Genomic DNA, 128,462 nt, shown 5'->3' with positions numbered 1-128,462 from the left:
GACATTTTTAGGACATCGGGTGGATAAGACCGGTTTACATCCAGTGCCGGCAAAAGTGAAAGCAGTGCAGGAGGCGCCACCCCCAAAATCAGTGACAGAGCTCAAAGCTTATTTGGGGTTGTTGAACTTCTATAATAAGTTCTTGCCAAACTTGTCCACACTGTTGGCCCCACTGCACAAGCTTCTGAGAAAGGGGGAACCATGGTGTTGGGGACCAGCACAGGAGAAGGTTTTCGGCAAATCAAAGGAACTGTTGCAGTCAAGCAGTGTATTGGTACACTATGATGAGCAAAAGGATTTAATTCTTTCTTGCGATGCGTCCCCCTATGGAGTGGGAGCAGTACTAGCTCACCGCATGCCAGATGGTCAGGAAAAACCCATTGGGTTTGCATCGCGTACCCTGAATGCAGCAGAAAAGAACTACTCACAGCTGGATAAAGAAGGATTGGCTGTGATATTTGGTGTACAGTATTTTCATAAGTACCTGTACGGCAGGAAGTTCATGATTATCACGGATCATAAGCCATTGATAAGTTTGTTCCATGAGTTGAAGGCCGTCCCTCAGATGGCGTCACAGAGGATCATGCGATGGGCAGTGTTATTAAGAGCCTATGAGTATGTCATTAAATACAGAGAAGGCAAAAATAACAGTAATGCTGATGGTCTGAGTCGTCTCCCTCTTCCAGAGAACCTCCCTAAAGAGGTGGCAGCTGAGGACCAAGTGTTGATGGTAGATCAGGACCAGGAGGGCGTGATGACATCTGAGCAGCTGCAAAGATGGACAACCAAAGATCCCATACTCTCCAGAGTGCGTGAGTATGCTATGAGAGGATGGCCCACTACGCAGCATCCTAATTTTCAGCCCTACAGACAGAGACAACAGGAGCTGAGTGTGCAGGATGGGTGTGTGCTGTGGGGGGCGAGGGTGGTGATACCAGAACGAGGTCGACGCCCCCTTTTGGAACAGCTACATCAGTCACACCCAGGAATGAGCCGCATGAAGGGCCTGGCCAGAAGCTACATGTGGTGGCCGCATATGGAGAATGACATTGAAGACAAGGTGAGGTCCTGCAGTACATGTCAAGAACATAGACACAGGCCACAAGAGGCACCGCTACACCCCTGGGAGTGGCCAGAAAAGCCCTGGAGAAGGATACATATCGATTATGCGGGCCCGTTTTTGGGTAAAATGTTCTTAGTAATAGTGGACGCCCACTCCAAATGGTTAGATGTGTATACAGTTCCATCCGCTACAGCAGCTGCAACCATAGACTGCCTGAGAAATTGTTTCAGCACGCACGGCCTTCCAGAGATGGTGGTCTCAGATAATGCCCAGTGTTTTGTAAGTGCACAAACTAAAGAGTTCATGGCAAAGAACGGAATCACTCACGTCACCTCCGCTCCATATCACCCCGCCTCCAATGGGTTAGCAGAAAGAGCAGTGCAAACGTTCAAAGAACTCATGAAAAAGACTACTGGAGACACACTGGCAACCAAGTTAAACAGGGCTCTGTTTAGTTACAGAATCACACCACAGTCCACAACAGGGAAGTCTCCCGCTGAGTTGATGATGGGCCGGAAGTTGAGGTGTACTCTTGATCTCATACACCCTGACTTGAAACAAAAAGTGACAGCAAAACAAGATAGCCAAAGACGGTATCATGATAGACATGCCAAGGAACGCATGTTTGTTATTGGAGACACAGTATATACCAGAAACTATGGCAGAGGACCCAAATGGATACCAGGACTTATACAGGAGATGACGGGGCCTGTTTCCTACTTGGTGATGCTGGGCAATGGGACAGTGGTGAGGCGTCACGTCGATCAGCTGTTTGCCCGCCTGGAGCCGTGCCTGGCAGCAGGAATGCCTGAAGGCCACCCAGGCGAGCCCCCAAAGGCAGCCCCAAACATCAGCGCTGAGACAGGAGACGAGGATGAGAGACACATAGAGGTGCAAGTTACACCAGTGGTGAAGCCACATATGGAGAGTAGTGATTCGTTGGAATCACCTGCCACTGGGTTACGGCGATCGCAAAGGACCAAGAGAAAGCCGGAGCACCTGAGAGACTTTGTGCCGTGATTACGGTGAACTGTTATAGGTTAACCTAAGACTGTTGGACTAAAGGTTCACTATTCCGGAGTGAAATTCCAATAAAGGCTGGGGACAGGGTTGTTGCATTTTTTTTTTATAAAGGTGAAGTTTTTGGTTATGGGTATTTTCTGTAGTGATTAAAACTACAGAGTAGTTCCAGTTTAAGGGGGGAGGAATGTTATGTTGTGGCAAGGATTTGTCCACCAGGGGGCAACAGTGGTTGGGGAGCTTTCAGTCTGTGGGGGCGCATGCCCCGGTTCTCTTAATAAAGAAGCAACTGTGAGCTAAACATGGTCTCCGTGGTTCCTTGGTCTTAGGATATCACAGTTCCCTCCAGTAATTTACTGGCAAAATCACTATTTAGTGCATCATGAAACACAGCTTGTTGAATCAACCCATGAATGCCTCTGTTAGCTACACAGAGTTGCTCAGAGTGCTTGTGTTACACTAGCTAATCTACTCAGTCACTTTAACAGAACTATTAACATTCACATCTCACAGAACTGATTTGATTGGAGCATTACAACACGTTTGCACAGAGCATAGGAGCGCACTGACTCTGCTTCACGAGCGCTCCACCTAACGAGCGGGCTCGCGGTGCGGTCGCGCGGGACACTCCTCTGGTTTTCTCCCGTGTTTACATATAAATAACTTTGGCGGACCGCCTTAACTCTCCCATTCACATTAACGTGGGTAACCATGGTGACAATAAACAACATTTTCGGTGCGAGCACCGTGTACCGACCTGTAAAAGCAGGTGAAGAGCAGAGTAAGGAAGACACGATGCGTCTCTGCTTTCCTCCAGAACGTGTCTGAGGAAGCAGCGGAAGGTGGGCTCCACTTACTGCTCCCCGAAACCCCGGAGCAAGCACCAAAGTTCCGCCCTCACTGCTTTCTAACATAAAATGAATCCCTGTTACATGGATTTTCTATCCTCTTAAAGAAACTGAAAATAAATACATATAGCAATGAAAAATGTCCCGTTACATGAGTGTTTTACACAAAATAATATTCATGTGGTCATTCCCTCACAGGGGTGCCACAACTACACTGCTGTTTTGACAGAGACACAGTGTGTTTATCTAACTTGGCTGAAGCCAAAGTTCTCCAGACAAATTCAGTCTGTTTCTGCCAAGTGTGAACTCACTGGATGAGCGCCAGATACACAGAATCAAAAAGGGATAAATTACTTTTCTTATGTCATGTTCCCGTCACAAACTGGCTCAAGGAGAGGGGAAGCAGGAGTCCACAGATGAAATGTTCCTATAAATAAAGTGGAATTTATTCAAACTTTACCAAAACTTCAACACATCAAATACAAGCAGTTCAGCAGGGAGTGGATGTGTGTTGCATGTGCCAGGTGGATGCAGAGAGAGGCCAGGGCCACGTTCAAACCTGAACACGCTGCACAGTGTTTTGTTCCATTTGTTAGGGATGAATGAAATGCTTCCTTGAAAGGATGTGTGCAGTCACCAGTGGGCGTGGAAGCATGTGCGCCCTCATTTGGTGGGTGTGCAAGAAAAGTCATCCTGTCACACAGCAATGCCTACATAAATCACACCACTCTGCTTAAAATAATAATGTTTAGTGAAGCAGGTGAAGCAAAGGGCTGCTTTTAATAGGCTGGGAGACCCAGGTGTGCTGCTTTAGCTGCTGAGCCTCTTATGACAGAACAGCGGAGAGTGGTAAGAAGGGAGGAGGGGGTCTGGCTGTGTTTGTGAACGATAGATGGTGTAACTCTGGGCATTTCTCTATCAAAGAGACGCTATGCTGTAAGGACATTGAGCTGCTAGCGGTTAGCATGAGACCGTACTATCTACCACGAGAGTTTACACACGTGATTATGATAGCTGTGTATGTCCCGCCCTCTGCTAACGCTGCAGCAGCCTGTGAGGTCCTGCACACTGTAACCAGCAGACTCCAAACACAGCACCCTCAGGCCCTTTTCCTGATCTCTGGGGACTTTAAAGATGATGTAACCATTTAATTATGGTTACATAATTAATTATGTAATTAATTATGCAAAATGCAAAACGCTCAGCTGTGTCTCCAATCAAAGCTCTGTAACTTCAGAGGTGATGTTCATATGTTGACTAATGGTTTTCTTTCATTTTTGATGTACTGCAGAATATTTGTATAAAATCCAGGCCAGGAAAATCTCCTTCATGTGTTTCTGTGTTTTGTCTTCAGCTACGTTGACACAAAGGCCTCTGCTGTGACGCTCACACCTTTGATAAAGTCTGGAGAGTGTCAGCTTCCTGTTTATAGATACAAAAATATGTAATGTTGTGAACTCTGGCCGCAGCGGCGCAAGAAAAAGGAGAATTACGGGAAGCACTCACAACAGGTAAAATCAAAATAACAAAGTAAAGTAGGATAAAATAAAAACCAACAAAAGAACAACACAATATACTTCCCCGTACTGTTACTGCTAACCTCTGTTAACCTAGTAACTCTTACCTTCTAACTGACAGCTGGTCAATAAAGGAGCTCCATAAACGCTCCATATTCACCTTTACATGGAATATAAAGGGAAAAGAAGAAACACAGTGCTGTGTCAGCGTTAGACATATAGATATATCCTTGCTTTTAATACATTTGAAGGTGGGTGGGAGAGGTGCTTCTCTGCGTAGTCTACGGTCTCTTTGGGATCGGTAAAGCTTTTCCTCACATCACCATGGGTCACTAACAGCTTTGCAGGGTATAGCAGTCTGTACCTGACGCCGGTCATCCCACGTAGTCTTCCTCTCATATTTGCAAATGCGGCTCTGCGTTTCCAACAGAGGGAGGGAAATCTGGGAGGATGTTTATTTTAAAAACCCTTATACATCAGGTTCTTGTTCTCTGCAGCTTTCAGCAGAATTTCCTCACCAATGTGGTAGTAGTGCAATCTCAAGATGATGGGCCGAGGAAGATGACTTTGTTTGGGACGCTGGCGATTCGCTCTATGTGCTCGATCGATGAGTGGCTTCTCCTCGAGAGATAGCGCCTCCGCCAACAGGTGTGAACCAACTCAGTCATCTTGGGTCCCTCTGTGCCTTCTGGTATTCCTGCAGTTCTTAAATGATTCCTCCTGGAGTGCCTCAAGAGCTCCACATCTCTCATCTAACTTCTTTACCTCCGCAGACAAACGCTCCACAGTGGCCTGGAGAGTGGCGATGGTGTCAGAGTGGTTCGAGGCACAGTCCTGCAGTTCAGTCAAAGTGTTATCATGCCTGGCCACGTCGCTTTTTATGTCCGAAATTGAGGGCTGGATGCTCTGGTTCAAGGATGATATCTCGCCTCCTATGGTGGTAGAAATCTCTAATATGCAAGTGTCCAGTGCTAGTTAGTTAGTTCTAGTTCTAGTGGTTAGTGGGGCTTTATTTGATGATTCTAGTGTGTGTTACATTGTTGTCATATTGTTGAGTCGCAGAGCTGTACAGTGTTACAGTTTCTGTAGAGTCTGGTATAAGGAACTCAGATCCCTCTGTGAATAATGTTCACTGAAACTGATCTGTAGTTAATGAACTAGTCAGGATTTACACTAGAGAATGTTTCTGCCATTACATGGCCTGTATTTGTAGAGCGCTTTACTCGTCCCTAAGGACCCCAAAGTGCTTTTTTGCCCAAGGACACAACGACCGAGACTGTCCAAGCCGGGGCTCGAACCGGCAACCTTCCGATTACAAGACGAGCTGCCAACTCTTGAGCCACGATCGGCCCACATATTGTTGTCTTTTGTTGCAGACACCAAGTGTTGAGATCCTGTCTCAACCTCCTACATTCTTCCAGCAGGTTACACATTATTTTTTGTATTTGGAATCAAATATATGTGTCAGTTGGGCCTAGTGCAGGGGTCAGCAACCTTTAACACCCAAAGAGCCTTTTGGACCCGGTTTCCACGCAAAGGGTCAGGGTTCGGGAAAACACTGGGAGCCGCAAATACTTTGTGACATCTAAAATGAAGATAACACTGTGTATATTGTTTTTACCTTTATGCTTTGTGTGAACAACTACAGTGTGTTGCTGATGAAATCCATGAAGTGCTACAGAGAAAATTACATTTGATTTATGTAATGAACACATTTTGAGCTCTTAAAGAAATATAACAAAGGAAAGCTGAACTACAATGATCCATGTAGCAAACACAAACTGTTATATCGCCTTTGGGCTTTTGGAGCCTTGACCTGACTTTTAAAAAATAATTGGAAAAAAGCTCTATGCTGCTACAAAATGAAAAATAGATATTTGCAAAATTCTGCCTAAGTATGTATTTTATGCTGACATAATGTGGATCCCAAGATCCATAACTGGCCTACCTGGGGCTGAAAGTCTCCATAAATGCAGGCGTTTCGGCGGCTACACCGGCTTCCACGAGTGTGACGCTTATTTTGAGAAAATAATAGAATATAAATGTATTTTTATATTTCAATATCACAATAATCTTCCAATGTAGAACTACAAGTTAAAAAAGAAGTAACATAAATCAAATCCACTTCAGCTAAATACTTCTCATTTATTTCCATCTTACATGCTGTGACTGCAGCCATTCCCACATCTCTGTGAATGGGACTCATGGACATGGATCAGTGGTTGTTGATCAATGGTCCTGAGAATCTGCATAATTAAGATGAAGGAACGGAGCTCCCAGCCCATCGTTCCTGCAGCTGCTTTCAGTCTTTATGCAAATGTCCTGTTTGTAAGACTGAAACCTGCAGCTGAGACTGAAGACGTCACCTGATGATGACGACACGTTTCTCCCACAAAACGCTGCGTCCAGATGAACAGAAGCAACAGACTCACTTTCCTGGATGATTGAGATGCATCAAGACTTCATTGTGTGTTACTTCTCATTCAGCACAGACACATTATTCCTGTTAGGTCATGTCAGCTGTCACTCAGTACAAGCACAACTGTGAACAACACAAACTTCTCTTCAATGTGTCACAGAAACACTAAGTGTGAGAGCCTGTATGACACACAGGACAGACTGTAAGCTCTGCTGGCTGCACAGCACTTTGTAGCAGTTTTCCAACATGTCCTCCACCCGTGATGTCAGTGGTGGGACCCCAGTCACAGCACTCAGCACCACCTCCTTTAAATGGATTTTATAGCAGTTACTCCCGTTACTCGGTGCAACGCTTCTTAAATGTGTTTTTGCAGGATAAAACACAGCAGGTGGTGTAGAGAGGACGTCAGCTGACGGAGCAGAGGGAGGCAGACTGTGGATAAATGACAGAGTGAGAGGAGAGCAACCATGACAGAAGCACAGGTGTGGCAGATAGAAGTGGCTTTATAGACACTTATTGTCAGTCCTCGTGCATGCTGTGGAAATAAGTGTCTGTGTCATGAGGTGACATGTGAGCTTATCTTTGGTCAATAAAGCTGAACGACCAGTTTTCACTTTGCTTGTTACGCTTGTTTAGTGACGTCTGGGTTTCTGTGGAGCCCGAATTTTGATGAGTTCTGGTGAAATCATCTGAGATCATCTGAGCATCGGTGAAGAGTCAGCAGAGAAAGTGTGGGACAGAAGTTTGCTTTGGACACATGGACTGAAATCAAAAAGTAACAAACAGGATTTCCAATGGACAGTATGGAGAAGTGAAAGTACACAAAGGCTGTGCTGGAACACGTGTGTTACACTTTTTGACAGCTGAGAACAAAACACAATATTTTGCATCATCTCTGCAGTGTCTCTTCTTTCCTCTGCTGTTGTGCTTTTAGCTCCAAACTGTTTCAAATGGTTTGTCAGCAAGCTGACCTCTGACCTCTGCAGTACTAACTCCTGACCCGTACAAAGAGCGGGCGTTTCTGACCTTTGACCTGCAGCTGTATGTCTCTCAGTCTCAGTTCTTCTCTCCGTCACTGATGGAGCAGGTGTAGTTGCTGCTGACAGTCAGTCGTTTGTTTTCTCAGAGTGAGGCTGAAGTCTGAACTGTTCAGAGCATCAGGTCTCATCAACGTGCGCTGCTGTAACGCCGCTTTGTCCTCTGAGATCACCAGGTATGAAACCTGAGTGCTGACAGAGCAGCATGTTCCCCCTCATTCACCTCCACCACCACAGCCAAGGCATGCTGGGAAACTGAGGACACACAGACGGAGAACTGAAGTGTCTGCTGTGTGTTCATCTCAGAGTCCTCACAGGTGACACATTAGCTCCAGAACACCAAGCCAGGTGTTTGAAGCCTGACAGGGATTCTTCCCATCCAGAGGGAGGATTTAGCTGCACAACAATGAACATTAGTGTGTAGTTTAGAAACACAGACTGTGCCTGCACTGCATCTAGTGAAGAAAAGTGTTACTGCCAGAGAACGAGGCTCCTTTAAAGCAGCTGATATTAAGGTTGAAAAATCAACAATAAGCTGATGTAATCAACGTTTCACAAAATGGTCAGCAGCTAAAATCTGGAGCCGTTCTTTGGTGGTAATTAACAGTTTGTTCTTGTTAGCTAATTATGTCATTAAAGGTAGCAGCAGAAGCCTTGTGTTGAAAGCCCATTCACTCACACATTCACACAGTATGTGTGTGTCTGTGTTACACTGTGGACATCCCTTCTGTTGGAGCGCCATCTTGTGGCAGGTTTAAGAAATGTTCTTCTTGTAAATCCAAACTGATGCACCTCCATAGCAGACTGTGGAGGCTTTCAGTGACATGAAGACTTGATTTATACTGTCATATTCTCCTGTTACACAAAGCACAGCACGCTGAACATGGATGAACTGAAACTCCCAGCATCTGACTGAGGAAAAGCACAAATCATTCTCACACTGACTCCTGCTTGATTTTAGATTTGCTTTCAAATCCTCACACTTTCATATGAAGCACTAAATGGGCTCCAGACTGTTTATCTCAGCTTCCTGTCAAACACACTGCTGCTCACACCGAGGCTCAGTTTACTCCTCCAGCCTGGCTTAACCTGCTGTCTGTTAAAAACAGTCCCACACTCCTCTGTTTAATCCTTCTGATCAGACTCTTTGATTTTGTATTGTTTTTACCTGAAGTTGTGTTTTTGACATGGTTCTGTCTGTGAAATAAAGCTCACACACACACTGCTACAGTCCTTCATACACTTAGAAACGAAGCTGCTCCTTTCCTCAGTGCTGACACATAAAGAAGAGTTGCTTTTATATCCAACACGTCTCTGTTCCAGAAAACAGCTTCAGCAGCCTCTGAGTCTGAACTTGGAGTTGGTTATAAGCCACAGGCCTGTGTGCACAGCAATGAGGAAATATAATGCAGTAAGTGAAACATGGATGTGTGGAACAGATTATCCCAAAGGTTGATTCTGTTCATCTGGACGTTCTCAGTGAAACATTTGGTCTCTCGGTCAGGTGACTCCTTTAGTCTCAGCTGACTGCAGCTTTCCAAACCTTTGTCACTGGATCACTCACTTCATCTCCAACGTGTCCCTGACACAGACAGCTGGAGCCGTTACAGCAAAATCATTGATCATCGTTTTTAGAACATTAGCTGGTGTTGGTGGGCAGGCTAGCAGTGCTAATTGTTAGCACTAGTTCTGCTGCTCTCCCTTTGTCTCTGTTATTGTTGGTCTTTAGTGAACAATAGAAAGTGTCTTCATGAGACTGTTGCCTAATGTTCAAATGTAGATAACACCACCTGCACCAACCTGTTACACAGCACAACCCTCTGGTGTAGCTTTGGCTGGAGCACATATTGGCAGCTCCAGTGACATCACCACTCCATGGTGACATCATCTCTACAGACTGTGGCTGTTACATATCCTCACCTGGTAATAATAAGACTGTCCTCAGCTGCACACAGCTCCAAGATGAACAAACTGAAGTAAATACAAATTAGAGTTACGATAGATTGAAATCTTGTAATCAGAGCTAATTCTTAGTGAAACTCTCACAACATCATATCATGATCCTGGGTTAGTGTCTCGGTCTCAGATCACAACATCAGCACAGGCTTGGCTTGGGTGAGGTATTGAGTGGTTCTTGTCCATGACAGCTGCAGGTACAGTGCCATCAGCCATGCTGCACCACATGTCTGCCCAGGAACATTAGTGTGGCTGAGTCTCATGTAAACATTGTGCTAAAGTGGTGGGAAAGTGGCTGCAAGCTGGCTGCACTGTGTCCAATACTCTCAGTATGATATCCACAAACCTCTGAGTGTCACAGAGTGGGCCTGTGCTCAGCTCACTGTGCCCCATTCAATTCTACTTGCATAGTTTTACAAGTAAAATTAAAAGTTGCTCAATGATAAGTTATTGTAGTAACAACTAAGTCCATGGTCATTATTTGTTAATAGTAGCTTAAAGCTTCTGCACCAATCATGGAGCACCAGGTTTAGAGCATGTGGATCTACAAAAGTAAGTCCCAGTAAGATGGGCTGAGCCTTACATACTAGAAGAAACATGTCATTCCCAGCAGATGAAGCGCCCTTTAAAGCAGGATCTCACTTTAAACCTAAAGAACTTGCTATGAGCATGCAGTGCATTCATGGTTATTATTCATACGATTGTGGGGAGCTAATAAAGTGCAACTATCACATTACATTTTATTATTAAATTGTTGTTAACAATCCCTTCACTTCTGCTTATCTAATTCATGGTTGCAGGATGGCTGACAGCTTCCATTAGGCAGGAGGTAATGTCCATTCTGGCCACAGTGCAACCCACAATGTGTAACTGACACTATTATATTGCATTATGTCACATTGTTACATCTTTTTAATAAATGATGACAGTCAGCTGAATTTGCTGCCCCCTTGGTGGAGGACATCAGCAGCTGCTGCTCCATCACAAACACCACAGAAGAAGAACAACACTGGATCAGATGATCTGGACGTGTTTGACAGGGACAGTGTTCATGTTCATGGACATCAGGACAAAAACAGACGATGGAAACCTGCCAGATTTGAGCTAAACTGCTCGTTTCCATGTGTAGTCCCTGGGAGGTCACATGACCAACAAAGACACACAAGCTGTGTCCCAAAACGTCGGCTGCATCCTCCGGAGGCCGCATTTGAAGGCCGATGACGTCACAGCCAGGCGACGAAGGCTGTCCCGATTCCTCGACTCCTTCAAATGCGTCCTTCATTCCCCCGAGTTTGAAGGATGGGTCGGGTGTGTCCTTCGTTGCCCACCATATCCCAGAATTCATAGCGCAGCCCAGCCAAATTTCAGCTGCCAACAATGGCGGCCCCTACTAAGTTTTAAAATTTAACGAGGGAGCACTACTTACTTACAATGAATTCCTTACACTATATAATTTTCCCGTCAGTGTTGGGGAATTCTCAATGGTGCTTGGTGCCATACCCTCAGGGACTTTAATGTTATATAAAAACACTGACAGCTCAATATCTGCCTCAGTCACTCTCCCTGATCCAGCTGAGTCAGCAGTGGGAAAAATCTGCTTTTCACAGGAACTTGGTAACAGCAATAAGAGAATACGTAGTTTATTCCAAGAAGATATCATGTCTCTCCCATATATAGAATATCTTACTGGAACCGACATGTTCCAGATATCACCTGGAAGACAGTCTGGATGATCCCATAAATATCTAATTGTGAACAAGGTGAAGGAAATCTCATATAAAATTCTTCATAAATGTTACCCAGCCAGTCACTATATGGTAACATTTAAAAGAGACATAAATACTAATTGAACTTTCTGTGGGGATCATCCAGAAACTGTGGCACATCTCTTTTGGTTCCTCTACACAGAGATTCTGGAAGAATTTAGCAGTTTTGTTATTGTCCATATTTTAAGGGAGTTTTCTTTACGATGGGAAAATGTTTTATTCTGTTTCTTTAAGTTCCCCAGGAAGAATGATAAATGTTTTTTTATAAAAAATTTGTTAATACTTTTAGCTATTTTATATCCATAAATGTAAGTTTATTAATAAAACACCATATTTCTGCCTTTTTATAAGGATATGAATTGTACATACAATCAATTTCAGACTCAACCAACAAAAAGCCTCTCAGAACAATATTTATATGTTGATTTTTTTCGCCTACTCATATCATCATTTTTTACTCCTGGTTCTGTATGTTCATGTTCTGTTCTTTTGTAAACTTCATCTGTTTGTATGTTGTATACTCATTGTGTTTCAATAAAGTTCGATTTTAAAAAAGGTACGTTCTAAACGAAGCTTCAGACGTCACTGATCACGTGACTCTGGCCAAACGAATCAAGCCTCGACACGGTGCTTCTGACGCAGCGCGTTGATCTTTCTGACACACGCACCGGAGCGTCAGCTTCAAGCGGACCATCACTACGTCTCACATCTAAAGGTGTCAAGGTAACTTTGAACTGAGTTCAGTCAATCTGGAGTTTTTCCAAGTTTTCTGTTGCTCTCTGTGAGAGAAGAGCGTTAAAGGCGGGGCTCTCCAGAGTCCAGCAAAACAGGAAACCACAGCTGGGTGTGTGTAAGTGTGCAAACCAATAGAATGCATCGTGGTGGGGGGGGCATCACGGGCAAGAAAAAAATAAAATAATCGGTCGTACCCATGCTTCCCCGACGTCATGCCAGCGCATATTGGGAAATTCGTAGGCACCGATCGGTTTTCTATCAGCCATTTGCTGGGAGTAAGGGCGCCCTCCGTTTGCGAGGTGCGCCTGCTGCTGGCGGCACAGGGAGGAGAGGGCGGGGCGGCGGGGAGTCTCTGGCTGGCTGGAGCGGCATCTAATAACCAACTCGCAAAACAAAATAAAAACAACAAACAGATATTATGATACAGACTTATAATCTGCACCCATGTTTTTTCTAAATTCTATAAAGTGAGCGCGAGAGCCCTCGGTGCGCCTGCGCGCTGCTGAAGTCAAAGTAAACTTTATTGTCATCTCCGCTACAGACAGTCCAGCATATAGAGAGACGAGACGACGAGGCTGCAGTTACAGCGGTGCAAGTAAACAAACAATAAATATAAGAAGAGTAAGAAAATAAATCTACACTTTAGGACTCGGGGTAAAGGATCAATAACAATTTAAATTTATAATTTACAGTTTGATGATTTAAAGTCTCACACAACCCGTCAAAAGGGGCGGGGCCGGCTGCTTCCAAGTAGAGCACATTTCATTTATAATGATGTAAATCCAAGCCCATCATGGATTCACGATCTGAATCCTGGGTTGTGTGAAATCCCAGAAATGAACCTTAGACAAAGTGAATCTGTGAACTAAGGTGTAGGTCTGTTAGGTTAATTGTGCTGATCCTCGGGTTGGGGGATTTGTGTTTGTACTGGAGTGCAAAATTCAAACCAATGGAAGATGGACAACAAAAGTTCAAAGCCATCAGGTGCTCAGGTTAGAAAAAAGAGAAAAGATGCAGGTAAGCAGACGTGTGATTGGATAATGGCAGGTCATCCTGAACCAATCAGACTAAACTCCAAACAATACATTATGTTACAGATTTTAATATTAATTAGTCATTGTTACTTGTTGATTTGTCCTTTTCTCATTGTGTGACGAATTATGACGACTGTTTGGTAGCTGTTATTGTCTCTCTCTCTCTCTTCATGTGTGTTTCTCTGGTGAAACAATAGTTTTGTGTTAATGTTAGGGCTGCACGATTTTGCATAAAATGAGAATCACGATTTTTTGGCTTAGAATTGAGATCATGATTCTGTCATAACAATAAATAAACATAAAACAACAAATGTCTCACGTTTTGTTGTTGCAGCAAAATGTTGTCCTGCTTGAAATTCCGTCTCCACCGTTGCTCGACGCTGCGTGTACAGAGCAGGTAGTGCAACAATAGAAAAATAGTTGCGGGACGGCACTGTGTAGCGTTTGTCTAGGGTGTTGATCGTTTTCCTAAATCCCTCGTTTTGCACAGTGTTGATGGAGCCATATCTTTGGTCAGGTGATAAGTGATAGCCTCCGTGATGTCTTTGTGCCTGCGGGAGTTCGACGTGTATAGGGAAGCGCTGTATAAGGTTCCCGTTATTGATGTTTGGGTGGTTGACCGGGACGGATTTTCTCCTGTCACTTTCTCGTCATCCCTGACGTGCTCTCCGTTGTTGTTTCCCTGCTAATTTTAGCATCACACGGCACAGCTTCTGTATCACGTGGTATAAGGCTCCGCCCTTGTCATTTGTTGAGCAGGAAGAGTGAGCGCTTGTTTTCATGCAGAGTACGTCCCGGATCAAAATGCGGTACATTTGATCCCTGTTGTCTTTGCTTGATGATTGGTTTGAGTCTTGACAATCCACATTGCTGGCGTTGCATCTTTCAATGGCAGGTATCAGTGCTCAAACCTTTTGTGTTTGTTTCCAACAAGTTTCCCACCTCGGGAAACAAAAATGTGTTCTTTTACTTGTCAGATGAACATATGAGACACTTTGACTCTTCAGTGCAGTGTGGAGCCTAACAAAGATCTGTTTTGTGTCCCAGCTGATCAGCAGGAGGAGGAGAGTCTGACGGAGCAGCAGAGGAACATTTTCAGCTACTTGGACTCAGCTCAGCCACTACAGAGGAAACAATGAGCTCAACACAGAAGGTGACAGACAGAGCAGGACCATGTGACCAAAGATATTTATCACCATATACATTTGAACATTTGCCATAACGATGTAGCTGACGATAGAATTGACACCAGACAAAATACTTTACAGCTGCACAACTTTATTAAAAACCCATCAATGTATTTTCACTGAAACAAGCAGCTGTTGTTTATGTGCATTAAAGTTATATAAAAATGTAACAGTGCAAATGCAAATTCCTCGCTGACAGTTTAACCAAAAGGCGTTTCCAGTGGAAACTGGCCGACACATCCTGAGCATAACCATGTATAATATCCACTAAACTTCAGAAGAGGTTATACAGTCGTGGCCAAAAGGTTTGAGAATTGCATAAATATTGGAACCTGGAGAAGTTGCTGCTTAAGTTTTTATAATAGCATTTTGCCTGCACTCCAGAATGTTATGAGGAGTGATCAGATGAACTGCATCGTCCTTCTTTGCCATGAAAACGAACTTAATCCCCAAAAAGCCTTACCACTGCATTTCATTGCTGTCATCAAAGGACCTGCTGAGACCATTTCAGTGATCGTCTTCTTAACTCAGGTGAGAATGTTGGCGAGCACGAGGCTGGAGATCATCATGGCTGTATCCCGATTCAGGTTCTGCAGCTTTAAAGTCCTCAAGGGCCACGTACTCAAAGACCGCTAAGGCCGAAGTGCGAGGCTCGTAGGCTCGTGAAATGGGACGTCTAGCCTCCGTCGCGCTGCCCAGGTTGCCTAGCAACCATGATACTAACAGCTGGAAACGTTTCATACAGCTTTGTTTGACAGAAATGAAGGAGAACATATTTAGTTCATTTGTTTCTACATGAGCTCTGTGTGATTTGATGAGTATCTGAGGCTGAGACCACAGGACTGTGAAACATGATTGTTGGGCTTCATTTCTGTGCTGCTGGCTCTTCCTCCTCCTCTTCCTCACACACTGCTGAGTTTGTCCTGGTGGATCATCAGGGCTGCAATGCCTCACAGATGATGTGCAGCAGTGGCTCCCTCAGTCTGTCCTCACTCTGGACACTTGCAGTCGTCACACATGGAAATCAAATGTGTGATAAGCTGCAGGATTCAAACACAAGTGTAACTTATAAACACATGTTCATACTTTTATTCCACAATCAGAGAGAAAGAAACAGAGAGAGAGTGCAGGACAGACAGACAGGTGACAGTCTCAGGTGTACACACTGCTACACAACAGCACCAGAGAAGCAGGATTTAGTGTTTGTGTTATTACGAGTGTAAACAAGAAGAGTTCCAGATGGTGCAGTGGACACATGTGTGACTGCTGTGATTAAAGCATCTTTCTTTCAGCTTAACGAGTGAACCGTCAGCTCGTTCAAACACACGTTAAAGTGCGTTTGGCTCGACACCACCGAACAGAGGCAGCAATATAACACAGCTAACATTAACAGTGCAGTGGATCCTGCTTGTGCCGTGATGTTCAGGACTGCAAACCGAGCAGCATCACTGACTTTCAGCTTGTTGTGTTTGTGGATATATGACTGACTTTAATTATCCACAAAATCATCACATTCTCTGTCAGATTAAGGTCGACTATTGAACGGCGTATATTTTAAAGGCTTTAAAACCAAGTTAACGCTGAAAGTACAAACATCACTAATGTCACATAACTCTGCCGACAAGGCATAGCTATGGCTATGAAATGCTCTTTGTGTATCACTTCTTCATTATGAAAGATGTCATTAATGCACTAGTAATGTCTCATCTGGAGTATTGTTCAATCATTTGGTCAGCAGCTAATGAGACAGATCTTAACAGACTTCAGTTAGTCCAGAATAAGGCGTCCAGATTAGTGTGAAGATGTTCATACTATACTAATATTGATAAAATGCATAATAACCTTTCTTGGCTTCCTGTACAGGCTAAAATATTCTATGGCTTACTTGTAGTTCTAAAGAAAGCAATTCTGTTAAACACACCACATTTATTCTGCTCAGCTGCAGTATCCAGATGAAATACATCATCATATTACACAGTTTTCAACAAGCTGCAATTTAGTAAATGCTCGAGTTAAAAGTAACGTTTTGTAAAACTGTTACATTTAGAGCAACTTTTAAGTGGAATAAGTTGCCTTAAAAAATTAGAGAATTATTCAAAACTTCAATGAACACTTAAAAGCCGATTTACAGAGCTTTTAGTTGTTGTAAATATTGTAAGACATGATTTGTTTTTGAAATTTGTGTAATGTGCCTCAATGTTATTGATATTTATCATCAACATTATGAACTTTATTTATAAAGCACTTTAAAACAACCACAGCTGACAGAAAGTGCTGTACATTGGAACTGTAAAATAAAATTACATGAGATATAAATAAAACACAAATAAAAGAAGAGTGAAATCATTAATTAAATAACTACTTCAATTAAAAGAGAAACTAAGTCTCACTGAGGTTAAAAGCCAAGGAATAAAAGTGGGTTTTAAGACGTGATTTAAAAGTGGACAGTGAAGGGGCCTCTCTAACGTGCATGGGCAAATCATTCCATAACTTTGGAGCCACAATAGAGAAGGCCCCGCCCCCTCTGAGCTTCCTCCTGGATCTCGGTACCTCCAGGAGCAGCTGGTCAGCTGACCTGAGAGACCGACAGGGTGTGTGGGGATGAAGAAGCTCAGAGAGGTAAGGCGGGGCAAGACTGTGAAGGCATTTAAAAACAAACATAAGAATTTTAAAATGAACTCTAAAAGACACAGGCAGCCAGTGCAGAGAGGCCAGCACGGGGGTTATATGCTCTCTTTTTTGAGTTCCTGTTAGGAGTCGTGCAGCCGCATTTTGAACCAGCTGCAGACGTGAGAGCAACGACTGACTGACCCCCACATAAAGTGAGTTACAGTCGTCCAGGCGGGAAGAAATAAAAGCATGGATCACTGTTTCAAGGTGCTGCCTCGAAAGAAAAGATTTTACTCTTGCCAGTCGCCTTAAATGATAAAAACTGGACTTCACCACTGCTCTGATTTGGTTGTCCAATTTAAAATCACTGTCCAACTTAAAACCAAGGTCAGTAACCACAGATTTAAAATAGACTTCCAGGGATCCTAAAACAACAGGGGAGGACTCACAGGGACCACTGGGTCCAAACACCAACAGCTGTTTTCTTTTCATTAAAATTTAAAAAGTTTAGAGCCAACCAAGCTTTAATGTCATCTAGACAAGTCAAGAGAGGTTTTATGGAGATGCCATCCATGTGTTTTAGTGTCAAATAAAGTTGGCAGTCATCGGCATAACAATGAAATGAGATCCCATGCCTTCTAAGGATAGAACCCAGTGGCCCTAAAATTGAGCCCTGTGGGACGCCGCATGACAGAGGAGCAGAAGACGATTCGTAACCGAGAAGGCTGACAGAGAAATATTATTATTATTATTATTGATTGCTTATATTTGAACAATTGTGAAACCTCACTGTGGATGTAAGAGTGAAATTATGTGGATATCTTGAATCCACTTTATTGTGTAATATTTTATGTGAGTACTTGACGGAAGACGAGCAACATCTGTTGTGGAAGCTAACGGGGTTCCTTTAGAATAAACAAACATAGGATTTATTATCACTGAATAATTATGTATAAATCTATACAAATTATAGAAATATGTAATAGGAAACAACAAAATAATCTAAATTATAAAATAGTGTGTGTGTGTGTGTGTGTGTGTGTGTGTGTGTGTGTGTGGGTGTGTGTGTGTGTGCATGATTTTAGTGTTTGAACAGTCATTATCTTTAACAGCAGGTTGGATGTAATGTGTTAGAACTACCAGCAGGTGGGGATAAGAGACCTTTAAGGTGTTTGGTGCCACGCTCCACCTTCAGGTTTAAAACTAGTGTTAATGGAGTTTGAAGGTTGAGTTTGTTCCACGACTGCATTTCACTCACTGCCTCTGTTTGTATCTCTGTCACTGCAGGACCAACATGGAGCCAGAAGTCAGCGCTCTCAGGAGGCCGACAAACCTCACAGAAGAAAGGGAGAGAAAAAACACACCTGTGACGAGTGTGGGAAGGCTTTTACTGAGAAGGCTAAACTCAAACAGCATCAGGTCATCCACACTGGAGAGAGACCGTTCAGCTGTGACTTGTGTGGAAAGTCTTTTTCCTTCAAGGGTTCCCTAAAAACACACCAACTCATCCACAGTGGAGTTAAAGCGTACAGCTGTGATCAGTGTGGCAGAGCTTTTACTCACAGTAGCCACTTACAGAAGCATCTAGTTACCCACTCTGGAATTAAGCCATACAGCTGTGACGAGTGTGGGATGGAGTTTACTCTGAAGGCTTCACTAAAACAGCATCAGGTCATCCACACTGGAGAGAGACCGTTCAGCTGTGACTTGTGTGGAAAGTCTTTTTCCTGGAAGCGTTCCCTAAAACAACACCAACTCATCCACAGTGGAGTTAAAGCATACAGCTGTGATCAGTGTGGCAGAGCTTTTACTCAGAGTAGCCACTTACAGAGTCATCTAGTTACCCACTCTGGAATTAAGGCATACAGCTGTGATCAGTGTGGCAGAGCTTTTACTCAGAGTAGCCACTTACAGAGTCATCTAGTTACCCACTCTGGAATTAAGCCATACAGCTGTGACGAGTGTGGGAAGGGTTTTACTGTGAGGGCTAAACTAAAACAGCATCAGGTCATCCACACTGGAGAGAGACCGTTCAGCTGTGACTTGTGTGGAAAGTCTTTTTCCTGGAAGCGTTACCTAAAACAACACCAACTCATCCACAGTGGAGTTAAAGCGTACAGCTGTGATCAGTGTGGCAGAGCTTTTACTCAGAGTAGCAGCTTACAGAGTCATCTAGTTACCCACTCTGGAATTAAGCCATACACCTGTGACGAGTGTGGGAAGGGTTTTACTCTGAAGGCTTCACTAAAACAGCATCAGGTCATCCACACTGGAGAGAGACCGTTCAGCTGTGAACAGTGTGGAAAGTCTTTTTCCTTGAAGCGTTCCCTAAAAAAACACCAACTCATCCACAGTGGAGTTAAAGCGTACAGCTGTGATCAGTGTGGCAGAGCTTTTACTCGCAGTAGCAGCTTACAGAGTCATCTAGTTACCCACTCTGGAATTAAGGCGTACAGCTGTGACATCTGTGGAAAAACTTTCAGCCAGAGAAGGAGCCGAAATAAACACCTACGCATTCACACCAGACATGATGTGTACTGCTGTGAACAGTGTGGCAAATACTTTACAACAGACGCACACTTACAACAACACATGTTTACCCACACTGAGGAGAGACCTTATCAATGTGACCTGTGTGAGAAGACTTTTAAATCTCCACGTTACCTGAGACAACACCAACAGATCCACACCAGAAAGAGACTCTACAAGTGCAGCTACTGTGAGAGAAGCTTCTCACATTCACGTAGTCGTAACATTCATGAACGTGAACACATGGAAGGAAACTACAGCTGTGACCAGTGTGACAAGAGCTTCAGGAATCTCAGATCATACTCTGCACACAAACGATCCCACGTTACTAATAAACTGTTTCACTGTTACCAATGTGCCCAAACATTCACCTCATTGTCTGCTCTGTGCAAACATCAGCGCGATCACTCAGGGCTGAAATCACTCCCATCACTGGATCACAGTGAATCTGAAGACACAGAAAGATCCTCTGGTTTCTGTGTCGGACTCAAAAAGCTTGAGATCAGGCTCCACAGAGTTCAGATAGAATCATTTAACCTTTTTTGAACTGAACTGGTTGCTGGGCTGAACTTCTACATAATACAGATCTACATGGGATCTTCTTTTCTGTTGTTTTACTGAGTCAGTTTTGTCCTTTTTTCTCTGTCCTGGTTTTGCTCGTCTGTAAATGATTGAAACTCAGTCAAATAGTTCATTGTTCTCCAGCAAAACGTTTTGGAAACTCATGTTTAACCTTTAAAACTCTGACATGTTTTAGCACACAAGGCTTCATCGGGGAGTTCACTCATGATTGGACCATGAGAACAAAGGTTTTTAGTTCTTTCAAAGAGAGTCTTGGAGATGTTTGATGTTTCTGTTTTTCTGAAACCACCTGAAAGAAAAACTATTTTTCTTGCTTTATGTAGTGTGGAAGTTTTTAATGTTTCTTCATCTGTGATGTTCTTGAATGTGTTCACGTGAAGATGGTACAAATAAACTGTCCTTTCAGCTTTAGCTCCTAATTTATTCATTATTTATGGATGTAGCACAGCAGCCGTCTCTTGATTAACACATGGAGGGCTCGGGATCTGATGGTGTCGTCTCCCTAATTTGCCCACTCAGTAAATCTCACTCATGGCCAAGAAATTGAAATAAACCTTGTTTCCCTGCTGGATAGTGATCCACTGTAACTCTGCTCCTCCTTCCTGTTTAGGATTTCTGTGGCTGAAGTAAAATTCCCTCCATCCATCACTTATCCCAGCTAACCCAAAGTGAAATAAAGTTTTGCTGGTCTTAAAAAAGCATTACAATAATGGGCATTACCAATGCAAACTGAATGATACAGAAGATGAAAGAAGAGACTTTGATCAGTTAATAAAGCTCATGATCTGGATTCATTGTGGCTGCTACACAGATACTTCTGGGTCACTTCTCTCAGTTAGGAACCTTCCTCACCAAACTGACTGTTGGACCACACCCCTGGTTTCATGAGAAATTGTTTCAGCCATGATTTCTCTTCCTGTATTTCAGAGTAAAGACTGAAGTGACAAATGGAAGCATGTTTAAAAACACAATGTGAGAGAGACGTTGAGGTCCTTAGAAGTTACCCTGGGTTTTTCTGTCACCCTGCTAGATGTTACACACCTTGTTATTGGACTGATTTCTACTGCTGGACTACTCCTGCGGAGAGTAACAATACTCTTACTAATTAGCTCCCTTTCACACCTTTGGGGATATTTATTTTTGTGTTTGCAGCGCTGTGAGCCAGAACAGCGAGAGAAAAATCTGCAACAGCGACGAGCCGAATGCTTACGTGAATCGCAGCAGCTGCTCATGTGCTACGCTGAATTAGAGGATATCTTTGCTCTGGATTTCTATTTCTACTTTTTCATTTCTATATGATTCTTCTTGCATCTAAACAAAGATGATTCAATTTGCTAAATGTTGATGGCTCTTCGTGCTCAGGTGTAAATGAGACGTAATATTTGCTCTTGGTTTGGTTCTCCTGTACAGAACCTTGCAGTACAACAGAAACCTAAAAACATTATTTGTAGTTGTTATTCTTAGTTGTTCTGCTGCCTAAATACCACAGGGTCTGATTATGAAGTTATTGAGCTGCACATACGTTACGACCTGCTTAAGTTCGAGGTCACAGCGTCTGTAGAGCAGCTGGAACATAATGAAGTCTACAAGGTTAAAGTTTTCTCTTCAGTTATTGTTCTTTCTGCTGCTTGGTTTGATGGATCTGAGAGCTTTTGTTTTTATTATTGTTATTATAATTATCATTAATATTTTACTCTCTAGAAGCTTTAAAATAGTGTTTGTGTTTGAAAAAATTGATTTAAGAATTGAACAGAAACATCTGTCCTTCTGAAAATCGCCCAAAGGCACGGAGACAAAGTCAAAGGATGCAACCTGTAACTTTCTCTTCCTTCATGTCAGGACCATCATCCATGATTTATATAAAATGCATATAGCAACAGTAGCACTTTAGTTTGGACTTTATGATTTCTGTAACTGGAAAATATTATTTTGTTTAAAGACAGAAGTGACCGCATAGTTGCAACATCAAAGGGAAATATTAATTAGCATCAAGTATATTTGTTGCTTAAGCGTTTGCACTATAACTTAAGTAGGATTATAACTTTTAAGGAAGGAAAGATTTCAGATATTTAGTTCACTGTTTCAGTTATTTTATATGAAATTAAAACATTTACGTTGGTCAAATATGATGCTCTAAATCAAATAAAAGTTTGAAAATAAATGATGTATTTTTAAATGCTGCAACAAATGTTCACAAAAAGTAACTATAATTAAAACCAGTTAAACAAAATCAAATGTTTGAATCATGCTTAACCAAATGCCAGGCTGGAGAGCTGAACCTAAAGTATACGTAGAAAGATTTCAACATCTGAGCAGTTTTTAATGTTTTTATCACATATAAATGTCACAGCAGTGGGTCCTGGCCCAATGCTTTGTGTTTTTGGTTTTCTTTGACTCTTGTTTTTCTTGGTTTTTGTTCTTCTTATTTATCAGGCTCTCAGTAATCTTAGTTCTCCCTCCCTCAGTGTTCATTTCAGCCTGTGTTTAGTTTCTGTTCCCGTGTCCCACGTTTCATCGTTTCATGTCGAGTCAGCCCTGTCTCTCTGTTTCCTGTGTCTCCCCAGTCAGCCCCGCCTCCCTCGGGCACTCATGTGTGATACAGAGTAATAAACCTGACTACATTTGCTACACTCTCTTTATTACCTGTTACTTTAAAACTCATACACTAATTATGTCTGCCCATCTCTCTAATGTGAAGGTCAAAGGTCAACATCCCAGTGACATAAGAATAATCCCAAAGGGGCAAAGGCAGCGGTTAATTTAGCACATTTAGCATTAAGGGTACAGCAAGGATATACTTTTACTTATTGTGGCAGGGGTGTGGTCTCTGGCCTGCTGCAGTGGAGGCTGGTGGCGGGACGTTGGACGGCACAGGTGAGGGTGATGGAGCTCATGACTCTCCCCTTTATAGTGACGGAGGAGACTGGCGTGGGGGAAGCGTGTAGTGGAGGAAGCCGAGGAGAGAGCTGGTTTCTGGCTACAAAGACGGCGTCAAACCAGAAAAGATTGCTCGTGGTCAAATAATGTGTCAATCACCTGTGAATCAAACTGTGTGTGGCTCAGTTCATGTCACAGTGTTGTTTAGTATATCTTCACTTGTCTCACTCTCCTTCTGTTCTGTCCATCAGGACGATCCTCAGCGCTTACACAGATCCTCCATCGATGTTTTGGATCCAATCAGTGATCAGTTCTACGAGGAGGCCTGGATGTTCACCAGCGCTCGCTACACCTCCATCTACCAGAAGGTGAGTGTACTCCTTTGTACTCAGATTAACATTTTACTTCTTAAAATACATTTTCATATATGAGCTTTCTATTATTTCATGGCCATTTAATCAATATTAAAATTACAAGCATATCAACAAAGGTGAAGCTGGTTTTTTCCACTTGCTGTCACACAGTCATGGAGGAATACAATAAATACATAATCAGTCATAGATCCTGAACAATGATGTTAAAAGAAAGTCTGTGGCTCTAAAAACTAAACAGTATAAAGACATGCTCCAAGCTGCTGTTTCTCTCCTCCTCCTCTAGGTTTTCCACTGTCGGCCATCCAGCGATGCTGGAGGGCTACCTGGCCAATGCTGGCCTACACAAAGAGGTCCCGGCTCGGAGGAGCTGAAGAAGATCCTTGCCTTCCTCGTCAGTTTCCTCTTCAGTTCCTATCCCAACAAAACCTTCTTGCACCTATTAGCTCCAAAGAGGCTATGGTGCCCGTGGAGGTCTGGACCTGAGGCCTGTGCTCATCACGTGGATAGAAAACACTCTGACACCATTTTGGAGGTCTGATGGGACTCTGACCAAAACACAGATGAAATAAAACTTGTGGCTGGAGCTTTTAAAATTACTTTTTCACCTCATAGATTAATGCTCATGATTGCATGGTAGCAAGACAGTATCTCCCCAAGGTGAAACTCTCAGGAGACATTTACTCTTAAACTGTAATCTGGTTGAGACTACTTGAGGAGATCTTAGTAGCGAGTATGTGGATTTAGTCTCTTCACCAACAGCAGACAGACCCATGCCAAGAAAGCAGACATGTTCTCAAAGAAAGCCGAGAGCAGAGATTGGAAAAAGCTAAAAAGAAAAAGCTGCAGCTTCAGACGACTATCTGCCTGTAAGGCTGAAAAAGTCCAGTTACGCTCTATTTTGGAAAAGCTCCCAGTTTTGGTAACCTGGACTTTTATTTCCCCTCTTCTGCTACAGATGTTGACTGTGACCTCAGAGGCCAACTGGACCACACAGCTGCAGCAGGAGTGAGGGAGAGGAGTCTTCATCCAGCTTCAAAGAAAACATCCAGGTAAAGTGACGTGGATCAGCGGATAAAGCCGTCTCCACTTTCAAAGGAGATCCTCTGAGAGAGAGACTCTCTGAGCCATTTTAGCCTCAAATTATAGGACTTTATAGTACAGCAACACTTTTAAAGGACAAAAATAAGATAAACTGTGACTGTAATACAAACAAAGTATTGCATGTGTTTTTAAAAGTGTTCCTCCGATGGGCAGGATATCACTATTAGACTGTCCCACCAGCCAACTTCAACAAGAGACCACAGCAGCATTCAGTGATCAGCACAGATGTTCCTCTAACACTCAGCATCTGATCCCTGTTGGTCTGTGTGCTTCTGCTTTTGCTCAGTTAGAAACCCTGCAGCAACCCGACCCAAAACTGTGTCTTCTTGTTGGCCTCAACGTTGAAGTGTCAAACGTCCAACATCTGGAAAGGAAACCACACCAGTGTACTGTGATGTTTCACCAACATGTGGCAGACGCTGGTCCTGCCTTTCATGCTGACATCAGCAGAGAGCCCCGCCTACCTCAAAGCCTCCCCTGTCATGTATTGATCAGGATGATTATGAAGATGAGCGAGTGCAAATAAGACTGTAAAAGTCCACGAGCAGAATGTTTGGATGCTTTCTAATGATTCATGAATATCATGAGAGTGTTTGTGTGTTTTGTCTTTTCTTTGCTGACGTTTGTTACTAACAAAGACAATTTACGCTCTGTGTGTGTTTTCATCCTTACCAGCCGCACTCTAACTGCAATGAAGGAAACAAACTGTAGAAATGGTCGACTCAGTGACTTCATAAAATATTGAAGTGGTTCAGGTAGAGCCAGTTTTTAAATGACCATGAACACTGACCGTATTGTATCTGTACAGCATGTTTTTCTATTAGACAGATTTGTAACAGAGGCCTTGCTCTCAGTAAGTTTGAAATCCTTTTCTGATTTCTTTTGTAATCTCTGATCTTTGTGTATCCTGCTCAGTTTGCATGCTGCCTGTAGGAGTTTCTGTCTTTGTATTTGAAGAGAATTCATTGAATATACTCAGCTGCTTCCCTTTGGTGCCTCACACATCACTGAAGTTTTTCAGTGTCCAGTTATTTGTTTTTAATAGCTGTTTGAATTCTCTGTATGTTTGACCCTGTAGACTGTTTAATGGACTGCTCGTCTTCCTGTTTGTAACCACTGCCTGTTTAGGACTAAAGATTTGGATTTTTGACTTTAACACAGCCTCTGCGTGTCGTCCCTTTGTGTCCTCGTCCTCTGTGAATGTGTCACAGATGTTTCCATGATAATAACACAGCTTTCCCACAGTGGCTTGCAGCAGCATTTATTCACAGCACATTTGAGAAAGGTTCAGATTAACTCGATGAGTTTATATTCAGAATGATTCTGACAGTGGGCCACTGTGAATTGTGATCTTTCATCAGGTCAATGTTTAAGTTCAGTATTTCAAAGCAGGAGCTATGAACAGTCATCATGTTGGCATTAGAATTATTATTATTAATCATTATTAATAATGTCGTTACTCATGTATAACTTTGATTAGTATACATGAATTTTATCAATAGTCAAAATAATGAATAATTCATGTATAACTTTGATTGTGTTTTGTATATTAATTCTATTTAAATAGAGATGTTGACCCTGTCTCTACAGTAGCATCAGTGTAACATACATTATTGGTCCAAGCTGTCATAAATGGGGAGCCTGATCCTTTATTATGAAAACATGACGAGTATTTTTCTTGTCAGTTGGGAAGAAGTTGGTCTTTTTTTCCTTCTTTTTGCTCAGTTTGTCTTTTCTTTGATAATTGAAACTCTGATCAAACCTACTCATGTTCACAGCATGTAAAAGCAGCTGACAGTCCGTGGCATTGTTGTTTGTAGAGGTGCAGTGTAGTGGGAGCATAAATCAAAAGAAAACAGTAACATTTATGTAATAAAACATCTGAATGAAAATGAACAGGCCCTTTATGAACTTCAAAGGGATCTGAAAACAACACTTTTTAAAAGAGTATCTTGGGGTGTAGGTGGTCAAAATAGAAAACTGAGCTGAGACTCTAAGTTCAATCCATCCATTGGTTTTTACTTAGGAGGAAGAAATGTCAGGCTGGTGCAGGCTGGTTAGGTGCATGTGGTTATCTTTACCTAAATGAGTTCACTTTGTGGCTGCCAGGTTGGGCAGAAGTACCTGTCCCCTGTTAGGCTTAGCAAGGTTCTCCAGGAGTTTCTCCATGGGTAGAGCTTCTAGCTCCTCCAGCACATCTGTGGCCGTGCAGGCTGCCACTTTCTTGGTTGCTCTTTTTACCCCACTGGTGGATGAGCTGCAATGGTCTCCATTTGTCCCATATGTCTTTACTTCTTCTTCTTCTTTTGCATATTAAACACATTATTCTGTTTCTATGTATTTGCTATGATTTGCTATTTGTTAAGTAACATTGCTTCACTCACTATGCCGGGTTTGTGTGTGGAAGCATTCAGTTGCTGGCAAATCAAACATTCTGCAAATGAAGCTGAATACTCAGTTACATGTTTCTTTACATTTTATTATGTTACAGATTAAGTCATTTGTTCTTACTTTGTTTGTCTTTTCAGTCTTCATGAGGGTCAGGTGTGGGGAAACGCCCGCCCGGCATTTCCTCATTTTAAAGTCCTGCTGATGTCACACATGACATCAGCAGGTCAAACCAAGTGGAGGGGTTTGTTTGTCCATAGAGATGCTTCCTTTTGTTTGTTTTAAGGTTTAAATGGATTTGTTGAATGTGTTTCTTTTCATCAATACTGCCATTTAGTTGTGTAAATGTGCATGTTAGAAGTGTGAAGAGGTTTTGTGTTTAGAAATGTATAGAAACCAATCATTTACTGACAGCATGTCTGATGGAAATAAGTGCAGATTATGTATGAAGTCTAACTGCACACAGTAACTGTGTTACAATAAGGACTTAACAGCGCCCTCTGCTGGAGTGTTTCAGTACTGCGTTAACTAGAATACACCACCTCCTCCTCACACCACCTGCTACAGCTCTACTCTTCTATGACTACAGTCATCCACAGCACTGATGTGAGGTCACATGGTTCATATGTAAGGAGCACAGCTGACCTCAGGTCAGTTTAATGACTGTGAGCAGCAGCTGTGTTATTGTCACTGTGACAGGGAGACACTCTCAGACACAGCGCTCATGTCAGCTTGTTCTCATGCAGGAGGATCAGGAGCTCCATGTTTGTCTTTCTGTTTGAATCATGATGTGTTTGTGCCATCAGAGTCTGTCATGAGTACTCAGGGTTTCACAGCAGCTCTTCTGGATGCTGACGAGGACTCCAACCTCATGTTTCACCTCTCTGAGCTTCTGATGTCTGTGAACACTCGTGTTTCTTCTCTGGGCTCATCTGGACAAAAACACCTTTCTGTGTTTGGCTGCAGCCTCATTCTGACTGACAGGAAGTGTGTTATCCATGAGCTGCACTTCTGTCAGGAAGTTTCCTGCTGTGTTTCCTGTCTGTGGACAAACACGAGTGTTCCAGCTGAGGACTTGGTTCCTTCCACCTGTCCATACAGGACATCACGCTGTCTGCAGCTCTGTAAATGCAGCTCCAGGTCCTTCCACGTGCTGCTCTGTATTTGTGCAGTTTGTAGTGTGTCCTGGGAAACGTAGCACACATGGTGTTCTTCTGCTGTTTCCTCCTTTCACTGAGTGTGAAACACTGACGCTGTGCTGTTGTTCACAGAGGGGAGCTGATTCTAGCTGCAGCTGGACTCTGTCATCTAACTGAATGTGTTGGTGCTGATCACGGGGCTCTGAGGGGGGAGCAGCAGGAGGACTCTGGATGCTGACGTCAGTGTATCTGTGGAAGCTCCCACAGCGTGTCTGTCATTCAATATTGTGCTGTATATTGTATCTATGCAAAGATGAACAGACTGTGTGTTCACTGGTCTCTGTGCTGCAGCTCTGATGTCATCATCACTCCCTCCTCCACCCTCAGCAGTCCCAGCATGCTGCTGTGGTGCACCCCACCCTCACTCTACACCTGAGCCACAGACCACACCCTCCACCTCAATATACACCACAGTTTTCTCTGCTGTGGAAATGAGATCAGGAGGAAATCATCATTATTATTATTTAATAAACGCTCACATTAATGTGGGCTTATTTGTTTCATATTAGAAACATTAGTTGAGTGTTTTTAGTATAAAATGGTCAAAGTCCCTCTTTTTGCTCCTCCCCTCACCTGTGGATGGGCGGTGCTGTTACCGTGGTGACAGCTTGGATGTGTTTCAGTCCTGCCTGGTTATCACTGCAGGAATCTTTCACATTTATTACAGGTAATAACTCTGATTTTTCTGTGTATTATGAACCAAATGTATCCTGATACACACAGAGATGGATGAGCAGAGGTTTTTTTTGCAGTTTATGTAGTTACTATGGACTTAATGCATACATATTATTAAAATTAGGGCTATAACAGTTGTATTGATGTATAGCAACTTGAAATGCTCCCACAAATGGCTCCACAGCATGTAAAAATATAACAAAAGCTCTGGCGGACTTGGTTCTGTGGTCAGTCTTAAAGGGTGAAGTTAAACTCTGTAATCTTCACTGTGTCACAGAGTTCAGTGAGTCCCGTTATTCACAGTATCAATCAGATCATCAGAGAACAGCTGATCAGCAATCAGTGGTGCCAACAGTGCCTCCTGTGGTGAGAGGATGCAATAATGCAATGTAGCATTTTTCCACTCAACACTTGCAGTCATGGAAACTGTCTGTTGGATCTGTGTGACGTTGCTTTCTTGGTTAGAGTTCCTCACAAATGTCCAGATGATTCTTCTAATGAGGCGTCGACCATGTTTGCAGCTCTTTGGAAGAAAACGTCGCCCTTTGCCATCCTTACTTTTCTTTGACTTCTTCAAATGCAGCTGAACTCCAGCTGGTATTTTCTTGGACTTTGCAGCTGTTTCTGGTCATCAGTTCATTCCTGCAAACCTCTGACGCTGAACAACAATGATGCTGCATTGCTGGCTGATCCCAAAAGGTTGATTCTGTTCATCTGGACGTTTTCAGAAACGTTTGCTCACTGATCAGGTGACTTCTTCAGTCTCAGCTGACTGCAGCTTTACAAGCTTACAAACAGCACATTTGCACAATGACTGAAAGCAGCAGCACCTGATATATATGATACTAATATAATACATATACATATATAATCCATACTAATGATGAAGGAACTGAGCTCACAGTCCATTGTTCATTCAGTGAACTACTCAGTTTATTTTGGGCCTCAGAAATGCTCACTCTGTTTGTACATCACTGTCAGCAATAGACTCATTCTGCTGTGTGGACAGGAACACATGTGACATCACTTCCTGTTTGTTTGTGACTGAAGAAGTTTACAAGGAATCATTTAGAAGAGTTTCAAACATCAACTGATTGAATCCATGAATCTGAAAACGTGTTTGTGAGTGAAAGAGACAGACATGTACAGACTGAACTATCTGTTCAACAGTCAGAGTGTTTCTGTAACAGGAGACACTCTTTACACTCCACTCAGCACAGGGACACTGAAGAACCACGACCGACTGTAAACCCAGGATAAAGAGTTTGAGTGAATGTGGTGTTGAAGGTGTGGAGGTGGATCAGAGTGTCAGAGGAGACTCTGTAGAAGGACAGAGTGCCAGCAGGACAGTCCACATACACTGCTGCTCTGTTAGAGACAGAGGAGGAGGAGGAGGAGGAGGAGGAGATGGATGTTTGTCTCTTATTGTGCCAGATATAACGAGGACCATCATTATAGCACTCCAGACTCCAGGACTGATCATTCCATCCAAACAAACAGTCACTGTCTCCTTTCCTTCTGATGCTTCTGTAACTCACTGATATAAAAACTCTTCCTCTCCACTCGACCTCCCAGTAACAGCGACCAGTCAGACCATTTCTACACAGCAGCTGACGAACATCAAATCTGTCTGGATGATCAGGATATGACTGAACCTCCTCCACACGTGTCACCTTCCTGTTGTTGTCAGACAGTTGGAGCTCTGTGTTCACTGTGTTTGTGTCGATTGTGAGTTGACAGGAATCTGATGGAGAGAACAAACACAATCCAGCTGCAGTTATTGATCCATCATCTGTTCATTGATTGACACTTTGATGATGACTCCTGACATGATGAAGATGGTTGAATGTGTGCTGCTTTGTTTTCATGAATCCCATTAAAAACACACTTACACTTCCTCAGACCTGGTCTCAACCATCGGACTCCAGCAGGCTCCACCCTGAAAGGAGGAGGGGGGTCAGAGCAGCACAGTCAGCATGCACACATGGACATTACATGGCTCTCACACACACACTGTTACACACTGAGCTCAAAGCTCGGCTCCACTGTTTTATTCAAAGAAATCTACATTTATTTATCAGCACATTTAAAAACAGCTTGAGCCAAAGTGCTGCACAGAGTAGAGAGAAAATAGGAAACATACACAGTAATGACTATAAAGACTGGTCAGGATTGAAAGCTACAGAGTACAAATGTGTTTCCAACCGGCTTTTAAAAATGTCCAGTGTTGGTGACGACCTGATGTGAAGGGCGACTGTTCCAGAGTTTGGCTGCAGCCATCGATAAAGCTCACCTCTGTTTTTACGTCTAGTTCTGGTCAGAAGCTGCTTATCTGCAGACCTGAGGGCTCCACTTGGATTCTTTTGTTAAAGAGAGATAAGATGGAGCCAATCCATTCACAGATTTAAAGACAACCAGATCTGGAAGTGGATTCTACCACGTACTGGTAACCAGTGGAAAAAGCTGGTGATGGGTCGTCTAGCACAGACCCACCGCTGGAACCAGACAATTGATGAGGGAGAGAACTGTGACAGCGCCGTTCCTTCACTTGACCTCAGTCGCTCTCGTCTGCTCCCTCGTAACACTGCTCTTTATTGAGCTTACATGAATATGCACAAGTTCATTATGACGTCTTACACAGGTATGAACAAAGAGTACCAGTCTGTGCATAGTGTGTGTGTGTGTGTGTGTGTGTCTGTGTGTGTGTGTCTGTGTGTGTGTGTGTGTGTGTGTGTGTCTGTGTGTCTGTGTGTGTGTGTGTGTGCGTGTGAGTGAGTGTGTGTGTGTGTGTGCGTGTGAGTGAGTGTGAGTGTGTGTGTCTGTGTGTGTGTCTGTGTGTGTGTGTGTGTGTGTCTGTGTGTGTGTGTGTGTGTGTGAGTGTGTGTGTGTGTGTGTGTGTCTGTGTGTGTGTGTGTGTGTGTGTGTGTGTGTGTGTGTGTGTGTGTGTGTGTGTGTGTGTTCCAGATGTGACCCTGTGACCCCAAAGCTGGTGCTAAGAGTCCAGTGGTCCCCCTAACAAAGGGCTCTTATACTTAACCAGACACAGAGTAGGTGTCCTCCTACACCAGGGGTCTCAAACTCGTGGCCCGCGGGCCAATTGCGGCCCGCAGGACGATAGTTTTTGGCCCCACCTTAATATGAAAATGTAATGTTAGTTTGATAATGTATGACACTTTACAGTGTTGTGGGCGGAGCTGAATTAACCCACCAATCAGGGTGGGATATGGATCTCAGGGGACACCAGCCGGGCTTGATGCAAGCAGGGAAACATTTCTCAATGAGTCAAAGTTCCAGCAGCGTTGCCCTGGAGTGTTTCTTTCTTTCCTGTGCCTGGCTGGCTTCCTCCTTTCTATTGGGCAAACGCCGACATTCGCCCCAGCGCGCTGCGTTCACAACACTTCAAAAAAAGTTGTTTTTTTAAGTTGCTGCCCAGCGGGACATTATACGTATATAGATTTATACACACGTCAGTGGGATTTAAAGTTATTTTTCCACAGAGAGAGATCTCATATTAACTCTCACAGTGATGCGTAGGCGGCGGGATAAAAGAAAAGTCATGAACTCAATGCAGCCCAATTTAGTCTGCAGTCACATAGCGACACCTGTTCATCGGCAACAACAGTCCCCGGTAACCCGGACTAATTATAGGGTCGCACCGTAATTTGTGGCTCCATGTTTTTATTTGCATCACTGCGTTTGCATTGCAGCAAACATGAACATTACATATATTTCAATATAATGTAAAAGCAGTCAAAACAACTAACATCAGAAACAGCTGATGTTATTTGTTATATGTCACGGTGTCATTTCCGCTTCTTTCTCCTGTAACAACAGCCCGGCGCCGTGAGCAGTCGCCTTTTTTGCGCTCGCTATCCCTGCACTTTCTACCATCTGCAAACGCCACGGTGTTCGTGTCGTCATGAAAGACATGAACATCGAGCGTAAAAACAAAGGAGACTGCTACCGGCTTTTTATCTGCCGATCGCCGTGCTACGGTTGCAAGAAAAAGAAGCAGAAATGACGTTCTCTACGCGTTGAGACGTTCCCCGTCCGTCGGCTAAACGCTTGATTGAAACTTCAATGCGACAGTGACACCAAGTAGAATTATAAATGTCACATAGCCCCAAACATGTCTTTTTCAAAGCCTGCGGTGAAGAGAAAGGTTGGTGATGAGCACCGACAATTTCAGGAAAAGTGGGAAATGCAATATTTCTTTGTTGAGCACAGGGGCACCCCGACCTGTCTTATTTGCACAGAGAAAGTTGCGCTGCACAAGGAATACAATTTGAAACGTCATTACACAACTAGACATGCTGAGCTGGATGCAAAATACCAGGGAGACGAGAGAGCGAACCGGGTTGCCAGTCTTAAAACAGATCTACTGAGGCAGCAAGATTTCTCCAAGAAAGCAACCAAAGAGAATAATGCAGCAGTCGGAGCCACGTGGTTAGTGAGATGATTGCTAAAGCAGGGAAGCCATTCACAGAAGGTGCATTTGTCTAAAAGTGCATATTGCAGGCTGCAAATATAGTCTGTCCGGGAAAGAAAGGTCAGTTTAGCAACATCAGCCTTTCTGCCAACACCGCAGCAGATCGCATTTCTGACCTGTCAAGTGACATTTATGACCAACTGTGTGAGAAAGCCAAATGTTTCAGTGTATACTCAGTCGCTCTTGATGAGACCACAGACATCACCGACACTGCCCAGCTCCCAATGTATGTCCGTGGTGTTGATGACAGTTTTGAAGTGATGGAGGAGCTGCTCACAGTAATGTTTAGTTAGTAAAGTTTATGGGCCCTGTTAGAATCAATATTTCATTCTCATTCTGTTGTTTGAGAACAATAACAGAAAAATGTGCACTTGAGAACAAATTTATTGTGAATTCAGCTGTGAATGTACAGTTTGTCATTATTTAAGCTTCCATTTCCAAATGTTAGCTGACACTTTATTAGGTACACTGGTATCTATATCAGGTACACCTGTGACCTAAATGTTCCTGCAAACAGACTCCTTGGAGACCCCCTACATAAATATCCATGAACTATCCAGCTAGACTAGTGTGTCTGTCCCTGAAAATATTCCTGCATGTGTGATTGTTCATGTCTCATCTGCAGGAAACAAACAGGAAGTGAGTGAAGGACACAGGAAATGTTTCCAGCTCTTCCTCCTCTATCAGACATTCTCTCCATACCTGAGAGTGTCCAGTCTCCAGCCTGGATCCTTCAGTCCAGCCGACAGAAGCTTCATTCCTGAGGGACCTGGATGATTGTAGCTCAGGTCCAGCTCTCTCAGATGGGAGGGGTTGGAGCTCAGAGCTAAGGCCAGAGAAGTACAGCCTTCCTCTGTGATCAGACAGCCTGACAGACTGCAGACACACAAAACAACAATCAATCTGTCAACAATCGTTTTCTCTTTGTCACAATAACATCTATCCATTTACATTCATTCAATGTAACTTTATTTAAAAGTGACAATTCCCAAAGGACAACAACAGTCATCTGAAGCTGTTTAACAGTGTAAGGTAACAGCCTCCAATATTAGAGAGAAAGTCCCAACCATCAGACAATTGTGGAGATACAGAAATTCTTTTATTGCTGCCATATAATCTGCATCATTATAACTGCATTAATAATGTTCTTTACAGCATTATTCCATCTAATAATATTTCTCACACTATTGATATTGCATTAAAGTTGTCTATTGAACATGTTCATTTGAGGATCCTTCCATTATGTTAACTTTTATTACAAGTACGGTCAGAAGTATTTCATACACATTGCATATTTGTGCTTATGTCGAGTTGATGTTCGGTTCATTAAGGGTCTTAAGCTTCACTGGCGTGACTGTCCAGGTGATCCATGCTGAGGGAAACTAGAACAGGATGATTGCATGGATGCTTACAATACATATAACACATATAATCTAGGAATGTGTCAGGCCTGAGGCCTTAACTCATTTGGTGTCTCACTATATTTACTCTACTTGGCAACAGATGACCAGAGTCAATAATTAGCCCCAGAGACCCTGAGGGCTTGAAGTTTATTACCTTGTATGGAAGGTGTTACAGAAAAGAGAAGTTCTGTGTCTGTTTATAGCCGTTAAACATGTACAAGATGTACCATTAACTGTGACTAATGTCTGGAACCTATTTTACTCTGACTATTTTTATTGACGCCATGGGGGGGGCGTATACCCCACTGCTTTGTAAGTGTCCACAACATGTATTTTTGTCAGAAGTCATAGGCTGATGTTTTCTCCTGTGTGTTAATAAACTCATCGTTTGATTGCACTTCTCTGGGGCCTCCGTGGTTTGTCTCACTGCTCTACATTGATAGATTTCACGACACAATCCACTGTGAGCAGCACTTGGTGATGGTGGGAAGAAGATCTCCCTTTGACACAAAGATCCTCCCAGTGAAAACAGGCTCCAGGAGGAGCATCTACCATGACTGGTTGCAGGGTGAGGGGAAAGAGAAGAGATGAGCTCAGAGAGACAAGAACAAAACACAAACTAAGGAGAGAGAAGACAAAAGACATGCAGTAGTGACATATAAAAGCATCAGGGGTGAAAAGAGGGGAGAAGAAAGCAGAGCATCATGGGAAGTCCACCAACAGCCTGAGCCTATAGCAGCATAACTAAGGGATGGTTCAGGGTCACCTGATCCAGCTCGAACTATAAGCTTTATCAAAAAGGAAAGTTTGAAGCTGATCTTCAAAGTAGAGAGAGTGTCTGTCTCCTGAACTCAAACTGGGAGCTGCTGCCACACCCAGTCCAACATAGCCAGGCTGAGTCGTTAGATTAGTCCAACGTAAAGTCAGAAAGTCATTACTGATGTCATATTTTAGTGCAAATGTAGAAAAACTGTCCAAAAGTTATTTCTAAATCTGATATTAAACAGTTTAAATGGTGGAAAAAGCTGTAAAGAAAACAGAAAGAGTCAATAAAAGCCTCTTTAGAGGGTCACCAGTTTAAAACTCAGACATTTAAACTGGTGATTCTCCTTCTCTGCTCCATTTCCTCTCTAGACTTCCTGTTGCTAGGAGGGATTTGATTGGCTGAACATCCTTTTAGCCTTTCTTTAGTTCTTTGGGTGCTAATCAAAGAGGAAAACACACGAGTCATGTGACGTGACATAAGGAGCGCTCTGATTGGTTGGGATTGACAAACTATGGTGCTGTTTGCAAGCTTCGCTTTGCAGAGGCAAGAAAATCTCTTAGATAGTGATGAGACGCTCCACAGTGACGTTTCCACACTTTGGAGCTTCTGAAGTGCAGATGTTTGGAAACGCTGCTCCAACGTGTGGTTCAAACACTCAGGTCACGTGACCTCAGCTGCCACAGGTGGCATACCTGCTGCTTCCATGTTAGCATGTTAGCTTCAACAGGTGGTCAGTGTGAGAGCAGAAGATGATATCAGTGACATCCAAACAAGGAAGGAAGAGACTGTTGAAGGCAGCGAGCTGTGACTGCTGTGAACAGTGTCCTCACACTATTTTCTCCCTGTGTCAACATACATGAGGCTGCTTCAGCTGCAACACACCACAAACACCTTTATACAACTAAATATACTGAGAGCACACTGCTGTGGTTTTTTTTTGTGATTTGGTTTTATTTGTTGTTCTACACACTGTGAAACAAAGCTAGAAGCCACTGTGGTTCAGCGGGGGACTCAAACCCAGGACCCAACCTGCTCCAACAACAGTCAGAAGGATTTTATTAAGTCTCATTTTCTTTTCATTAGGAAAACATCAATAATGAAGAGCACATGTTTATAGAGGCACATTCAGACCAATGACAACAGTCCATTCACACTGCCCTCCACCTTTTTAAATGTGAGTAAACACATCATGGTTCTGGTGCTGATGTGGTATCAGGGACAGGTGATGATTTTGAACTCAGTCTGAGGTTTGATTACACTGAACCTGCACTGCTTTATCCTGTTTATGACACATTTATACCCAAAGTCTCAGCTGGATGACAAAGAACGAGGAAAAACACATTTGTTGAGAGAATTGTTAACAAATGTGGTGAGAGTGTTGTAATAGTTACAGACAGAACTATGATTTATTTATTTAAATGCATTCCAGGACGTTTTTTACTCACGCTATGTCTCTTCCACGATGTTATTTTTCTCTCCTACAACGTACGTTACAATTACATTAGCATGACCATTTATCCAAATTAGGCGATGACATCATTTAGCGACTTCCAGCGACTTTTAGGACAGCCAATAGCGATTTTCCTTACTGAGGAATTGGCAACACCAGGAGCAGTGGGTGGATGACAGCATCATCATGAAGGATCAGTGTGAGAACACATCATCATCCACAAAGAAAACCAGTCTGCGTGTCTGACGCTCTTGTTAGAAAGACGCAGTCGCAGCTTGTGGGTGCAGTTAGCTGGTTTGCTAGTTAGCTGCTCTGCTAGTTAGCTGCTATGCTAGTTAGCTGGGAGCTAACTCACTAGAACATTTGATGCTAAACTGTCTAAACTGTGTGAGCAGCATTCATTGCTGCTCTGTGTTACTCTCCAGCCTCTCTTTCACTTAGTCCTCTCAGTTTTTTCCTCCTTACAAACTAGAAAACCTTCTTTTTCAGCTTCTCCTCCACACCCGAGCTGTGGCTAAGGTGCTACCAGCACGCAGGCTCGGTGTGTACAAATTCATGGGCTGCGTCCTCCTGAGGACACATTTGTAGACAGATTACGTCACAGCGACGCACCGAAGGCTGTCCAAATTCCTCCGAATGCAGCCGACAAATGCGTCCTCCTTTCCCCGAATTTGAAGGATGGGTCGGGTGTGCCCTTCGTGGCCCACCATATCCCAGAATTCATAGTGCGGCCCAGCCAAACTCCAGCTTCCAGTAATGGCGACCGCTACTAAGTTTTAAAATTACTCTTATTAATCTTCCTGGGTCACAAAATAAACTTTTAACATATTTTCAGGGGAGAATGTGGGTGTGTAAACTTCAAATATCTGCTCGGTTTATCAAGATATCGCATATTTGCAAAAGTGCTTCGACGTTTTCGGAGACGTCTGTTACCCACCAACTCGATAGCTAGTCGAGAGCTTGAGGGTCACTGAAGCCGCAAAGAACGGCACAACTCCCGGCACATCATTTTCAGATCACCGCGGACTTTCGCTACTCAGGTTAAAAGTAATATTAGTAACATATGACTGAATCTATATCTCACTTAAAGCTTTCTGTAAATGAAAGAATCAGTGAAAATGAGGCACTTCAGCTGATTTTAAACAAAAACACTGAACATAACCTGATCCAGACCAGGTTATTGGTTCAGCATCAGTAACCACGGTGATGTAGCCAGGTAGAAACAGAGCTAGACAGACAAACATTTATGCTCACAATCACACATCTCCAGTTAACCCAGCATGCATGTTTTTGGACTGTGGGAGGAAGCAGAGAACCTGAAGACAACCCACACAATCACTCTTATTTACAGAATTATAATCTAATTAGATGATAAAGTAATAAATTGTTTGGTATTTTAATGAAAATACATTTTAAGCAATAGTTTATAAGTCAACAATTTTAGTTAAAAAAAGTGACAAATCAAACAGTCAATAAAACCTTCTACAGCTGAAACTAATGTAGACAATGTTGGGGTAAAAATCAGAGACGATAACTACCAAAATAAAACAGGAAGTGGATAACATTGAAGCTCACTTTAAGCTCAACAGTCAAATTCTGTTTTGTATTAATCTATTGTTTTGAATTTTTGTTTACATTTTATGTTTAAGTGAGGTAATGAGTCATATCACTATGACCAAATATATATTTCATCTTTTCAGTCAGAAATAATCAATTGATCATATTTTTATTACTAAATGTTTCTGAAAATAAATTTCTGATATCTGAACAAACAGCTCTGTAAAAACCTTCAGCATACAGGAATCGAACTAGAAGGTTTGGTGGATGAAGCACTGCTAAAATAAAGATTTTGGACTCAGGAGCAGATGGGACATTTCATTGCAAATGAAAGACAGAAAGTGAACAAATATCACTAAAAACCCAGACGCTAATTTCTACATTAAGACTTTTTTTAAAATCAATTTCCTGTTTATGCAGTAATAGAAATCAGGTTTAACGTGATCATCATTGGAAAATTTTTAATTCTGACCTGAGAGTTTCCATTTTACAGTGTGGACTCTTCACTCCAGCAGACAGAAGCTTCACTCCTGAATCCTGCAGGTCAGAGTTACTCAGGTCCAGCTGTCTCAGACTAGAGGACTGGGAGCTGAGAGCTGAGGACAGAGCTTCATAGCCTCTCTCTGAGAGCTTACAGTGACTCAGTCTGAAAAATGACAGATAAACATTAAACAAACACTGTTGTTAAGTTGCAATGAGGGTGCACTAAAGAGTTATTAGATTTAGCAATTAATCCTGTGTTTTTACTGAGAGTCAACAAATGGATGACGCTGACATTTGTTAACTGACAATGGTCAATCAATTCTGGTATTCTATTGCAAATGCCAATTGGGCTCCATGTGCCGGGCAGTGCATTAGCACCAAAGTAGCTGACATATTGATCAATAACTCTCTGCTCATTAAATTATCATAAAACTATTACAGAAGTTTAACTGACTTTTTTCCCATTTAGTGGATTCTTATTGGTTAATTCTGTCAATTGATGAAAAGCACAACATAACTTGATCTCACCTCAGAGTATTCAGTTTGCAGTGTGGACTTCTCAGTCCTGCAGAAAGAAACTTCACTGCTGGATCCTGCAGGTTGTTGTTACTTAAGGCCAGCTCTCTCAGTGTAGAAGACTGGGAGCTGAGAGCTGAGGACAGAGCTTCACAGCCTCTGTCTGAGAGATCAGGGACACTCAGCCTAAAAAACAAAATAAAAACACAATTTGAAAAACTGTAATTTAATAACAAACTGTTATCAAATGACAAGTTAAATGAACTCTCTGACCAGTTACAGAGACTCAGTCTGGGGCAACAGAAAATATTTTAAAAGTCCACGTAGTAAAGAGATTAGAAATGTGGCAGATGATTATAACTTTAGACCAAAAAGGTCCCTCTCGCTTATATATTTGTTAAAACAAGAATAAACGCTCATCTTGATTTGCTTTGAATTTTTATTGACTTCTTATGCTGATTCATAAAGAATATGACTTCATCTGACCTGAGAGACTGAAAAACAATCAAGCATGCATGACTGAATCTGCCAGCAGCTGCAGATCCTTGGAGCTGTACTGGTGATGCTGATTGTAACACATAGAAGTGAACTCCTCTTCAGCTGAGCAATAAGACCAGAGGAGGAATGAGGGAGTTGATCACCTATGGCTCCATCACAGTCTTTGAACATCTTCAGTCAGTACAGAATGATGCTGCGAGGCTTTAACCAGCACATGAAACAGACTGGACATTACTCCAGTTTAATCTCTTCACATTGGTAACCAGTTCATTTTAGGCTTTATTTAAAGTTTTAGTCCTTACTTTAAGTCCCAGTCTATATTTCTGACTTTCTACAATCCTACAGCTCTTCTCACATCTGAGATCTTCCAGTTAAAGGCTGTTACTGGTCCCACTAACTCATTTATTCAGACTCTAGTATTCAGAGTGGCCTTTAACTAGTTTTAGGCTGTATGATGTTCAGTGTTTGCTGTTTAATGTTTTTATCTTCTGTGTTTTTATTGCCTGTTTCTGTTGTAAAGCACTTTGTGGTTTTTCACCTGTGAAAGCTGCTGTATAAATAAAGTTTACTTACAGGATGATTCTGGATATGACTTTGATAAAAGCTGACACCCAGATATGTTTAAGACACTGACATTTACTGCTGCTATCAAACATTAACTATAATATACTGTATATATTAGGGGTGCAACGATATTCGTATCGATATTGAACCGTTCGATACAGTGCTTTCGGTTCGGTACGCATATGTATCGAACAATACAACATTTGTAATTTATTTTATCAACTTTCCTTCTGACGATGCTGTCTGTGTTGAGCGCTCAGTGAATCTGTGTTCGACTACTCCGCCTAGGCTGTACTGTCGAGCGCAGATCCACTGAGCGCTCCACACAGACAGCATAGTCAGGAGGAAGAGCGCAGGGCAAGCTAGCGAGACAGAAGTTAAGCTCTCAGCAACATGGACCTCCCCCACTCTCATTCAGATCTGGCGTTTGGAATTATTTTGGTTTTCATGTGATGTATGACCCTGAAGGTAAGCGAGTCATGGACTAAAGTAAAACAGTATGTTGGATGTGTCACGCAATGCTCAATTACATGGGTGGGAACTAGTGTGTTAGCGCAGTTAGCTCGTTAACGTGTTGGCCGTCTAGCCCCACGCACGGGGCGATCGGCGGTAGCTCGTTAACGGAGATTTGCCGTGTTGTGGCGTTAAGGTCATTTCAACGAGATTAACCTGAAAGCACTAGTGGGAGCACAACGAATATGACTGCACATTTACGCCGACATCATCCTAGTGCAAAGACAAAAACAACAAGCATGCTACTAACTTTACCCGAGTCATTTAGACAGCTGTTAGCACATGATTCTCCTTATGCTGCTGAGAATATAGCCCAGAAGAAGCGTATAGTATAGCTTTTATTTTGGAAAGAGGCATTTCTCTGTAATAAACTCTCTTTTCCAAATATGAGTGATTCCTCAATCAGATACAGGGCTCGCAAAATCGCTAGCCCGACGTCCCGGAGCTAGCGATTTTTTCAGTCGGGCTACCAAAATCTATCTCTTCCCTGCCCGTCGGGCTATTGTAGGAAAAATATATGTCAATGCTTTTGCATTCTTTCAGAAATGTAGCTGGGTAATTATGTCATTGGCATCGGTGAGCCACTGTCAATATGTGACATATTGAAGTCGCGTTTGAATTTGCGCTTGTTTTTTTGCTTTCACTTTGCAATCGTGCGAACTGTGTATAGAGAGCGACAGCACTGATTGGTGAGTGATGATAATTTGTGCACCAATTCCTCTGACATCGTCTTATTAATCGTTAGCTTACTATGCAAACATGACAAGTGAAATCTCCTGCAGCAAGCTTAAACATGTGAGAGGTTGATCGCGCAGAGAATCGCTGAGCTTATGTGAGTGCGTGTGTAAAAGCAGCAGGAGAAGTTATGATAAATCAGACTATAAGGCAAAAAGAAAGTGCAGCTTTATGGTTTCATGGACAAAATAATTTCTGTGGCTGCAATATGACGAGCTAAATAACCAGGGCTGCACATAAGTGGTCCGCAGGTGCGCATTCGCTGTCAAAATAAAAAACACGCACAAGGGTTAGGGTTAAATTTAAAAACTGTACTTTTGAGTTAAAATATATATTTATAATTTTAATAAATGACAAATTAAAAAGGCATGAACATTTTTTTTGTATCGAAAAAATATCGAACCGTGACACCAAAGTATCGAACCGAACCGAACCGTGAATTTTGTGTATCGTTGCACCCCTAGTATTTAGTGCTGATGATCATGTAAATAAATATGTTTAAGTTTTTAAGGGTCCATCACACATTACACTATTTATGTTATAGATAAAAGCCTGATCACATGTTTACTCACAGAGCTTTGTTGGAGGCTTTGACCACTGGCAGCAGCCTCAGAAGAGCCTCCTCTGAAGCAGAGTATTTCTGCAGGTCAAACTCATCCAGATCTTCTTCTGATGACAGTAAGATGAAGACCAGAGCTGACCACTGAGCAGGAGACAGTTTATCTGTGGAGAGACTTCCTGATCTCAGGGACTGTTGGATCTCCTCCACTAGAGAACGATCATTCAGTTCATTCAGACAGTGGAACAGATTGATGCTTTTCTCTGCAGACAGATTCTCACTGAGCTTCTCCTTGATGTACTGGACTGTTTCCTGATTGGTCTGCCAGCTACTTCCTGTCTGTCTCAGCAGACCTTCTAGGAGACTCTGATTGGTCTGCAGTGAAAGACCCAGGAGGAAGCGGAGGAACAAGTCCAGGTGTCCATTTGGACTCTGTAAGGCCTTGTTCACAGCACTCTGGTGGAGAGATGGTTTAAACCACCAGGAGGTTGTTTGTTGTTGTTCCATCAGATTGAGTCCAGAGTTGCTGAAGGTCAGATGGACATGAAGAGCAGCCAGAAACTCCTGAACACTCAGATGGATGAAGCAGAACACCTTGTCCTGGTACAGTCCTCTCTCCTCTTTAAAGATCTGTGTGAACACTCCTGAGTACACTGAGGCTGCTCTGATATCGATGCCACACTCTGTCAGGTCTGATTCATAGAAGATCAGGTTTCCTTTCTGCAGCTGATCAAAAGCCAGTTTTCCCAGAGACTCCATCATCTTCCTGCTCTCAGGACTCCAGTGTGGATCTGTCTCAGCTCCTCCATCATACTTGACCTTCTTCACTTTGGCCTGAACCACCAGGAAGTGGATGTACATCTCAGTCAGGGTCTTGGGCAGCTTTCCTCCCTCTCTGGTTTCCAGCACATCCTCCAGAACTGTAGCAGTGATCCAGCAGAAGACTGGGATGTGACACATGATGTGGAGGCTTCGTGATGTCTTGATGTGGGAGATGATGCTGCTGGCCTGCTCCTCATCTCTGAATCTCTTCCTGAAGTACTCCTCCTTCTGTGGGTCAGTGAACCCTCTGACCTCTGTCACCATGCCAACACAGACAGGAGGGATCTGATTGGCTGCTGCAGGTCGTGTGGTTATCCAGAGGCGAGCAGAGGGAAGCAGGTTCCCCTTGATGAGGTTTATCAGCAGCACATCCACTGAGGTGGACTTTCTAGGGTCAGTTAGGATTGTAGTTTTGTGGAAGTCCAGAGGAAGTCGACACTCATCCAATCCATCAAAGATGAACACAACCTGGAAGTCTTCAAAGCTGCAGATTCCTGCTTCTTTGGTTTCAGTAAAGAAGTGATGAACAAGTCCCACCAAGCTGAACTTTTCCTCTTTCAGCACATTCAGCTCTCTGAAAGTGAATGGAAATATGAACTGGATGTCCTGGTTGGCTTTGTCTTCAGCCCAGTCCAGGCTGTATTTCTGTGTTAAGACTGTTTTCCCAATGCCAGCCACTCCCTTTGTCAGCACTGTTCTGATTGGTTCATCTCTTCCAGGTGAGGCTTTAAAGATGTCTTCTTGTCTGATGGTTGTTTCTGGTCTGTCTGGTTTCCTGGATGCTGTTTCAATCTGTCTGACCTCATGTTCATCATTGACCTCTGCAGTCCCTCCCTCTGTGATGTAGAGCTCTGTGTAGATCTGATTCAGGAGGGTTGGGTTTCCTGCTTTAGCGATGCCCTCAAACACACACTGGAACTTCTTCTTCAGGGTGGATTTAAGGTTACGATGACAAACAGCAGCTGGAAGTTCTGAATAATAATAATAAAAATACAACTTTAACAATCACATTTTACAAAATGCTGATGACAATTTCTGACCCACTGAGAAATGACTGAACACACTGGTGTCACAAGTGTCTCATTTATCCAGCAGCTTAAATCTTTAGATAAATCCTCTTACGTCTCTGCAGACGGTCAGCCAGCTCCTCCTGCTTCATTCTCCTCAGGAAGTCCACTGTGATCTTCACAAATGCCTCTCTGCTGTTTCTCCTCTGCTCATCATCCTCCCTCTGAAACTCCAAGCACTGGGGCTTATTTGGATTCAGAGCCTTCTGGATCTTCTTCAGCTCGTTCTTCACAAAAGTGATGATGTTGTCCTCCAGCAGCTGGAACAGAATATTTATGAATGAGCCACCACTCTGAACTTTAGTCCACACAACATCCACTTCTTTACGATCAAGGGGCATATCATCCACGAACTCTTTACCAATTATAGGTTTGACTTTATCTGATTAACTGAGACTTTGTCCACAACTCCATGATCCCAAAACGTTGATTCTGTTCATATGAATGCAGCGATTTCAGTGGGAGAAACATTTCACTGGTGTTCAGAGCTGAACTACCAACAGGTTGAGAATCAAAGCCAGAAACTTGGAGATGTTTCAGGTGACTGAGTTGATCGTACAGACAACTGGTCTTAAAGGTTCACTCTGTTTACACATACAGATCAGTATTTAAGGTTTGACTCTCATCATCCACTGGGGCACAAACTGGGCGTCATCAGGACACAACAACACAGAACAAACACCATCCCCACAGACACAGCAGCCAGCGAAGCAGAAGAACTTCACATCAAGAAGGTCCTGAGTAAATGTGAACGCTGGTTTGAGGGCGGAGTCAAGGAGGCCATTTATGTGAAAAGGAAAGACCATCTCTGAATGGAGGAGGGGCCCAAGGGTACAACTGTCACCATCTTACATGCTGTGATTGCAGCCATTCCCCAGCTCTCTGTGAACTGGACTCATGACCATTGATCAACAACCATTGATCAATGGTCCTGACAATATGCGTACCAATGATCAATGAACTGACCTCCCAGCCCATTGTTCCTTCAGTGGGCTGGTTTCAGTCATACAAATGTCCTGTTTATGAGATTGAAACCTGCAGTCAGCTGAGACTGAAGAAGTCACCTGATGATGATGAAACGTTTCTCCCACTGAAAACATCCAGATGAACAGAATCAAGCTTTTTGGGATTTACGTACCTGGATGATTGAGCATCAAGACACAACTCTGTGACTTTTCTCAGATGAATAAATCCTCTCCTCCAGCTTTGTTTACATCTACCAGCCCTGTGGCGCTGCCCAGGGACAATAATCTATGTGAGAGGTGGAAAGTCATACAGGTGTCTGCTCCTGCCTTCAGTTATTTTATCTACTGTGTGTCAACTGGCTGAACCTCCTCCAACTGTCTACTGTCTCCCTAAACTCAACAATGACTTAGTGATCTATCCATTCTCTGACCAAAGACATCCTGCTGCAGGAGGTTAACATAGCAGCCAATGATGATCCCACTCACTGTGAACAACACATTTGGACCTGATTTGCTGCTCTGGTTTACACGTGAACTTTGACTGCTGTCACCAACTTGAGAGGCTCTACAGAAAAACTGGACTTGTCCATAAAAATCATAAACAACATTACAAGGACAGCATTGCTCAATCAACTCTAATTACTATGACCATGTTATCTCTTCTAACTAAGGTACAGACACTCAAACTTGCTGCTTTCAGTGAGAAGTCAAATGTCTGAATATGAGCTGGAAGCCGCTGAGAGTCCTCCTCCTTCCCGTGGGGTTTACTTCCTCTACTACTTTCACTATAAACACGCCCCTTTCATGCACCTGCAGAGGGCCACCAGCAGATGGAGCTGTCTTAAACAAATCCACTTGGATAGTTAGCTGTAGATGACTTTATCAGTATGATTGTAGGACTTTGAGTTATTCTTCAGATTTATTTAAACTCTTATATTGTGCACAAGTGTTGAGCGACCCATAATTTCTCTGTACTTTTCATAAGAGCAGCCAGACTTTCAGCTAGTTTTTCTTTTTTAAGAGCTCAAAGTTATTGAAGAAACAGTTATTCAGCTTCATTCCCACTGATCTCGACTACAAACTGTTTCACTTTGGTTTCTGTTTAAAGCCTCGATGTTTAAAACGTTTCCCTGTGATCACATTTGCACCGTCTGATTTCAAAGTTTGTTTTCTTTTGGTCATTTAGTCCACAGAGTCCTTGGTGTTCTGAAAGGGACCTATAAATAAATGCATTATTATTAATAATAAAGTAGTTGTTGTACATGTACAGACCATAAATATGGAGTCCAGCTGTGTTTGATGCTGCTGGGCAGACTGACCACTGGGAACCTCTGAGCTCTGCTGCTCCACTCTGTGGAGGAACCATGAAGGATTAGATCAACACAGGATAAAGATCCAGGAGTTTCTGCTCAAATAACTTCATCTGAATCAAGTCTGTCAAGTTTTAGACTCTCAGATTCTGAAGATATATTTTCTGTTTTCTATGAACTTTCTTGCATCAGTGATGGAAGTGATGATGCTGCAGAAGCTCAGAGGAAACTTTGAGAAAACTGTGATGAACCATCAACTAATGCTCTCAGGAGGCCAAAGGTCCCTGAATGTAACTGTGCAGTAGATTCAACGAGTGTTTGAAACCTGACCACTTCCACATGTTTTCATTCTAACACAAGAAGTCCTTTTCTCATTGCTTTGATTTGAGTTTTCATTTGAGTTTTCTGAGTCTCGTATTTGGAGTCGAGTCTAATCAATGATCTGACAGAAGAACATTAAAAAGGATTTAGCAGTGCTGTCAAAATTAACATGTAGGGTTAGGGGTTCATCTGTTATCATGATTAACATGATAAAAACCTTTAACACGACACATCTGGAGAGCAGAACGACTCAAAATCCCTGAAATGTTTCTATCAACGCACTTCGGGCAGTTTGTCCGAGTAGAGTTACCTTTGCACACGTGCAGATGTGCAGCACATCTGTTAGTGACGGCAGCTGAACCAATCAGCTCAATATGGAAGATGACAAACACACACTGACCTCTCGATGGAAAGTTTGAGTATTAAAAAAATAACAAGACGGACCAGCCGACCAACATGAAGGATTCTGCACATCGTGACAGAAGGAATTTTCTTTTCACCGAAGCACTTCCAGCTTAAAATATCACAACAATGCAAAGCACTGATGACACAACTGCCAAGTGGACAAACTGCAGACCTGTTAGTGTTGTTAATAACATAGTTTTGGTTCCTCGTGTCAAAGACTTGAAGAAGAGTGACAGAGAGTGTTAGACTGCTGCAGGATCAGTGCCACCTCCACAGACCTGTGAAGAAAATGATGGTTTGACAGATGGGCTCAGATTCAGGATCAGCTGAGGAGTTTGTGGCTGACAGAATCCTGCAGGTACAGAGCAGAGCCCATCATTAGCATGCAGGACTGTCCCTGGGGGGGTCGGCTCATTCAGGAGGTTTATCAATGTTTACATGTTCAATAAACATGTTAAGTGTGTAAATTTGCCCTTTTCTCTCGAGTCTGTTTGCTCATGAAATGAACTTTGATTCGTTTACATTAAAAATGATGTTTAATGGTGATTAATCCAAATTAATCCACAGTAACCCTGTGATGAGTCTGATTAAACATTTTCATTAACAGCAGTAATATAGATTATATATTATTATATATTAGTGCACACTTAGCTTTTAGTATATATGTTTGTTACAAAGTTGTATTTACAGCAGAGAAGCTGAGTTAAAGACTGAAAACTATTCAAAGTCTCTTTGAATTGAAGCGTTTAACATTCTTTGTGTTTATTCTGCATTGACTTCATTATATGGTGTAAACGTCTGTTACAGGCTTAAATATAAAGTTGGAAAAATGTAACTGCAGCTATTGATCAAGTAATTGTGATTAATCAGGATTAATGACAGAAGATTGTGTCATTAATTAGTCATGTTTTAATCTACTGACAGCACTAGTGTTCACTCTGGTGCCTCCAACTGTTTTACGCCCTTTCAACACCTTCGTGGTCAAAAGTGTACACGCACAAAATCTACAATAAAACCCTCACGCAGCAATAGGACAGACACACAATCCATTTATCTCTGTGTCTCAAACACACACACGTGTATTCAAAGCCTCGATTTGTTCATATTTCATCTGTTGTGTTTTTATCTTCAGCGTTTTCAGTGTTGCTGCATTTACACCAAAAATGTTTCCATTGATGAATCAGATTGATTTGAATGTGTTTCATCCATACAAATCCCTCCCTGGTGGTCACATGACTCTATAACATAACAGGAGTCATGTGACAAGAGTTTCATGCTGTAAAATGTCACAATGGTTGAATGTGGTGGAGTAAAAATGTGAGATATCAACTACTTTTCTTCAATATGAAATGTTTGCAGGGCCTGACAGGAAGTGGACGGACGCTCTGATCACTTCCTGTTTGCTGAAGTGGGTTTTCAGTTGTTTAGAAACCAAAGGCTTGTTTTAAAAGACAGTTTAAATGGGACTGAGGGAACGACGTGTTTGTAGTTTATATCCAACAACATCGAGCAGTTTAATCAAAGAGTTCATGTTGCTAACAGCTCACCTCTCTGCAGCAGACACAGGCTGGACTTTAAAATGAATGAAGCGCTCTTCAGACCCGTCACTCCTTAAGGACACACAGCTGGCTTCAGGTTCATGTTTACGTTTAGTTCCTTGTTTCTTCCTGTGAATAATGATGGAGCAGTGATGTGAGTGCTGAGCTGTGACATGGAGAAGAGTCATGGACAGTTAGAGATGGTCATCTCACCTCTGAGCTTTGGTCTGGCTCTCATGTTCCCCACACAGAGTGCTTTTAGAGGGAGGGACTCCCTCCTCTCTGTCCTCACACTGATCCATGCTGCTCAATTCACATCAGCTCACACACACTTTCTACCTGCAGAGGAAACACAAATCATTCATGTGCACATCAGCTGAAATCCTCCTTTCATCATGTGTGCTGTCCAAATATCAGCTGCTTCTTTCCTGCTTCATCTCAGTGTCAGCTGGATGCAGTCAGACAGCAGTGTGAGGCAGAGGAAGCTGCCATCAGCTGCTCTGCTATCAGTCCACTAGATGGAGCCTGAAGCACACACGATGCATTCACTGACACACACTGATTCACTGTGACTGGAAGCTTCAGTCAGTCCAACACGTGTGAACAACATTTTAAACCTTTCAGCTGATCCAGGATTCAAAGAGGATCAGCAGAGTTAAAGCTTCACACTAATTCTTCCTGCTGAGTTTGCAGAGAACTGCACACACACTGATTCACTGCTAATGAGAAGCTTCTTCCATCCAGTAATTCATCATCCATCAGCTCTGCTGCTGCTCTCAGTCCTGGACTCTGATCACACACTAAAAGCAGCTTTTTAACTCGTGTCTGTAAGAACTCTTAGTGTTAGCTTAGCGTTAGCTTAGTGTTAGCATGCTGTGTGCTAGCTCAGCGTCAGAGCTCTGCAGGTGTCTCGTGTGTAAATATTAATCACAGTGACAGTAAAGGAGGTAAAGGGCTGTGACGTCATCACGTACGCTGCGTCCTCTGTGGGCTCTGAGTGAACTCACAAAGTACAAACTACAAGTACACAAACACGAACGTAGCTCAGAGTGGCGGACACACTCGGCCTCGTTGGTCCAGCTGTGAGTCCGTTACCGTGAACTATGGAGCGGCAGATTTGTGCTGAACTAAGCTGCACACAGCTGATGTTAGCCAGGAAACATTACACACTGACTTTAATGGAGAGACCGGAAATACAAACACACACAGTTTGTTGTGTGAAGAAATCAAACACGAGCTGAACAAACAGTAAAGTTCCTAAAGACAAACTGTTAAAGGAGGAAACAAAGCAAACTTACAGTTTCTTCACACCAACAACAAGCTCCACTCCACGAAGTTCAGGAAGTGACAGTAAACTTTGAGCAGGAAGGAAACACCCAAAGAGACGTTTGAGGACAATCAGGAGCATTGGAACACTGTGCTGCGTTCAGTTGCACCTCGGAAACTCCAAACCTCTGGCAGGCTGTGATTTATTTCTGCTGGTTTTCCTGTTTGAAGCACAAACATCCGTCATCACTTTGTTGTTGTTCTTCCTGCAGCGTTTAAATATTTCAGCACTGAACTGATGTTTCTTCAAAGCTCATTTCAACCTGTTGAAGTCATGAATGAAAGTGCAGACTGAGAGTGGATCACATGATGTTTGAGGTGTGTCATGTGACATGTTCAGTATTGTCACACATGTCTAGATTGTCCCTGATATCATAACTGCTCAAACACTGATGGTTATATTTGAAGAATTATTCCTGATGGCAGCAAAGTTTGAATGGAGCTCTCTGTCTGTGCTGATTTGTCGCCCTCTGGAGGTCAAAGCACAAACTGCATGATGTCACTGTAACCACCACAGTGACAGGAAGTGTTTTTATGACTGAAACACTGAAATGATGCTAACGGCTGTCGTTAGGCTCACTGACAGCAGTGCTGATGTGTTCATGTCAAACACTGGCTCAGGTCAGACTCCTTCATCCTTCTCCAGCGTGAGGCCGCCCTCAGACCCACAGGAGCCCTGACCTTTGACCTCCTGACCCTAACCATTTTAGTCTTGTTGCATCTTTAAATGCAAATCCTGTGAAATGGTCAGGGGCGGCTCTAGAGAAATTTTCTTAGGGTGGCAAAATCAAAGCCTTTTTCCCCCAAACACATATGCAGGTGGTTACATGTGGTTAAAATGATTCAAATGCAGTAAGTATGCACGTTTTTCATATAAAAATAGTCTATGGGGCGATCGTGGCTCAAGAGTTGGGAGTTCGCCTTGTAATCGGAAGGTTGCCAGTTCGAGCCCCGGCTTGGACAGTCTTGGTCGTTGTGTCCTTGGGCAAGACACTTCACCCTTGGGCAAGACACTTCACCCGTTGCCTACTGGTGGTGGTCAGAGGGCCCGGTGGCGCCAGTGTCCGGCAGCCTCGCCTCTGTCAGTGCGCCCCAGGGTGGCTGTGGCTACAATGTAGCTTGCCATCACCAGTGTGTGAATGTGTGCGTGAATGGGTGGATGACTGGATATGTAAAGCGCTTTGGGGTCCTTAGGGACTAGTAAAAGCGCTATATAAATACAGGCCATTTACCATTTATAACTTAATTATTGTCTGTACCCACATGATTACACACTTTAGTTACATGAAACATGTGAGTTTTGATGTTATGTACTGTACAGCCTGTATATTAAATACATATGTAGCCCAATAAGTATAAACTCCAGAAAGCTACACAACATGGGGCGCTTCATTTACAAACACAAGTCTAACTTAAGTTTCACTGTTTTTGTTAGAAAACAGTCACATTGTTGCAGCTTAAATGACACAAAATGTCAGAAATCTGCACTGTCATGAACAAACATGTAAACCTCATTTTTCATGATTTGTTGGATTCACCCTCTGAGGTCTGAAACACAACCGGACATTTGTGACTCCTTTGAGTTTACGTTTGTATTTCACCCTCAGATTGTTTCATTTTATTTTTTCCTCCTCTTGCTTTGTTTGGTATCTTTTCAGCTCAACTGAATTTAGTTGTTTTTTCACTGACATACTGCATTAGTATTACTATTACTATTAATGTAACTATTACTGATCTGAAATCACACAAAGAACCTAAAATCCTAGCAGTATTTTTTACTGTAAAAAAACCACAGACGTGTTGGGTAAATGTTTATAACTTGAAATGCAAATATAAATTGTACATTTTGTAAACAGATACAACTATTTATCTAAAAATGCAGCCAATACACCTGCTGTTTTTTCATTTTCTACAACCATTTAAAATAGCACTCACCTTCCTTCCATTTCCACAGTGTAACATCCACCCACCTGTGTAAAATCAGAAATTCCCATGGTGTTGTTCAAAATGTGCTCTGGCACAATCATAAGCATCACTTGCTACTGAAAACAAGAAGAAAGCCGGTCCTGCTATGGGCTGAACCATTTGTTAATGTGGAGGGGGGGACACTATGGAATATATCCAGTTTTAGCATTTATATTCACTGCTGACTGTAACTACGCTCAAACTGTTAAACTTATTTTAATAAACAACACTGTCATATGCAAAACTGGGGAGGTACTTGGGGTGGCAAGGGATCATTTTAGGGTGGCACTTGCCACCCCATGCCACCCTTCTAGATCCGCCCCTGCTGATGAAGCCAACAGGTTCGCTTCATTTGCAAAAAGCAGATATGAGTTTCTGAGGCCACAGTCTTCTGTGGCAGAAGGGGAATCAGGGGAAGCCCTGGAGGAGTCCACCACCCACCAGAAACAGGTCTGAGCTCTCACTGCAGTTGTAAAGGGGCTACACAGCCCACATGAGGCTGAGGGATGCAGCCTTCTGTCAGACTGTCACTAACACAGAGAAACACCCGTGTACACTCATACTCATGGGCACATACACCAATCAACCTAACCCCAATAACTGCTCGTCTTTGGACTGTGGGAGCCAGAGAACCCAGAGAGGACCCAGACATGGGGAGAGCATGCAAACAGCTTAGATGTTGGATTTGAACCCAGAACCTTCTTGCTGTCAGGAAACAGTGCCAACCACTTTTCCACTGTGCTGCCTGTTTGACTCTGATACACCCATTTTTGAGCTCTTAAAAACAGCCCTCCACACAACAGAGACAAACCATAAAGGACTTTGTGGCTTGTAGCAACCGAAGAAAGTTTAAGGTGCAAAATAAAGAGGTTGAAAGGAAAGTAATAAAGGAAACATGTAATTATAACAGTAATGTTGGCTGTGTATCACGTGTGGCATGTCATTGTGGGGCTGGCCTCTGCTGGGATTGAGAATATGTGATGGCGGGGGCAGGGTTGGTTACTGGGGTTTATCCTGATCTCCTGTTTAGTGGAACTGTGCTCCTTTGAATCCACAGCACTAACCTGGCACACACACATAAAATGCATCATTGCTACAGAGCACAGCAGGACTCATTATGAGTGGTGGGGCAGGCTGGATGGTGTTGAGGAGTCGTATCGCAGTGACATTGGCTCCCCTGCTTCACTCTCTCCTACCCCACTAATGCAACTCACTAATCCCTCTGTCCCCTTTAGGTGGGGCTCACGCTGACAAGATAAAATAAGCTGCACGACTGGTGGGTGGGGGCTGTGCTGTCAGCCCCCCTGGGTCTGCTCCTCTGTGATCCTCAGTGGGCCAGTATGCCTCTCCTGGTAGCTCCATGGGGGATGGTGTGGTGGGTTGGTGGGTGCCATGGCGACTATGTGCGGACTTCACATTCTTGTCTGCTGTGACAGCTCCTTGATCTGGGCGGGGCCAGTGGGGTGTGGGTAGGTCCTTTGTGGGGCTTTGGACGTTGCCTGAATATTGTCAGGCAGCTGGGTGCTGTGCCTCGACCCTTTCTTCCTTTGCATTTGTGGTTTGGTGCCATAAATGCACAACATAGAAGAGCCACCTCGACGGGACAACACTCAGCGGTTCATCTGTCTCTCTTCCACAGCATGTCTTTATCCTGTCTTCCTTCTCTCACCCCAACCAATCACAGCAGATGGCCCCGCCCCTCCCTGAGCCTGGTTCTGCTGGAGGTTTCTTCCTGTTAAAAGGGAGTTTTTCCTTCCCACTGTCGCCAAAGTGCTGCTCATAGGGGGTCATATTGTTGGGTTTTTCTCTGTATGTATTATTGTACGAGCTACCTTACAGTATAAAGCACCTTGAGACGACTGCTGTTGTGATTTGGTGCTGTGTAAATAAAACTGAATTGAATTAAGAAACAACTCTTAGATTCCTCACATGATTCTCCTGTATTCCTACTGGACGCCAAGGTAATATAACATGGAAGTGTGTCGCAGTGCCTGGTGGCCACATGTTACCCATAAACTGTCAACCTGACCGTACTGTAGCTACGTCCAAAGACTAGTTAAAGATTAAAGCTTTTTGGGGGGTTAAATCTGACATAAATAAAGAAAGAATAACATTAAAGTCGATTCTTTTGATCACTGTAGTTCTACTTTGAGGATATGACGTGTAAAAACCCTCAGTTGTGGCTGGTGGATCTCACATTCCTGGTCTTTGTAATTCCAGTTCAATGAAGCCTCATTTTCACCTTTTGCCAGGTAAATTTTCCCAACTGTTCTAATGTCCATGCTGTGGCATTGTCCCATCATTTGTATTTCCTGTTAATGGATTTTTAATATGGTCTGGGAAATTACTATATATGAGTAACTTCCTGTTGTATTGCAGCTTAAGGCCATTGTCACTGAAATAAAGCCCGAGTTGTAATAGTTTGCATCCAGAACGAGGAAAACGAAGAAACCCAAACACTGCTCAGTGGATGAGTCAGCAGTGTTTCTACCCAGAGGCCACCGTGGTCCTTCTTTACTAATGCTGAGGGTTTTCTCCCAGCCGTGATAGCCTTTGACAGGTAAACTGAGTCATTCCAGCCCAGTGCAAAAATAACCTCCCTGTCTGCTCTTAACTTCACGCATCGATGCTAAAACGTTGCATAACTGAACCTGCAGACTGTGATCCTGTAGCTGTCGAGGAGAGGGCTTGATGCCGTCCATCTTCTGCTCAATTAACAACGCCTGCAACCTTTTGAGCCTTGGTCCTGCTACAGTCACAAATATAACATCATCACTCTTTATTTCATGCACTACAGACTGCTGTCATTTCTCTGTTATGGCCCCACAAGGTCACTGAATTCTGTCATTCTTCTCCAATCCATGGTTTTCAGTCACTGGTGGGCAACATTACTCTACCACGACTGCAAACAGTGGACAGTTGGTAGGTAGTCCTGCAGGACGCCTGTCTCGAGCCAAGGCTACTTGGAACATCTCTCCATGGAGGAACAATGAAGACATGAAGAGAAACTATAAATCTTTGGGACTTGTGCTCCAACAGCTTTGTTTAAAGGCCTGAAAGTGGCGACGTCTCTCCCAGAGCTCCAGCTCAGTGACATCTATGTGTGCCTTGTATGCTTCAGCTGACGCTGCTGCCAGGATGAAAGCTGTCAAACCGAGCACAGCTACATGTTCCACCTGGATGGGTAAATAATGTGTTTGAGGTGAGAACAATCAGGAAAGCTCGCCAGCGGCTTTACTTCCTGAGGAGGCTGAGGAAGTTTGGCATGAACGCCAACATCACCTCAAATTTCTACAGGTGTGCAGTCGAGAGCTTGCTGACGAGCTGCATCACAGTTTGGTACGAAGCTGCTCTGCCAGCAGCCGTAAATCACTACAGAGGGTGAAGGCAGCAGAGCACATCACTGGCACGAGGCTTCCTGCCATTCAGGACATTTATCTCCAGCGGTGCCTCCATAAAGCACACAGCATCATCAAGGACCACAGCCACCCAGCACATCAGCTGTTCTCCTTGTTACCATCGTTACAGGAGTCTGTCTGCTCGGACTACAAGACTCAAAAACTGTTTCTACCACCAAGCCATACGACACCTCAACCACAACACTTAAACACACACAACACAGCACTCAGAAGCTACCTGCAGCTTCACAAGTACTCTGTTTAATCTGCACTGGTCACTCCACTTTATTGTCATTGATATTTATATTTAAAAGTGCAATACTGAAATTTTCTGCTGCTCATTCCTGTGCAATGTCCCATCTGCCCTCCCGTCATATTTCTCTTCAAGATTTTCTTATTTAATCACTAGTGTACATATATTTATAGATACAAATATATTTAGTCATCTTTTCTCTTTTACCATGTCTCTCTAATATTTGCTCCTTACTATTTTTCTATTTTCTTTATTATTTTATTTTATTATATTTTCTCCTACTGTATCAAGCTGCCGAGTGACTGCTGCTCGTCAAACACATTTCATTGCAATGTTGACCCTGTGCTAACTTGCATATGACAAATAAAACTGAAAACTGAAAAGAAGAAACTGGTCGTTGTTAAAGGAAAGGTAATCTCCACATAAGCAGCTTAGATGACCTTCCACGTGTAAATCTTACAATGTGTTGACTTGGACATGAACAGTGTAGGACCAGAAAAGTCCCAGCAGTGTTAATTTGTCACATTAATGTAAAATGAAGTATTTTTCTGATGTTGGGTTAATCGTTCCTACAGTTTAAATGAGCCGTCACTGATGTTCACATGTGGCAGCCATACTCTACGGCTTCTGTAAATAAACACTGATTACTGAATCCAGTTTTGGCTACATTAAACTCAAAGACGTTCAAAGGATGGCTGGAAAGCTACAGACTGCAGTACTGTTTGGCACCAGTAGCAAAGTATGTCTGTTGTGGAGTTGTAGACATGTAACTTGAACATGTTTGTAACTTTTTACTAGCATTTTGTTTACTATGTTTCAGATCTATGGCACTAAATGGGGGACTGACCACGTTTTTGACCTTGACTGGACTTACTGGGTCCAGTAAAGATATCATAGCCAAAGGTGGCTCTGCTTCCAGTTCTGGCTTATAGGAAGATCTCTGAAGGTTGGGTGTAATCCTCTCCTGACTTTGGATCACTCTCTTAGATCTAAACCTCCAGCTCTGGACTCGCCATCCTCAAAGACTGCTCCATAAGAACACAGGCATGTGTGAACAGCCCACTCCTCCTTTGGTCAATGGCACACACTTTTAGACGATGTGTATTCAGCATCTGGCAAGAGTGGAATCAACTGGGGCTCTTTCTAAATTGGCGTCACCATTGATTGTGGTGGTGGCAGCAGCTCATTCTGCTGGCTCTGTGTAACAGGGTCATAAATCACATTGTTATAATGTGTTCTAAACCCCCAAACTGCTCCTTTTATACCTGACTTTTAGGACCTCCAAGCCTGTAGTTGTGTTCATTATCAGTTAGAGCCCCTCCTCGTTCTTTTCTTCTTCTTCGGTGCAATCCTATAAATACAGTGTACCCCTTTTGCCTCTCCCCTTTTCTACAATCCCCCTGTGGGAGAGGTGGGTGTCATTTCTTTCCAACACTTTAAAACACACATATAATGCATATTTAGCCACCTGGATGTTTCTGGTTGCAATTTTAGTTCGATTATTGTCATTATTAAGCCTGTTTTTGTAAGATGTTATAAGTGTGTCGTATGTGTGTATCATAAATGTGTTTTAGGCGCCATAAATGCTAGCATGAATATATACTCCTTGCTAGCTTGGGAGCTGTGGTGGGTTGAACTAACCCTCTTCCCCACTGTTTGTATTTGGTCGTAGGAGCTGGAGTGGGCAAATTATTTACTGGGAGGTCTTTCTTTCTTTTACCTTTTTTATCAGACACAACGCAGAATCACACCGGTTACATCTGCAGCTCATCCATCACCTGTTCTTCCCATCACTTAATGTTTTTGCTGCAAGACGTTGGAGTGAGTGCCATCTATTTTGCTGTTGTTTGGAGGCATTTTAGTTCAGTGAGAGACAGGAGGTCACGCAACAAACTGCTCAAACGAGTGGAAGCCGCTGCCCTCTGCTCGTCAGCTGGGAAACCTGGATCTCCCTTGTTGTGTTAACAGACCTCTCTGCATTGAATCATACCTGTTATTAACCTCTGTCTCTCTTCCACAGCATGTCTTTATCCTGTTTTTCTTCTCTCACCCCAACCAATCACAGCAGATGGCCCCGCCCCTCCCTGAGCCTGGTTCTGTCGGAGGTTTCTTCCTGTTAAAATGGAGTTTTTCCTTCCCACTGTCGCCAAAGTGCTGCTCATAGGGGGTCATATGATTGTTGGGTTCTTCTCTGTATCTATGAAGCGCCTTGAGGCGACTTTTGTTGTGATTTGGCGCTATATAAATAAAACTGAATTGTCAGGGTCAAAGTTCAGAGGTAAGTTTGTTCAGCAAATGAATGACAATAAATCATACATGTTTGCTGATTCACAGATTGACAGCCCGGAGGAACAGGGCTGTGTCGTTCCTGTGATGTGATTCAGCTTTATTTTAGTATTCATTTATTTTATTAGCTTTATTTCAGCCACTCAAACAAAACAACATTATATTAAAACAGAGTGCAGGTCTCATCCAACCATAGTTAAATATGTGCCAACTGATTCAGTACGTTTCATGTAGAAATATCTGTGGCAACCTTTTGTTGCAGCAATGATCTCAAAACACAAAGGGGGGGGGGGGGGGGGGGGGCTAAGATGAATGTCTGCTGTGAGGACAGGGGGTGTGCATGTGTGCTCAAGTCACGTGACACGTCATTTACGCAACATTTGGTCGATTTCAAAGTTACAGTGAGATAAAATCATGTTATGGATTGCACTCAGTATATTGTGCCGACATGGTGAGATTGTGTCTGTCGAGCCGAGGAGAGCGTCGCAGTGCCAAAAGCTGTAAAATGAACTATCAGGCTGGAGTGTGCTGCCACAGCACAGAGCAGTCACAGAGTCCTGCAGGCAGAAGAGGAGTGATCGTGTTAGCCACCTTACAAAACAAAAAGACATGAAGTGAAAAGCAGAGCGCAGAGTGTGGCAGAAGAAGACAGACTGGGCCAAGTCCTGCATGTGCGAGAGCGAGCGAGACCCGGGACAACGTCATCCGCCTCGCCTGGACTAGTCCGCCGGCCGGAGGAGGGACAGTGGCTGCACTGTGCAGCCGAAGACTCACTTTGATCGCACAGGAAACGAGCGACGCAACCGGTCCACCGTCCGTGCAAACTGCGCCAGGCAGCGTATTGCACGCTGGAGGACACCGAGGAAAGTCACAGTAGGAGCGGCGCTTAGTGAGAGGTGATGTCGGGGGGACATGGCTTCTTCTCCGGTCACCCCAGCATCGCTTGAAGGAGAAACACCTTCACCCACCGGGAACGAGGAGCCCGCGACCACCCGACAGGTACGACACGCCTCCGAGACCCTCTGCGCGCCCGGTAACGTTGTAACGTTTTACCGAAGTTCATTCGCAAACACACCAGTTTAAGATGGACCCGAGAATCAGCACACGGGAGCACTGGTGTCTGACTCAGCAGAAACGGCGCGACGTGCGTGTAATGCTTCGTATTTGATAACGATGGAATAATTCTTTAAAATAAGCACACAGATAAACACTGGTGGGTGGAAAAGCTCGTGTTTTGGTGAAATGAGTCCCGCCTAGTCCGGTCTACACCTCATTCAGCAAACATCTGAGTCACCCTGAGACGCCAGTGCGCGTCCTTGTGATGCAAAAAGCCGTAAGTGACACGCTGTTTACACGCAGGAGCAGTTTAACACATGCAGGTTGTGCCAGTAGGCGTTTCCTTCAATGTGACACCAAACGTGTAAATCAGTGCTGGGAGCGGATGTTGGACCTGATCAGTCTTAATCTGACAAACTGTAGTTCCTGCTCTGTTTCTAATTCAGCCCCATGACAGACAACCAGCATGTTCTCCTGTCACGTGTTATTGACACGCACATATTTAGTCCGTGTGTGGGATGTTAAAGGTGAGTTTGTTCAGGGCACGATCAGACTGAGGCCATTTCAACAGGTGCAAGGAAGTGTTAGTGTGGTTACTACGGCAGCACTGATGCCCTGATGAGTGCACATGGCTGGAATGAAAAGTCAATGCTATGTATAGCATGAACTACTTGTTGTCTAAGGCGGTGCAGAGAGTGAGCAGGAAATATCTGAGGTTGGATATTTCAGTACATACAGAGCTGTGCAGAGACATTAGGATCTTAAACTATTGTCTGTATCTGGCAAAGCGAGAATCTGAGCCTTGTGTACAAACTGTCTGGTGTTTGTTCTGGCAGGAATATGAAACTACTGTGCACAGCATGCTTATTAAGATGGCCCAGGACCAGGTCATCTTGCAGGATGGTAGTGTTACATCGAGAAGGTTCCTCTTTAATTGTTGGATTTCTGTGTGAGTTTTCTCCCTGTGCCTCTGTGGCCTCTCCCCACAGTATCTGTGTTTGTGTTTAAAGTGTTTAAAGTACAGCACTAGATGATCGTATGGGTGAATGTGACTTGTTGTAAAGCACTTTGAGTTGTTGTCTATATAAAGTCTAAATGGAAATCCACTTATGTGCAGAGGACCAGAAGATCCAGCGCATCGAAATAAAAAGTTCTTTGCTTAAACAATGAATTGTGCGATAAAATATTAATTTACAAATTCATTTTTAAGTTATTTTATTTATTCAATACAAAAGTAATTTATTATCTAGTAATTTAATTGAAAAGAAAATTCTGTTGGTTTTTGTTTTTTGCCCTTCTCCCCCGTCCCTCTTCTCAGCTGTTTCTCTTTCTTTCTCCCCTTCTTTCCCCCAGTCAAGTCTGTCCCGTATTCAGTAAGTGAAAATAAAATAAACAATAAAAGGTGAATCAAATGGACCATTACGGCAAGGCTGGGATGGTCAATTTGGTAAAGTAAATCCGTTGGGCATCTTTCTTTGCCTTTAGACAACAATTCTGATGCAAAAGAGCCAAACGGGACAGGCAAAAAAAATAAATAAATAAAATAAATATTTATAAATCAGTATTTGAAAATAAATAATTATTCCATTAATAAATACTTCAAATCAGAAAAAAAAGAAATAAAATCTCAATAAAAACCTCACATCAAAAATCCTTTTCCTGTGTCGTCTCATGTCCAACATCTGTGTAGGCAGAGTGTAAACACAGAGGCTGAATGGCCTTTGGTATAGGTGCAAAGCTAAGACTGTCTAACCAATGACAGAGCTCCTTACCTCTCACCGGCTAATTTGCATTGCACCGGGATTTTGGAAATTTATCCATTTATTCATTATGATGTGGTTCAGCATCATAATGCTGAACCACAGAAACACACACACACACATATATATATATATATATATATTAGGGGTGCAACGATACTCGTATCGATATTGAACCGTTCGATACAGTGCTTTCGGTTCGGTACGCATGTGTATCGAACAATACAACATTTGTAATTTATTTCATCAACTTTCCTTCTGACGATGCTGTCTGTGTTGAGAGCTCAGTGGATCTGTGTTCGACTACTCCGCCTAGGCTGCACTGTCGAGCACAGATCCACTGAGCGCAGGGCAAGCTAGCAAGACAGAAGCTAAGCTCGTTGCAACATGGCAAACTGAACCTCCCCCACCCTCATTCAGATCTGGTGTTTGGAACTATTTTGGTCTTCATGTGACGTATGACCCTGAAGGTAAGCGCGTCATGGACTAAAGTAAAACAGTATGTTGGATGTGCCACACAATGCTCAATTACATGGGTGGGAACTAGTGTGTTAGCGCAGTTAGCTCGTTAACGTGTTGACGCCGTCCAGCCCCATGCACGGGGCGATCCGCGGTAGCTTGTTAACGGAGATTTGCCGTGTTGTGGCGTTAACGTCATTTCAGATTAACGCTGACAGCACTAGTGGGAACACAACGAATATGACTGCACATTTACTCCGACATCATCCTAGTGCAAAGACAAGTGGAAGCAGACAAAACAACAAGCACCATGCTACAAACTTTACCCGAGTCATTTAGACAGCTGTTAGCACAGGATTCTCCTTATGGGGACCTGATATGTTTAATGTGCTGCTGAGAATATAGCCCAGAAGAAGCGTATAGTATAGCTTTTATTTTGAAAGAGCCATTTCTCTGTAATAAACTCTCTTTTCCAAAGATGGGTGATTTCTCCATCAGATAGATTTTTTTATTATTATTTTGTTGTTTCAGCAACATTAAATTTAAAAACTGTACGTTTGAGTTAAAATATATATTTATAATTTTAATAAATGACAAATTAAAAAGGCATGAACATTTTTTTTGTATCGAAAAAATATCGAACCGTGACACCAAAGTATCGAACTGAACCGAACCGTGAATTTTGTGTATCGTTGCACCCCTAATATATTTGTATATATGTGTGTGTGTATTTATACATCAATCCATTTTCTTGCTTATGGAGTTCAGGGCCTGGGACCTACTCCATGTCAGCTTTCAGTGTTTATAAACATGAACATTATGAACTCATGACTCCCTTGGGAAGCCTATGGTTTTTCATAGGCAGGGGATATTTGTTTTATCACAGTTCATTACCAAACAGAGCAGGGTTCTAATTGATTTGTGGCTTATAGGATATTATGTATAGGTGTGTAAAAGTGGAGTGAATATAATTACAAACAGCAATGCTAGTGGAGTGATGACAGACAGGGCGGTTGGGGGGTGGTGAACAGTTTGCCAACAGTTCTGCCCCTGTAGAGAAGGACATCTGCCATTTCTTTTTCCTTTTAGTCAAACAATTCAGGTAGTGATGAAAGAAAATCAGACTGTGGCAGTGCTTGCAGCAGGTAACGGAGTGATAATGCAGAGTTTTTACTGCAGTGGACAGTCCCTAGTGTGACCATCGCTGGAACCAACCAGCTGATTTACACCATGGCAGCAGTTATCAGTGAAGTTCTTGGCTGCAACATGAACAATCTCAAGTAGCAATGCCTCCCATGGAGAAGGACACTAAGGCTAAACCCTTGAGGCGACTTTTGTTGTGATTTGGCGCTATATAAATAAAATTGAATTGAATTGAATTGAAAGACCAAGGGAGCACGAAGGGATGTTAGCCAACTATCAGAGCTGCAGAAAGGTGCGATGAAGAAGGTGCCTAAGAAGTACAGCAAGCTCCCCATACCTGAGGCCTTGGAAACTGCCAAGCAACGACTCAAAGCCTTGGCCAGCCGCTTGAAGGGACCATACCAGAGAGATAGAAGGCAGGAGAATTAACTAAGAGTAATCTACAGTTCAAGGTATATTCTCAGTGGCAGGGGGACACTATGAGAAGAGCCCCACCAAGGCTAGAGATGGAGCAATACTGGAAGAGCATATGGGAGTAGGATGCAACCCATATGGAGATGCTCTGTCGCCGCTGCTGTTCTGCATAGGCCTGAACCCTCTCAGTGAGGTCTTTGACAAGACTGGCTACAGATGCAGACTACAGAATGGAGCAGTTGGATCAAACTACCAGAAGGCAACATTGAAGACATAGAGGACAGTTACAAGTACCTGGGGATCCCGCAGGCGAATGGGAACCATGAAGAGGCCGCCAGGAAAGCTGCATCCACCAAGTACCTGCAGAGGGTCAGGCAAGTCCTGAGGAGTCAGCTGAACAGTAAGAACAAGATCCGGGCCATCAACACCTACGCCCTGCCCGTGATCAGGTACCCTGCTGGGGTAATAGGCTGGCCAAAGGAGGAGATAGAAGCCACTGACATAAAGACAAGAAAGCTCCTTACCATGCATGGAGGGTTTCACCCCAAGTCCAGCACCCTGAGGCTGTACGCTAAGCGGAAGGAAGGGGGCCGGGGACTGGTGAGTGTCAGCACCACAGTCCAGGATGAGACAAGGAACATCCAAGAATACATCAGGAAGATGGCCCCAACTGACCGAGTGCTCAGTGAATACCTCAGGCAGCAGAAACCCACGAAAGAGGAGGGAGACGAGGAACCATCATGGAAGGACAGGCCCCTGCACGGTATGTACCACCGGCAGATAGAGGAGGTGGCTGATATCCAGAAATCCTACCAGTGGCTGGACAAAGCTGGACTGAAAGACAGCACAGAGGCACTAATCATGGCAGCACAAGAACAAGCTCTGAGTACAAGATCCATAGAGGCTGGGGTCTATCACACCAGGCAAGATCCCAGGTGCAGGCTGTGTAAAGATGCCCCAGAGACAATCCAGCACATAACAGCAGGGTGCAAGATGCTAGCAGGCAAGGCATACATGGAATGCCATAACCAAGTGGCCGGCATAGTGTACAGGAACATCTGTGCCGAGTATAACCTGGAAGTCCCGAGGTCAAAATGGGAGATGCCCCCAAGGGTGGTGGAGAATGACCGAGCTAAGATCCTGTGGGACTTCCAGATACAGACGGACAAAATGGTGGTGGCTAACCAACCGGACATAGTGGTGGTAGACAAACAGAAGAAGACGGCCGTAGTGATCGATGTAGTGGTCCCGAACGACAGCTGCATCAGGAAGAAGGAACACGAGAAGCTGTAGGGATACCAAGAGTTGAAAGAAGAACTGAAAAAGATGTAATTTCTTACAAAGAAAGACATTTCTTGAACCATTTGGCAGTGTTCAGCCTTTTCTCCGTTTCCCTTCTGTAACAATGATTTCTTTACAGCCTCCCAGACAGCTGTTTGGGAATCACGCTGTTGCAGAGATGCTATTGTGCCTGTCAAACTATGTTGTCTTTGGCATTTTGTAAGAAATTAAATGTGTTTGAGAGCACAATTTAAAAGATACAGTTTAAAATTGGTTCTTTGCTAAGTCTGTTATGTACGTGCTAGACACAATACTGGTTCATCCCTTGACTTGAGTGCCTTTTTTATGTTTCAGTGATTCATGGGTCAATGGCTTAACAAACAAAAACATGCTTCTGAAATGCTTGATTTTCTTTAGGATTGGTTAAACTAAAAGACGTTGACAAGGAATTTTAAGGGTTTTAGGAAGCATAAAACCGAAATCAGTTGTATTGGATACGAGTATAAATGAGTGCTTAGGCTCATGCAAGAAAAAACATCTTAGACAGGATATGACAAAACGTACTGTGATACAATTCTTCATTACTACAGCTCATTGAGTGCTTTTGTAAAAAGTCAAATCTGTGCTCCATTAAACCCTGTAGAAGTTGTTTCGAATGCTGACAGTGGACAAACAAAGTTGTCATTTAGCTTAAACATTAACAGTAGAAAAGGCCCGATAGGAATCTAACATCCTTGGAATCAAGCTGTGGGAGTGAGTTTTGAAACCTTTCTGTAGGACTGCTTTAAACTTGCCTTCTTGGTGATGTGTGTCTGATGTCTTGTTTGACTTGAGCAGATTCTTTACGTGCTTTAAGTTTCTAACACATTTGCTTTAACCAGTAATTGAAACTGCTGAGTAGGAAGTACTAAAGTGGGTGTTGAGCATGTTGGGTGTGTCCGTATTACCTGTTTCGATGTTTTCTTTTAATTGAAAGCGTTTCATGAATATGAAATGCTTCTGCGTAATGTTAAACGTTATAAAATATTCTTATGATTTAAACTCTGTATTCATGGCTTATTCTTTCCTGGCCTTTCCTGTAAGCACTTTTATGCTCGGTGGTAAAATATCACAGAACTAGCAGTTTGGCGAGTGTCATACCGCCTGGATTAGTGGCTCAGCTGGTAATTCAGAGATTTATGTAGCTGAGTTTGCTGTGTCATGCTGATTTGGGGAGACTGGACACAGACCTGAGTCATTCTCTTCTGGGTGATCACAGTGGTTACTCTCCTCCCTTCCTCATCTCACCCTGCAAAGAAATCTGCCTTGACCTCTTCCTCTGTGTTAGTTTGCTGTCCTTTCATTAGCTAGCATTAGGTCTGTCTCATTCTCCTCTCCTCCATGAATTTATCCCCACTGATCCCATTACATGCTTGTCCTGCAGACACACCAGCAGATGACAAACCATCCATTATCTTGGACGGAGGTACACGTAGCGATGAATTAGGCAGCAATAAAGCTTTTATTCAGCTGCAGTTATTTGTCTTTCACAGAGATATGTTGGGTTGAACACTGTTGCACTGCTGTAATAGAAACATGTACACACTAGTGATGGGTCGGTCGCGAACGAAATGGCTCTTAGAGCCGGATCTCTGACATGAACGACGCGAGTCGGCTCCTAATCTATTTAATTGTGTTGTGGTTTGCAGTGTTTTGTGTTGTTTTCACTTTAAATTTGTAAAAGGAAAAAGCTGAAAATTTAAATAGTTAAAAGTTGAAATGTGAATAGTTGATTTTTGTATTATATGATTTATTTATTACATTTTATGTGGAGTGAATAAATAAAAGTATATTTACGGTGGCCCCTAGAGACAAAACACATAAAAACTCCAAAACACGTACAAACTCCAAAACACGTAAAAACTCAGAAGCACATAAAAACTCAAAACACGTACAAAAGACAACAGAAGTGCTCCAGGATGCTGGGCGCAGTGTTGAGCTTTTGTTACCTCGTGGCTACACAAGCCAGCAAGTACCAACGACCGGATTTGGTGTGTGGTAGTAACAGGTAAATGAACTTTTTTTTAAATTATTTGACTATATATGAGTGCCTGTGTATAAATACACAAACAATACACACATGCTTTCAATTGTGTAATTTAGGTGATCTAGTAGCTCTGCTTTGGAAGTTCAGTTCATGCTAGAAATGTGTTTTGGAGTTTGTACGTGTTTTGTCTCTAGGGGCCACCGCATATATTTATATATAAACATATACAAATAAAACCACTTTTTTTTACATTAGTAATTCCTTTTGTGCATAATTTTATATTATTGTTAATAATAATGTAAATTATTGCAACAAAACAACCTGAAGAGCCGGTTCTCTAACAAGAGCCAGAAATCCCATCACTAGTACACACTGACTATAACATCAAATGTGAAGTCGTGCAGGCCGTGGTCATTTTTTAACATGTCTCTTCCAGATTGGACGTGACCTCACATTTATCAAACATACTTTATAAAATCAAACAGTTAGAAATGACATTCATTACTTCATTATGTAACATGTGATCTAAACAGCCCTCACAGCACATTTGTTTCCAAAGCAAAGTAAATTGAAATAATTGTGCCGATAAATTAGATTTGAAAGCTCTTATTCTAATTTTCTGTTTTGATGATATTTGGGATATGCTGTTTATGTAGAACAGCTAAAACTAGTTCTTTATATTCCCATATAAATGATAAACACACATTATTTACAAAACACTGCCCGGTGGACGCCAAAGGACGGCCTGTTTTGATTACGCTGGGATCTTTTTGGACTGCACATTTTTGGTCTACGATCAAAGCTGCCACACCACGCTGGATTAATCTCCCAGTAGCTGAGTTTATGAAGTCATAAGAAAGGAATGTCCCACACGTTCCTGCTGTTACACCATATTTGGACTGGGACACCTTTGCTAACCTCTGTTGCTCAATGACACACTGATTTGAATCTGGAGGTGCTGGCGACATATTTGCAGCAGTGTGGGTTCACAGAGGCTGTTTGGACTCTGAGCATGTGACACACCAGTAGCGTGCCACACTGGGCCTCTCGGGGTGGTGTACAGTGTCACTGTGTGTGTCTATTTAAGTGTTTGTCGTGTAAATGAGGACAACCAAGATATGTGAAGTATAGAGTGGTGTACCACAGTGACAGGTTAATGTCAGTGTGAGTGTGTAGCAGTTTGTGTGGCCAGAGAAGGTCAGCAGCCTCCAGAGGACAAAGCGCTTGTGTTCTTCCACAATCGCCCGTTTGATCAGACAGATCATTTGGCATCTGTCAGGCTAAAAACAACAACACAACATAAAACCAAGCATACGCTCTGCAGTCCTAAAGCTAACTCCTGACAGTCTGTCTGCTGTAGGCTGAAGAAATCAGGGGCTCATTCATCTGCACCTGTCAGCGTCTTTATGCTAACAATAGATCAAACAGTATGTGTCCACAGGATGTGTAATGTTGAAGGTTACCGTACATCCTTATCTCCAGCACTGAGAATCAGTTATCACTGATCGCTGTCTCTGCTTTGTTTTGACATGTTTCATATTTATATATTTCATATTTATAAGGTAAATACCCTACAACATTACAGAGAAGAAGAAGTAACCCCAGGCTCGGTGAGGGGCAGCCATCTGCCGTCACCAGCTGGAGGTGATGAGTGGAAGACTCGATAGGCCACTCTTATTTTCATCCACTGCTTCGTTACCTCGACACGATGTTTTGGATCATCGTCATGCTTGAACATCCATCTTCATGGGACGAAGGTTCCTCGTCACAGTACGATACGCGGTCCTGTCTATTGGCCCCTCCATGCAGGGAGGTCATGTTGTGCTCTTAGCAGAAAAGTGACCCATGTTTCCACCGCTTTACTGTGGGGGTGGTGTTCTTTGGTTTTTAGTGATTGTGAGGACGTTTTCACAGACAAACCGTCACAAAAAAACCCATTAAGTGCCAAAATAACATAAACCTGTAGTTTTAAAATTTTTAAAAAACTTCTCAACAGAAAATCTGTTTAAACAAAAAGGTTTTGAAGTGCTTTTTAAAAGAATTGACAGAGTCAGCTGTAGACTGGTGCAGAGCCTTGGTGGTTTCTCTAATCCAGCACAGAGGCCAGTACATTAATCTAAATGCAATGACGGAAACGCATTGATAATTTCTTCCAGTTCAGCAGAGGAGACCATGTTTCACAATTTAGAAATGTTAGGAGTGAGATAAAGATTTTACACAGTTGAAACTCAGAGAAGACTCAAACATTACACCAAGACTTTGAATGCTGAACTTAGCATGTGAACAAAAACAGAATAGAATAGAATGCATTTTATTGTCACTACACACATGCACAATAAGCTTCAGAGCATCTCCTATTCAGTGCAGACGTGGGAAAGAAAGGGGGGTGAGTTGCACAGTTCTGCAGCACTATCTACAAATATAGAAACAAAACATAGTGCGATATATTACAGTGTGGGTTACTGCACGTAAATTAAGTGTTGCACAGTGGTGATGATAGTTGTGTAGTCTGTGTATAGAGGTCCTACATTGGGGGGTGGAACTGTGTTTATCATGTGTGAGTTCAGGTTACGGGTGGAAAAAACTGTTGTGAGTCTGTGGGTCTCCTTGCTGATGCACCTGTAGCGCCTCCCTGAGGGAAGCAGGTTGAACAGGTTAGAACCGGACTGGAGCTGTCATGGATAATGCTTGCTGCTCTGCTGAGGCAGCGGGAGGAATAAATGTCCATCAGGGAGGGGAGGGGGCAGCCGATGATCTTCTGTGCTGTCTTGACCACACTCTGAAGCCTCTATCCGCCTTAGTGCAGCTGCCGTACCATACCGTGATGTCAGCAGCAGGTTGGAGTTCAGCTTGTACTTCCTGAAGACTCGCAGGAAGTGCAGCCGCTGTTGGGCCTTCTTGACGACCGCTGAGATGTTGTCTGTCCAGGAGGTGTCAGCAGAGATGAGGACACCAAGGAACCGGGAGGTGTGGACCCTCTCCACACACTCCCCGTTGATGTAGAGGGGGGCCAAGTCAGTGCCTCCTGACATTGACAATGACCTCCCAGTCCCAGGCTGTTTTCTGAACACCATGCTGCCAACTTTAGGACTCTTTATGCTGATTCTTTCATCCGGGCTGGACTTCTTATTCTTGACTGAAACTTGGCTTCGCCCTGGTGAGTTCTTTTCTTTCTCAGAACCAACCCGACTCACCTTTCTAAGCTCACCCCGGTCCACTGACAGAGGTGGAGGGCCAGCTTCAGTTTTTAAAAACAAATTCACTGTGGTGTGCCTCAAGGATCTGTGCTCGGCCCAGTTCTTTTTCCTTGTACATGCTGCCTTTGGGAGTAATACTTAAAAAATATAACATTTCCTTTCACTGCTACGCCGACGACATAAAAATTTATTTCCCTTTGACATCAGATGTCTCTACGTCTCTGGAACCCCTGTTTGACTGTCTAAATGAGGTACAAACGTGGTCACGTCTCTCACACTGAACGAGGATAAGACAGAAGTTATAGTTTTTGATAGTCACACCCCGCTGGAACAACTTACTGATGCCTTAGGGCCCCTTGGTAGCCATCTCTCACTCACTGTTAGAAACCTTGGTGTTTTCCTGGACAGCTCAAGAAATCGACCTCCTCTGTGGTAAAAAACAGTTTCTACCAGCTGCGTCAGATATCTAAAGCAAAGCCATACCTCCCTTTGAAGGACCTTAAAAAACTCATTCATGGTCTTATCACTTCCAGATTAGACTACTGTAATTCTCTCTACTCGGGCCTCCCACCTTCCTCTATTCACCGGCTCCAGTTAGTTTGAAATGCAGCTGCGCGTCTCTTAACTGGAACTAGAAATTATGCCCACATCACACCAGTTTTAGCCAACCTACGTTGGCTCCCTGTTGATTATCGTACCAATATTCAAAATTCTTTTGCTTACCTTTAAAACTTTAAACAATTTAGCTCCCAGCTATCTACGCGAGCGCCTCCATTTGTAAATCCCTAATAAGGCACTTAGATCTTCCAATCAAATGCTCCTGACGCAACCGAGGTCTCGTCTAAAGTCCAGAGGGGATCGGGCCTTTACTGTCGTACCTCCCAGACTCTAGAGTAACCTCCCTCTTTATATTCGTTCCTCCGAGTCCATCCAGTCTTTTAAATTGCGTCTTAAAACTTATTATTTTAGTCTGGCTTTTGATCCAAACTACTATGTTATTTCTATTTTATTTATTTATTTATTTTGATAACACTTCTGAAGCGTCAGAGCTGTCCTTGCCTGTGATAGAGCTGACCTGCCATAGGACACTGGGAAGAGTGTAAATCCAGGCTGAATTCCTTGTGTTGGACAGTATTTGTGTGCAGCAGCAGCAGAGCACACAAATCAAACTGTATGTTTTGGTAAGCCTGGCCTTCTTGTACTGGATGTCAGTGAGCCAGTAGCTGGTGAGTTTATCACATTAACATTTTTACTAGCAATTTCACTAGCTGGGACCACATCCTCAGTTACGATGAACGATGATGGATGAGGGAGCGTGTACTGGTGCTGCAATGTGGGGAAGGCCTCAAAGAGGACCGGCAGCGGCTCCTGGGCTCCAGGGGGGCATGAAAATGAGAACAGAGGGTATTGGTGAAGGGGGCATATATAAACTGAGGCGGCGAGAATGAGGTGTGGTCCCACTCCTGAAATTCAGATAATATCTCCACTTAGAATAAACTGGGTCAAAGAAAAAGTGCCTCTGATTGGGCTGCTTTCTACAGTTGGCTGTGAGTCCATTGCAGGGCATCAAACATGGATAAGGGGTTGTTTCAACAGTAATTCTATGATGAAAAATTAACGAGGCATTTATCAGGATCTATATTTAATTTAATATCTATTTAACATATTTAATCAATATAAAGCTCAGTGTCTATTTCTTAGCTTGTAAAGTTGTGAAATTCATGGCAGATTCACTTCTTGGCTGTTTTGCGTTTTATTAGATAGTTGATAATAAAGAGTGTCTTTGCCTGTGGCTTTGTTAAGACTGCAGGTTTTTGTCCGCCTGACCTTTGGTGACCTTGGCGAGCTCAGGATGAACAGGCTGTCTGCTCTGTTTGGGTGTGATGCTGCCTGCAGAGACAGTCTACTCTCATGCAGACACAACATCTTTACTGATATAACGTGGTCATGGACTCTTCTCTGTTCTTCCTTATTAAATAATAGTAAAATGACTCTGCAGTTTTGATTCAAAATGCACCAGGTCTGCTCAGTCTGAATCACACCGTTAGAGCCAGACCAAATGATTGGAGCACCAATGTTAGCACTCAAAGAGTCTAAGCAGTACCACTACCAGCTTTGGCCAGTGCAGGAGTGAACATGTAGATCCATGTTGTACTGAGCAGACACTGAGCAGAGGCAAAATGCAGTAAATGAATTAGTGGTCTCCACATGTTTGCACCCAAGGTTTCCCTGCTTTTGTGAGCTGAGCTGTTTTAATATTTTCCATGTATTAGATGATACTGTCCAATGCTTCCAGGGCTGTGAAGATGGAAAAAATGATGTTGCAGTCGTTGCTGAAGTGTTGGTACCATTTGAAGGAAGTCATTAAAGCGCCAGAGCGAGCAGACAAGGCAAGCACTCAAAGAATGTGGAAGGCAGTCGGGGAAAGTTGCCATGGACGGACTTGATTCCTCCCAGCCCCAAACAGCTTTTATACTGTGGACAAAAATACATGAAAGTGTGTGTGTGTACCTGTTTAGATGTCTCTGTGGGGACCAAGAATTGGAATGTTACTATACTTGTGGGGACCAACAGTCATTTATGAGGACAAAAGTGCCTCACGGGTTGGAGACTCACAATGTGGTTCTAGTGTCAGGGTTACAGTTAGGTTATGGTTAGGTTTAGGTTGAGCGTTAACCATCCATTATTGATGGTTACAGTGAACGGCTAGGAAAAGGATCATGTCAACTAGGTGTCCTCACTAAGATATCAAAACTAGAATGTGTGTGTGTGTGTGTGTGTGTGTGTGTGTGTGTGTGTGTGTGTGTTAGTGAAAGGAACTGTAACTGGTCCCAGTAGCAGCAGGATACAAACGCCATAATGACACAGCTGCCTCTCGTCTGCCTTCCTCCCCTGAGTGAAATAAGATATTTGGGACCTTTGAATAGTTTTTTGAAAATATTTTTTTGTTTAAAGAAAGGAAAGAGAAGTTTAATCCTTTAACTATTTAACTGTTAGGTGTCAATCCCTGGGAGGGTTTCCCCCTTTTATTTGGCGTGGAGTCAGAATTATGGCTTCTCCACACTGTGGAAGTAGCTCTTTGACACAGTCGAGCAGTCATTGGTCATAACAGGATCATTTAAGACTGGATGATGAATAAGACTGTTGAAGTGCATGAGAAGGATCTCATATAAAACAGTCTGTGTCTGCTCCTCAATTCAATTTAATTCAGAAGACCCCTATGAGTGCAAGATCAAGGAAACAGTTCACCCTGCCTGGGATAGTGTTACCAGGGCCCTGCCCTGGAGCCAGGCCCGGGGAGGGTGCCAGAAGCTGTACATCTGGTGGCCGGGCACTGGTCCATGGGGCCTGGCTGGGCACAACCCGAAAAAGGGACATGGGCCCATTCTTATGCAGGCCCACCACCTGCAGTGGGCGCCATAGGGGTCGCATGCAATGTGTGCCACGTGGCAGCCAGGATCAGAGGCCATGGCGGACGGATCCCCGGCTACCAAGACCAAGACTAGACTTAGTGTCTCATAGTCATTGAAGAACTCTGACTTGCTTCCTGTTCTAGTTGTTCTCTGGAAAAAAATCTGCAGGTCAAACAGGTGCACATACAAAGAGCACATTATTGATTAAAGCCTGGAAAACAACTGAGGCATTTGTCAGCCCGGCACGCTTGAAATGTCCAAGTGTTGAAAACAGTTTTCCATTCGTCACCTCCCCAATGTCCACCAGATGGAACGTGTTTCTAAGATCAAGCTTAGTGAAGATTATTGCTCTATGTAGTGGCTAAAAGCTCCAGCTGAAGCTGTTCTACAGTGGCTGGATGCAAAGCCCAATCACCATATAACACAACGCCTCGCAGATTCATTCCCCATTCTGACTCTGGGATGTGTTGCACTCAGAGAGAGGAAATGTTTGCTGCTATTAGCGTGAATGCATCCCTCCCCGATGGCTAATATAAGCCCCCATGGTGGTATTGTCAATCCTCACAAGAACAGTAGGAAGCGCCTGAAGAAACCACCCAGCGCTGAAACCCTCTTAAACAGCCAAGCCAGACCACCAGGATGGCTGAGCCATCATACCCAGTAGCCGAAGGTATAATCTAAAGGGGACTGTTTTGTGCAGGCGAAAAAGAGTCAGGAATGCTGTGAGCAGGGCTGTGGAAGCTCTGCCATAGCCACCACCAAACAACTGAGTTATTTTTACACATCGGCTAGCATCTGGCCAATCCACCACCTTTCATTGCTCATGCCGTTACAAAACAAACAAACAAAACAAAACCCATCAACCCATAAATACGAAGAATCACTGTCGGCCCACCAGGCAAATGCCCAGTATGCCCGATTGAAGGCACTCACAGCTATGGCCTCTGACAGAGTGATGTAAAAGAGATGGAGTCCAGAGATAAACCCAGAATTGTTATATGTTGTACTAGAGACAACACACTCGTTTTGCAGGATCCACCTGTGTTATCGCACAGGGAGAATTGATGTGGCCATTCTTCAGTCCTTCTCTACCACTCCTCCTGAGTAAGTCTGCTCAGCTGCACTGACTTCTCACGATGTTCTTGATGAGGAAGCTGATCGTGACTTGTAGTTTCTTTCAGTATTCAGTTATGGCAGTGGTGTCCAAACCCAGGCCACGAGTGTCCTGCAGGTTTTAGATGTGTCCAGCTGATTTAAATGGCTCAACATGCCTTGAAGTTCTCCAGACACCTGGTAATGAACTAATCATTTGATTCAGGTGTGTAGACCCAGGGTGAGATCTAAAACCTGCAGGACACCGGCCCTCGAGGCCTGGAGCTGGCCAAGTTATGAAGCTAACTATTCTCAAGGCTAATGTAACAAGTTCTTCAAATGATTTCGTTTCATCCGTAGATACCAACTCATCTCTCAGGTGCTTACAGCGTGATAGAATGTGCTTCAGAAGAGTCCAAAATGTTGCTGATTTAGATGTTCTGTCATGGCATAGGAGGATTCTGGATTCAGGAGCAGATGGTGCAGTGAAAATGTTTATTTACAAACTACAGAGAAATACATATGGGCTTGGATTAAGTGGGCTGCTTAGAGCAGGGCGATATGGCCAAAAATATGTATCGCGACATATATTTGAAAATTTGCAATAACAATATAACTGACAATATAATTGATGCGAGACAAAATACAACTCCACAACTTTACTAGTGCAAAGAACCCATCCATTTATTTTCACTTAAACAAGCAGCTGTTTTTCATGTGTATTAAGGCTATATAAACATTTAACAGTGCAAATGCAAATTCCTTGCTGAAGTTTAACCAAAGGGCATTTCCAGTAGAAATGGGCTGACATATCCTGAGCATAACCATGTGTAATATCCACTGAAGTTAAAAAGAGGTGCTTTGCAACATTAAACTGCTGTGTGCAGTACGTATTTTTCAGACCATAAGCTGCAGGGGATTATAAGGCACATTAAGCGAAACAAAGCAGTCAGATAAATCAAACTTTATTAAACTCATTCTTCTTGCTTCCTCCACTTCTCTACCATTGATTCATTAATGTTGAATTCTCTGGCAGCGGCTCTATTCCCATGTTGTTGCAGTATATTAATGACTAACCTCGTATTGTGGATGGATTATCTCAGTTGTTCTCCTGACTGAAGTTTGGTCCGTTTACAGCAGGGGTGTCAAACTCAAATACACAGTGGGCCAAAATTCAAAACTGGAACAAAGTCGCGGGCTAACGTTAATATTTATTGAAATATATTTATTCCTCCAGATATAAGAATGAATCTTTTCTTATGGACTCAAACACGTTTTGCTGAAAAACTGAATATGGAACAAGCAAAGCTTAATACTAAACAATATATATATTAGCTGTATAATACCAGTAGGCCAGCTCTGATAGTAATTTGGTATGGCTTCGCGGGCCAAATGTAATTAGGTTGCGGGCCAAATTTGGCCCGCGGGCCAGAGTTTGACACCTATGGTTTACAGCAGGGGTGTCAAACTCCAGGCCTCGAGGGCCGGTGTCCTGCAGGTTTTAGAGCTCACACTGGGTCAACACACCTGAATCAAATGATCAGTTGATTACCAGGCCTCTGGAGAACTTCAAGAGATGTTGAGGAGGTCATTTAGCCATTTGAATCAGCTGTGTTGGATCAAGGACACATTTAAAACCTGCAGGACACCGGCCCTCGAGGTCTGGAGTTCGACACCTGTGGTTTACAGCATCCTGCCATGCGATTGCATTTGTCTCTAACCATCAGGAACCCTCACGTTAACTTTTATCGAGTGGAAAAGTGTTAGTGTTCGTCCTCCAGCTTCACTGTGTTTATGCTAACATAGCTGTGTCGCTAGTGATCACGTAGCACATCATTATATACCAGCTAGCCCAACTTCAGTAACCCTACAAACGTCACTGCTGTTTAGTTTTCTGTCTTCATTTATGTTGGAAGTGACAGCAGAGCTGTACGTTTGAATTTGTTCAGAAATCTCTCAGTCAGAACATGCTATATCATGCTTAGGCACTAGCAAAACCAGTGAGCTACCTTCCGCTAACTTCCTGCTAACTTCCTGTTAACTTCTAAGTCCGTTAAATATAATAAATTCTGTTTTCATGGATGCCTGGATGTTAAACTTCATAGTTACACCTGGTAAAGCAGCAACACTGATCGTTTTATTAAAGATGAAAGAATTTAGACCGTTTTTAACTCTCAGTGATGTCGCAGTGTTCGTTTGACTTTGGGTCCTGAAGGACGGAGTTTAGGACCCAGATTACTCCCAGATTTACGAGCACCTTAGTCCGAAAAATATGGCAATAACGACGGCCGCTTGTATGTTCTACAAAAAAATGGTGCTTTGTTGTGTATCTGACGGACAAACACCAAACCAGTTCCACACCACTGAAGTTGCAGCATTTTTACAAACCAATTCTGGTTCATGTGTTTCACTCAACGATCCGCTTTCCCCCTTCTCATTCTCTATCGCCACCATGTGGGTATGAAAACAAAGGCACTGCGCATGCGCACTTTACCCATATTCTATCGCGATATTTTATTTTTTTATCGTTGCCCAACATTATACCGGTATTACCATGAACAATATAATGTGGCACAGCCATAGGTGGGCTGGTAGGAATGCTGCGGAGGGAGGAGAGAATGGGTTAGCCAGAGTCTAGAGTGAGATGTACACTTACAGAGAGAGTCGAAACCATCCTACCGGGCGATGTGGTGACAAGAAGCAGGTAGTAAGCGACGTAACAGGCGTGTCTTTTCCTCTGTAGAGCTAACACTCCTGCTGTTTTACTTCTGTACTCCTGTGCATACGTCAAGGATGTCAGAATCACATTTTACAGCATCCATGTTATATGTGAGATACTTTAGTCCCAGCAAAGTAGTGTACTGTTGTTGTTTGCTCCATTGCAACAAAACATGCAATGATATTATACTGAATTGCACCAGTTTTTAGGACGTCTATCTTTTACTTTCTGTGGGTTTTTCACTGCTTCTCTGCGATCGGATGAATTGTGCACACTATTTGCTCTTCCACAGCTTTATTTTTTAGTCTTTGAATGTTCCCATCACTTCTGTGATGACAAAAGTCATGATTATGCCATAGTCAGTCTATTTATATAGACCAAAGGCTCATCAGCAGATCCAAACCGACAGAAAGGCCACGGTTTCCTAAGAATAGAGCACTTACCAGTTATTCACATTGAAATGTCCTGTAACGTAGACACCGTTATCATGGTTTTGTTAACCTTAAAGAACAAAACTATGTGCCTGTTTAAATATTTATGGTCTGTATATACATTAATAATATTTACCATTAAAGGCAGTTTACTTTATACCTAGATCATCGATCACAGTGCATCGATCGGCTTCCTGCTTTACTTCCTCATTGATGACTGAGATGCTGCAATTAGTCCTCCAAAATATTAAGCAGGGTGCACGCCATCCCATCAGTTTCCATACTCCTGACATAGAGTGAGATTTCCTGAAGCCTTGCTATTTATAGCTGCAGGAGGCAGCTTCTAGCTTCTCCCTGGAGGAAGCTGTCCTTGTTTTTGTCTTCATCAAAAAACCTTAAAATCTAAAAATACAGACACCAGGTTCTTTGTTGGGCTTCTCTTTGTGGTTTGCTGTGGCTTTGCATCTGCTCTGCATCCCTGACCATCAATGTCACCAACATGTGTTCAATGATCAGCCAGTTCACCTCTGAGGGACTTTGGTCTATTCAAACTGGCTGAGATGCTGTGGCTTAAAAAGGCGGTTCAGACTTGAAAACCCTCCGATGGGCTGAATTATAACTCTAATAAGAATAAATAGCTACATTTACAACCTGCATGTTGTGTTTACTTGTGTTGTCTGTGTCTAATATGAACATTTTGTTGATGATCTGAAACATTCAAATGTAACATTTTTGGATTCATTCCTGTGGAGCTCAGTTCGGCACTCCCAGTCAGCGAGCCATGGCATGCATGTATGTGTATGTGGAGACATGCGTCTGTATGTTCGCATGCATGTATTTATACATACATGTATGCATGTGCTTGTATGTTTGTATGGGTGTATCCGTATGTTTGCAGGTGCATGTATAACTTGTACATATCGTTCTTGTGTAAATGTAAATTTGTCTGTGATTGTGTAAATACTTCACACACATGGAGAAATGTCAAACAGCCTTTCATTGTTCTTGTAACAGTGACAATAAAAGCTATTCTATTCTATTCTATTCTATTGCTCTGTCATGCATTCTTGCATCTCTTGCCTGCAAGCACACTTTGCAGAGTGCACTCTGTAGTTTATTTTACATAATAGTTAATACAGTACTTGTATTTAAGTGTATTTCGGTTTAGTTTTTTACATCTCATAGCACTGCAAACACTTATAAAGCATAAAGTTTACTGAGAACCGATTAGTAATTAGGGATGGGTACCGGTGTCCGGTGCCATGATGGCACCGGTTCTGACATAAACAGTGGTAACCAGACTGAAAGGCAGCGCACATTTCGGTGCTTTATTTCTGTGCTTTTTTTTTCCTGAGCTGTGATACACTTTAGATTCTAGCCAATCATTTTACGTTTCCGAGGATAGTAGGCGGGCCCAGGTACGTACGTTCTTTTAGAGCAGAGCTACAGATTAAAAATGCCCAAGGCGAAGCGGTCAAAGTCTGGCTGTACTTCACAGCAGAAGATGCAAACTCAGCAGCAACAAGTGCTTTAAGCTGATACTGTGATACTGTCAAAGGAGGTAACACCTCGAATCTGATGACACACCTGGCGACGCATAGCATTTTTTTTAAAAGCCGAGAAATGCGCCGTATTTGATAGCTTGCTGCGAGACCTCACACCGTGCACATCTACTGCGGGTGTGGTGCCTGTTATCGGACCCGGAGTTAGCAACATCCCCAAGAACCTGAAGAGGAGAGTCCTGGCCCCTAGCCCTGTCAGTGTAGCAGAAATGATGAGGATGATGATGATGCAGCAGCAGCCGTTTTTCTCTGCCTGAGTAGCTTAATGTTGTTCGTGTGTAATTTACGTTGAGTAGGCTAACCACGTTATTACATTAATGCATGTAAGGTGAACTAGCAAACATCATCATAGCTACATGCGGCTGTCTTCTTGTTTGATGGCAGATACTCCCTTCACCCTGGCCAAAAAGGCTAAAATGACCAAAGAAAAAGTGGGAAACAGCTAAACATGAGAGGTTTTTGGACAAAGTTTGTGTTTTTTCCATTGTTTAAGCACTGCTTCCAGCCAAGAGTGATACCATATATGCCCCATAGCTGCAGAAAAGGCTAACATTGTTATCTTTTTACAAAAAAACAGATGAACATGAGAGGTTTTTGGACCAATTTTGTGTTCTCCATTCGTTAAGCACCGGTTTGAGCACCGTTTAAGCACCGGCACCGTTTCAAAAGTAACGGTTTGGCACCGGTATCGAATAAAACCTAAACGATACCCATCCCTATTAGTAATAAGAGCCTTCTTGTAGTTCCACTAAACTGCACGATAAATCATAGAAGTAATTCAGACAGGGAATTTTACAGTGGGGCAAAAAAGTATTTAGTCAGCCACCGATTGTGCAAGTTCCCCCACCTAAAATGATGACAGAGGTCAGTAATTTGCACCAGAGGTACACGTCAACTGTGAGAGACAGAATGTGAAAAAAAAATCCATGAATTCACATGGTAGGATTTGTAAAGAATGTAAGTAATGGTAATGGTAAATGGTAAATGCACTGGTTCTTATACAGCACTCTTCTACCCTCCCTAAGCACTAAACCAGTTCCAGAGCATCTAATAAAAGCACTGGCAGCAACAGGGGCCAGTATCCCGCCCAAGGTGACTTTGGCACGCAGACTGGAGCAGCCGGGGATCGAACTACCGACTGACGTCCTGAGCCACAGTCGCCTCTTTTCCAGTAGAACATAACTGCCTCAGCTCTACTTGACTCTGTTTCTCAGTTACAGTTGAGCACCACCTCAGTGTGGGTGGGGCTGTTACAGCAACACAACCTGAAAGTCCCGTGACGCAAACACAACAAGCGATGACATCCCGGTGATGGAACATCTGCACCCCGTCACTGGACTTCCTGTGTAGCCGTTTCCCTCGTTGCCAGGCAGGTTTGAGTCTTGAAGGGCTCGCTCTCATAACTGATCCAGTGATGTCACTTCCTGGCCATCAGTGGCATGTATCTGGGACACAAACTGGGCTTGGAACTGGGTGAGAGATGAAACTCTGAGAAGCTCTTCAGACGACGCTGACCTGCATGACTGAGGACCTGCACAGACTTGCTGCCTCGCTCTTTGTGAGGAACGTCCTTCAGGAGTATGAAAGGGAAACTAGCAGTTTATTGAAACCAGCTCCGCTTCAACCTCAGATGCACACAAAGTAGACTCGTTCCCCAAGAGTTTGCACTTTGGATCCCAGGTATCGAACCAGCAACCCTCTGATTAGCAGATGAGCCAGTCGGGCTACAGCTACCCTACGTGTGTGTGTGTGTTGCCTTTTCATTCACATAATCCATCTTATCTCTAATGAAAAAGCCAAATGAAATCCTCAGATTTGCCCCTCAGGTTCCCACAGTGTTCAGGTCACACCAGGCCACAGTCCCACATTTGAGCCACGACTGTGGGTCACACAGAGGACAGAGCATGTCCTTTAGCCTTCTTTGTTTTTGGATTGTGTGCCACAGAGTCTCACTGAACATGATTTTGGCACGTTTGCTGAGATTGTTTGAAAAACAAGCTAAAGAACACGTCCACGATGTCACAGCAGCTGTGGGCCTCGATGGAGCCCACGTTTGTCCTGGAGGCGTCCTCTGTGGAGTGAGGCCGGCTCACATGGTTCAGTCTGAACAGGGTGAAGCTCCAGCTTTGACCTGATTAACTTCCAGTAGTGGAAAAGCAGCTGTAGCTGCATTTTTCATCACTATTAATGGGATGCTGCTGGGACCTGCTGTTAGTGGGAGCTCAAAGCCTGAGGCCATCATTAAGATCTGTGTGGGTCTGTGTGGGTCTGTGTGTGTGTGTGGGTCTGTGTGTGTGTGGGACACTCACTGAGTAGTAGTCCACTGACCGACCCAAACACGGTGACTTCATATCACAGGAAATATTCAGCTCAGGCTTCTGTCTGACGCTTTGCTGTCTCACATTTAAATCACAAAGGTTGTTTCTACAAACACCCACTCATCTATCGTCCTCTTACACACCGGTCACAGACCCACTGCTGAACTCACAATATCATTTATTTTCCTTGTGTTTGATTGGTGGTACAGTTGTTTTATTTTGTGTGTTTGTTACACAGGAAAGCTGTTATTGATCAGTTTGAGAGTAAAACAGAAACTGTGAGTGTAAATGTGGAGATTACAGTCGTTTCATGCTGTAACCTACAAAATGCTTTGTGCAGACGAGTCCGTGAAATCAATCAATCATCGTGATTTCTTTAGCTCATGAACACCGTGTGGGGTCAGTGTTAACAACATGGTGCAGAAAGGAAACACAAGCGTGGAGTCGGTGGTGCAAACGGTGGCTCGTGCATCAATCAGCTCCAGCTGTGATGCATCTCTTTGATTAGTGGGAGCAGCAAACTCCATCCAGACAGCTTCCTTTCTTTTTTTCACTTGACTAATCAATCAGCGCACAGCTCCGTTTAGCACACACGCCATCTTTAACGGCGGCGTGGAGTCTGTGCCCTGTTCCTCCCACACACGAGTGTTCGTTCATGTTCGGCCTTTGTGTCTGAGCGTTTCCTCTCGGTGTGTCTGTAACGAGGAAGCCACGGGCAGGTCGCACACAAACGTATGGCTGCCGAGTGTGCGAGTGTGGCAACGTGTGGCAACTATTCTGGTTTGCCAGCGACGTTTCCAGATAAACACTGGTGGCAGCTGCTGCCATGGCAACACCATTGTGCTCCCTCCCTCCCTCGCTCGTCTCCCCTCCCTCTCCCCAACCACTCCTCTCTCTCATGCTCCGCCGGCTCAGAGAGCGAGGACCAGAGAGGAGAGAGGTCAGCTCGATTCAGAGGACAGAAAGAAGAAAGGAATAACCCGGAGTGGACGGGGACAGGATGAGCGAGGACAGCCACTCCCACTACAGGCTGGACCCCAGCGATCGGCTCAACGGGCTGGGACAGAGGAGGAAGAGACCCAAGAAGGTAAACGAATAGATGGAGAGCCACGTGGTGCAAAGTGTGTAAGGATGGAGCACCCCACCCTGCAAAAAGAGAAAGGAGGTGGGGTTAGGTGAGGTTTGTTTATGTGCAGACGAGCGTCCACATGATGTTAGGAGCACCGAACCATCTCTCACCCCGTCGTCTCCTGTGGAGTGTGTGGCTGCTCCCCCACAGCAGCTGTATCCTCTCTCATATCCTCCGTCTCCTGGTGTTGTGTTGCTCCACAGTGAGTCGTAGTAGGAGGCTCACATGCTGTCAGGGTGGGTCCCTGCTCGCTCTTTGTGCGCCTGTCGTTGGGGGTTTTGCTGTTTGCAGCTATCAGGAGGTTTGTGTTGTAGCCTGATGTGAGAAGTGTTGTTATTATCATCATTTTTAACATTTCTGCACCGCTACAATAAACAGACACACACCCATCAGCCTGTTTACAGATCTATACGCCCATAAAGACGTGAAACACACATTGCACAAATCTACTATAACGTGTTCATATGTGTTATAAAATAAAGAGGTAAAGTATTAGCTGTTCAGGTTGATTCATAAATATGACCTCAGCACGTGAAATCCTTCTGCTGACATCCCTAAAAGCTCGTCAGACCAACGAAGCCGTACAACACAAATAACCAGACCAAACCAGGGTTGTGCGTCTGTTGTTGAGAACATTGTCAGTAAACCACAGTGACGTCCTACAGAGGACTCGTGTTGTCATTATTTTTGTGTATGTCGTGTGAGCTGAGAGCTGTAACCAAAGGTAGTGAGCGCGTCGGCCTTTAACGTCGCGGCTGGTTGTGCGATCATGTCGCCGCTGAACACGTGAGAGTTTGTCTCAGGGATCTTTACATTTGAAGTCAGGTGAACATCCAGTGAACTAACAGAACATTCAGGAGCAGTTTACTCTCATGAATGTCAGACAAACTGAGGTTTGTGTGTCAGTTAGATTCTTTAAGTCATTAAAGTGTCTCTGTTAGGAAAAGCATCTGTTTCCTCCACTTCTGCAGAACTGCGTGACCCATAGCATCATTGCAGGAAGTATCCTGTGACAATGAGTGACTGCACATCATCATTATCAACACATAAACCTGTGGTCTGGACCTGCAGTTCTTATTTTTACTGTCTGGTTTTGTGTAAAGCAGCACTTCTATAAGCACCTGTGAAGCACACAGTCATAGTCGAGTAATGAAGCGATCCATATGTGAAACATATTCCACGTCTACAGGATAGTGGAGGTTACATGGGTCAACCTGGCAAACTGTACCAGCACATGTGATCACACTGATAGCAGAACACAGGTATGTGAGTCTCTACGACGAGGTCAGAAACCAGTAACAAATGTTTCATGTGATTCGTTTTTCTCCAGTTTGTCTGCAGTGAACCTTAAATACTCACTGAACCAGCTGTTTCCTGATGTGGTGACGTGTGTCGGTGATGAAGCCAACACTCTGTCCAGTGTTGGGCAAGTTACTTGAAAACAGTAATCAGTAACTAATTACTTCCCAAAAAAAGTAATCCTGTTACTTTACTGATTACTTATTTTCAAAAGTAATTAATTACTTAGTTACTTAGTTACTTTTTAAAAACACGATTTCCAACCTGAGTAGGTGATAAAGTGATAGATCTTTCAGCCCAATTCTACTTTTTCTGCATAATCATCATACAAAATGTAATCAAATGGAAAAGTCTCTTTTTAAAACTTGTTTTATTAGTTTTAATCTTTTAACTTTATGCATCAAGCAAACATTTAATTATATGCAACATTCTCTGACTGGAAGAAATTAGTTTAACATTTAAACCTATTTTCTGTACATTCCAGCACATAAAATAAAATATTTTGTGTGTTTACACTCAGTCTTTCAAATAGATGCAAGTAAAACACAGCAGAAAATAAATAAAGTCAAAGACTCAGCGGTCCTGTTGCTCTATTTTCACCTGTAAAGCAGGAGTGGGTAGGCGGAGGTTTACCCTGGTGCAGGTGTGCCGCGGTCAGTGGAAGAATCCGTGAGTTTCTCTGTGAGTTTCCCATTACGTCGTAGCTACTCGGTGCTTGTTTGGAAGTTTAGGGTTTTTTTCCCTGTAAAAAGAAGTTTTCTTCCCACGCACAGCGGACACTAATGTTTTTGTCACTTTTTATGGAATCAAACTCAAAGTAAGGTCAGTACTTCCACGCTTTAAACGCTGCACGCTCATACTCTCTCTGCACTCGATATGTGATCCACTGTTGATCTGCACACAGCTGTTGTCACTAACGTCGCACTCGCTTACGTCACTGTCGTGAGACATTCTCGCAAAAAAATCACGGTTTTAGTAACGCAGTAACGCAGCGTTCCTACGGGAAAGTAACGGTAATCGAATTACTGTTTTTGCAATAGTAATCCCTTACTTTACTCGTTACTTCAAAAAAGTAATCGGATTACGCGTTACTGGAGCGCTGTTCTCCTCTGTAACAAAGCAGTGATAAAGGAATAGATGCTGATTTTATTAACTTGTGTCTTTGTGCTGCTGGATTCAGTCTGAAGCAGGCAGCAGTGCTGAACCTACCAGTGTAAATGTGATGGTGGAAGCAGAGGCCAGCACTTGGCAGTGCTAAACACAATAAAAGACTCACAAGTTCCTGCTCAAAGGTCAGCTGCCTTCAGATCAATCATTAACCTGCAGCAGGTTGTGGCCTGATGTGTTTGTAAAAGTTTCACTTTCAGGAGGAGAAGATTTAAACGAGTCACACAAATGTGAACTACAAAGTCTGTGACACACAATTTATGCAAACTGCATGAAATCTGACCTGAAGAAATCCAGTCTTCTGCCTGTTGTGGTTGTGACAGCTGCTCGTAGGAGAGTTTGTTTGTAGGAGGTGGAGATGTTCTCAGATCAAGTGCGTAATCGTCTCTTTGTGTAGACGCTAAAAGTTGTGAGCCAAAACTCTCTGCTCTGAAACTCTTCACTCAGTCCTCACGCTGAGAGTTTAGAGGCTGAACTTCTTGTTCCTCCATAACACTTTTCATGAAACAGCAGAAATGAGCTTGTGTTTCTCAGCAGTGCGCACACAGAGAACCGATCCTCTCTGCTCAGTCTGAACAAATCAAAGTGAAACGTCAGTAAAAACACAGCTGCTGATCAAACTGTGTCAGATTAATGCCTCAATGTTTCACTGTGAGGTTAAAAAATACATAAAAATGATTTAAAGAAGTAGGAGGCAGATTTTCACAATAAGAGCACTTTGTTTTTAATTCAGTTAATGTCAAACTGTCATCAACACCTCTGTGTTGTCTCCGTCTCTGAGCAGATTCAGGCATTACTCAAATAATAAAGGCTTTTTTTCACTATTATACTTTTCATTAGTCTCCAGGTTGATGATTATAAACAGAATTATTAAAGTTTTTATCATTTCAGGCTGAAAATCAACATGAATTTGGTTCTAATCAAAGAAGCTCCTTTAATGTGTGTCATTAAAATCCTCACACAGACTTAAAAAGGCGACATTAACATTAAAATAAATGAAAGAAGCTTCAGCTGAGAGCTTCATGCAGTCATCAGCAGCAGCTCATAGCAGTCACAGCTCTTTATTACGCAGCTTTGCAGGAATTAAAGTGGCTGAAGTGTCAGAGTTTGTGTGAGAAGCTGCTTCATGGACAGCTGTACACACGTCTTTATTATTTCTTCATAAATCAAACACACAGGTTTGTCTGCAGATAATTTAAAGTGTGTCGTTGTGCAGTTAAAGCTGTTTGTGTGACACCCTGACCTCCTGTGAATGAAACAGCCAATCAGATCCATCAGAGAGAGAGCAGGAAGTGTTGTGTGTTTGTGACAGAACAAGGAAACAGTGATGATGATGAACATACAGGTCCTCTGATGTTTCCTGTTACAGTAACGCTTGTTCATCTGTTGCTCTCCTACACTTTCCTATAAATAAAGGAGAAAAAGTCCATTTAGTTTCATTTCCTACAGCTCAGAGTTACACTTCACATTCCTGCTGTCACATCAAAAAGCTTCACTTTGGTCCAACATCTACATGTTAACATGAAACACAGACAGACTCAGAACATCTGGAACATCTGCACTTTGACCCAAACTGTTATAGCAGGATATTTTCTGCATATTTCTTATGTTGGACCTGTTTGAACTGTAAACGACCTGTAATCATCTGTAAATGGTGTGAGACACACTGAGGCCACCTACAGGGCAGCTGGGGAACAGCAGGGATCTGAAATCATACGAGACGTTAGTGAGAAGTTAGAACAAACGGACTTAAGATGGCTCGAAGTGATCAAAGTTGATCTAAAACAGAAGATAAATCCACTGATTCTTTGTAAAGTTCATCTGCTGCTCACATGAATCCATGAAAGATTTATTTCACTGAATGTTTCTTCAAAGCTCATTTCAACCTGTTGAAGTCATGAATGAAAGTGCAGACTGAGAGTGGATCACATGATGTTTGAGGTGTGTCATGTGACATGTTCAGTATTGTCACACATGTCTAGATTGTCCCTGATATCATAACTGCTCAAACACTGATGATTATATTTGAAGAATTATTCCTGATGGCAGCAAAGTTTGAATGGAGCTCTCTGTCTGTGCTGATTTGTCGCCCTCTGGAGGTCAAAGCACAAACCTACAGGGCAGCTGGGGAACAGCAGGGATCTGAAATCATACGAGATGTTAGTGAGAAGTTAGAACAAACGGACTTAAGATGGCTCGAAGTGATCAAAGTTGATCTAAAACAGAAGATAAATTCAAAGCAGCATCAGATGAATGTTACCATTTCCAGTTACGGTGCCCTTCATCTAATATGGAAATGTGTTGTTTTTTTTTTTGCCGTGTTGTTGTTCTTCCTATTGTGTTTAGGCCAGAGATGCTCTTCAAACAGCTGACAGACATGACCACATTACAAGAACATGGTGTGAGTCCGATTTGATATTCCAGTCAACGCTGAGAGACCTTAACCAGGAAGTCAGAGGTCAGCTGATGCTGCGAGCAGGAAGTGAACCAAGGGAAAGGTCCACTCTACTCAATCTCAAAGAAAATATGCTGGTATTTGTTGATGTTGATGGTACAATAAAAATATATAATATAATAAATAATAAAATATCATGTGATGATGAGATGTGTTGTTGGTGTTTGTATTTTCTGTAAATGTCTTTTTTAATGTAAATGCTTTGTTCCAGACGGACAGGGAATCAGTTGCTGTACGATGACATCATCTTGATGTTGACGAGGAGGGCGAGAAAAACTAGTTTTGTCCTGCAGATGGCGATCTTGCACCGTGTTCAGAGAGCCGACACTTTGATGGTGCTGCTCTACTCAGCTTACTTTAGCCTGGGTTGGACTCTATATGAGCAGCTTCCACTCTGGTTTCACTCTTAAACACACTTGTTTGATTTCACTTGTAAAAGTTGAAGAATAAATATTTTATTACAAAATTATTTGTTGATGCATTTTTTTAGGGTCAAATATCTTGTTTGATTTGAGGAATGAACTGTTAGGGTGGAAAAAGTGAATCAGGTTAAAATAGTGGTGCTTTATATCAGTGAAGATGTATAATGTAATTTAAAATGTTGATGATGGGTTGTAGTGGGCTTGTACTTACAAAACTGCCTCATTTTATTGGAACGATCCACAGTTGCATCCATTCACGGATGACATCTGACATCATTTGACATCTGGTCTGAACACGTTTGTACACAAGATGCCTCAGTTCTGGATGTTTCCACAGACTCCTCTGTGCACCTAAAGGAAAGGTCAAAGGTCAGCAGCACATGTAGTTGGGACAATTCTTCAGTCGCACAAACTACACAATGATTTTCCTCCAATGACGACTTTTCACTTGCAGAAATGGTCCTGTGTGATTTCCAGGCTGTGATATAAAAACTAGTTCCTAATGGCAGCGACTCACTCAGTAAACATGTGTTTCCTTCACCAACCTCACACACAGATCCAATAAGATCAGGAAGTGGGCAGTATAGTACAATATGTGTTATTTTGTGCTGCACTGCACAAACTAAAGATCTGCTGAAGTGTTGGAAATGATCCAGATGTTTATTTTGGACGATACAGCAGAAGATCAGACATGAAAGTGGAGATAACACAGAAGACCTGCAGCAAAGGTCAGAGGTCAGACTGGGCCCTGGATTCAACAATGAGCCAATGATCATCAAGCAGTGACTAAAGCAGAGCCCTGACGTTCTGACATTCATCACACAGTCAGAACAAATGTCTGCTGATGACTTCATCTCATGAAACGACTGATAGATGTCAGTTCATTGATCAGCTGAGCTGCTGATCTTCATCGTCACAGAAACATTCAGCTTGTTTCAATCAGTAAATAACTCCCACTACTCCCAGTTTGAACTGTTCCCACTCAAAATGCTGTGAGAACAATGATCATTGTAGAACTTCACAAACATCACGTGTTGTTTTCCACATGTAAGATCAGCAAACACACAGAAACTTCCTGTTGCCACACACGGCCTCTAAAATCTCTTCCACGCTTTCTGTCTGAAGTCCACTCTCTGTGTCGGATCCACAGGAAACAACAAGATCTTATTAACATGGTTTTCAATGTGTCTCCTTCCAAAAAGTCCAACCAATGAACAAATGTGTGTATTTGTGGAGGCCGAACAAAAGCATGACACATTTCTCTGTTTCTATAAACTGGAGTCAAACACAAACATGAAGAGTTTCACTGACAGACTCCAAAATGCCCCCACAGTGGATCAAAGGGAAATCCTACAGTGTGGCCAGAGACTCTTAATGGCTCCAACATCAACACATCCACAATGTTGGATCCAGTTCTGCCTCACAGAGTTACTAAGACACACCCTCTGCCAGCATCACAACAGCTCCACCTGCTTCACCTGCCTCCTCAGCATCTGTACACCTGAAGAGAAAAGAAAGGCTCCAACAGCTCAAATCTACAAAGGATTCATGAAGTTTCATCCAACAATAACATGTTTGCCTTCCACAGTGTGCTGTTAGACACCACTGTACCTCTGCCATTTCAAAAAGAGCAGCTTGGGAACATTTTGGCTCCAAACACTTTGTGTTTAAGTTCTTTGTTTTCTTTGTGAAGCCGACAACATCTGGAGCTTTGTGACTCATAGAAACATCATTTTGTTCTTTAGATGACAGCAGATTGGGACTGAATAATCAATCACTATCAAACCAATAAAGACAAACATGCTGATTTTACAGGAACTTTGTTGGAGAAGCTGCAAAGACATGAAACTGGTGGAGATCCCAAACCAGTTGATAGTGCTGGTTATTCCAAATAAAGCTGTTTCCCTTTGAGATGAAATGACTTTCTGTCCTGATATATAATAAAGATGTTGTTGTTTTTGAGCCCCTGTATTAAAAGTAGTTTAAAGTCAGCTTGAGTTTGATGTCTTTATGTCAAAGCTGCTCATGATGTTGAGCTGCTGATGGAATAAAAACAATATAAAAGCATGTAGTCCAGACTTAAATGCAGCCTGTTGTTAGCTGAGGTCCACACACAGTGTTTGACAGTGTAAAGTGTGTGAAAGGGCTGCTGGTGGAGCTCACTAGGATGAGCAGGTGACCACGAGGTGGAGAGCAGCTGGCCTGGCTTTGACCCGGGCCACGCCCCCTTTCTCTCTGCTTTGCTGTCACTTATCTTCACTGCTCTGTCCAATAAAGCTGAAAAAGGCCCCGAATCAAAGAAATCTGCTGCAGCCTCTGAAATGTCTTCTGTTTCCTTCCCGACGGCTTTTTCACCGTCAGCCCATCAGACAGTCCAGCAGCATTTATGATGATGTCATGATGTTGAAGAGGCTGCTACGGTGGCCTCCCATGACCCCCAGCCTCATCACAGCTGAGATGCAGACATTTGAAAACATTCAGCAGACAACTGAATAACAGTCCAACACAACAGTCTGTGTGCAGACACACACTGACCTTTCATATAGTCAAACACAGCTGGTTGAGTCATTTCTCTGTGAGTCTAAAGTGAATCTAGTATTTGAAAGTCCACTTCCTGTATTTGTTGTTGAAGACTTCTTCAGCTTCTTCTCAAGGACATCAGCTGCTTGTTTGGCAGCAGAGGCAGTTAAGAAGCTTCCTGAAAAACACTGAACAGTGAGTTCACTGTGGCATATGACAGATTCAGCTTTCTGTGTGCAAATGTGTCTGTGTCGACCTTTCAAATGCTGTTGAATCCAAAACATCAGCGGCTCCTCGGCTGCTCACTTCATGCACTTCTGTCTGTGTGACAGTCCAATGACATCACAGCTGTTTCCAGCCCCAGTGTCTCAGGACTGGACACCTTTAAACATGTCGAGGATCAAACAGCCGTCATGTATCTGTAGCAACAACATCATTGAATCTGTAACAACTGGAGCCAAACCAGTGGCTCTGCTGGGATCACTGGTGAGCCAACACTTCCTTGTTGATGCAGATTTCAGGGCTTCCTTTTGCTCCTCCGTTATAACTGTTCTCTCTTCTCAACACATGATGACACAAAGGAATCAGCAGTGACAAAGATGATGCTGAAGAGAAGCACACACTTCACACATATAACAGACCAGTGCAGTTACACACACCTCTGCTCGACATCAGGCCTCAAACAAAGACACAAAACACTAACTTGACTCTAAACAGAAGAAACGAGCAGCTGTTTCTGTTCTGTGCTTATTTATATTTGACACACATGCTTCTCTTTGTGCAAACACACATCGCACTATAAGGGTAACCTCGCACACAATGATTGGACAGCACAGTGATGATGCTGGGAGATCCTATACGCAGCAACACAGAAACACTGAGAACTTTAAACAATGATGGAAAGTGTTATAAATGACTTGTTGGCCTCTGATCTGTCACAAACAGCTGAAACGTGTCTCTCATGAGTCACATGAAGGTTTTTGACAGAAAGGACAAAAAGTAGCTGCAGTCAGTTTGTGTCATTTTTATATTTATTCATCTGGGAGAAAAATCTGAGGGACATTAAAATGTGTTTTCAACAGAGACAAGAACATGAATATAACAGAACAGGTAAATGAACATGTTTCAAGTAAACAGCTGGACTGATCAGGTCCAAACACAGAGTGATAAACTTGTCAAACAGCTGTCATATCTTTATATAGAAGCTCTTTATAAATGCTGCTCACTGCAGTCTGTTTACTAATAATGTCAAAGTGTTAGAAACACAGAAACATCAGAATGGTCTTTGTTCACAGAAACCTGTCTGGGATCCTTTGTTGTTCTTTTGATGCAGAGTTACATTATAAATATAAAGAGTTATTTCAGAGTCTCATCAGTTTTCCTGCATGTCTTTATTTAACACATCAGCAGGGCTGAAGCTCTCATGTTAAACACACACTGATCTATGGACACGTTCATGTGTTTCTAACAGAACCAGGCTGTTATCAGCCTGCACTAACATTATGTCACACACACTGAATGTAACAGTGACAGTTTACATCATCACACAATCAGCTGTGATTGTTTCACTGTCATCAAACGAGTCAACAGGAAGTAGAATCAATAGAAACCAATCATTTACTGACAGCATGTCTGATGGAAATAAGTGCAGATTATGTATGAAGTCTAACTGCACACAGTAACTGTGTTACAATAAGGACTTAACAGCGCCCTCTGCTGGAGTGTTTCAGTACTGCGTTAACTAGAATACACCACCTCCTCCTCACACCACCTGCTACAGCTCTACTCTTCTATGACTACAGTCATCCACAGCACTGATGTGAGGTCACATGGTTCATATGTAAGGAGCACAGCTGACCTCAGGTCAGTTTAATGACTGTGAGCAGCAGCTGTGTTATTGTCACTGTGACAGGGAGACACTCTCAGACACAGCGCTCATGTCAGCTTGTTCTCATGCAGGAGGATCAGGAGCTCCATGTTTGTCTTTCTGTTTGAATCATGATGTGTTTGTGCCATCAGAGTCTGTCATGAGTACTCAGGGTTTCACAGCAGCTCTTCTGGATGCTGACGAGGACTCCAACCTCATGTTTCACCTCTCTGAGCTTCTGATGTCTGTGAACACTCGTGTTTCTTCTCTGGGCTCATCTGGACAAAAACACCTTTCTGTGTTTGGCTGCAGCCTCATTCTGACTGACAGGAAGTGTGTTATCCATGAGCTGCACTTCTGTGAGGAAGTTTCCTGCTGTGTTTCCTGTCTGTGGACAAACACGAGTGTTCCAGCTGAGGACTTGGTTCCTTCCACCTGTCCATACAGGACATCACGCTGTCTGCAGCTCTGTAAATGCAGCTCCAGGTCCTTCCACGTGCTGCTCTGTATTTGTGCAGTTTGTAGTGTGTCCTGGGAAACGTAGCACACATGGTGTTCTTCTGCTGTTTCCTCCTTTCACTGAGTGTGAAACACTGACGCTGTGCTGTTGTTCACAGAGGGGAGCTGATTCTAGCTGCAGCTGGACTCTGTCATCTAACTGAATGTGTTGGTGCTGATCACGGGGCTCTGAGGGGGGAGCAGCAGGAGGACTCTGGATGCTGACGTCAGTGTATCTGTGGAAGCTCCCACAGCGTGTCTGTCATTCAATATTGTGCTGTATATTGTATCTATGCAAAGATGAACAGACTGTGTGTTCACTGGTCTCTGTGCTGCAGCTCTGATGTCATCATCACTCCCTCCTCCACCCTCAGCAGTCCCAGCATGCTGCTGTGGTGCACCCCACCCTCACTCTACACCTGAGCCACAGACCACACCCTCCACCTCAATATACACCACAGTTTTCTCTGCTGTGGAAATGAGATCAGGAGGAAATCATCATTATTATTATTTAATAAACGCTCACATTAATGTGGGCTTATTTGTTTCATATTAGAAACATTAGTTGAGTGTTTTTAGTATAAAATGGTCAAAGTCCCTCTTTTTGCTCCTCCCCTCACCTGTGGATGGGCGGTGCTGTTACCGTGGTGACAGCTTGGATGTGTTTCAGTCCTGCCTGGTTATCACTGCAGGAATCTTTCACATTTATTACAGGTAATAACTCTGATTTTTCTGTGTATTATGAACCAAATGTATCCTGATACACACAGAGATGGATGAGCAGAGGTTGTTTTTGCAGTTTATGTAGTTACTATGGACTTAATGCATACATATTATTAAAATTAGGGCTATAACAGTTGTATTGATGTATAGCAACTTGAAATGCTCCCACAAATGGCTCCACAGCATGTAAAAATATAACAAAAGCTCTGGCGGACTTGGTTCTGTGGTCAGTCTTAAAGGGTGAAGTTAAACTCTGTAATCTTCACTGTGTCACAGAGTTCAGTGAGTCCCGTTATTCACAGTATCAATCAGATCATCAGAGAACAGCTGATCAGCAATCAGTGGTGCCAACAGCGCCTCCTGTGGTGAGAGGATGCAATAATGCAATGTAGCATTTTTCCACTCAACACTTGCAGTCATGGAAACTGTCTGTTGGATCTGTGTGACGTTGCTTTCTTGGTTAGAGTTCCTCACAAATGTCCAGATGATTCTTCTAATGAGGCGTCGACCATGTTTGCAGCTCTTTGGAAGAAAACGTCGCCCTTTGCCATCCTTACTTTTCTTTGACTTCTTCAAATGCAGCTGAACTCCAGCTGGTATTTTCTTGGACTTTGCAGCTGTTTCTGGTCATCAGTTCATTCCTACAAACCTCTGACGCTGAACAACAATGATGCTGCATTGCTGGCTGATCCCAAAAGGTTGATTCTGTTCATCTGGACGTTTTCAGAAACGTTTGCTCACTGATCAGGTGACTTCTTCAGTCTCAGCTGACTGCAGCTTTACAAGCTTACAAACAGCACATTTGCACAATGACTGAAAGCAGCAGCACCTGATATATATGATACTAATATAATACATATACATATATAATCCATACTAATGATGAAGGAACTGAGCTCACAGTCCATTGTTCATTCAGTGAACTACTCAGTTTATTTTGGGCCTCAGAAATGCTCACTCTGTTTGTACATCACTGTCAGCAATAGACTCATTCTGCTGTGTGGACAGGAACACATGTGACATCACTTCCTGTTTGTTTGTGACTGAAGAAGTTTACAAGGAATCATTTAGAAGAGTTTCAAACATCAACTGATTGAATCCATGAATCTGAAAACGTGTTTGTGAGTGAAAGAGACAGACATGTACAGACTGAACTATCTGTTCAACAGTCAGAGTGTTTCTGTAACAGGAGACACTCTTTACACTCCACTCAGCACAGGGACACTGAGCCACCAGGATAGAGTCTAAACCCAGGATAAAGAGTTTGAGTGAATGTGGTGTTGAAGGTGTGGAGGTGGATCAGAGTGTCAGAGGAGACTCTGTAGAAGGACAGAGTGCCAGCAGGACAGTCCACATACACTGCTGCTCTGTTAGAGACAGAGGAGGAGGAGGAGGAGGAGGAGGAGGAAGAGATGGATGTTTTTATATTATTGTGCCAGACAGACTGAGGACCATTATAATCACAGTACAGACTCCAGGACTGATCATTCCATCCAAACAAACAGTCACTGTGTCCTTTCCTTCTGATGCTTCTGTAACTCACTGATATATAAACGTTTCCTCTCCACTCGACCTCCCAGTAACAGCGACCAGTCAGACCATTTCTACACAGCAGCTGAGGACGAACATCAAATCTGTCTGGATGATCAGGATATGACTGAACCTCCTTCACACGTGTCACCTTCCTGTTGTTGTCAGACAGTTGGAGCTTTGTGTTCACTGTGTTTGTGTCGATTGTGAGTTGACAGGAATCTGATGGAGAGAACAAACACAATCCAGCTGCAGTTATTGATCCATCATCTGTTCATTGATTGACACTTTGATGATGACTCCTGACATGATGAAGATGGTTGAATGTGTGCTGCTTTGTTTTCATGAATCCCATTAAAAACACACTTACACTTCCTCAGACCTGGTCTCAACCATCGGACTCCAGCAGGCTCCACCCTGAAAGGAGGAGGGGGGTCAGAGCAGCACAGTCAGCATGCACACATGGACATTACATGGCTCTCACACACACACTGTTACACACTGAGCTCAAAGCTCGGCTCCACTGTTTTATTCAAAGAAATCTACATTTATTTATCAGCACATTTAAAAACAGCTTGAGCCAAAGTGCTGCACAGAGTAGAGAGAAAATAGGAAACATACACAGTAATGACTATAAAGACTGGTCAGGATTGAAAGCTACAGAGTACAAATGTGTTTCCAACCGGCTTTTAAAAATGTCCAGTGTTGGTGACGACCTGATGTGAAGGGCGACTGTTCCAGAGTTTGGCTGCAGCCATCGATAAAGCTCACCTCTGTTTTTACGTCTAGTTCTGGTCAGAAGCTGCTTATCTGCAGACCTGAGGGCTCCACTTGGATTCTTTTGTTAAAGAGAGATAAGATGGAGCCAATCCATTCACAGATTTAAAGACAACCAGATCTGGAAGTGGATTCTACCACGTACTGGTAACCAGTGGAAAAAGCTGGTGATGGGTCGTCTAGCACAGACCCACCGCTGGAACCAGACAATTGATGAGGGAGAGAACTGTGACAGCGCCGTTCCTTCACTTGACCTCAGTCGCTCTCGTCTGCTCCCTCGTAACACTGCTCTTTATTGAGCTTACATGAATATGCACAAGTTCATTATGACGTCTTACACAGGTATGAACAAAGAGTACCAGTCTGTGCATAGTGTGTGTGTGTGTGTGTGTGTGTGTGTGTGTGTGTGTGTGTGTGTGTGTGTGTGTGTCTGTCTGTCTGTGTGTGTGTGTGTGTCTGTGTGTGTGTGTGTCTGTGTGTGTGTGTGTCTGTGTGTGTGTGTGTGTCTGTGTGTGTGTGTGTAACAGAAACAGCTGATGTTATTTGTTATATGTCACGGTGTCATTTCCGCTTCTTTCTCCTGTAACAACAGCCCGGCGCCGTGAGCAGTCGCCTTTTTTGCGCTCGCTATCCCTGCACTTTCTACCATCTGCAAACGCCACGGTGTTCGTGTCGTCATGAAAGACATGAACATCGAGCGTAAAAACAAAGGAGACTGCTACCGGCTTTTTATCTGCCGATCGCCGTGCTACGGTTGCAAGAAAAAGAAGCAGAAATGACGTTCTCTACGCGTTGAGACGTTCCCCGTCCGTCGGCTAAACGCTTGATTGAAACTTCAATGCGACAGTGACACCAAGTAGAATTATAAATGTCACATAGCCCCAAACATGTCTTTTTCAAAGCCTGCGGTGAAGAGAAAGGTTGGTGATGAGCACCGACAATTTCAGGAAAAGTGGGAAATGCAATATTTCTTTGTTGAGCACAGGGGCACCCCGACCTGTCTTATTTGCACAGAGAAAGTTGCGCTGCACAAGGAATACAATTTGAAACGTCATTACACAACTAGACATGCTGAGCTGGATGCAAAATACCAGGGAGACGAGAGAGCGAACCGGGTTGCCAGTCTTAAAACAGATCTACTGAGGCAGCAAGATTTCTCCAAGAAAGCAACCAAAGAGAATAATGCAGCAGTCGGAGCCACGTGGTTAGTGAGATGATTGCTAAAGCAGGGAAGCCATTCACAGAAGGTGCATTTGTCTAAAAGTGCATATTGCAGGCTGCAAATATAGTCTGTCCGGGAAAGAAAGGTCAGTTTAGCAACATCAGCCTTTCTGCCAACACCGCAGCAGATCGCATTTCTGACCTGTCAAGTGACATTTATGACCAACTGTGTGAGAAAGCCAAATGTTTCAGTGTATACTCAGTCGCTCTTGATGAGACCACAGACATCACCGACACTGCCCAGCTCCCAATGTATGTCCGTGGTGTTGATGACAGTTTTGAAGTGATGGAGGAGCTGCTCACAGTAATTCCAATGCATGGCCAGACCACCGCTCAGCAGATATTTACAAGCTGTGTGATGCCATTGAGAATGTTGGTTTGCCATGGAAGAGGTTTGTTGGAATAACAACAGATGGAGCGCCATCAATGACAGGGAGGAAACATGGACTGGTGGCACAAAACAAACTGGAAGAGGAAGGCGTGGAGGAGGCCATTGCTCTGCACTGCATCATCCATCAGCAGGTCCTTTGCAGCAAATGCCTGAAGTTTGACAATGTGATGTCTATTGTTGTGAAATGCATCAACCAAATCAGATCCAGGGGCTTAAAGCACCGAAGGTTCTGTGCTTTTTTAGAGGAAATGGAGTCAGAATATGGGGATGTGCTCGACTTCACTGAGGTACGTTGGCTCAGCAGGGGAAATGTATTAAAGAGACTTTTTGAGTTGAGAGCAGAAGTGAAGCCTTCATGGAGAAGGATGGAGTTAGTGTTCCTGTGCTAACTGATCCCAAATGGCTCATGGACTCAGCTTTTCTTGTTGATATGACACATGAGCTTAATGTACTGAACAAGACGTTACAAGGCCAGGGGCAACTTGTCAGTGCTGCCTATGACAACGTGAGAGCATTCTCCACAAAACTGGCGCTCTGGAAAGCTCAGCTCTCTCAGACAAACCTTTGCCATTTCCCAGCATGCAAGGCACTCGTGGATGCAGGCACACCATTCAGTGCTGACGAGTATGTTGATGTCATTTTGAGGCTACAGGAAGAATTTGATCACAGATTTGCTGACTTCAAGACACACAGAGCCACCTTTCACATTTTTGCGGACCCCTTCTCCTTTGATGTGCAAGATGCCCCTTCTGTGCTTCAAATGGAGCTCATTGAGCTGCAGTGCAACTCTGAACTCAAAGCAAAGTTCAGGGAGGTGAGTGGAAAAGCAGACAAGCTTGGACAATTTTTGAGAGAATTGAGCCCTAGTTTCCCTCGGCTTTCCCGAATGTTCAAGCGGACCATGTGCCTTTTTGGTAGCACATACTTGTGCCAAAAGCTCTTCTCCACTTTGAACTTCAATAAGTCCAAGTACAGGTCCAGACTTACGGATGATCATCTTCAAGACATACTGAGGGTCGCAACTGCTTCCTCCCTCAGGCCAAATCTGGCTCGGCTATGCGAGAGGAAACGCTGCCAGGTCTCTAGCAGCAAGGAGTAGGCAAGAGAAGCCATGTTCAGAAGAACAGTTCATTTTCTACAGTGTTCCATTCATGTTCAGAAGAAGGTTATAGAACTGTTAATACAGACATTTCAATCTAAACACAGCAGATATAGAAGACTGAAAAATATCTTATTATTATTTTATTTATGTATTACAGATTGATTTATTTTCTTATTAATTCTTAATTTGTTTATTTATTTTTCATATTTTGTGTTAAAAAATAAAAATAAAGAGATTTGAGAGGATTGGAATTTTTTAACCATGCCTTTCTTGTGGAAAACCTAATGCGGCCCAGCCTCACCCAGACTCTGCCTGCAGCGGCCCCCAGCTAAATTGAGTTTGAGACCTCTGTCCTACACCATAAATCAGTAAGAGAGGGTACGACCTCTCTCATGGCCCCAAGTGGTGTGTGCATGCCAGAGCACTCTGGAAGGCACACAGAGTCTTTACAGACTACTCAGGATCAAACCTCTATCATTATGCAATCGATTATACAACTCTAAGCATATATGAGTAAATATTTCTAAGCATAAATGACAATCAACAATATAAACCTTACAGCTGGTTTTAATAACAGAATTCATTTGTTTCTCAAATGAGAAAGAGCTATCGAGAAACACTCCTAAATCTTTAGTTCTGAACTTTTCCAGTGGGCCAAGGTCAACATTATCTGCTAATGCTAAATAGGCTGCCGTTATTAACTAATGCTAATTTGACATGAATTAGCATTATGCACTAATGCTAACACTTACTTTTTTTTAACAATGTGAGTAGCTAATGCTAACACTATTTCCCTTAACTTTATAACAATGTGAACGGCTAATGCTAACACTCTTTTTCCTAGCATTACAACATCTGAGCTGCTAATGCTAAGTAGGCTGCCATTAGCACCTACGTCTAATTTAAGGCAAATACGCATTAGAACCTAATGCTCATATCGTTTTCCTTTGCTTTATAACAATGTGAGCAGCTACTGCTAAATAGCATTAGCTAATAACAGCAGTCTAATTTAATGCAAGTTAGCCTCATTTGCATTACAACGATGTGAGGAGTTAACGCTAAGTATGCTGTCATTAGTGGCTAATTCTAATTAGGGGTGAATAAATATTACCAGCTAATGCTAATATCGTATTCTCTTCCCTTTTAACAATGTGAGCAGCTAGTGCTAGGTAGGCTGATGCTAGCAGCTAATGCTAAAGCTAATTTAATGTGAATTAGCATCACATTAGTCAGGAGTTAATGCTAAGTAGACTGCCATTAGGGGCTAACTCTAATTAGGGGTGAATAATTATTAGCAGCTAATACTAATACCGTTTTCTCTTTTTCCTTATAACAACTTGAGCAGCTAATGCTAATTTGATGCGAATTAGCATTATATTAGTGAGCAGTTAATGCTAAGTAGGCTGCCATTATTAACTAATACTACGTTGACGTGAATTAGCATTATGCGCTACTGCTAATACTGTTTTCTCTTACTTATTAAAAATGATAGTAGCTAATACTAATACTCTTTTCCGTTGGGTAACAACAAAGTGAGGAATTAATGCTAAGTTGGCTGCTTTTAGCGGCTTATTCTAATTAGGGGTGAATAATTATTAGCAGCAAATGCTAATACCGTTTTCTCTTTCCTTATAACAATATGAGCAGTTAATGCTAATTTGATGTAAATTAGCATTATATTAGTGAGGAGTTAATGCTAAGTAGGCTGCCATTAGCAGCTAAAGGTAATTTGAGGTGAATAAGCACTAGTAGCTAATGCCAATACCCTTTTCTCTTGTGTTATAATGATGTGAAACGTTAATATTGTTCTCAAACAACAGAATGAGAATGAAATATTGATTCTAACAGGGCCCATAAACAGCATTAGCTTAGCAGCATTAGCTTATCAGAGTCTCCATCATGGTCACACAAATCCTTAGCGGAGCAAAGTGGCCTACTTAGCAATAGCTGCTGTAGAAAGCAAAGGGAAAACAGTATTAGCATTAGCTGCTAAATGTGCACTTGAGAACAAATCTATCGTGAATTCAGCCGTGAATGTAGTGTTTCCAGTAAGCTTCCATTTCCAAATGTTAGCTGCTCCTGTCTGCCTCTTTGTCACACACACAGACTGAAATGATTCACAGCCTTGTTTCATCCTTCTGTCAGTGTCACTGACTGTCACTGTGACTGTGGACATACAGCATGGGAAACACACACATGGCTGATACTTGTATCTAAAGTTACAAAATGTTGTCTCTGTCCAAATATTACCTAACTGTAAGTCTACTTTTAATGAAACTCTCAACATGACTTATCAGTTATCATTAATGTTCCTGCAAACAGACTCCTTGAAGACCCCCTACATAAATATCCATGTACTATCCAGCTAGACTAGTGTGTCTGTCCCTGAAAATATTCCTGCATGTGTGATTGTTCATGTCTCATCTGCAGGAAACAAACAGGAAGTGAACAAACAGGAAGTGAGTGAAAGACACAGGAAATGATTCCAGCTCTTCCTCCTATATCAGACATTCTCTCCATACCTGAGAGTGTCCAGTCTCCAGCCTGGATCCTTCAGTCCAGCCGACAGAAGCTTCATTCCTGAGGGACCTGGATGATTGTAGCTCAGGTCCAGCTCTCTCAGATGGGAGGGGTTGGAGGTCAGAGCTGAGGCCAGAGAAGTACAGCCTTCCTCTGTGATCAGACAGCCTGACAGACTGCAGACACACAAAACAACAATCCATCTGTTATCCATCTCTATAGCAGCATAACTAAGTGATGGTTCAGGGTCACCTGATCCAGCTCTAACTATAAGTTTTATCAAAAAGGAAAGTTTGAAGCTGATCGTCAAAGTAGAGAGGGTGTCTGTCTCCTGAACTCAAACTGGGAGCTGCTTCCACACCCAGTCCAACATAGCCAGGCTTTCTTTGCTGCTTTGACAAAACCTCAAATCCCAGTCAGAGATGGTGAGCATCATCACAGTGATGATCATTTCTCTGTTAACCCAGGCTTTCTGCTTCAGGATCTGTGCACGCTCACAGAACAAGGAGACCTTTAAACATCATTTCACTAAATGGATGGACTGAGCTCAGCCTACAGATGAACTGGATAAATAAAGATTTGACCTCAGTGTGCTCAGTGTCCAACAAAGGAAACATGGAGATCACATCAGTTTGTCACCAAAGTCTAATTATTCCAGAGGGCAGTGTTGATACAACTAAAGTTATTTTTAAGCAAAGTTGAGTTTTTTATTGTCGCAGTACTTCATGTCTGAAGTATCACTTAAATGCATTACACGCTGTTGATGGCAGCAAACAAACCACCCAAACAAACAGAGGTGGGAGGCTTGGGCAGACTACGTAGGATCAGCTTGTGGGAGGAGTCGGGATAAAACCAAAGAAAGACAAGCTAACAAACACCACAGTGAAGTGAGTAGCTACAAACTGCAGGCTGATTAGTGTTGTTGAAGAAGTCGGTCTGAGGAACGTTCTTAGGATCAACAAATGACGGCATGTATGAGCCTCCCTCAAGACGCACCATCACAAGAAGAACACATGAGCTGTAGAAAAAGGAGAGACTATGAAAACCACGGCGTTACAACGTGCACCAGCTGTTGGTCTCTCTGGAGACTACTGGGCGTGGCTGGGTAACCATGGTTACTTGGGAGTTACAGTACATGATATTAATGAAGAGTGGGAGCTGCGTTCTATAGCAAACAATTTGTTATGAGGTAATCAGCTGATCTTAGTTTAACCGGAAGCCCTTCACAATAATTGCAATGCCTTTATTTTGTACAACTACCATCAGTTCGTCTGTACTGATGGTAACTTAAAGTCACACTAAGGTCGTTTAGTTTCTATAGTTTATGTAGTGGAAGTATACTACAGTACCCTGATCACTGATAGGACAGATTTATGTAGATATACACCTTTGTGTTTAACATTACTGCGTTATAGTACTGTGATCTTTGTCCTTATATATGGCTATATTAGCTATACTGATGTACGTACATATAACTGGATATGTAACTTATCTATTCATCTTATTTGTCATGTATTTGTATTGTGTACTTCCTTTTTGTAAGAAACCACACACATGATCACAGCCGCAAGAATCAATCAGTGAAAGAATAAAGTGTCTCAAACCAAACCTTAAGCTCTTTATTCCACATGCTGGGATCATTTGGCCTTCAGTGGTGTTCTGGCTGACACACCGGAGTGACCAGAGTGCTAAAGAGTGAATCGGACACACCAGTGTCATCTCTGATATCTCCACTACATTTAATCGTCCTTCAGCTTGTGGCTGCCGTTAGCTGGTCTGCTAGTTAGCTGGTGTGCTAGTTAGCCGGTTCGCTAGTCAGCTGGTGTGCTGACCAGCGAACCAGTAGGTTACAAGATGAGCTTGTCTGTCTGATGAGCCAGCTCTCTCTGTCTTGGTCATTTTGTCCTTGGGCAAAACCTAACCTACCACTACAACTGTAGCTTACCTCCACCAGTGTGTGAATGTGAGAGTGAATGAATACAGGGAGTGCAGAATTATTAGGCAAATGAGTATTTTGTCCACATCATCCTCTTCATGCATGTTGTCTTACTCCAAGCTGTATAGGCTCGAAAGCCTACTACCAATTAAGCATATTAGGTGATGTGCATCTCTGTAATGAGAAGGGGTGTGGTCTAATGACATCAACACCCTATATCAGGTGTGCATAATTATTAGGTAACGTCCTTTCCTTTGGCAAAATGGGTCAAAAGAAGGACTTGACAGGCTCAGAAAAGTCAAAAACAGTGAGATATCTTGCAGAGGGATGCAGCAGTCTCAAAATTGCAAAGCTTCTGAAGCGTGATCATCGAACAATCAAGCGTTTCATTCAAAATAGTCAACAGGGTCGCAAGAAGCGTGTGGAAAAACCAAGGCGCAAAATAACTGCCCATGAACTGAGAAAAGTCAAGCGTGCAGCTGCCAAGATGCCACTTGCCACCAGTTTGGCCATATTTTGGAGCTGCAACATCACTGGAGTGCCCAAGAGCACAAGGTGTGCAATACTCAGAGACATGGCCAAGGTAAGAAAGGCTGAAAGACGACCACCACTGAACAAGACACACAAGCTGAAACGTCAAGACTGGGCCAAGAAATATCTCAAGACTGGTTTTTCTAAGGTTTTATGGACTGATGAAATGAGAGTGAGTCTTGATGGGCCAGATGGATGGGCCCGTGGCTGGATTGGTAAAGGGCAGAGAGCTCCAGTCCCACTCAGACGCCAGCAAGGTGGAGGTGGAGTACTGGTTTGGGCTGGTATCATCAAAGATGAGCTTGTGGGGCCTTTTCGGGTTGAGGATGGAGTCAAGCTCAACTCCCAGTCCTACTGCCAGTTTCTGGAAGACACCTTCTTCAAGCAGTGGTACAGGAAGAAGTCTGCATCCTTCAAGAAAAACATGATTTTCATGCAGGACAATGCTCCATCACACGCGTCCAAGTACTCCACAGCGTGGCTGGCAAGAAAGGGTATAAAGGAAGAAAAACTAATGACATGGCCTCCTTGTTCACCTGATCTGAACCCCATTGAGAACCTGTGGTCCATCATCAAATGTGAGATTTACAAGGAGGGAAAACAGTACACCTCTCTGAACAGTGTCTGGGAGGCTGTGGTTGCTGCTGCACGCAATGTTGATGGTGAACAGATCAAAACACTGACAGAATCCATGGATGGCAGGCTTTTGAGTGTCCTTGCAAAGAAAGGTGGCTATATTGGTCGCTGATTTGTTTTTGTTTTGTTTTTGAATGTCAGAAATGTATATTTGTGAATGTGGAGATGTTATATTGGTGTCACTGGTAAAAATAAATAAATGAAATGGGTATATATTTGTTTTTTGTTAAGTTGCCTAATAATTCTGCACAGTAATAGTCACCTGCACACACAGATATCCCCCTAAAATAGCTAAAACTAAAAACAAACTAAAAACTACTTCCAAAAACATTCAGCTTTGATATTAATGAGTTTTTTTGGGTTCATTGAGAACATGGTTGTTGTTCAATAATAAAATTATTCCTCAAAAATACAACTTGCCTAATAATTCTGCACTCCCTGTAGTGGGATTGTAAAGGGTCTTTGAGGGTCTCGAAAAGCGCTATATAAATGCAATCCATTATTATTATTAAGAGCATCTTTAGGCCTGACTGTGCTCATCCTTCCTCCAACCTCTCCTTACCAAAGATAACAACTACATCAGTATTAGCTCAATAACAATTTCTGCAATTCAATTGTGGACATTCATTTTTAAACCTTGTGTAAAACGATAAAACCTCAAAGTCTGAGCATTATTCTTTGTGCAAACAGCTCTTGCAGGTTCCCCCGGACTTAGGTTATTTTTATTATTTAATTACTTTCCTTTAAGCAGCTGTTCAGGCTACTAAACTCATCCCAGAAATAACAAGTGACACCATTAATAGTAGAGGTGGGAATCACCATACAACTCGCGATACGATATTATCACAATACTTAACGCACGATACGATATTATTGCGATTTTTTAAAATATTTTGCGATATTTAAATTCTGCACATAAAGGTAAACTTTATCAATATTCATTTTATCTAATATCAAAGTCTCACACTCAGTCTTTCTCTCATTTCAGTCAGTTTTATTGTTGACAAACTGAACGGTTTGTATTACAGTCTAGTCCAACTTAACTGAATGCAACCATCTGGTACAATTATAGCTATTCTGAACTATGCAATTTATGAAAACTATGCAGCCCCTTCAGCAACTGAAGAATTTGAAAGTAAATTTAAAAAAATATATAATTTTACATTAAATAAAAAAGTTTCAAACTTAATTAAAATTAAACATGTCTTAAATTAAAATAAGTAAACTGTCATGTTTATTGCTGCCAAAAAAAAAGTTAAACACATTTGGACAGTGAAGGAATGTCAGGATTGTTGCTCAGAAAAAGGATCAACATGCTCTGAAGTCAACATGCTCTGACTCCAGAGCATGTTGACTTCAGAGAAAAAATTGTTTGTAACAAAATATCGATTTCTGCTGTCCCTGTATCGATACATTATTAGCAAACAAAATATCACGATACTACACAGTATCGATTTTTTCCCCCACCCCTAATTAATAGTGGAGCTAACTTTAACAGGTGAAACTGATTTGACCTATAAGGCTACTGCAGTTACTTCTTATCAGGTTTAGTAGGGAAGACATCTGGATGAGGTAGTTAGTAGTATGTAGTTAGTACCGGGCGACTCCCCTCCCCCACATCGGCACCAGAACCCTGTATTATCTACAGGGTAAGACTGCCTGTTTTATCAAACTATGGCCATTACTACTGTGATCATTTGCAGCCCAGTGTGCCGCTCTCTCTGCTGGGATGAACCACTGGAGCTCACCCAGTCATCCCTTTCTTTCTCTCAAGAAGAAGTGAAATAAATATATTTATTATGTTACGAGTCTAATATTCTTTAAATCAAACTGTAATGAATAAATCAAGCAAGAAGATTTGGTGGCTCCACGTGTTGTAGAAGAAAAGATAAACATCTCATTTTGAGAAATCAGCCTTTAAAATTAAGTACTGTGAATAAAAAACAAACAGCGAGCCAATCAGCAGTCGCCAATATCCTCCTAATTTCATTCACAAAGAAATCAAATATATATATTATGGGCCCAAAGGAGCCTAAATCTTTAAATTAGGCAGTACATGAAGTATTTTTTTAAATAAACAGAGACATGACTATAACAACTTTTAGTAATTCAGAGTCCAATTATCCACTCAAATGTGAATAAAAGTTCACTTGACAGCTGTAAAAGTTACCTGTTTATACAATAATATAAATCACATTTCAAATGATCATCTGTGGAAAAGTTTGAATCCTGACCTGAGAGTTTCCACTGCACACTGTGAACTCTTTAGTCCAGCGGACAGAAGCTTCACTCCTGAATCCTGCAGGTCAGAGTTACTCAGGTCCAGCTCTCTCAGACTGGAGGACTGGGAGCTGAGGACTGAGGACAGAGCTTCACAGCTTCTCTCTGACAGGTTACAGCCACTCAGTCTGAAAAATAAAAGACAATCTATAAAACAAGTACTCATGTAGAGTTTGTTAATACATTTCACAACATTAAATCTTGACTTTCTATTTTTCAAAGGAAACATAAACATACTAAGATACAACATCATATGTATGAACTTTAATTAATAATTCTAAAAACTAAATGTTTTCTGATCTGACCTCAGAGTATTCAGTTTACAGTTTAAACGTTGTAGTCCAGCAGACAGAAGCTTCACTCCTGAATCCTGCAGCATTCTGATACTCAGGTCCAGCTCTGTCAGACTAGAGGACTGCGAGCTGAGAACTGAGGACAGAGCTTCACAGTTTTCCTCTGAGAGTTCACAGATGTTAAGTCTGAAGATAAAAACATGAATAAAGATTGTTGTTAAAGTGTAATCAGTGTGCAATAGCTTATTGTCTTGTGCTGAGCAGGTTAGTAAAACTTCTGTTTAACTTTGAAATGAATAAAAATGCTATGAAACAAGGATAACTGGATAAAGACATAAACAAAAACAAACATCAAACACATAAACAAACAGAACTAAACATAATACAAATTGATCTGACCTCAGAACATTCAGTTTGGCATGTGGACTCTCCACTGCAGCAGACAGAAGCTTTACTGCTGAAGCCTTCAGGCTGTCGGTACTCAGGTCCAGCTCTCTCAGACTACAGGACTGGGAGCTGACCACTGACAACAAATTTTCACAGCCTTCCTCTGAGACGTTACAGCTGCTCAGTCTGTGAGAGAAAGGAAAAAAACAAAAACAACAAAAAAAAAGACAAACAATATATGTGATCAAATTAAATTTGTTTATATGTTGAACCCTTTTTTTTAAAAAATTTATTTAAACCTATGAGACTATGAGTGCTACCAGTCCAGTGCACATGATTGGTACCTTGATGGTACCTTGCTCAGGGGTACCACAAGGTAACTATTCGGTGGATTCGACCCCTGACCTTATGATCATGGGGCGACCACTCTGCCTACTGAGCTAATAATTCTGTGTACACTGTCATACAATATTAACTAAAACAATTATTTTAGAAAATTTTAGTAATTCAATAATCATGCTCATTACCTGTGTATTGTGAATAACACTTGATTTTAAACACTAGCTGTATAAAACTCTTCCTGTTAAAGGTGTGTATAAAGGAGATGAGCTGAAATGCAGACTTCATGGAGAATGTTTGCTGTCAGCATATATCAAAGACAAAGCAGAGATCCATCCAGTCTCTTCCACTAAGCCCACAGAGGGACAGACAACCACTCTCACTCACACCTGCATGAAGTTTAGATCACCAGGTAACCTAACTGCATGTCTGTGGACAGTGGGAAGAAACTGTAGAGGACCCAGAGTGAACCCACTGTAATTCTGTGATAACACTGGTTATGGAAGCCTTACAGTTACATATGGTTACTGACAAGAAACACGACCTTAGAGGCAATTTCAGTAATGAAGACCGAGTTTCTCCCTCCATACAGGATGAAAACATGACAGCACAGCAGAGATTTATATTTAAAAAGGGAGGGTGTGCACTGAAAGTGAGATACAAACTTGAACTTAAATTATGAACATCAGAAAAAGATGTAGGTGAAGTCTGGAAGGTGAAGTTTGTGCTTTAGAATAAAACAACCAAACTCCTGGAGTTGGAGACAAATGAACAAGCTGAGGATAATAAACCTGTCAGAGGGGCTGAAGCATCAGAGCTCATGTTCTTATAGGCTGGGTCTGGATTGTCCTTTGATAAGAGTTACAGAACAAAGTGTGTTTTAGAAATGCTGGAGTGAAACATTAAAACTACCATATATTTACCGAGTGACTGATGATCATTTAATTTACTATTTTAAAAAAAATGTTACAGTGCTCTTTGAACTCAGCATTTCTGATTTATTTCCCATGATTTTAACAATGAAGCGATGACAACATGTTTACTCACAGAGCTTTGTTGGAGGCTTTGACCACTGGCAGCAGCCTCAGAAGAGCCTCCTCTGAAGCAGAGTATTTCTTCAGGTCAAACACATCCAGATCTTCTTCTGATGACAGTAAGATGAAGACCAGAGCTGACCACTGAGCAGGAGACAGTTCATCTGTGGAGAGACTTCCTGATCTCAGGGACTGTTGGATCTCCTCCACTAGAGAACGATCATTCAGTTCATTCAGACAGTGGATCAGATTGATGCTTTTCTCTGCAGACAGATTCTTACTGAGCTTCTCCTTGATGTACTGGACTGTTTCCTGATTGGTCAGTGAGCTACTTCCTGTCTGTGTCATCAGGGCTCGTAGGAGAGTCTGATTGGTCTGCAGGGAAAGACCCAGGAGGAAGCGGAGGAACAAGTCCAGGTGTCCATTTGGACTCTGTAAGGCCTTGTTCACAGCACTCTGGTAGAAGTGTTTCTTTGCAGATTCTCCTGTTTCAGACTTCTGGGAGGTTGTTTGTTGTTGTTCCAGCAGATTGAGTCCAGAGTTGATGAAGGTCAGATGGACATGAAGAGCAGCCAGAAACTCCTGAACACTCAGATGGATGAAGCAGAACACCTTGTTCTGGTACAGTCCTCTCTCCTCTTTAAAGATCTGTGTGAACACTCCTGAGTACACTGAGGCTGCTCTGATATCGATGCCACACTCTGTCAGGTCTGATTCATAGAAGATCAGGTTTCCTTTCTGCAGCTGATCAAAAGCCAGTTTTCCCAGAGACTCCATCATCTTCCTGCTCTCAGGACTCCAGTGTGGATCTGTCTCAGCTCCTCCATCATACTTGACCTTCTTCACTTTGGCCTGAACCACCAGGAAGTGGATGTACATCTCAGTCAGGGTGTTGGGCAGCTGTCCTCCCTCTCTGGTTTCCAGCACATCCTCCAGAACTGTAGCAGTGATCCAGCAGAAGACTGGGATGTGACACATGATGTGGAGGCTTCGTGATGTCTTGATGTGGGAGATGATCCTGCTGGCCTGCTCCTCATCTCTGAATCTCTTCCTGAAGTACTCCTCCTTCTGTGGGTCAGTGAACCCTCTGACCTCTGTCACCATGCCAACACAGTCAGGAGGGATCTGATTGGCTGCTGCAGGTCGTGTGGTTATCCAGAGGCGAGCAGAGGGAAGCAGTTCCCCCCTGATGAGGTTTATCAGCAGCACATCCACTGAGGTGGACTTTCTAGGGTCAGTTAGGATTGTAGTTTTGTGGAAGTCCAGAGGAAGTCGACACTCATCCAGACCATCAAAGATGAACACAACCTGGAAGTCTTCAAAGCTGCAGATTCCTGCTTCTTTGGTTTCAGTAAAGAAGTGATGAACAAGTCCCACCAAGCTGAACTTTTCCTCTTTCAGCACATTCAGCTCTCTGAAAGTGAATGGAAATATGAACTGGATGTCCTGGTTGGCTTTGTCTTCAGCCCAGTCCAGGCTGTATTTCTGTGTTAAGACTGTTTTCCCAATGCCAGCCACTCCCTTTGTCAGCACTGTTCTGATTGGTTCATCTCTTCCAGGTGAGGCTTTAAAGATGTCTTCTTGTCTGATGGTTGTTTCTGGTCTGTCTGGTTTCCTGGATGCTGTTTCAATCTGTCTGACCTCATGTTCATCATTGACCTCTGCAGTCCCTCCCTCTGTGATGTAGAGCTCTGTGTAGATCTGATTCAGGAGGGTTGGGTTTCCTGCTTTAGCGATGCCCTCAAACACACACTGGAACTTCTTCTTCAGGGTGGATTTAAGGTTACGATGACAAACTGAAGCTTGAAGTTCTGAATGAGAAGAAAAATAAACACTCAATTTCCAAAAAGAACTAATCTTTAAAACATGTTGCTCCATCTTCCATCTCTGGAAAATGTTCATTTATCCAGCAGCTTAAATCTTTAGATAAATCCTCTTACTGCTCTGCAGACGGTCAGCCAGCTCCTCCTGCTTCATTCTCCTCAGGAAGTCCACTGTGATCTTCACAAACGCCTCTCTGCTGCTGCTCCTCTGACTCTCTAAGCATTCTGGGTAATCTGGACTCAGAACCTTCTGGATCTTCTTCAGCTCGTTCTTCACAAAAGTGATGATGTTGTCCTCCAGCAGCTGGAACAGAATATTTATGAATGAGCCAATCAGACTGAAATCATGGAGCCAAACATCAGATCCATGTTGGACACACTGACGATCCACTGGTCTACAAAGAGCAGCATGGAGATGACTGTGAACAGAACAGATGTAACAGTAGTTGTTGTACATGTACAGACCATAAATATGGAGTCCAGCTGTGTTTGATGCTGCTGGGCAGACTGACCACTGGGAACCTCTGAGCTCTGCTGCTCCACTCTGTGGAGGAACCATGAAGGATTAGATCAACACAGGATAAAGATCCAGGAGTTTCTGCTCAAATAACTTCATCTGAATCAAGTCTGTCAAGTTTTAAACTCTCAGATTGTGAACATATCAGTAATTTTCAGTCTGTTTTCATGGACGTCCTTTCAGTGGTGATGTCAGGGATGATTTTGAAGAAGCTCATCAAACTGAACCATCAGCAGATCACTGCTCCAAAACCAGAACATGATCCGAGTCTCCCTCCACCACCAGAACACCAGCTTTACTAACGTGGTAGATCAGTGTAGTACAGATCAATAACTGATGAGTCATTTGATCAAAATCACTGAGTGCTTCACGTCTGACCCTCTGATGCTTCTGTAGACATTTTGCATATTTAATGAATGTCTGACAGTTTTACATTCATTCTATGAACACAGTGGAAATGTTGTGTTATAGTCTCCATGTTGTTTCCAGCATCATAAATTCTTAAGTTCAGAAAATTAGATTCTTTCTTCACAGCTGAAAAACAACAACATTTATTCTCTATTGAAATCTGCATCGTCCACTCCAAAGGTCACAATCTGAAGGTAACATCTGGTTTTGTTCCCTGTGGTTAACTCTGAGCATCAGTATGGTGGGATTTATCCACTACATCCACACCACTGTGGTTCAGTGTTGTCCTGATGGAGTAACAGCAGCCAGTATGATCCAGGCTTTAGCTGCTGGGTCTCTGTGTGACCTCTCAGACTGTTTAACAGATCAGACACAAAGAGAATCAGAGCAGCTCTGTTCTTTAAAGACAAACATGAACCCACTCAGGTCACACTTTCCCCACAGATATGAGCATCACTGTCCTCAAACAGCAAATGACCAAGTCGAACATTTGGATCTTTTCTCTTTCATTCTTTTCTTTTTAATGAATCTTTGTAACAATCTGAGGATGTTTCAGGTCATATTTATCCAGGAAACACAAACATGTAAAGGAGTCATCACAGCTCTCTGACCTCGTTGCTCCAGGTTCACCACTGAAGTTTGGATTTCCACCTTTGGACCGGTCACTCCTCACAGACGGACAGCTGGACCCTGCAGACTCTGCTCTGTCCTCCTCTTCCTCCATCATCATCTTCAGTCAGTCTGAGAGGTAAACCACAAACACTCAGTGAGTTCACATTAACAGGAGGAACTGAGTTACAGTCGCTGACCTCTGACCTGTCATGTGACCATGAAACCAGGTCAATGTGTCTGTAGGTTCAGTCATCCAGGTCATGTGATCTAAGGAGCTTGGAGAGAAAAGAGACGTCTTTAAGTTTCTGGAAGACGTTTCATCTGAGAAGCTTCTTCAGCTCTAAAACCAAACGGTGGAGAGTCCCAGATATTTAAACCTGAGAGGGAAAGAAAGCATGTCGCTGACCCACCACTGATGTTATTTCAAGGAGGAAACTGAGAGCCTTTGCACCAGGAGCACAAACATCAGCTCCAGCAATGATCCACTGATGTGTTTTTATTCCATGTATGAATGTTGTTATTGACAGAGATGACGTTTGTGTGTCAGTGATGCAGTGACTGTTGTTGTTACCTGTACAGGCTGGTTAGACTCTATGAAACAGATCATACAGATCTCTGCATGTTAGAAGAGACTATTAAAGGTCATGAATGAGACAAAGGCAGGGAGGCGTCCTTTACAGCTAAACAGCAGAGTGAGAGAACAGCCAGCACCTCTACATTTATCACATTATACAGCACATGTATGATACTGACAGGGATGAGAAGAATTTAGTGATTCTGATCCCATCATTGATATTACTTATTGATTCTCAGTAGCTCTGCTCTGACAGTCACCACCATCACTGAGCAGCATATCAAAGACATTTGTGCACATTAACTGCATGTTGTGGCTCAAATGTTTGTGCATGTTGGAGGCATTTCCTCTTTGTTGTGATCAGTGTTGGTCATTACTCAAAACAGTCATTATTACACATATTACACAGAACACTTTGATTAAAAGTAATGGAGTACGTTACTTCATTACTCCTCATAACATTACTTTGATGTTAAAATGAACAAATGAGCATGTAACAACATAAAGCTGAGGTACAGCCCCACACACCAACACAGATCCTGATGAGGTCACGTGATGTTTCTCTGAGTGTTTATGAACACAAATCAAAGATGAAACAGCACAAAGACACTTCAAAGTGATTCTACTGTAGAAACATGAACAGGTAGAAACCTGCAGCCTGACTGCTCATCACTTTGTTACCTGTTCAAGTTCAGCAGCAGCAGCTCACTTTATCACGGTGCTGGTCTGGGGTCAGTGTTTACTCAGCTTTAACTAGTGATGTGACGTTCTGTATCGAGGCTTCGAAGCGTGTGTCGAGTAATGGAGGGGGCGTTTCCGCGAAGCGCGTATCCAGGCTTGCTTCATTTATGGGAGGAGCTGAAAATGATGACGTCCGAAGCCTCGCTGCCCGGCTGTACCACGTGACTGGTTCAGGAAGCGGTTCGAACTTTGCCGCGAGCTATGACAGCGATATAAACCCCTCAGACAAAATGTGGGCGTTTGATGGAGAGTTGCGGTTAGTGAGAGTTAGAGACAGTTTAGAAAAAAAAAAATCGCCTACGACCTGCCACAGTGGAGAAACTGTTTCTTTTTAACAAAAACCAATGATGTGTCCCCTAAACACTAATCACTGTCCTTGCCTCAATGTTACAAAAGCACAACCACTGTCCACACCTCACCTCACAGTATATGATCATTTCCATTTTAGGCATTTCCAAATAATCATGTTCCATACTGCCAGTATAAATATACACAGTACACTGCATCACTACAATAGACATGTTTTACACACTCCTTTTGTTGTTGACATTTACAGGCTGTGTGCAAAAAGGCCACACTCTTCAAATTCATGCCAACTAATATTTTTACGTCCAGTAGGTGTCCTACTAGAGCAAATGAAGCTTCAAGAAGCTTCGCGTTGGGGTGAACCAATTGGATGAAAAGCTTCAGTGCTTCATCTGCCCATCACTAGCTTTAACCTCACTCTGGGTTCTTGGCTAGCCTAGCTTTAGCTTAGTGTTAGCATGCTGTGTGCTAGCTTAGCGTCAGAGCTCTGCGGGTGTCTCGTGTGTAAATATTAATCACAGTGACAGTAAAGGAGGTAAAGGGCTGTGACGTCATCACGTACGCTGCGTCCTCTGTGGGCTCTGAGTGAACTCAAAGTACAAACTACAAGTACACAAACACGAACGTAGCTCAGAGTGGCGGACACACTCGGCCTCGTTGGTCCAGCTGTGAGTCCGTTACCGTGAACTATGGAGCGGCAGATTTGTGCTGAACTAAGCTGCACACAGCTGATGTTAGCCAGGAAACATTACACACTGACTTTAATGGAGAGACCGGAAATACAAACACACACAGTTTGTTGTGTGAAGAAATCAAACACGAGCTGAACAAACAGTAAAGTTCCTAAAGACAAACTGTTAAAGGAGGAAACAAAGCAAACTTACAGTTTCTTCACACACCAACAACAAGCTCCACTCCACGAAGTTCAGGAAGTGAAATTAAACTTTGAGCAGGAAGGAAACACCCAAAGAGACGTTTGAGGACAATAAGGAGCATCGGGACACTGTGCTGCGTTCAGGTGCACCTGGGAAACTCCAAACCTCTGGCAGGCTGTGATTTATTTCTGCTGGTTTTCCTGTTTGAAGCACAAACATCCGTCATCACTTTGTTGTTGTTCTTCCTGCAGCGTTTAAATATTTCAGCACTGAACTGATGTTTCTTCAAAGCTCATTTCAACCTGTTGAAGTCATGAATGAAAGTGCAGACTGAGAGTGGATCACATGATGTTTGAGGTGTGTCATGTGACATGTTCAGTATTGTCACACATGTCTAGATTGTCCCTGATATCATAACTGCTCAAACACTGATGATTATATTTGAAGAATTATTCCTGATGGCAGCAAAGTTTGAATGGAGCTCTCTGTCTGTGCTGATTTGTCGCCCTCTGGAGGTCAAAGCACAAACTGCATGATGTCACTGTAACCACCACAGAGACAGGAAGTGTTTTTATGACTGAAACACTGAAATGATGCTAACGGCTGTCGTTAGGCTCACTGACAGCAGTGCTGATGTGTTCATGTCAAACACTGGCTCAGGTCAGACTCCTTCATCCTTCTCCAGCGTGAGGCCGCCCTCAGACCCACAGGAGCTCTGACCTTTGACCTCCTGACCCTAACCATTTTAGTCTTGTTGCATCTTTAAATGCAAATCCATCCAAACTGTAGCCGAGCAAAAGAAGCTGGAAGCTGTTCTATGAATGATGTTGTTGAAGGAGCTTGGAAAGAAAAGCGTCTGGACTTCTTTAAGTTGCTTGAAGAGGGACATGGACGTCTTAACGCCCACTCACATCCTGGGACATTTGATCACAGGAAATCACATGATAGCGTGGGGCTAGATCTCACAATGGGTTCACCCAAAACCTTGGCTGATTGAGACCGACACCCGTTTTCACGGAGGAGGAGGAGTTTCACATGCTGAACATGTGACAGCCTGGTTTAAAGGGACCAAAAGTAACTGGACACCTGATTCAGTTCAGGTTTATTCATCCGCTCCAAACCACAGCAGCAGTCACCTCCAGGGAACCAGCTGATCCATGTAACTGGGGACAGACCACAGCCCAGAGCACTGGTTCATGATGTGTTTGTGGACTGTAGGTTGTTTGGATAGAGATGAGATGTACACAGCAGTCTGTCTCTAATGTTTAATGAAACATGAATAGGTAGAAACCTGCAGCCTGACTGCTCATCACTTTGTTACCTGTTCAAGTTCAGCAGCAGCAGCTCACTTTATCACGGTGCTGGTCTGGGGTCAGTGTTTACTCAGCTTTAACCTCACTCTGGGTTCTTGGCTAGCTTAGCGTTAGCTTATGTGTTAGCTTAGCATTAACATGCTGTCAGGTGTCTCGTGTGTAAATATTAATCACAGTGAGAGTAAAGGAGGTAAAGGGCAGAGGTGGGACCAAGTCATTGTCTTGCAAGTCTCAAGTAAGTCTCAAGTCTTTATCCTCAAGTCTCAAGTCAAGTCTCAAGTAATGTCAGGCAAGTCAGAGTCGAGTCTCAAGTCACTGGTGTAAAAGTCCGAGTCAAGTCACAAGTCTGAAACTTTGAATTTCAAGTCCTTTCGAGTCTTTAAAAAAAAAAACGAAAAAATAATGTTGCAGTTATGCTAAATGTAAATATTAGACCACGTAATTTTAAAATCTGTGTTTTTCTCAACACATGACAAAATAGTGAACTTAGAAAATATACACAAATTGTGAAATTGCACCTCTTTAAAATGCAGCTCAATTAAACCTAGCTCCAAGAATAATTTTCACCGACAGTTCTGAGATAAGCTGCATGTTATTCTTGGATGCGGTTGTAGGACCGGCTTTAAAATCACATGACAAAAATATCATACACATTAAAAAAAACTGTATCACCAACGTAGCCTGGACAACATTTGCTAGTTAGATGAAGTCAGCTATCTCATTGTAGCATATTTATTTCAATTCAATTCAATTCAATCTTTTTTTTTTTTTTTATAAATTTTATTTTCAGTCACAGCAGCATGTTAACAACAAAACATTGAACATACAGTAGTTTGCTGTTCAGTATTTACAATACCCCAAAAGATAACAGAAATAGAGAAGGAAAAAACAAACAAACAAACCAAAGAAACCCCTACAAAACAACAAAAAACAAACAAACAACAACAAACAAATAGAAAAATAAAATGTATAAGGGACATTCAGCGTACAGTTAGCTATGATAGCGATATAGAGATATGGTATCTGGTCATGATAAGGTGGTCATTTTAAATGTTTCCATGTACATCAAGAATGGCTGCCATGCCCTAAGAAATTTGGTGGTTGAACCTGCCAGTGTATATCTCATCTTTTCTAAATGTAAAAACCTCATGAGCTCCGCAAGCCACTGTTCATGTGTGGGAGGAGCTTCCTGCTTCCATCTTAAAAGTATAAGGCGCCTTGCGATAAGTGAAGCAAAGGCAATAGAATTCGAATAGCATTTTGGCAAAGTGATGTCTTGAGGTATCACCCCAAAGATAGCCGTTAGAGCAGAAGGCTCATATTTAACGTTATACATCTCTGACAGAGTGTTAAATATAGACACCCAATAGGTATGAAGATTGGGGCATGTCCAAAAGGTATGAAGGAGCGAACCTGTTTCTGCTTTACATCTGTTACACAGAGGGTCAGCTCCTGGATAGAACTTGGCTAACTTTTCCTTGGAGATATGTAATCGGTGTAGGACCTTAAATTGAAGGAGCCCATGCCTGGCACATATCGAAGAAGAGTGTACCCTCTGGAGAAAAGATTGCCAGAGCTCATCTGTTATAGTCATCCCAAGGTCTTTCTCCCACTGTGCTTTAAGGATGAAGAGAGAAGGAGATTGAAGATCTAATAGTATAGCATAGATTTCTTTAATCGCCCCTCTCTTATGAACGTTTATATTAATAATTTTATCCAAAGAAGTTTCCTCAGGTAGTTCCGGAAATGAAGGAAATCGACTCTTTACAAAGTGACGAATTTGTAAATAGCGGAAAAAATGTTGCCGAGGAACATTAAACTGCTTCAGGAGCTGCGTGAATGAGGCAAAAATCCCATCTACAAAAAGGTCTTTGATATTTCTAAGGCCATTACTTTCCCATATTTTAAAGGCAGAGTCCATCATGGAGGGTGGGAACATATGGTTTGAGCAGATAGGTGCTTTAATTGACATTAAGTGTAACCCCAACCTTTTCCTACATTGCACCCAGATTCTGAGCGAGTCATACAACAAAGGGTTACGTTTATAGGTGTATAGTTCTAATGGGAGAGCTGAACTCAACAAAGCTGATAGGCAAATTTTGCCACAATTGGATGACTCAATTTGGAGCCAAGCTGGAGTCTCTGTAGTAACATTACTCATCCAGTACAGCATATTACGAATATTTGCTGCCCAATAATAAGACTGAACGTTTGGCAAGGCTAATCCACCCATTGGCCTAGTCCTCTGCATGAAATCTTTACGAATTCGTGGACTTTTGCCATTCCAAATAAATGCAGAGATATGCTTATTCAGTGTTATAAAATACTTATTGGGTAAGTAGCATTGGATACATTGAAATAAGTAAAGGAACTTGGGAAGTATGTTCATTTTGATAGAATTGACGCGGCCAATTAATGACAGTGGTAAATTGTTCCACCTCTGAAGATCTGTCTCAGTATTTTTAAGCAGCGGGACAAAGTTTCTTTCATAAAGATCTTTGTATGAGTGGGTAACCTTAACCCCCAGATAGGTCACATACCCTGATTTAACGCTAAATTGAAAACCTGAAAATGAAATCTTTCTGGCTATAGAGTTGACACAGAGAAGTTCACTTTTATGCAGATTTAACTTGTAACCTGAAATATTACCAAAACATTCAAAAATGGCAAGAGCACGGGGAAGAGAGCATAAAGGCTCTGACATATACAGCAGGAGGTCGTCAGCATATAAGGATATTTTGTGCTCCTGGTCACCTCTGAAGATGCCCTTAATGCAACTGTCAGCTCGCAGTTTAATCGCCAGTGGTTCAATTGATAATGCAAAAAGAAGAGGGGATAAGGGACAACCTTGTCTCGTACCACGGAGAAGTGGGAAATAAGAAGAGAATAACGAATTTGTTCTAACACGTGCCATAGGTGAGGAGTAAAGTAACTGAATCCATGAAATGAAATTAGGGCCAAATCCAAATTTATGCAGAGTATAAAACAGATAATCCCACTCCACCCGGTCAAATGCCTTCTCAGCATCGAGTAATAAGGCAATTTCAGGGGTTGTAGTTGACTTGGTGTGTAATATGTTCAAAAACCTGCGCAGGTTGAAAAAACCATGCCTACCCTTCACGAAACCTGTCTGATCTGGAGAAATTAACAATGGTAGATGTTGCTCTAGCCTGAGAGCAAGTGTTTTTGACAGTATTTTTAAATCTACATTTAAGAGTGATATAGGACGATATGATGAACACTCTAATGGATCTTTATAATTCAATTCAATCTTAATTGGCAGACTTCATGTCCATAAAAACAAGACAAAAAAAAAACAAAAACACACACACAACACTCCCCCCCCCCCCCCCCCAACACAAGGTATACACCATTAAATATATATATGTATATAAATAAGTATCTAAAACATTTGTAAAAACATAAAACCATAATATACATAAAACACAATTACTTAAAATAAATCAATAAATACACAAACACTTTAACCAGTGCTTTCTGAGACTGGATGAGTAACGGGAACCACTCACTGTCAGATCTGTAAGTGCTAAAATTATACTGTTACTCGAACCATCCAGTCGTTCTCTAAAATTGAACATTAGCTTCCTTAAAAGTGCTTTAAAAGTCCAGACACCCACAGCTACAAACATCTGACTGGCACTACCACTTCTAGGTATCCTGCAAAGGATTCTCATCGCATCATTATATGCAACATGCAGCTTCTGCATGCTACATTGTTTGTAGGATGACCACAAGGGGGCAGTATATAGCGGTGTGCAATACGCTTTAAACAAAGCCACTTTAACTGGAAGTGAACAAAAGCTGAATTTGCGTGCAATAGTATTTGCCTGCACATAGAGCTTACACCGTTGTCTGTATATGTCATCATCATCATTCATTTGCTCAGTAATAAAGTGACCGAGGTATTTCACCTTATTATGAACTTCAAGAGTTTTTTGTGCCAGTTTAAACAAAGGGAAATTTAGCTGTTTATCCTGCTTGGTTCTACATATCAAAACAGCACTTTTAGCAGCATTGTACTCAATGTCATATTGCACACCATATTCAGTACAGACATTAAGAAGATCCTGTAACCCAGCACTGCTTGGACTAAAAACAACCAGGTCATCTGCATACATAAGATGATTTATCAGTGCTTCACCTAATATACACCCAGTGTTACAGGCTCTCAGTTGTATGGACAAATCATCAACATACAAATTAAATAAAATTGGAGACAAAATCCCACCCTGTCTGACACCATTGCTGACACCAAAGGGGGCAGAAATACTGCTTCCCCATTTAACCTGCATGTTCTGATGAGCGTACCAGTAAGAGAGAATCCTCACGATGTACTGAGGAACTCCCCATCTCTTCATTTTATCAAAAAGTTTTCTGTGGTTCACTCGATCAAAAGCCTTAGAGGCATCAATGAAACACATGAGGACAGATGAATTTTTAGCCCTGTACAAACTGACTATTTCCTTGAGTGCATATATGCACATGTCAGTGCCGTGCTTTGAAGCCAAACTGATTATCCAGAGAAGAGATGAACTCACTAACTCTGTCAAACAAGATTCTTTCTAACACCTTAGATAAAATACTGGCTAGTGCAATCAGCCTGTAATTATCCAAACAGCTCACTTTTGCAGCTTTGTCCTTCATAACTGGTACCAGTAAAATACACAGCATTGAGTCTGGTAATATGCCATGAATCATAAACCCAGTGAAGCAGAGCGCTAAAAGAGGAGCTAGCCTTAAACTAGCATGTTTTAAATGTTCTGCAGTGATGTGATCCAAACCAGAGGATTTATTATCAGACAACCTATGAATGGCTTCATATACTTCACGTGTCCTTACACTTATTGTGTCATTACTCATGTCAAGATTGTCCTCATATGGATCACTTTTTATACAGTTAAACAACGCACTGTAATGCTGTCTCCATAATGCTGCAATGTTATCTGCCCCAGAAACACCTTCCACAGTTGATGGTAGAGATGGTTTACAGTTATTAAGAGCTTTCACCTCTTTCCAAAAATCTGCCGTATTATTACACAACATTTTCCTGGCCAAAGAATCTGCTCTTAGCATTTGCTCATTTTTAGTTATAAAGCGAACAGCGTACTTATATCTGGCATTCGCACATTTTTTCTGTTCAAATTCTGGGCCTTGTTTAGGTCTTCCAGCCATGGCCCAACATTTATAAGCTATGCGAGCTTCATCATGGTACATGGATACATGTTCTTTCCAGCCAGGTCTGATGTTAGGTTTCTTATGCTTATATTGTTTATCAAGCAGTGTGCCACTTTTATACAGAGCAGTCACTATATCATCATACATGGAGCAGAGTAAATGTTTATGCACAGCATTCTTACAGTTGACATCTTTGCACAAAATAGCTTCTTTATTTATATGCATATTAATAATCATACGGTTCTTGGAGTGAGTGCATACACTCATGAAGTTTAGTAACTTCCGGTCACTGCAACAAGTCCAGGTACAGTTTACCGACGGATGGGTGCAGGACCTTGAAATGCACCGTGTAGAACGAAAGACCATCGTACGTATCATAAGTTTACCAATCTCACAAATCGTCGTCATAAATACACATTCCTTAACCGTTTATTAATAGGACCTTTGAGCTCAACGGTAATTAATTAGTAGTGGAAATAATTTCTGGTAGCATCACAGAAATGTAGCAGTGACAACAATACTGTATGCTGTAATCGCACTGGGCAATTAGTGATACAAAAAAACCTGTTTTATCCTGTGAATAAATGTATATGTTTTTGTCAATGTACCATAATAACATAAGCGAAACGCAATATTGTGTCAGGACAATTCACTATTTATGCACAATAAATAAAGGAGCATAGCGCCACAATTTCTGTTCAGCGCCAGACTTGCTTGTAACCTATATCACCAGTTATGTTATGAAAATGACGTATTAACTACTAAAAAACACTGACCTTCGTGTAAATGCTTGGAGCAGACTAACCTGTGAGCTGGAGGGTTCTGGGACGTTATATTTGATCTTTGAATGGCTGCAATCCAGGCCACCCGTCGCGTCTTTGTTACTTTGGAAACATGGCTCGAACAATTTCTCTTCAACGACGTAATCCGATAACAACCGATCTCTTTACCCGTCGGCTTCCCGTGGCTGTCATGCGACCGGCTATTGCAGTTAATAATACAACAGCTTCTTGACATTTTTGTGTTTCTTTTTATCGCTGTGTGACTGATTTTAATTGAAAGCCTGCGTGCGCTAGTACCGCTTGCCACGAGTTCCCAGAATCCTTTGTGGTTCTACCCGTGAATGACGTCACATTTTCAATCTCTATATAATATGCATGTTAAATTTTATATTTGGGGTAAAATATCAAGTCTTTTCAAGTAAACCGGTTCAAGTCCAATTCAAGTCCCAAGTCATTGGTGTAAAAGTCCAAGTCAAGTCACAAGTCTTAGAACATTTTTTCAAGTCAAGTCTAAAGTCATAAAATTAATGACTCGAGTCTGACTCGAGTCCAAGTCATGTGACTCGAGTCCACACCTCTGGAGTCTGTAACTCTGTCTGCAACATACAGTAAATAATGACCAATGTTGGGCAGTTAATTATATAGTTACTTCTTCAAAAAAGTAACTGAGTTTTGCAAACAGAGTTTTTTGCAGCTGTTTACTGCAAAAAACTACAGCCAAGGTGTTTTTTTAAAATAAACATTTCAAACTATTTACAGAACAATCAGCTGTTCTGCATCAAATCTGATGCCACACAAATTATTTGTGCCGCTCCAAAAAATAATTTCTGTCCTCTATGAGATGAAGGAGAACAACAGCCTGATACCTGCAGGCCTGACAACAGCAGATGTATCACTGCTGTAACACCTGTAACACTCAGCAGTCGCCTCATTGTTCTGACACACACAACAACACTATTGACTACACTACACACTAACTACACACTAACTACACACTAACTACACACTAACTACACACTAACTACACAAGATTTGCTCTAAACGTCTCAAATCTCTCACATCTCAAAACACCGCCGTCACTCCGTTTCTTAACAATTAAATGCCATGTTTTGATTGGTCGACATGGTACATTTTTCGACCAATAGGAAAGGCTGGGGGTTGGTATTGTTTTTGCTCACAGGCTTTCGAGCGTTTTCCTTATAAAACGCCGTTTTTACCGTTTCTTCCTGCAGTAAATATAAACAACGACAGTATTCAGGAAGAAAACCAAACATTGCAGATATTTTTATCATAACTCTGGTTTTACGTGGTCGATCAACACAATTTAAAAACTGGTATAAAGTCCACACTTTGTCCGTCAGTTGTTCCGTCTGTCCTGCTCACATCTCCAATGGTTGTACACGTTGTCATTAACGTGGCTTCACTCCACATCAGCCGCTTTGCTAAAACACCGGCACATATTTACTTTAATTTCAATTCAGGTTAGAATTCTTTTTGTGTGCTCAATACAGATTTTCTCTGCGCAGAGACCGTGCCAACAGTGCGCAGCTTAGAGGGAACATTGCTTACAAGGTGACTACCAATAAAAATGAGTGTGCTTCACTGTCAGAGCTACGGTGATTCATCCAGTAGGACTTGATAATAAAAATATTTGTTTGATGCTTTGCATTGAGGCGCATTGTTGAATTTGCAGGGACACAATAACCACAGATCAGTTGTTCAAACCACTACAGTAGGGAGCCATGTCATGAATAATAAACAAATACTAATACTAATACTACTACTAATAATAATGTTAATTTAAGTAATTGTTTTTGACTGAACATCACATATAATGTAACAAGCAGTAAATTCAGGTTAAGTGCATTATCAGCATTTGGAGGAGCTCCTTATCCTTCACTGCTCACCTCTTACAAAGTGTTCACACAGTTTGCTAGCTTCTTTCAGCCTGCTAGCTATGCTAACAAGTCTACACTTGACTCGGTCACATGACAGACAGCAGAGATAGCTGCTCTGCTAGCTAAGCTAACTCATGTTAGCTTAGCTAGGTCAAGGTCAAAGAAATGAGGTGATGCTGCTGGGAGTTACGTCACAGACTATTATTCAGCATAATATTTAATCCTTATTATCTGCTCCTCTCACCTCTGTTTACATCTGAAAACAAGAAAATTTAGCCAACAGTTTATTAGCTTTGGTGAAATTATAAACAGGCATCAGCGCAGTCACCTATACTGTCCTTTAATGCTAGAGCAGCAGGAACACCAGTTAATCTAAAATCTCCTTTTCTCTCTAAAAAGTGACAGCAGACTGAGTCAAAGACAGAAACCTTATTTAAACACCAAATATTCACTTCCTGATCCAGGATTCAAAGAGGACGTTGAACTTACTCAGCTTCTTCCAATGAACGTCTTCACTCTGCAGCTCTCTGCTGTCTGGACCAGGTCTGTGTAGAAACAGAGAAAATCCTCTGCTTCTTCTCCGTCAGCAGTCGTCTGTGTCTGCAGACTGCGTCACATTAAACACTTCACACCAGCAAAGAGGCTGAAGCTCACAGGTCAACGGTCAGCTGCTGCACTGTGTATAACAATTCACTTTTGAACAGTAGATAGCCTGTAGGCGTCTCTGCAGTGATAAACAGTTTACACATTAAACACTGAACCATAAAAGAAGCTTGAGCTGCAGCTCACAGGTCAAAGCTCAGCTGCTGCACCCAGTTATGAGTTTAAATAAATCATTAATCATGATCTTTTCCCTCTCAGCACTTTCACTTGGCCTTGGAGTGTTTTGACGGAGCTACACTGTATGTTTCAAATGTTGTAAATAAATTGGGAGTTAGGGCTGGGCAATATGGCCTAAAATCCATATCGCGGTATAATTTGAAGCATGTGCGGTAACGATATATATCGCGATATATTCTTTTCTTCTGTATAACGTATTTTCCACACTATAAGGCAGACTTACAATCCTTTAATTTTCTCAAAAATCAAGAGTGTGTCTTATGTATGAATTCTGGTTGTGCTTCGTGACCTCGAACCGATTTTGGCTGCAGAAATCTGTTAAAAATGTTTTAGCACAACTTTGGTAAGCCGCACTGCTTGATGGATCGTCAGAGCATTACGGCTGCCGTAGTGAGGAGCTTCACGGAGTAATCTGGGTCCAAAACTCCGACAACTTCAGGTCCCAAAGTCAAACGAACACTGAGAGTTAAAAACGGTCTAAATTCTTTCATCTTTAATAAAATCATCAGCGTTGCTGCTTTAGCAGATGTAACAATTAAGTTTAATATCCATGAAAACAGAATTTATTAAATTTAACGGAGTTAGAAGTTAACAGGAAGTTAGCGCGCTAGTTTACACCTAAACATTTCATACCATGTTCTGACTGAGATTTTTGAAACTAATTCAAACAGCTCTGCTATCACTTCCAACATAAATGAAGACAGAAAACTAAACAGCAGTGGCGTTTGCAGGGTTACTGAAGTTGGACTACCTGGTATATAATGTTGTGCTACATGATTGCTAGCGACACAGCTATGTTAGCATAACATTAGCACAGTGAAGCTGGAGGATGAACCCCAACTCTTTTTCCACTCGATAAAAGTTAACGTGAGTGATTCTGGTGGTCAGGGACAAATGCAGTCGCATAGCAGGATGCTGTACACGGGCCAAACTTCAGTCACGAGAACAACTGAGATCATTCATCCACAACACGAGGCTAGTTATTAATATACTGCCACAACATGGGAATAGAGCAGCTGCAGAGAATTCAACATTATTGAATCAATGTTACGGAAGTGGAGGAAGCGCAGTTTTTGGCTTTCCCCGCGTTTCAAAAGTGCTTCATCTCTTTGCTGTGACTGTCACCCAGCATAATTGCAGAGGATAATGGTTTTAACCGCTGCGATGCTTTCGACCAAAACAGGTGCAGTTTGATGACATCATCACATGCGCTGTCGCGATAGAGCGGTATAGTCAAAATCTCTATCGTTGACCAAATTTAATCGATTCTGTCGTTTATTGTTTATATCGCCCAGCCCTACTGGGTGTGATTTTGTTGTATTGGTTTGTTTTTTGGTTTTATGTTTCCATGTAGATGAATGAAGACAGATTCACTCTTACCTTTTCAAAATGTCTATAAGGTAGACGAGGTCTATGCTTTTCTGCCTCTTCACAGATAATCCCAGTGATTTTCCCTTGGTCTGAAATTTCACCTGATCTTGTGATATTGAGAGTCATCTGCCTTTGAGGCAGCTAACCAAACAGTGTTCTCTAAACTCTAACTTTAATATACTTTGATATATTTCAGATTTCTGAGCTCTGCTCTGACTCCGTGCCAGTAGCTCCTTAATATGACTTTAGTTTGATCAATAATTAACCTGCAGAAAGTTTCTGTTCCCACTCCACCACGCCGAACAACCCTGAGAACAAATAATATGATGTGGGTGTGTCTGCAGGCTTCAGCACTGTGAGCATTAAACACAATAAAAGACTCACAAGTTCCTGCTCAAAGGTCAGCTGCCTTTAGATCAATCATTAACCTGCAGCAGGATCCAGTCTTCTGCCTGTTGTGGTTGTGACAGCTGCTCGTAGGAGAGTTTGTTTGTAGGAGGTGGAGATGTTCTCAGATCAAGTGCGTAATCGTCTCTTTGTGTAGACGCTAAAAGCTGTGAGCCAAAACTCTCTGCTCTGAAACTCTTCACTCAGTCCTCACGCTGAGAGTTTAGAGGCTGAACTTCTTGTTCCTCCATAACACTTTTCATGAAACAGCAGAAATGAGCTTGTGTTTCTCAGCAGTGCGCACACAGAGAACCGATCCTCTCTGCTCAGTCTGAACAAATCAAAGTGAAACGTCAGTGAAAACACAGCTGCTGATCAAACTGTGTCAGATTAATGCCTCAATGTTTCACTGTGAGGTTAAAAAATACATAAAAATGATTTAAAGAAGTAGGAGGCAGATTTTCACAATAAGAGCACTTTGTTTTTAATTCAGTTAATGTCAAACTGTCATCAACACCTCTGTGTTGTCTCCGTCTCTGAGCAGATTCAGGCATTACTCAAATAATAAAGGCTTTTTTTCACTATTATACTTTTCATTAGTCTCCAGGTTGATGATTATAAACAGAATTATTAAAGTTTTTATCATTTCAGGCTGAAAATCAACATGAATTTGGTTTTAATCAAAGAAGCTCCTTTAATGTGTGTCATTAAAATCCTCACACAGACTTAAAAAGGCGACATTAACATTAAAATAAATGAAAGAAGCTTCAGCTGAGAGCTTCATGCAGTCATCATCAGCAGCTCATAGCAGTCACAGCTCTTTATTACGCAGCTTTGCAGGAATTAAAGTGGCTGAAGTGTCAGAGTTTGTGTGAGAAGCTGCTTCATGGACAGCTGTACACACGTCTTTATTATTTCTTCATAAATCAAACACACAGGTTTGTCTGCAGATGATTTAAAGTGTGTCGTTGTGCAGTTAAAGCTGTTTGTGTGACGCCCTGACCTCCTGTGAATGAAACAGCCAATCAGATCCATCAGAGAGAGAGCAGGAAGTGTTGTGTGTTTGTGACAGAACAAGGAAACAGTGATGATGATGAACATACAGGTCCTCTGATGTTTCCTGTTACAGTAACGCTTGTTCATCTGTTGCTCTCCTACACTTTCCTATAAATAAAGGAGAAAAAGTCCGTTTAGTTTCATTTCCTACAGCTCAGAGTTACACTTCACATTCCTGCTGTCACATCAAAAAGCTTCACTTTGGTCCAACATCTACATGTTAACATGAAACACAGACAGACTCAGAACATCTGGAACATCTGCACTTTGACCCAAACTGTTATAGCAGGATATTTTCTGCATATTTCTTATGTTGGACCTGTTTGAACTGTAAACGACCTGTAATCATCTGTAAATGGTGTGAGACACACTGAGGCCACCTACAGGGCAGCTGGGGAACAGCAGGGATCTGAAATCATACGAGACGTTAGTGAGTGAGAAGAACAAACGGACTTAAGATGGGTCGAAGTGATCAAAGTTGATCTAAAACAGAAGATAAATCCACTGATTCTTTGTAAAGTTCACCTGCTGCTCACATGAATCCATGAAAGATTTATTTCACTGAATGTTTCTTCAAAGCTCATTTCAACCTGTTGAAGTCATGAATGAAAGTGCAGACTGAGAGTGGATCACATGATGTTTGAGGTGTGTCATGTGACATGTTCAGTATTGTCACACATGTCTAGATTGTCCCTGATATCATAACTGCTCAAACACTGATGATTATATTTGAAGAATTATTCCTGATGGCAGCAAAGTTTGAATGGAGCTCTCTGTCTGTGCTGATTTGTCGCCCTCTGGAGGTCAAAGCACAAACCTACAGGGCAGCTGGGGAACAGCAGGGATCTGAAATCATACGAGATGTTAGTGAGAAGTTAGAACAAACGGACTTAAGATGGCTCGAAGTGATCAAAGTTGATCTAAAACAGAAGATAAATCCAAAGCAGCATCAGATGAATGTTACCATTTCCAGTTACGGTGCCCTTCATCTAATATGGAAATGTGTTGGTTTTTTTTGCCGTGTTGTTGTTCTTCCTATTGTGTTTAGGCCAGAGATGCTCTTCAAACAGCTGACAGACATGACCACATTACAAGAACATGGTGTGAGTCCGATTTGATATTCCAGTCAACGCTGAGAGACCTTAACCAGGAAGTCAGAGGTCAGCTGATGCTGCGAGCAGGAAGTGAACCAAGGGAAAGGTCCACTCTACTCAATCTCAAAGAAAATATGCTGGTGTTTGTTGATGTTGATGGTACAATAAAAATATATAATATAATAAATAATAAAATATCATGTGATGATGAGATGTGTTGTTGGTGTTTGTATTTTCTGTAAATGTCTTTTTTAATGTAAATGCTTTGTTCCAGACGGACAGGGAATCAGTTGCTGTACGATGACATCATCTTGATGTTGACGAGGAGGGCGAGAAAAACTAGTTTTGTCCTGCAGATGGCGATCTTGCACCGTGTCCAGAGAGCCGACACTTTGATGGTGCTGCTCTACTCAGCTTACTTTAGCCTGGGTTGGACTCTATATGAGCAGCTTCCACTCTGGTTTCACTCTTAAACACACTTGTTTGATTTCACTTGTAAAAGTTGAAGAATAAATATTTTATTACAAAATTATTTGTTGATGCATTTTTTTAGGGTCAAATATCTTGTTTGATTTGAGGAATGAACTGTTAGGGTGGAAAAAGTGAATCAGGTTAAAATAGTGGTGCTTTATATC

General features: G+C 42.6%; 4 protein-coding genes and 1 long non-coding RNA gene across 9 annotated transcripts; 3 read left to right on the top strand and 2 right to left on the bottom strand.

The window, feature by feature from the left end:
* Positions 1 to 12,286: 12,286 nt before the first annotated feature.
* LOC309702264 (uncharacterized protein) lies at positions 12,287 to 22,501 on the top strand. Its single transcript, XM_082526838.1, has 3 exons — positions 12,287 to 12,349; positions 14,443 to 14,548; positions 18,480 to 22,501. Exons 2-3 carry the CDS (start codon positions 14,531 to 14,533, stop codon positions 20,265 to 20,267), a joined length of 1,806 nt encoding a protein of 601 aa, XP_082382964.1. The 5' UTR covers positions 12,287 to 12,349; positions 14,443 to 14,530; the 3' UTR covers positions 20,268 to 22,501.
* A 99-nt stretch (positions 22,502 to 22,600) lies between these two features.
* On the top strand, positions 22,601 to 25,811 carry LOC309702446. Its single transcript, XR_014275487.1, has 4 exons — positions 22,601 to 23,548; positions 23,838 to 24,420; positions 24,510 to 24,603; positions 24,942 to 25,811. It is a non-coding gene; the product is annotated as an uncharacterized lncRNA (long non-coding RNA).
* A 3,856-nt stretch (positions 25,812 to 29,667) lies between these two features.
* On the bottom strand, positions 29,668 to 125,659 carry LOC309702223 (protein NLRC3-like). Of its 4 annotated transcripts, XM_082526752.1 has the most exons (12): positions 125,300 to 125,659; positions 123,569 to 123,803; positions 49,092 to 49,217; positions 48,888 to 49,007; positions 46,577 to 46,655; positions 44,395 to 44,599; positions 42,464 to 44,243; positions 39,594 to 39,767; positions 39,055 to 39,228; positions 34,109 to 34,282; positions 30,810 to 30,856; positions 29,668 to 30,661 (listed from the first exon to the last, which is right to left on the bottom strand). In XM_082526752.1, exons 3-12 carry the CDS (start codon positions 49,178 to 49,180, stop codon positions 30,129 to 30,131), a joined length of 3,375 nt encoding a protein of 1,124 aa, XP_082382878.1. In that variant the 5' UTR covers positions 49,181 to 49,217; positions 123,569 to 123,803; positions 125,300 to 125,659; the 3' UTR covers positions 29,668 to 30,128. The 4 variants fall into 4 exon arrangements, with proteins under 4 accessions (XP_082382878.1, XP_082382876.1, XP_082382877.1 ...); XM_082526750.1 differs by lacking the exons at positions 29,668 to 30,661; positions 30,810 to 30,856 and having other exon boundaries at positions 34,003 to 34,282; positions 123,569 to 123,755; positions 125,300 to 125,658; XM_082526751.1 differs by lacking the exons at positions 29,668 to 30,661; positions 30,810 to 30,856; positions 123,569 to 123,803; positions 125,300 to 125,659 and adding an exon at positions 113,900 to 113,935 and having other exon boundaries at positions 34,003 to 34,282.
* Positions 58,487 to 87,546, top strand: LOC309702389 (uncharacterized protein). 2 transcript variants are annotated; one of them, XM_082527105.1, is made up of 3 exons: positions 58,487 to 59,105; positions 86,919 to 87,104; positions 87,239 to 87,546. In XM_082527105.1, the coding sequence occupies exons 1-3, from the start codon at positions 59,019 to 59,021 to the stop codon at positions 87,266 to 87,268; spliced, it is 303 nt and encodes a 100-aa protein (XP_082383231.1). In that variant the 5' UTR covers positions 58,487 to 59,018; the 3' UTR covers positions 87,269 to 87,546. The 2 variants fall into 2 exon arrangements, with proteins under 2 accessions (XP_082383231.1, XP_082383232.1); XM_082527106.1 differs by lacking the exon at positions 58,487 to 59,105 and adding an exon at positions 80,976 to 82,064.
* On the bottom strand, positions 93,807 to 110,397 carry LOC309702417 (protein NLRC3-like). The gene is made up of 7 exons (XM_082527135.1): positions 110,323 to 110,397; positions 109,975 to 110,161; positions 108,048 to 109,845; positions 105,936 to 106,109; positions 100,601 to 100,774; positions 94,958 to 95,004; positions 93,807 to 94,809 (listed from the first exon to the last, which is right to left on the bottom strand). Exons 1-7 carry the CDS (start codon positions 110,323 to 110,325, stop codon positions 94,268 to 94,270), a joined length of 2,925 nt encoding a protein of 974 aa, XP_082383261.1. The 5' UTR covers positions 110,326 to 110,397; the 3' UTR covers positions 93,807 to 94,267.
* Positions 125,660 to 128,462: the final 2,803 nt, after the last annotated feature.

This window comes from Aulonocara stuartgranti (assembly GCF_965226115.1).
Source record: "Aulonocara stuartgranti genome assembly, chromosome: 3".
Classification (NCBI taxonomy): Eukaryota; Metazoa; Chordata; class Actinopteri; order Cichliformes; family Cichlidae; genus Aulonocara; species Aulonocara stuartgranti.
The sequence above is the reverse complement of the archived record's forward strand: the minus strand, read 5'-3'. Positions and strand labels throughout refer to the sequence as shown.

Coding starts and splice junctions, on each gene's coding strand:
- LOC309702223 (XM_082526752.1), bottom strand. CDS start 49,180: ATGGATCAGTGTGAGGACAGAGAGGAGGGAGTCCCTCCCTCTAAAAGC. Junction 44,600..46,576: donor AGCTGGACTCCATATTTATG/GTCTGTACATGT, acceptor ATTCTGTTCCAG/CTGCTGGAGGACAACATCAT. Junction 44,244..44,394: donor GGCTGACCGTCTGCAGAGAC/GTAAGAGGATTT, acceptor ATTATTATTCAG/AACTTCCAGCTGCTGTTTGT.
- LOC309702389 (XM_082527105.1), top strand. CDS start 59,019: ATGGCTTCTTCTCCGGTCACCCCAGCATCGCTTGAAGGAGAAACACCT. Junction 59,106..86,918: donor AGCCCGCGACCACCCGACAG/GTACGACACGCC, acceptor TATTGTGTTTAG/GCCAGAGATGCTCTTCAAAC. Junction 87,105..87,238: donor ATCTCAAAGAAAATATGCTG/GTATTTGTTGAT, acceptor GCTTTGTTCCAG/ACGGACAGGGAATCAGTTGC.
- LOC309702417 (XM_082527135.1), bottom strand. Junction 100,775..105,935: donor TGTGCAGTGGAAACTCTCAG/GTCAGGATTCAA, acceptor GTGTGTCTGCAG/TCTGTCAGGCTGTCTGATCA. Junction 94,810..94,957: donor GAGACCAGGTCTGAGGAAGT/GTAAGTGTGTTT, acceptor TCTCTCCATCAG/ATTCCTGTCAACTCACAATC.